The following is a 132,081-nucleotide window of genomic DNA, read 5'->3' on the forward strand; positions in this document are numbered from 1 at the left end:
TGCTGTGACATCTATGGCAACACCGCCTGCACACAGTCTTGCGCCCAAAACCACTTGGTCAGCTAGGCTATATAAAAATAGCGACGCTACGCACGCTATTGCGGCGGTGTCGAAAAACCACACCTATGACTGCAGCTGACTATTGTAAACAATCAAAATCGTGAACTTGTGAAAGCTAACCTACAGTGTGTTACACCTTACATACGGATTTTGACGTTTTTATGGGTTTTTGGAATGTTCAATTGATTATAAAGAATTAGAAGTAACAAATATTCAGAACTTATAAATTGTTCTAGGTTCTAAAAAGCTAAAATAGTGAATTGCGCTATTGCAGAGGATACGAAATTCGCCAAATTTTGCCTGGAGGAATAATTTCATATAAGTATCGAAATTGCGTTAATTTTAGGCAAAAAATATTCAATGCAAAAATGAAAGTGTTGGTAAATGGTCAGATTTCTAAAAGTGTTCAGTAATCAAATTCTACAATTAATGTAAGAAATTATTTACACAATATTCTTTTCCGATTAATATTTCCTAAAAATGTACATACTTTCAGCAATTCTACGTCGGCATTTGATAAAATTTTAAGTACAAACACAAACATTTCGTCTTTTTGAAAATGTCTAGCGAAATGTAAGATGTCAATATTTTCCGGGTTCGTTGAGAAAATTTCATGCTCCAACGCAATTCTACAATCAATTGGCAATATCTTCTATGAAATAACGATACTTTGTAATTGGATACAGACTTAGGAATACACATATTTCATTTTTTATGATTTAAACCGTTTAAAACGGATAAAATTTAAACAAAAAATGTCTAGCGATTTGTTGAACTGTCACTTTTTTTGAACGAATGGAAAGTTTTCCGTCGATCGAGAGATTGCCTGGTCAATTCTCGTAGGATAAATATAGGGGTTTAAATTAGTACACGATGTATGGTGGTAACTATATAATTTGATTCAGTGTCAACATAGGCTTTGTTACTATATAGGTCTGTATGGTGAAAAGGAGATAATCCACATTGAAAGTCCAACAGTTTCTATTGTATTAATGTCATTACTTCATTTTTTCTAACATTGTATAGAAAAAAAAGAACAAATCCAGTGATGCAGAGATCAAATAGAGGTCTTTTCAAATGGAGAATTCATCTTTGATTGAAATTTTATTGTCAGATCGGTAGGGTTTTGATATACATGTTTCTGATTTTCCCCATTTTGCCTGATTCTTATGAAGTCTTACACTTAATCTCATGACTACGCAAAACACGATAAAGGACTAATCATCGAAATAGCACTTAACATATGTGATCAAATATCATCACGGGTTCTAACAAACTTAGACATGGGTTGTACAGCCCGTTAGATTACTCATCCTCTATAAAATACTTACTGGTATACTTATTGAGGCTATGGAACGTTTAAAAGACGAAACTCGATCTGTGACAATAGAAAGAAATGTATTGTGAAATAACCAAAGTTCATGGGGTACCAATATTCGTGGTTTTTTTTTGTGGCAAGGCTACACCACGAAACTTTGTTCCCAACGAAAGAAGATTTTCTTCTTCTTCTTCTTGTTCGCCATTGAATGCCAGTCTCCTCAACAAATCTGGCCGTCTTCTGTAGGTCTTCCACAGGTCCATACAGTTTCTCTGTAATGGGAGTTGGTTTATCCCATGTCTTCTCTCTCAGTGCCTGGTGTAACTTGCACGTCTGCAGAAAATGTTCTGTATTCTGCTCTGCTCCTCCACAGGGACACATAAGTGATGGTATGACATTCAAAACCCTGTATAGATGTTGGTTGAGTCTGTTGTGGCCTGTTCTGAGCCTGAAGATTGTAGTTTGCTCCAATCTTTTAGTTGATGGAAGCTATCTTGCTTCTGAGGGGTATTGTGCTGAGACTTGATGATGGTCTTCACCTCTGTGTAGCAGACAGGATTTTCATCTTGCTGTTGTTGAGCAGCTTCCTTTGCTAGCTTATCTGCTTTTTCATTTCCATTGATTCCACAATGTGAAGGTATCCACTGTATGGCAGTTTTAAGGCTCTTGATGGAATAAATAGCTCTTTCAAGTAGTGGTAGTTTGTTGTTGGTCAGTGCTTGTATTACGGAGAGGGCATCTGTTAGGAATACTACTAGCATATTTTCTGCACTTTCCTTGATGTAATTTGCCGCATGGATGAGTGCTTCTTCAGCCTTGTAGTTGGAGCAATGTAATCCTGTTGGTATTGCCATTGACTGTTGTACTCCATTTGGGTATTCTATGTAGATACCGGCCCCTCCTTTTGTTGTCGCGTTTGTGGCTGAACCGTCTGTGTAAACTCGTGCCCACAATGCTGATGGATACTCTTCTTCCAGCATGCTCATTGTTACGGTTTTTCTGACGATGTTTGATTGTTCATCTTTGGCACTGAGTAACGGAACTGTTGTCTGGTTACATTGTTCTCCTTTTCTGCACATAGTTTGTCATTCATTTTAAAGTCTATAGGTTTGACATGCTTAGGTAGATGTTCTTGGTGTTTTCTTTGCAATGCTCTTGTTTCTAGAGTGAAGCTGGATCTTTTGAGTCTGCATGGGGATAGTTGTTTCAGTCTCTCACTCATTGGGTGGTTTGGTAAGCATTGATATTTGGTGGCTTGTATCATAGCTTTACATTCTCTTCTCTTACTTAATGGTTGTATGTTTGTAATTTCCTCCATACTAGCAATAGGTGTTGATTTCATGGCTCCTGTGATGATGCGGAGTGCCTGATTCTGGACTTTATCTAGAGTCTGATGGTGAGACTTAGCTGCTGTCATCAAAGCACTAGAGCCATATTCTACATGTGGGCGTATATTTCCTTCGTAGACAGATTTCAAAACTTTCTCATTAGCACCCCACTTTGTACCAGCAAGTTTTCTCATAATGTTTAGTTTTCTTCTTGCTTTGGCTTCTGCTGTCATTATATGCTGTTTCCATGTAAGTCTTTTATCGAAGGTTACACCAAGGTATGTTTGCTGATCTTCCATTGTGATATGGATGTCATCCATGGTCAGTTTGACAGATTGGGTTTTAGGTGAGAGTGTAAAGAGGGTTGCTGTTGTTTTCTCTCTATTGATTGCAACATACCACTCATTGGCTCATTTGACTACCATATCTAATGCTGTTTGTATCCTGTACCTTGCAGTAGTTGCATACTCTTCAGAGCACCAGAGGACAAGATCATCTGCGTAGAGTGCTGATTGTACACCATTTGGTAGCTCTGGAACTAGGTCATTCATATAGAGTATGAAGAGTGTTGGAGGTAATACTCCTCCCTGTAATACACCCTCCTGTTTTAGAAGTATGTTTCTGCCATGCTTCCCATCTACGAGTACTCTTGCCCTTCTATTGTACAGATATGAGTTGGTCCATCTGTACATTCTTCCACTTACTCCAAATCTAAGAAGTTTCACAAGAAGGCCATCTTTCCAAACTTTGTCAAATGATGTCTGAAGATCTATAAAGACAGCTAGCATTACTCTCTTTGATTGAAATGCATCCTCGACTACTTGAGATAGATGTGTTGTCTGATCTTCTATGCTCTTGCACTGTCTAAATCTAGCTTGTTCATGACCAAAAATGTTCTCCGATTCCAAGTATGTCGGTAGGCGCTTGTTGATTATACGCTCCATTAATTTGCAGCAACTGCTTGTTAGGCTGTAGCTTGATGCTTTCGACTTGTTCTTTCCCCTCTACAGTATTGGCATAATTATGGCTTCTTCCCAACAATGAGGGACTTGACCTTGTCTCCAGCTCAGGTCGAGAATCCCTAGCAAAGTTGTTAATGCTATGGTGCCAAGGTGTTGACGCATTTCATTGGTGATGTTATCTGGACCTAGTGCCTTTTTCATTTTCAGTTTTCTGATGGCTGCCTTCATCTCAAACATGGTGATACATCTCTGCATAAGTTCATGTGTTGGCACCTTTGATCTTTCTCTCAATTCGGTTCTTACTTCTTTTTTTTCCGTGATGGTGGTATATCAATGTTGCTTTCTTTCTCATAGCCTTTAGCAAATTCATTTGCTGCCGCTTTCCCTATGGTTGTTTCTCCTTCAACTTCTACCAACTGTTGTGGTCTGTTCGAGTGCGCTATATCGCCCAACACTTCCGTCTTCAGCACTCCAGGTTTTCTGTCGGGGTTACCTCACCATTAGTTTCTGAACAGAAGTTCTGATCTTGAAAGTACAGGAAGGAAGTTACAGGTTCCTAGTTCTGGATTTTCCTTCAGGGTGTCTCCTGAAGCCTTTCCCTGTCGAAGGGTGTAGCCGCAAGGCAGCGGAGGTATTTGATCAGAGTTTTCCTTCTCCTAGATGGGCCACCCTCAGTCGAAACAGCCGGACCAGGTCCACCAGTTGGTAAACCCTTCGTGAAAGTTGGAGTTGGACTTTAGTTGTCAGGGGCTGTTTGAGCCCATTCCCAACACCACCCCTTGGCTTTGACAACCTTCCGTGGCCAGAAGATTTTCATTGATGTGTATACCGAAAAACCTAAAAACCACGAATTCAAGAATCTATGAACTTGTGTTTCGTCCCTAATCCACGAAAATTGGTATCCACGAATTAAGGTACTTTCACGGTATTACAGTGCAGTATCATGATCAAATACTATGTACATGTAATTGACATTTAGAAAACAATAATGGGTCATTTCTCTCTCCCTTATTTTTGATCCCATATAGACCGAACAAGGCCTCTCTTCTTATCGCATATAGATCGAACTTCATGTAGGCCTCTCTTCATATCGCATATAGATCGAACCAGGCCTCTCATTTTATCGCTTATAGATCTAACAGTGTCTCTCTTCTCGAACTAGACATTTCTTTTATCGCGTATAGATCGAAGTTGACCTCTCTTCTTATCGCTTTATAGATCGAACTAGGCCTCTTTTCTGATCGCATATAGATCGATATAGGCCTCTCTTCTTATCGCATACAAATCGAAATAGACCTCTCATCTTGCTGCCACTTTATAGATCTACACGTTGATGACTCCCAGTCAGTTAGAGTCTTTGAGTAGGCCAGAGCGTCAACACAGCAGCCCAGCCGCTAGTGGGACATACTCTGACCAAGTTCTTCGGTCATGTATCCCGAATGCTGAGCTCCGCCGCCAACACCAGTTGGTTCTACTAACCACTAACATCGACCGTGAGAGGCATGTATTCGTATTCAAGGTCGTTAAAAAACCCCAACCATCTTACCGCTTGTAGATCGAACTAAACCTCTCTTCTTATCGCTTATAAGCGAAAATTACGATCTTACCGCTTGTAGATCGAACTAGACCTCTCTTCTTATCGCTTATAAGCGAAAATTACGATTATGTAATGTGAGATGACATATATGTAGACAGTTATTAGTACATCGTTCGTTATAACAAGTAGGGTCATATGTAGAGGCATATCTATCAAATGCAATGTACCCGTATCTGTTCAAATTCTTTATATCAGTATCTGACCTAAATCCTTGTTGCTGTTGCTATGCACACGTTGTTATACATTTGGTCTCAGTCTATATATAGTACATGCACGCTAGTTCATGAATTAGAGTTCACACTTGAAGTTATAAAGTAGAATGTTTTGACATTTCAGGGGCAGATCTTGGATTTTATTAAGCTGGGGTATTGGTATAGGCCTTGCTATAGCATTACTACATTTACTTAGTACCCTATAATTAAACGATCTTCAAGGGCGGCATTTTAAGAAGGTTTGTTTTTGGTATAAAAATACAATTTAATTTTTATAAATCCTGATTTCTAAACAATCGGGGCCATCATCCTCGAGCTCAACATCCACTCAAAACCTCCTTTGTGGTATGAAACTTTGTAATATCAAGATCCATTTAATTCCTGGGCATTTCTGTACACAAAACAACGGACACCACAGACGACAGCGCCACAAAAATCTTGTTCAAGTTAAGTAGCAGTCTTTATAAAAATCAGGCAGTAAGTGAGACATGCATGTCAAAAATCCACCAAATTCACTTTTATTTCTTGTTCAGAAACAGTTATTGACCACATAACCAGTCTTAGTTTTCCACTTAGGTGTTGCGCTTTTGAGATAAAATTTAGATGAATTGTACATGAAATTAACATTTTGCAAGAGTTATCGTTCTATATTTTGTTTGATTGTAGTGTGAGATGAATGTATAATTTTCTCAAAACTGCAGATCTAAATACAGAAATAATTATCTTCATATAAAAATATAGCATATGTAGACTGAAAAAGCATCATTTATTTGGTCGTTTTTTCTACACCATGAATCACTTTACCATTGCCAGTGTCTGAATTTTATCTGGATTGGTACTTCATAAGTCACGTCAATATAGTATTGGCTGGGTACCAATCTTTTGTTGATAATATATGTTGGTAACTTTTAGCATGCTTACTTTTCCGGTGTATGCACACAATATTGTGCATTTGTGTATTGGTATGTGGCACCGATTCACATATATACGTTTCAACATCCCATAATATATTATGTGAAATACATTCCATCGAAAAAAAATATCAAATTCAATCCGGGGATATTTTTGATAGTTCAATGTTTTCCGTTGCTGTTAAATTGTTTCCATATACACAATCTTATTCACAATAAGAATACGTCTCTTTCCTAATGACATCAAGGACATCAATATAGACATGTACACCACCATTTGTACTCCAGTTGTGTTCTTTTGGTTAGCCTCAAGTAAGTTCCATAGACTTGAAGACCCTTTTTGTTTAGCATTAACATAAAGATGCATGGACAATAGAAACAAGATTCAATCTTTTATGGTGTAAGGAATTAGATCGTGCTGTAGGTTTCTAGAATTAGTCTGTTTCTATGCAATACTGTTGGTACCATGTATATAATACCTTGTACTCGCTCTCTCTTTACGAACCATAACCTGATTTAACACAATTTATTCACCTGGCAAGTAAATTAACGATCGTTTGTTACCAATCGCTCTAAGATAGTAATTGAAAATGAAATGCTCCACAGAGTGATGCTTGATGCGTTCGCAAAAGTAAGGGAAGGTATTGACATTACATTCAATCTTGATACAGCTCTTAATTCCGATTACAATTAAATTTGACCCAGAAAATAATTTGACCAAACTTGAAAAGCTTGCAACTAGACTTGCACAAAATTACATGCACAGGCAGAAAGACAAAGTGACTCCTATGTATTCCTGATAGGGCCTGTAGAAAGTATGATAAAAAAATCGCCCAAATTTTGTAAGAATTATGTCCATACATGTAACTCAAAAACATACAAGTTAGCAATAAAAATACTTTGCAGGAGGCAGTTTCATATGACCACAGAGGTCCAACAGTTAGGATAAATAAAGACACATTAATAATTTAAGTTGTGGACTTAAATAATAACACAAATCTTTGACTTATTGCTTTATTTTTCATACACTACGCTACACATGTTAATCAAACAATAAGATACAACCTAGCAGTAGTAAGTACAAACAAAAAGCATCTAATTACTACATCTAATAAACAATAAAGGCTGTATTTATCTCTGTTTTAGTGATCACACTCCTGTACTGGCAAAAATTAACCCAAACTACTTGTAATGTGAACAATGTAATTTGTCGAAATAAATATTGTTCTCTCTAATTAACTATCCATCTTGCTTTTGTTTATGAAACTGATAACACAAAGACAAGGTAGTTGTTTTAAAAACACAAAGACAACATTGTGTAAATTTTGTTTGTTTACAGATCTTGGAGCTAATATTCTTGTTCTGTGTAAAAGGTATTGTGCAGGCTTACTGGGCCAAATATACAGGAAAAGCAAACACTAAAAACAGAGATTTCACAAAGATTTTGACAGAAATGTTTGTTCATTTGCATATATAGAAGATCATTTCGTATTGCTATAACAATTAACAAAGAAAAAAAAGCACTGCTTTGTTTTTTAATTGTAAAGAGTATAAGCTAAATATATTTGATTTTGGAGAGACAATAGGGAATAAAAAATATCCTTATGCCCTAGTTTATTTGAACATTTGCATATCTAGAACAGATGTATTATTTCATCAACAATATATGTTAAACATGCACAAAAATATAGCTTAAATTTGACCAAAATAAATCATGGCTAAAAATTAATAGAGAATAAATAGTCACATATATGCACCAAATTTGCATGACTGGATCAGTTCAATTATTTCACACCTCCCTATATACAGGCAACAATTCAAGAAAAAGAGTTTTCATAGTTACCAAACAAGTTGGTTTTGAGTTACTTGTAGTAAATGCAACTCCAAAAAAACTGAAGACTTCCTACAAAATTCAATTTTCCTTTCTATCCATAAATATCTGTATTTATCTATTACCAAAATTTCTTGAAGAAACTTCTTTTTCAACTTTTGAAAAAGAAATATAAATCACTATTAAGTACCATTCTGTGTAAGAATCAGGCAATCAGTGACACAACATTTTTCCCAATTTGGTCTTTTTTGCCACAAATATATACAAATACATCTAGAAAACAACCGAAAAGCTATTTAAATTTATCCTAAAGCATTGGTGACAAAGATATTTTTTTACTGCTTATGTAAGGAAAAAGTTCGGGAGAATTTTCCTGCCATTTTTCCATAGTGAATTTCAACTAAATTTGAACCACCCATATCTGTAAAAAGCAACCTTTACACTTAGACAGTAATCTCTTGAGGTTACGAGATATAAATACTTGGATAATGCAATAAAATCTCTGTGCACCTTATACACATTTTGCCTGATTCTTAGATGGAGAAGTACTTAATAGTTTAAAGTCTCAGTCAAAATCATCATAATACTAATTCATAATATCAAAATAAAAATATTAACAGGAGATGCATCTGATGATCATTTTTAATCAGAAATCTAATTTTTCCATCTTCACAAAAAATTAAGTAAATCAAATAACAAATTATATAACTGATTTCAACTTCTATTGCTATTTTCAACACTTTATAATAAGTAGAACGTTCTGGGTGACCTACAAGACAGTAAAACAGGTCATTCATAAAAAAGTTTTGAAATCTCTGGTTAACCTATTAAAACATTAAAATAAAATTCTTCCATCATAAAAGACTCCAGTAAAAAAGACCTAACAAAATTCAACAAAAACTAATGGAAGAAAAGAAATCGGTGGGAAGACTAAACATTGGGATCACTCACCCTCGTTCTTTGGTTACCTTACATACAAGGAAGCATCGAGATGCACAATAAACTTGCTTGTCATGTTAAATAACTCCATACCAAGTCATACACTCACATTATCACATTATTTTCTTAGAACCGATTTCATTGACATTCCATTGTTTTACCTAACATAAAGTTACTATTATGCCAACGACAAGTAACTACTGTACATATTATTTTTCATGCTTGCTACTTTTTTTGCGGATTCTGTCAAGTGAGCATATTTGCAGGTATCCATTTTCGCATTTTTAAAAAATGATATGGGTTATATAGTGTTAAATATCAATTTCGCTAGTAGTATTTTTTGCGCATTTCTGTCCACTGTGAATATTAATAGGTTTACATTATTCTCAAATTAAAATCAGGGAAAACCAACTTTGGAAATTCAATTTTTGAAACTGCATGAGTAAATATGGAATAAATAAAGTTCATAATCACACTTGACAACTGTAATATGAATGGAAACTTCTTAAATCAGGTTCAATTGCCAAATGCTATGTCAGAGAATAACTTCAACAAGTGTAGTGAAAGGCATTACAGAATAACAGTGGACACAAATAGCTTTTGGACCATGAGTTATATATTTCAGAGGCTTCAAAACTATATCTTTAACTGTATAATTTTGCCAATGAAATTGACAATATATTGAATCAGAATTTTAAAAATCGTTGAAGTCCCAACGAAAATAACTATGTTGATTTCCACAATATTCACATACTACAAAGATTTCCATCTATGAACATTTTTTTCACGTAGAAGGGGGTCATATTTCCTATTCCCTATTACAGATAAATTGACAAATGTATGACTTGGTATAGAGCAAACTAAGCTCCACACAGCAGCAGATGTTCCATCTTAAACAAACTACTGCAGACCAGCCTTTTGAAATTCTCCGACATTATTCAACTCAAAAGTCATTTGACAATTGAATAAAGTCACATCAACTCATTCACATGTTCCTAAGATTGGAAGATTTTTCTTCAGTCTGCAGCATCTGGAGAAAGTCTGGAGTTGAGAACAGACAGTATAGCAAACCAACTTCCTACTTCATCATATATACCTTAGCATTATATAAGTACATGTACTGAAGTGATATTACACATTTTTTATCTTTTAAAACAAATAATTACATTTCAAAAATCAGTAAAGTATTAAAATTACTGTACAACTAATTCATAAATATTCTGACAAAAATATTGACAATTCTTATATAAAACAACAACTATTCACAAAAAAAAATTAATTTACAGAGAAAAAAATATGTATCAGTGCCTTTTATTGTCCACAGTTGTATATATTACAGCAGATTTTTATTGGTATTAGGATTGATTTTACCATAGATAAAGAGTATTGCTGATTAAGGACGGGAAAGTTTCTTCTAAAATACATGTATACAGTTTAATACATAGAAAGCATTGACAACATGTCACAAATTCTTAAAAAATATATATTTTTGTTAAATTTGCATTCTAAATAATTGCTTTTTTGGAATGTTTCAAAAAGCAGCTTATAAAGGCCAATCTAACTGCAAATATAGGTACAATGTGCCACTATAAGATCTAGCTAACCTATTAAACTGGATTCTTCAAGAAATAGTTGGAAAAGTTTCCAAGGAGCACAGGAAAATGATGTTCCTAGTCAAAGGGAGATAATACATTAGAAAAAAAGAAATCTGCACTATTGTGGAGTAAGGTTTGGTAACACCAAGCAATAAAAATAAAAACAACAAAAACAACTAAAATATAACAATAACAAAATATACCTGAATTAAGAATATGATATGCAACTAATTGAGATCTTGCAATAAATCATATAAATTGATTATAATTTGGTTATAGTTGGTAAGTGGAATTATTTATATCAAAAGCAACAATAAATGAAAATTGGGTACAATAATTTCTATGAAGGATATCAAAAATTTAGTTTCCAGAAAATCAAATTTTTGAAAAGATTTAATTAATAAGTTAGACTGTGGCTCTTTTCCAGACTGAATAAAGCATTATGGGAAAAGTATCATTTGAACAGTCTCAATATAAGTATGTACAACTCTCTTTCCCAAAATTCTTTGTAAAACTTTGAACACAAAATGGCTACTAAAACAACTGAAACAAAACCAACAGGAATAAGCACATATATACAAACAAAACATTCATAAAGAAAAAAAAAGAAATGTAGCATATTCAAAAAGGAATATAAAAATAACAAACATTAATGTAAAAAGATGGATTCAAAAAGTGAATTTCTCAACTGGTGCCATATAAACTAGGGACTAGAGAGATTCTGCACCATTTGTTGTTGAACACTCTTTCAATTGCAAGAATTTTGTCAAAAAATAACAACACCCCCCAAATCTTTAATTTATTTAATGTTATAAAACTGGAAATGTGTGTTTGAAAAGTACAGAGGAACCTGTCTAAACTGAACTACATATGGACTTTAACATTTGCAAAAACCAGTTAGTTGGTGGCACATGACAAATTTTGTTTTCAAAAAAATTTTCATCTATTTCATATCCCAAATAAAATCGTTCTCAAAGTTTGAATGTTGGTTTTCAAATAACTGTAACGGTTAATGAGAATTCAATTACATAGAAAGCATTGAAATTCATTGGTAAAGGGAGATAACTTTCATTTTGTGCAAAGTTTGTTTGCTTTCTTAGTGAACTGTCAAATTATTTTTTCAGCCATCCACTTTTGATTTTAAAAAATCTTTTTACTATTACACAAATGATATAAACATTACATTGGAACAAAAAACATCAGTGGGATAAAATTTACTGGTTTCTAAATGGTAAGTCACTTAAACTGGTAAAGAGGAATTTTAAAGTGTCTGGTAAAGACAGATTTCAAGGTGTCATGGCACATTCTTAAACTAATTTGAAAATAAAACTAGGAGATAAAATTCTTTTAAACTGAAGAAATATGGATATGACAAACATGGTTGGCTTGCTTTATGTGTTTTTATCAACAAAATTCTTGCAATAAAGTAAATGAACACATTCATTTTTGAACACATATTAGAATAAGAACACATGAGCTGTTTGAGGAAACAAAATCATAATACTGGTAAAATGTCTATACTAAAAATCATTAAAATAATAACCTAAAAAGTTCAGATTTGCTTGTGTTACACATATTTAGGATAAAAGGAACTTTTTTAATGTTTAATCCCTTAACAAAATTCTAGCAGTTCAAAATCTGACAAGATTGATTACAGTCTATTGTCAAGTAAAGTATATGTTACATTGCAGTAATTTTGTGACAGATAAAAATTTTATTCTAATTATAGGAAATTCAAAGGAAGCAGAAAAAAACATTTTATACATTGTGAAAGTAGCACCTACAAATAATTCCTAATTAAATGCATATTTCAGCACCTCCATGTTAAGATGATATAATGATGTATGCTGCCTCATTGTAGTTCTATTTTTAATGAAAGTTGGAAGGGTTGATGAAAAGATTAACTGCAAAATACTTCCTGGAGAACTCAAGGTTGTTATGTACAAATATTTGATGATGAAAACATTTTTAATTTACTGACAATATCACAATTATACCACTAAAGTAAATATTTTCAATGATGTAAGAACTAGTTAAAACTGGCACAAAATGTCATAACTGAAAACAAGTGATTTACAATGTTAACAGATGAAGCAGGATTGATCATTGGTTTCTTATTTCTATCTTAACATTTTTCATGTCCTTTTAGTTGGTGATATCTACTTGAAATTTCATTAAAATCCAATTAACAAGAACATTCCATATAAGAATCTTTAGCACAAAATCAATTCCGGCATAATTCACTAAAATATATGCTGGAATGAAATAATTCACAAAAAATTCACCAGTTGATCCTTGTGAAAAATTGTTTCTAATATTCAAGACTGAATCATGCAAATTTGTTTCTAAGTTGAAAAGTAACTCCAGAAAATATTTTGCAGGTGACAAGTAAAGGCAATCACTCAAACAATATCAGCTGGAATGTAAAGACTTGCTAAGGAGATGATGGCAAAATATTACCCTTAAGGCAAAAGGTTTTAAAGGGAGACAAAACATATACTGAAAGAAAAACTTGAATAACATGGCACTTAAAGCAATCTTGCTTTTAGATATTCATTTCATCATATCCAGAATGTAATTATTGGTATCATGGTTTTTTATATAAATGTTTTAAACATAACTGTGCTATAGATCTACTCCATTTATGTAGGAATAAAGTGTCCTTTTAGACAGATTAATGGCAATGATAAGCTGATGTAAAACAAAAATAACATAGGTTATGACATTCACCATGCAATACTGTTATATTACAAAGCCAGCAAAGTGGCATTGTTAGTTATTGTGTACACACACATCAATAATTACATCTGGATACAATATATTGAACTCTTTTTGACACAAAATTGATGTATAAAAAAACAACAAGTACTATCAGCAGTGGAATTCTCAAAGATTCTGGAAGATTTCTAAAATAAACTCAATGTATCAACAATTGGAATGTTGATAGCCAATCATTTGATTCAATAGTAAATAACATAGAAAAAAAAACAACCAATCAGAACTATTTTGACAAAGGCTCTTAAATCTACAATGTATACATTTTTCTATATAAATCTACATGTTCCCCTTACAACATAGTCTGATCATATCTACTGTGCACCTCTTGGCATATATGACATACTTGATATATTAGTGGTTGCAAAAATCATTCAATAATTCAAATACTAATAAATATCCTTCAAAAGAAAAATAAAGAAGAAAAATATTTATAAATATAAATTTGTGAGAGTGATAAAAAATACAAGTACAACATGGAAATTATTTTAAGTTGCATCAGTAAAATGTGTTTGAAATTTTAAATAAAAACGTTGCTACATTCAAAATATCTATAATAATGTCAGAAAAGCACATCATTAAAAATTTATGGAGATTATTGCATACAAATTACAAAGATGCTGCCTTCATCAAATATTTGTTGAAAAAATAAACGTCCATTATTCAAAGATTGAATTGGTCATATATGGAAAGAAGGACATAATGTTAAAGAACTGTATACATGTAATTAAACATATAATCCCTAAATTTAACAAAAATTCAAATAAAATCATAAATATGTAAAAGTTAGTGAACAGCAACTTAATTTGATGAAAAAATCAAGTGTTCATTTTAATTACAAGAAAAAGGAATTTTTCACTATTTGAAGGTTAATTCTAATTGCAGTAACTAATGTAGATATGAAAGTATTTCCCACTACAGTTAACTCCGACAAGATGTTAACATGGATTTTCTCAGGTTTATGATGAAGTGCACAGTATTTATGAATCAGTAAAAGAGGACATTTACAATATAAAATACTACTAGCACTAACTCACAACAGCACTTTAACATCAATTAAACTATATTCTATTTCAGAAATCTTTTCTCTTCAAATAATACATGGAAGATTCCAGTCTGTTTTGAGAATCATGAACATCTATATAAATGATAATTTTTCCTCCCAATTTCCTCAAAAGACTTGACATTGGAAGACTATTAACAAATCTATGGAAGCAACATACATACATGTATTTTGGCAACTAATATTGCTACATTGGTGAACAAACCATTTTAGTGGAAAAAGATTTCTGAAATAACTGTTAATAAATGGCTAATTAAGTACATTTCAAAATTGTTCATTTATAAATATGTTTACATCATAGTCATTCATAAATGTATATCCAGTCTTCATTTATAAATCTAAAGCACATGAATATATATAGTCTATTTATATCTTGGGAAGTTCACAACCGTACAAGTACATATCATAATATAGTTCACAACAATTTAGTTAACAACCAACATACAGTCATAAAGATTAATCAAAATAACTTTGTTTATTACATAGGAATGTGATTAAAAATAAAGACATTTCAAAATATCTTTGGTTAAGTGGACGAACCAGCATTTTAATGTGGTGAAAAAAATATTGGATGATGAGAAAATGACAATGATGATGTCGGTCTTCGACCAAATGAAAAAACACCAAAATGAATCTATACGGTTCTCCGTCACAATGTTAATTATATCATGAGATTTTCTGTAGCAGTATTTCCTCAGATTATATCAGAGTCTTTAAATTAATACGAATGGAAAGAACTAATGAGTTATGTAATTTCTGAGAATGACTACAAATACAATATATCAGTGACTTCATGTCAAAATTCATTTCTAAAGAAATATTTAATTCCTATGAAGTATTCATAGTTTTTCAAAAATTAATATTTTGCCAATGAGTGTTGTCATTACTTGGATAATTAAATTTCAAAAGGGACAAAACCAATACCTTTCTAAATGTATTCTGATATAGCCTAAGAAATATACCAACTACAGCATGATGTTCAAGGCCTTGCCTATGGCACAAATTGATATGTGTGACCAATGTAATGAAAATTATTGCACTCAGCAATCCCTATGATAACAGGAGACAGACCATCCTCCCTGCTACCATGACAACCTCAGTCACTCATTCCTTCATCTTGGATATTGCTTTGAATGACATCATGCAAGAGTTCATCAACCGAATCGCCTTCTGCACTGATGCCCTTCTCTTCAAAATTAAGGTTGGGTACCAGAATGCTCAGCATGCGCACAACATTGTGGCGTAACATCTTCAACTTTAAGGAGTGTGAACAGTTCTCACATTCAGCTCTGTCTGAACATAAAGCTCCATTTCTTGCGATGTTATTACATTCAGAAGATGACTTGGATGGTTTTTTGGTGAGATCAATAGCACCATGGTTTTCTTCATTTGTGATGTTGGCATTACTGATTTCTTGTAGTGGTCTTGGGATCTTCTGTGATACAAGAGACAATGGTTGATCTTCTTCCTGTGCTTGTGGTGGTGACATGTTCAAACCATTCTGGGTAAAAAATGGTGACATGTGACCATTCACCATACTGTTTGGACTAGATTTTGGCAGGTTTGCAAGATGCTGCTGGGCCATTTGAGAAACAAAATCTTTTGGCGACATATTTTCTGACTTGACTGGAGAGTGCTGCTGTTGCCCTGGTGATGAGTGCATGCCCTGTTGTGGAGATGGCAACATCATTGGCAATGGAATGTTTGACTGTGGCATCAACAAGGATGGTGGACCTTGATTTGGTGGCACCATAGTAGGTGGGTTATTAATTTTATACATGTTGACATCAGGTGACATGTGTGTTAGATACCCCATTCCACGAGGAGACCTATTTCTCTTCTCTTTGATATAGTATGACATAATGCCATCATGCTTGTTAATGATATGACTTTTCAGACTGTGACTCTGGCTGTACTGTACACCACATGCACCACAGATGTACGGACGCTCACCTAAAACAGAAATAAAACATTACGCATTCTAATCTACTTGTTCATGTATCTTATATGCAGTATCTACCAGGGTGAAATTTAGGAAGTACAAGCTGGTAGCCCAGATCACATTTTTGTTTAATATTTTCTATTTGGATGGACACTCACCTGAAACAGAAATACAGCCTTATGTCCTCTAATCTACATGTTCACCTCTTGTATGCAGTATGTATTTCTTTTTATCTGTGTTTCAGGTCCAATTTTATTGTGCATAATTTAAGTTATCTCCCCTTAAGTAATAACGGCTTTTCTTTCTGTAGTTAATAACAAGACATACAAAAAGGTCAAAGTTCATTTCCTGATTTAAATTTCACTTTCATATATATCAATGGTTTCCTTACTCCAAGTTTCTGTACTAAATACATAAATTATCTAGAAATTTAATCACAATTAAACATAAATCAAGATTAACTGGTAATGCAATTACATTCACTTAAGTCTAAACAAACAGAGGAAACCATGAATTGTGTCAAAATATCTATGACAATTAAATTCAAATTAATGCTGTGATTTTTTGTGGTGTTGGAATTAAGGAGCAGTGACCAAGTTGGATTTCATACACTACAAACACAAAATGTAAAATTCATAAGCAATATTCTAATTGCATAAAAAATATTTAAAAATATTTATGAATACATAACTGTAAATAGCTTGACATACCTGTATGTATGCGGAGATGAACATACAAATTACTTTGGTGCTTTGTAGTATAAGGACAATGTGTGCATTTAAAATACATGTCACCATTTCCAGAGTCAGATTTTCTCCGAGTGGTCCCCTTCCCTTGGTGGGTGTTGTCTATGTGATTCTCTAAGTTTTTCTGACGACGGAATGTTCTTTCACAATACTGACATTTGAGATAGTCCTTCTCAGCAAGTTCTTGTGGTGAAGAAAATTTGTTTTTGTCCATGAATGGCATGACATTTGGCATCATATGGGGATCTATGGGCCCTGGTGGGAAAGGAAACATTGGAAGACCACTAAATGCACCATGTATCCAGTTTCCATTTAGTTTTGGTGGAGTTGTGAAGTCAGCAGATTTTGAATTGGTCATTTCAGCAATTTTCTCTGCTATCTCCCTTTCTCTGTCACTGAAAATACTTCTGTTTTCTTGGTCTTCAATGCTTGCAGGAGACTTAGAATTACCATTCAGTTCAAAGGACTTTTCTGGAGTTTTTAGTCCTTCACAAAGACCATTCATTATTCTTTCATCATGATTGAATCGTTTGATGAGATTTTGGCAGACATCACCATCAACTTCATCATCACGATCAACTGACATTTTATTATCACAACCAGTTTTCATATCAATCATCAAGCCATTATGTCCGTGTTCATCATCTTCATCGCCATCACTTTCTCCACTATAGTACCCATTCTCCACTTCAGGCTTCAGGTGACGTACTATGTCTTCTAAGGTGGGTTTTCTACGAGATCTATTTTTGTCTGGTGTGCCTATTTGAGATTCAGTAGAGCTACAGTCCTGTTCCATAGGGTCTGAGTCCATAGCCTCCTCCGGACTAAGATTGGGAGGACTTGAGTTAGAATTTCTCTCTTGATAAACAGAGTCTTTTGGCACATCAGGGAATTCAATCTGTGGTGGGTTGTCAGGACTTGGAGTCATAATACTTTCTGGTGGTAACAACTGCTTATAGCTTTGCTCAGAAGAGTCTTTTGATTCAGTCTCCATAACTTTATACTGAGAAGACTTGATTGATGGTTCTGTAATTACAGTACAGTGAGATTGTATATCAACAACCATTTTGGACGAAATGTCAATTTCTGGCGGTGGGCTTGGTGCTAGATTCTTTGGACTTGTTGCATACGAAAATGTCTCACATTCCATTATAAAATGACATGTCAGCAGATAAGATTGACATCTAGGCACATGGTCCTGAAAAAGAAAGAGAGAACATTTAGTTTATGTACAAAAAAAAACTGTATTGTTAACAATACTGTAAATATATCATTTGTATTTCCTGTACAGAATGCAAAAATAACTTCATTGGAAAGAATGAAGTTGCTATAGAAACAGCATCAATATAAAAGTACAATGCTAATCCATTTAACTGAGAAAAAAAAATGCATTAGCTGGTATATAAACATATATAACACTATATGCAGACAGAGACCCTACAATTGTATAGAATCCAGAGCTATGTCAAAACTTATTAGTGTAATGTTAGGAGATATAAACATCATGAAAATGGAAAATATATGGAATATTTCCTTATAGGTGGTAATTCTATATAAGAATATATATATAAGGAAACATGCTAACTGTTTCATTTTCTTGTTGACACAATGATAATGTATTATAGGTAGACCTTTTCACCATTTGTATTAGTAAGATGTATTTGGTTTCCTTATTTTCAAAAGTTTCTATACAATTGATCAGTGTATTTTCTGTTATATTCACAGTGATTAAAAAATCATGGTTGTTTATACTAACTTGGTACTTCCATATGAAGTATTAATGAGGGTTTCAGTTCACCAGAAAATCTACATGTCTCTATTGTTCTTAACACATTTCCATTAATCAATATAAACTAAACTAGAAGTGAGCAAAGATCACTAAGTATACCCTCGCTCCAAACTCCAGTTACTAATTGTATACACGGTCACTATATTACTCCTGATAGGTATAATGATTATTACTATAAACCAACATCTTTATACAGGTGGCTTTCTTATTCTACTATAAATCAATATATCACTAAATCAAATGGAACTGGCTATAGAACCTTCATTTTCAGGTATCACAAAAAGTGTCACACAAGACATACTGAAAGCAAAGAAGAAACTGAAAAAATACATACCCTAGAATGACACAGATATCACAGAGATAAAGCTATCACAAAAAGAAAACAATTCCCCAGATCTCAATTTATGTTTCGATATTCAGTTCTGTGTGAAATTAAGAAAATCATTTTGTCATAATAAAGACTAATAATAGTTTCATTGGAAAGAATGAAGTGAATTATGGTCAGAAATGATATCATCATCATCATGAGCAATACACCAGACAGACACCTCATCCATCAGAACTTATCAGAACTACTGGAATGAATCATTTGTAAGTATAGCAAAATCTACCCTGAAAAGTTTATTATTGGAAAAATATCTATTTTTAGAATTAATTGAATGTGTATATAGGTGTGTTGTTGATGACATAAAAACATGACAGTTTCAAAGTCACTTAAATTCCAAGTCAATTATAAAGAAATTTGATTTTTCTTTTAAAAAGCCATTTTAACTTAATAGAACCAATATTACTGTCAACCAAATGAATAAGTTCCATTCACTTTTAACATAATACAAAACACAGTTAAAAGTATAGATTTAACAATTCAATTAAGGAAAGAATTGATAAAATAGTACTGGTTTCTGCAAAAAGGTGACAGAAATCAGAACACATCATTAACCTTGAACTATATGTGATATCTAGGATCTTAAAATTCAATTGACAGATGTTTACTGATTACATTTTCCAAATGTTTTATAATTTCTATGTTATTAAAGTAAAAAAAAAATACGTTTTACTAACATGCATCACTCCTATAACTCCTACAATTATCGATAAATCTGCAAGGAAAATCACAAATTCTATCTAAAATTCCAGTTCCCATTTAAATCATCTGTTTGACATTTTCTCCTTAATAACTTAGAATTTCATTATCCAATAAAAGCCATCACTCTTGAACTGACAGCTTGCAGCAATAATTAATAAAGCTCAGTTCAAATATCAACAAAGAGGTTTATCAAAAACATTTTTACTTAAACTTAGTCAAGAACTATTATAATGAAATTTATCTTGATTTGGTGCTGAAATGTAAAGCAAGTTAACTTAACAGCACTTTCTCGTTTAGTTTTCTGTGAACCACTTTCTGTGAGGTACAAATTGTCACAATTGACTTGAATGAACAACCAGTTTGAACTCCCAACAAAATGTCATAATTCCTATGAAAACTTAGATACTATGATGTTATTTGTGAATCAAAGTTCAAGTGATCTCGATTACCTCTGATAACTACAGAAAATAAATTGAAGAAGTTACAATAACATTCAAAAAATTACTTCAATTTTTGTAGACTTCTGAAAAAAAAAATATTGGGGAAAACTTCTTGTTGTCAAGGATGAAAAGTCATACATTACATTTTAACATAACTTGACCACTATGAGGTGGAGGCATAAAAAAGTCACCATTGTTGTGTAGGGATTAAAATGATTGCTCTTTACAGCAATTTAATTTGAAAAAGAACATAATAATAGAAGCTACTGAAATTCTCCTAATTATCCATTAACCTCATGCTTATTGTCATCAATAGTAAATCTCTGGTAAAACTTTGCAATGCTGTTTAATTCCTAACCTTTTATTTAGTAAGAATACAATATCTGCACTGAAAAACATCTTGTATTCCAAGTTCATTATTTAGACCGCCTACCTTTCATCTATTCTGATATTTGAACAAAAATCTAATGCAATATCATTAAAATCATTACAAAAACTTACAGCTTGAAAAAAACTCCAGGAGCTAAGATTTTAACACACAATAGAACTGACTCCATCCTCTTTCTAAATCTAATAAGAAAATTACGTAAAATGTCATCTTTACATTCTAGTGTTGTTCCTATGAATGTTCTCAGAAAACTTAATTCTATATAGAATCGTATATGCCAATAGATATCAGAGTGTATTGATTATTCAATATGATTCCATAAATCTAACCTGTGAAAAACACTGTTCAGTGATAAAACAGAAATATAACCAAATCTGAAGATAATTACATCTCATTTGCATAAAACAAATTAAATCCTACATATACCGAATATATATCATCCTAGCAATCAATTACATCTAAAATTTCAATATCGCTTTAAATTCATTTCCAGCAAGCGGCACTATGTTGTTATATCTAATTAAGTACCAATCACATGTTTCTGAGCCTAGTACGAGGAATGAATAGGTGTCAAAGCCGTAAACTTAAATGCCAATGTATTACTTTTCCAATTACAGAAACAATTGCTTTATATTTTTATACATGAATGTGTAAAAAAGTCCTTAATTTGTTTTTATTGAACGTGTCAAGAAAATAGGTTGTTTCTAAAGCTTATAGGAACAATAACAAATTAACTCTCACAATAGAACTTTACAACATAAAAACATATTATTGAACTTGATTTTAACATCATTACATTCAGCTGAATGTAAGAGTGGTCTCTCTTTCAGGTATTACAACTTCTTGAAATAAATTATCTTTCTTTGCTTGTTAATAAGATTTTGATGCAGCTAACATACTTACATTTAAGAAGTTGAAAAACCTCCCAAAACGATGAGAAAAATCAGCGACATTTTAATGGCTTGATAAGTAACCCTTACCTTGAATAAATAACTCACTTTAGTTTTAGGAAGAATTAAATAACTCAGAACAAATAAGACTTATTATCTGAATTAACATCAAAGTTACATCAGGTATATCATATTCTAATCCAATCAATTCTTCACCTAATCAAAATCTATTTATTTTTATCATTTCATCAAAAAACCAAATAAATTGGTATATTCAGATGATTAAAGGTAAACAAAAATACAAATTGAAAATAACTGAAAATAACATTAGCTTACTTTTAGCAAATATAGTATACAATTACCAGGTACCATTAAAATTTCTCTCAAAAACTCATGTACAATGTAAACAAGATGTAAAGATGATCTCTATTTTAATGTCCTGTGCACTGAGGATTTTATTTAACTTGCTATATAGAAACATTGTATATGTAAAATTCTGGTCCTTTTTGATTAGCGTAAAATTCATTTAATTTTCCACGAATGAAATCCATCCATTCCTTTGGGATTATTTTATATACAAATTTAATCACCAATCTATACAATTCCATATAAACTGTTGAAAATGATGTTGAATAGAACCTGATTAGAAATTTTTTTCTGATATTTAGAAGCAATTTCATTAATTAAATTCTGGCATCAGAAACATGGTGACAGGCATCTATTGCCAAAGTTGATATAAATCTGCCTGTTTTTACATTATGAATATTGTAAGTTTTAAATTTCAAACCACAAGTTTTTGTTATATAATTAATTAGAAAGGTATGCAGTAAAGTGACAATTACAGAAGTATATTATAGAAATAAATGGCAAGGTGACTATTACTTAGGTATATAGGAAGGAGACACTTATGGAGGTATATAGCAAGGTGACAATATGGAGGTATTTGGCAAGGTGACAAATACCAAGGTATATGACAAAGAGACACTTATGGACGTATATGGCATTGTGACAATTATGGAGGTATATGGCAAGGAGACAATTATAGAGGTAAATAGGAAAATGACAATTACTGAGGTATATGGCAAGGTGACAATATGGAGATATATGGCAAGGTGACAATTATGGACATACAGGGCAACATGACAATTATAGAAGTAAATAGGAAGATAACAATATGGAAGTATATGGCAACATGACAATCAATGAAGTATATGACAATGTGACAATTACTGAGGTATAAGGCAAGGTGACAATTTCAGAAGTATATGTCAAGGTGACAATTTAAAGACACATGGCAAAGGAACAACTAAATCTGCTGTTCTTTCACAAGAACAAAAGGCTATCACACCTTTTCTACCTCAAACTCCAAATCCTGTTAAAATGAGACAACAACAATTTTACAAGTGTTTCTAACTCTTTGTAAAGAGACTGAATCTTTCCTTTAATCTCGTTAAAAACAATTGCTTCCCTTTTGGATTCCCTTTATCAAATGTGATCCCAAGTAAACTGTTCTGATCGCTTGCTGATATACTGAGACCAAATAACTTTCAACCACTTTATTTCTGAACTCAAAACACTAAACTGGAAGATGTTTTCAAAGATTCATGTCCAATTATTCATCCAACATAAAAAAACCACCAATTAAGATATCCATTTTTCAATTCCATCTGTAATATAAAACCTACATCAAAATATAGATAACAAGTAATCGATAGAAAAACGCCTTTAAAATCAATTGCTTCTTACTTTTAGCTAAATAATTATGAGTAAAGTAGGCAAATATCAGAAGCTATCAAATTTCTATTTGTTTCCGTAGTCTCTTGGAAACAAAGCCAATATTATGTACATATATATCAGGCTCCGAGAGGAGAATGGAACGGAACAAAGACAACACCATATGTTGTGTAAACATGGGCAGATGGTTTGCTACATACGGCTTTGTCAATACACATAGATAATTTTTCAGTCTTGAATATTTAAAATAATTCCCATAAAAAAACAGCTTAACTTAGAATAACATTTGCAATTCAATGTAATACCTGACAGATGTTGATGCTTGTTTCAGCAGCATATACTATAGACTACTACTACTTCACATGGTAATTTGCAGTTTGTAACATAATCAGTTGAAAAATATAAACAAAATAATTACAAATGAACTATTAATAAAATAAGCCTACAACAGATACAATCATAATATCTGTTAGAGGAAAACTGAAAACATTAACTTGAAAGCTTATGAATAATTTTTCTTGTTTATGGTTATTACATTGTAAGACGTTTTACCAGCAAAACTTTTACCTATACATAGTCTGACATACCAGTGAAGCTGTATCAACAATGTGAATAATACATGTATGTCTATTGAGGTTATTATTATTGACATTTAGGTTTTGTTTCTATAATACCATTACATTTTTATAATACAAAACTGAACAGAAAACACTAAAATATTTCTACAAAATGTTTTAAAACATTGACAGATATCTGTCTTAAACAAGTAGATAAATTTCAATCTTCATTAATTTAAAGTCAACTCAGTGAAGTACGACATCTTAGATTTTGTCCCCATCCCACCTGCATTAAGCCTGACAATTTATTGGCTCAGGTAAAAGGTAAATAAACAGAAACATCTGCCGTATTCCCCATGTCAAATAGTCTTTATAAAATCATTATCTACCTGTTATATATACCTGGTCGTCAGGTAGATTTGTTTGTTTTTGTGATAGCAGGGCAGTATGTGGCATCCTGGTTTAATCTGTAACAAAACAAGACAAATCCAAACAATTTGAAATGTACCCTCACCTTTCAACCTGATTATTTTAAAACATATATGTATGTTTTTTTATTTGTAACAAGAGAATATCTTCTAACCAATAGTAACTCCCTATTTCAACTTCTTTCTGTTTACTGTAAATTCATAAATAACTACATGCATTGGTAATAGCAAATCTATCATTTAAGGCAAAAATAAAAGTTACTCAAATTATTGCAATATAGAGAAAATCCTGCTTCAGCAATGATAATACTTCAGTTTTGCAAGTTTAAGTTACTGCAACAGCAGTCAATTAACATTTTTCTGCAATAATAAAAACTTGGCATAACTTCTGAATTCACAGTAAGACATTTACCACAAAAAATCTGTGGTATTTTAAAAGCCATCCCATTACTTAATATTATAGTACTTAGTACATATTTATAGGAAATTAAAATGCAGATATTATCTATAGTCTACATAACTTTCAATTGCAAATGTCAAAAACGTATGGTACCGTGAAAGCTTCACTTCAAAATAATGTGTATAACTATTTTACTACCCGTCAATAAAAACCTGCAACAAAAAATAATAGAAATGTTCCATTTAAGAACAAAGAAATTAATAGTGTTCCTTTAACAAGTTATAAGTAGCACTCAATGAAATTGAAAAGAAACTGAAAAAAAAAAACCCCAAAAAAACCAAAAAAAAAAATAGAACATTTTATTCAAGCATACAATGAACACAGAGAAATATCCAATAATGCAATGCTGAGCTATTAAACCAAATCTTAGACAAGATGTCCAACAAGACCACAGTGACCCTAACAATAGCTGACCTTCAAGAGGACTCTTTCTCAAAATTAAACGTGACTTAAGCAATAGATGCCTTACTTAGGGCCAACCTGGTACTGTGGTTATATCTACCATACCAATTGAGTCATTTGTGGGGAAACTTTTACAAGACATTATTGAAGTTATTTAAGAGATTTTAATACTGGCTTTTTAAGACCTTTTTAATGGCGTGAGCTGAAGTGTGCCTATGCTTATGAACAGCTACTTAGCAATGATGTTGGGTCAACACTAGTTTTAAAGTTGTAGTTTAGATATACCATAATGAGAGTACATCTGTGGGCTGAAAAGTCACCTAATGATCATGAAACTATTAGAAACGGAGTCAAGTAGTCCATTTTACTAGACCACAATTTAATAGGCCTTTCTTTGATAACAATCTATTCAGAAACTATCTACGGCCCAGATAATTACTTTTTCTACCAAACCCATCATTGATTTCTGTAAAGTTACTGCTCGGATACCTATATATTTGAAATCTTTTGCCTGTATTTTTGATAAGAGATATGACATTATTCTCTCATTATACCCAGTGATGATTATTGGTATTCCATCAATCTAACAGACCTAACTTTGATAAAAGTTTCATCAATATCTACCTGGTTCCGTAGGTAATATATACTTTCACAGGTAAGCCGTCTCTGTTAATGATTTTATTAAGCCATCAACTACAATGTTAGAGCCCGCGGGAAAACCATTGTCTGTCATTATAAAGAATGGCTACTTAGATATTGATGACAAAGAGTAAAAGCCACAAAAGTTGGATTGTGATCTTTAAATAATCATATGATTTTTATCAAAAAGGTAAAAAAATTAGAATTAATCAGATAAATGAATCCCTAGAGGACATAATCAATTGAATTTCTAAAATTACCTATCAGATTAAAAAAGGATAACAAAGTCTTTGAAGTTCATGACTTATTGCACTTTGTCATGAAAAGTAACAAGTTTGGTTATATAAAACAAAATGTAACTTTTTCTGGAAAAATTTGAGCAAGAAAGCTTCTCACATAACTAAATTAACACTATATAGTGGCAAATTCTAATCTGAATATTATTTCCTAATTATGAACACAGCATTAGGTATCAGTCTTGTATTGCATATTCCTGAGCAGGTGTCTCCCAAAACATGGAAGTTAAAAAATATAGTGCGCTTCCTTTTTGCCAATTCCTGTTTTTGCTTTTTAGCAAATGATTATCATTTTCCATCCAAAGTACAGGGTAAATATCAAGCTATGACACTAAAAACTTATTTTTGAGAAAAAAACAGTATTTTCATGAAAAATAATGCTACAGGAAAGTGAACTCAAAATAAAAGTGAAAGTAGAAAAAGACTATATTTAGTTCGACATGTTCTAGTGTACCGAAGTCTGTGCCTTTTTCTCTAAAATGCACCTAAAAATAATTTTTGACATTCACTTAATGGAATAACATGGTTAAAAGTTAGATTGAAACTCATTGTCTATTTTTTGTAAAAGGTGACTAAATAGTGCTCAGCACCCTGGTTGGGGACTAGGGCACTCTGACCAGAGCAACTGAGTTGTGTGTCCCAGGTGGTGGAATGGGGTAACCCTGGCATGTTACATGCTGGGGTCGTCAGGCCATAATACGGAAACCCTGACCGCAAACCAGAGTGATGCACCCTGTTGGGAAAGATGTCACGTTCCTTACTTTAAAGAGCCCTTCTGTGGTCTTCTCCCGGCGTAGGAACCATAGGGCTACGCCAAAGGAGGTTAAAATGCCTGATCCTATCCACCTCTCCCTATTTCCAGTGGCAATCAGATTTTGTCGACCCCCAATTTCCCTGTGTCCCATCCCATTTTTCATTTCATCATTTCATGTTCATCACCTGAATATAGCTGAAATATTGCTGCTCGGGCGTTAAATCCCAACAATCAATCAATCAAGCAATTTTTGATTTTTTTTTTTTTTTTTTTAAATAAAAATCATGAAAATTTAAGATTTACAATAGAATATAAGAAATAGTAGATGTGGTATTATTGCCAGTGAGACAGTCATCTAGCGAAAGCCAAGCAATGAACAATTTAACTTCTAGAAGCTTATTGGACAAACAATACAAGACTGAAACCATAAGTTTCAGAAGTTACAATGACCAACATGGAGTCATTAATAATAATCTACCGAAGATGCTAACAATACTAGTAGATCAGGTTGCTTTCCATATTTATATAAGGCAGAGGCTAGATCTTCACTAGCAAGCTCTTGTTCTGTCAACAATTAACAAAGTAGTATTAAATTAGTTCAGCCTATTTTCCCAACACTTTAAGGAACAACCATCAGAAAAGGATTTTAACCTTTATAAACTTAAAGAAATTGAAAAGCAATTTCAGTTTAAAGAGAATCAAAATTAACAAATACTACAATTAGCTTATTATATAATCAATTAATCAATTTAAAATCTCCAGGAAACCTACAACTTAAATTGTTAAATCAATGCCTAGATAGATAACATCCATCTTCAAAATTAATCAGAATTGGTAAAAAATAACTTTATATCCCTATTGATTTAGTAAATTGAAAGGACTTACAGAACTGCCTGCTATAACTGCTGTCAACTTCTCAAGAAGACTTGGGACATCAAAATGATTCGATAAAACTTTATTGCCATGTATAAATGTTAATATAGCTCATAAATTACTAGATATGAAAATGTGTATATATCAATTCTATTGTTAGCTATTGACAAGAGACGCGTGACCAAGATAAAGATACATTTTGCTGCCATAGTGACAGACTTTTCTTACATCAGATCTCCATATCCTTAGTTCATCTACATATTTTCGATTTTTTTTTTCAAATGGGGCAGGTGCTTTGGTACTTTCCTTTTAATTAATTGACAGTTGACTGAGGTTATTGAGATGATACCTATAGCTTACAAAACATCGTAGACAAAGGACCATAATCCCCTGAAATCATCCCGACATACAAGACTCTCTGATCTGAAGAGTCTATGTAAAATTGGTTTTTGTCTAGATATGATTTGTTAGAATTGTTCTGATCAATTTCGTCCTTACAAAAGAAATTGAAGAGCTTTAGTGGAATTGATTTATATTTACGAACACCTGCCATCATCCCGTTGGTTGATTATCATCGTTTCAAATCATGTTAATGCCATGTGACTCATTTCTTTGGCTATGAAATAATCTTATTACATTGTATTCTTTTTTTACAACATATATTTATATATAGAGATCAATATTTTCAATTTTTATCAGCAATCGACAGGCACAGCCATACAATTACGATGACTCCATTCACCGTGGAACAAAGAACACTGGAATATTTAATATCTTCCCAAAGTACTTCAGGACAATAACTACGTATATTATTTTCCTAGTAAAATTACCGTACAAAAGAGATGGAGCTGCAGAGCTTGATTTTAAATAATAAACGTTGACACATCCATTTATGTCGCTATCACGGTTACTATGACGATAAACAGTGGCTCTAAAACGCATCCTTCACTAAACCAATAAATATTTCACAAATTTAATTTGATAGTTTAGTTCATTTCAATGCATATTAAGTATGCTACAACTTTTCACATCTTTTATAAATTGGAAAATGAGTTTCTGACATAAGAGAAATAATCACTTAACAGATTATTAGATGCAAAGATAGGGGGTTTCCAGAATTCGTGGACCAAAATTAAATCCGCTATGTTTACCAAAACAATAAAACATCGGAATAAGAATGATCCAAGAAACAAGATGAGTATTGAGAATGAAAGAACCTGATTACAGCCACACGAGCAGATGCGTGAATTTAAGCGTAATAAATCTGTATTGATCAGTTTATTCTTCTATTCTAACATGATTACCGCCTATCTATTGTTATAAGCGTAATGAAAATAATGATGATAAATTGTTCTTTGTGCTTCAAACACCGAATTAAAAATACAATCATGTAAACTTTTTCATATCAATTGGCATAAAACAATGTTACACAGGACATACATATCTGGTCTGTTATCTTATAATCAATTATCTATGTAAGGGCGTAGATGACGCAAATATCCCATTAAAACAAATTAAACAGTATTATTTTAGAACCAAATCAATTATTTATTCATAGTTTCAGACTTTAGTTCAACATATCTGATTTTATTGATAAATCATATTCCTGATTAAAGATAGCAAAGACCTACAGGACAAAAACATACATAAAAGTTACACACAGAACATTAACATCTAAAAAAAGGTTTCCAAGTTTCAAAATTGACATGCTCAAATGTAATAAATAGGGATCTGATGCATATTAAAGCAAATTAATATGTGTACCAAAAACCAAGAAATCACTTAAATGTCTTTTAATTTTATATTATGTTAATTCAGAAATTATTGTGACCATATATTTCTGAGACTGTTAATTGACAGCATTGTGGGATTAACCCGGATTATAACTTTTGCAACATTGCGATTATTCTTGCTACAATTTCAATGTGCAAATTCGAATTATTGTGATAACAACCCTGCCAAATATTTTGCAAAGACTTCAAAATTACGGTTTTTTAAGTGAAAAATACTATAAACAAAAAGTTTAAAGACCTCTTAGAATTAAGACTGCTACAGTATATACATAATTTGAAACTTTATCATATCCTTCAGTTTAGACTCTTCTTAAGTTGTCTACATTCTCGTTTAAACATTCATAAAAGTTACATAGGTTGCTTATTGTTTTCATTGCAAGAACTGGTGAATCATATTTAGTGACTACCCCTATTTAGCACATGGGCAAAAAGTTCTGACAAGACAAGAAATCTATAACCATACTCTTATACTCCTTCCTGATACAAAGCACAACAGATAATGGAAGTAGCTGTCTTTGTAAGAATCATGCAAAATCTGAAAAATGTGATACACCCCAAGAAAGGCTACATATTTATATTTTTGTAATTAAATTGTTTAATGGGTCTTTACTATGTGTAATTATTCATTCAAATCTGCCTGCTCTTAGGAGATAATCAACATTGAAAATCCAATAGATTCTATTGTATTTGAGTGTCATTTACAGAGCTACCTTCATTAATTTTGAATTTTACAGTGCATTCTATACAGTTTTTATCTCCTATGAGCACAAGTTATAAAAAAAAAAAAAAAAAAAAAACAAATGTTAATTACTGTTTACTAAAGCATTTTAAACAAAATATCAAAAATAAAAATATGTAGGCTTTCCAAGCATGAATCACATTTTGCATGATTCTTAGCTAGAGTGCTACTTAAGTTACATAATTATCTTCAACTAAACTGAAAAACAATGTATAAAAAAATATGAAAATAAGACATACATAATGTAAATACAGATCGACTACAAAATTCAACATGGCTTACCGCATGGTCGTTACAATATGTCTACCCATATACCTTGTAAGTATTATGCCTTTTAAATCTTACACCTCTTCCATGTGTGAATAAAGCGGTTAAAGTTAAAATTTCATTTACACATAAATAACTGTTAAAAACTTCTCTATTATGGCTAAATTTGTACACATTTCATTCATTCAATAATGCCGCTTTACTCGAGTGGAACACTATAACAATCACTGGGATTACGACAATTGCTTTAAAGTTTGGATTCTACTGACTCTGTAATCCTTCTATTGATATTGAAATAAATATACATGATTTAACATCTGTCCATGTCATTCTTGACTTTTAATTTCTTTAGGACCTATTGCGACATGACCTTTTGGCCACTTAGATGACCGTAACCTTTGAGTGACCACAGGTAGCAAAGAAGAAAAAAACAACCAAGTTCTTCTATCAGTTACATAACAATGGTTTTCATAGTGGTCAGTGGTAGATGTCTACAGATATGGTCATCTCAATTGATTACCTCCCCTGACGCGCAAGTTAACAATAGATGACACTGGTCAGATCTTCGTCATCATTGTCATCTCTATTGAAATCTCCCAATGTACTTAGTTAGCATTTAACCTTTTGCAGACCTTATCAAATAATGCAACAAATGAATTTTTGGATTAATTCAAATTGATATAAATTCTCCGAGGCTCCTTATTTATGTAGCTAATACATGTTAACTTAAATGAAGAAGTCACAAAAAACTTGTCAATCACCAATTGTCAACATCGTCAGACACAAAACCACCCATAAGAAGATACTCATTTTGTACTCAATACAAATATAAACACATCAGACAGATGAACTGTACCTTGTGGTCATTTTAACTCCAGGGTATTAAAATTTTCAAACATTCCGACCTCAATTATAGGTATAGAATGAAAACCTCTAACAGTGACTAATTTGTGAATCTTCAAATTATAAGTCAAAAGATTACTAACACACCCAAATCTCATTCATTCCACTTCAACATTTAAAAAAGACTTACCTTTTTGTTGAAAATATCTTATCGAGAATACTCATTAACATTGTAGCTTTCAAAAGTTCCCTAATATGTAAACATGTAAACATGTGAAATTGAATTTTGTTCTAATGCAAACTTTTGTGATTTTAAACTTAGTTGAGTATTGGTAGTTAAGCACCAATATTGCAGCAGTTGTGACAAAGTACTCTATTGACCAATATCATCAATAAAGACAGGCATCATTATCCCTATACAGTTGCAGCAGCAGGACCAGCAAATATTTATCAATTTCTAAATAGCGTAAGAAGACCTTATTTCATACCACCAAGTTAAATTTAAGCCATTAATCAGAAGCAAAGGGGAGAAAAGTAACAGTTTAACACAGAAATCCTGGGATTTCCAAACTTCTAAATAATTTTTCTGTCAATTCACAATTTCTTTTCATTAAAGTGAAAAGATTCAATCATTCCTTGCCTAACCAGAGCGTGATCGGTAACAAATTGTACAAACAACGAAAATTATATCGTACAGTAGGGGAATCGTTGACAAAAAATAAAGATTGATGACTGTTTGATAATTTGTTTAACAAATTATGTAACACGATAACTCTAAGATCAGACCTAACTTTAACTATTTATTACCTAAGATGTTAACTAGTGCTCTGGGACGCTTCAATTCCTAATTTTCTATCCTTATTTTTTTCAATATCTCATACAACTTTTTTTTAATAGAGTAAAAACAGGTAGGGTCAATCTGATGGTCAATACAGACATAATTTTTCAAAATTACTTCAGACAAAACTTTTTGATGTAGAGATGTTACAAAATTAGAGTGTTTGATTTTGAAAAAAAAATCAGTATGTTCTAGTAAAACAAGTGCTAGAAAATCAACAATTTCTGTGAAATGTCTTAAACTCTGCTATTTTCCTAAACACAAAATATTATGAATTGAAAATGATTGCATGGAATTTACAAAATAATGAATGATTTTTAAACAATAACATGTTCACTCATGGATTGTTAGGGTGTAACTGCACCATGAGAACCAATTCATAGTTTTCCTTTCCTCTTGCCTCTACCCAGGACTTGACTTTTTATGAGCAAATCAGCAAGTGTTTTCAAGAAAAGCTGAGGACGCTTACATTACTGGCGTACCTGATCCACGTTCCCAGTTTTTAGTGGAGTCTAAGTTACTTATTTACTTTTGTTTCTTTGTACTGTTGTTTTAGTTATTTCAATGTCTTCATGTAAGTGTCAGTTTTCCTTGTCAAGTCTTTATCTTTGGATTATATTCTTTTGCTTTCTACTGGAATCCCTTGATTACTCTTTCAACATATCAAATAGATGTTTCAGGAAAACTCTTGAATACTTCACTGGTTTTCAAATGTGTTAGAAAGATTCATGGCAAGAACATTTGGTAAAAATTGTATCGAAGTTAATTGAAAAATGCATATTAGGTATGACAGACTGACAGATGAACTATATTTCTAATTCTTCACCTTCCATAGTGGTGGAGGAATGACATAAATCAAAAAGTTACTATCAGTTCTTATTTACACTTTAGCTATAATATAAACTTTGATAAATGTACTTTTAAAAATATACACTATGTACATCTGTTACCCCATGTGCTTCCGTTAGGCAATGTACATCCACTACCCGATGTACATCCGTTAAGCAATGTACTTCTGTTAAACAATGTACATTCATTACCCGATGTATTTCCGTTAAGCAGGAGAGTAAATTTGATTACTACTTCATGCCATTAATGTCAATGAATTAGTTCATAAACTTGCTTTATCTTTAAGCAATTCCAAAGGTTTCCTACGTTTATGTATGCAGAATTAAGGAAAAACCCTTAGAACTGTATCTGGCTTACTACCAATTATGCAACTTGAACACTAATTTGGATTCAAAAAAGTCCTCTTGTAGCTGTTTAAATTTAATAATGTGAAGTTCAATAGAAATGGTACATCTAATGATAGGATATTTTACAAGTAACTGTTCAAATGGAAACAAATTACTTTGGATCAGGAACAGTTACATAATGCTGGTGCTGATATTTCAAATCTACATGAACCATTGAATCGTGCCAGTAATAAACGGAACTGTTATTTACTTTAAGTTTTAGCATGTCACGGCACTGATCAATTATCGTATTGGAAACTCCTCAAGCAGTGATTTCATCACAATCTTTTTGTATTTGTTTGTCAAGATTTCAAATAAAGCATCTCGTAAGCTTATTTATCTTAGATGCAAACATATTCTTACGATTCATTGCATGATCTGAGAGTAATCTAATTGGATTTTAAGACAGAAAAAGCATTTGAATCAAACTGAGTGATACAGAGCCTTAATAAACCACTTTAAGCTGAAAATGACAAAATGCACATTTGCACAGTTTTAATGATTATTGAAAATACCAGTGCTTAAATTGCTGAAAACTTCCAGTTCCTTATGTCATGGAAAAGTTTAATGACATCTCTTCACTGTACAATATTCATATAATTGTAGCTAAAATGAGCAATAACTGAGTTATGTAAGATTTCATGATCATATCTAAATACCAAAATTCTTAATTTTCATTGTTTCAAATTATATAGCAATACATGTACTATAAACAGTCAAGCAAAGAAAATAGACCAGAGTTCTTTTTTTTGTTTTTGTTTGTTTGTTTAAATCTTTGGGGCATTCCTACAATTTTGGTCACAAGACTCATTCATAAATCATATGAGGAATTTGAAAAGTTCTGAAGTTTGACATTTCACCCTGCCATCTGTTTGAAAATGTAAGCAAATCTAAAAGCCTTACAATATCAACTTAACAGTTAACAAAAGCAATCAGCATTTATTGCTGTTTCTATATGTCATTTACATCAGGTCCTGTAATTTACATAAAAATTGTAAGGAAAAATCAATGCAAATTTATCATTAGGTAATAAAAGGTAGTCGAACAAATAAGTTCTAATCATGTGATTCCAGAGTATATTCTTTAGTACCCAGAGACAGTACGATAAACAGTCTATATATATACTTTTACTGCGTACGTATCTAAAATTAAATGCAAACTTCCGTTATTGTTGAATAAAGCATTAGACTTTAATAGGCATGAGGTAAAAATAAATACATGCGTCTAACCTTTTAATAATCTACCTTTTGGCAAGCCGATATATTGAAATGATTTAAGAACCGACCGGATGTTCATTGTATGTAAACACTTGAAACATTATTTGACATACACACAGGAAATTGTCGACTATTATATACCTTAACGTAGATACGTTCATTCTTACCTGGTAACTCGGATTGAGGCTTTACGAAGGGATTTCCTTTTCATCATATTCAGTGAATTGTAAAATAAATATAAGATTGTATTTACTGAAATGATAGCGCCCATTTAAATGTAAATCAATAATATATCTAAAGAATAAACAGGAAATGGGGGTATTATATATAAAACCATTTTCCATAAGTTAATATGCTTTAATAGAAGTTTGACTGAAAATCTATACTGCCTTTGTGTGCATAGATATAAAAAAAAACTAGAAAATACAGTTTTTGACTTCTCGTCTTTCAGACAAAGAAGATCAGTATACTTCATAACAAAAGGCACAAATCATGCTCTTAAAGCATGAGGTTTTACTATGTGACTTTCACAACATAGAATCAATATTTTTTGCAATAATTGTAATGAGTTGCAAAGCTATTGATAGACCACAACACTGTCAATCTTTTTTGCTTTAGTTTCCGTATTGATAGTTAGGTTTTCTTCATGCCTGTCTTGATAGTTAGGCTTTCTTCATGTCAAATTGGTCTATGGCACAGACATGTTAAAGTTGATTAAACAGTAACTAGCATTATCTGCTCAAATTATTTTTCTATTTAAGTATATATGTACATAGATTAGAGATCATTTATACTGATTGATTGATTGTTGGGGTTTAACATCTGAGCAGCAATATTCAGACGATTCGATAAATCTTCAACACACACTTATAGTTAATATAAGTAACTTTTAAAATTGTTTGGTTTTATAAGATAAGTTTTCAAATTACTGTGAAAGTACTTTAATTCGTGGATACCAATTTTCGTGGATTAGAGAAAAAATAAAAGTTTGTGGATTCTTGAATTGTGGTTTTGAGGTTTTCAGTATACACATCAATGGAAATTTCCCTTTTGTTGGGAACCAAATTTTGTAGCTTAGTCTACCCACCAAAACAATGAAAAGTTTGTACCCCACGAACACTAGTACTTTTGAATTAACACGCATCACTGTACTACTATACCCAAAGAAATATTACACTTTATCCTTCTCCAATGTTGACAAACCCTGTGAGTACTTACTTTACATGTGGCACATTATACTTTATACTTCTCCAAAGTTGACAAACCCTGTGAGTACTTACTTTACATGTGGCACATTATACTTTATACTTCTCCAAAGTTGACAAACCCTGTGAGTACTTACTTTACATGTGGCACATTATATTTTATACTTCTCCAAAGTTGACAAACCCTGCGAGTACTTACTTTACATGTGGCACATTATACTTTATACTTCTCCAAAGTTGACAAACCCTGCGAGTACTTACTTTACATGTGGCACATTATACTTTATACTTCTCCAACATTGACAAACCATGTGAGTACTTACTTTAGATGTGGCACATTATACTTAATACTTCTCCATAGTTAACAAAGCCAGCAAGTTCTTACTTTACATGCGGCACATTTTTACAATGTTCACTTTTTCTTAAACAAATTCTTAAAATTGTGATAACATGTACATGTATCTGAGTATGATACATGCAAATGCATATCAAAAAGAAAATTGAATATTATCTGCCTCATAGGTGCATACTTGACACAAATGTGTCGAATTTCAGGTAGATATGACCATACCAAGAGCAAACTTTGACAAATATTTGTACCATGACACCTTCAATTCTTAATCAGATGAATGTTTCAGTGACCACTCCTTACAGAGATCTTAACATCAATAATGTGCTTGGTAAATAAGCAAAATCGGAGGTATTTTACTTATATAACAACAAGACTAACCATAGTAAAAACAGTTGAACATTGTGATGAATAGACAATAACTGCCCACAAATAGTATAACACATTATCTGTTATATATTTCTATCATACCTTACAATGGCCTTTCATTAAGAGGTAGTACCTTGTACTTTTAACTGTCTGAAATGTACCTCCAGAATTTTAAATTTCATAATATGTTTTTAAAAGAAAATGATGAAAAGTATTTCCTACAAAACCAAAGTTACCTGCATTGCAAAAAATAATGAAACCTTTGTGATTACATTGATTCAGGAAGTGATTCCAGGTACCAATTATTTCCTACAGTACTGAAGGGGAGGGGGGTTACTTTAATCCAGGGACAATAAAACTGCTGTCAATGTATGCCCTGAGCAACACAATATAATTCACCTCTTTTAAAAGTTTAAGAATATTCTTAATTAAGCAAATAAAAGAAAAAAATTAGGATAAAAATTAGGATAGAAATAATTTAGCTAAGTGAAAATATTAATTTGTGGTATTCATAACAATGTATTACAAATGCACAAGTAAACAGTTATCATAGGAGAGATCTATTTCAGGTACAAGATAGTTAAAACTTTACCTTACCTTGATCTGATACTGTACAACATCAATACCAACACCGTCACAGTGAACAAGCTATAGTTAACCTTACTGACATCAAACAGCAAACGTTTCAATTATTACAAAAACATCAATTAACATTTAACTTAAAATTCAACCATGTGTGTTATATAAAACATACAGAGATTTGTAAATGTATAATTTCCCCGACAGGTGAAGGGTTAAACAAAGACTTGACGGGGACAGGTGGTCTGAACTAATTTTTTTTTACTTACATTCCCCCAAGGGCATAAAATTCACTTCTTCAAATTTTATCTAGGAGAACATAGGCAGATGGTGTTAAGAATTGATCTCTTTTTACTTGATCTCTTCATCTTAAAGGATGGATAATTTACATCTTATATGCCTTGGGCTTAAAAATATGGATTCAACTCATTTATTTTTATTGTTCTTTAACGGAAAATTAAAACGTATTTAATTTTATTTTTTGCTATAATCTCATTATCTTAAAGAGATAAAAAACATTTCAAGAAATATTTTAACATATCTTCATGTGAGATTCAAGCCTAGCTTTTTTCTTGTGAATTTTGACATGTTAACTAAACATAAAGTTATATTCTGCAAATCACTTAATTTCAACTCCATTTTATCAAAGTAACATTAAAATTAATATTGCCCCTCATTAATTAGACAGTTTGGAGGAGATAAAACTCATCTATATTACATGTCATGATACTAAATGCAACAAAAAACTTTCAAACCTGACATACCAGTATTGAAATAATTAAAATCCATTTTTGATGTACAAAGTAAACATCTTGCAATTTCTATCAATTTTTTACATTTAATAAACAACAAACAAACAAAAAAAAGAATAACTTACAATGTAACAAGAATACCTGCTTTAATGGGAGCCTTTCATACCTCTAGTAGGTAGTCTATTACATGACAAGGGAGATAATTCTGGTGTTATTGTCTTTCCCATGAATATCTCAATATACAATAAATGAAAAGTGATTGGGTTTTAATGGATTTTTCTTCATTTGAATAATAGCAAATAAATTTTACTAACTGATGTCAATCGATTGATATCCAAAAATAAGAAATATATGCTGGGATGTTTAATTTACTCACGGCAAGATACTGATTGTTTGTTTCAAAAGACATGATTTAACTATATAGCTAAATAGACAGCATAAGGAAAATGCATTGTATATGCTTCTGAAGAAATAGATAGGTTCTACGCTAATAGTCAATTAAATCTTGCTATTCGTAAGCACTCATTCAGATTCATTAAACTGTGAAATCAATTCAAAATCTGTTAGTCAGCTTAATGTAAGAAACAGTAAAAACACATAGAATTAGAACTCAGGAAATATCATAATCAATGCATTAGAATACAAAAACTAATTTTAATTGAGAAGTTAACCCTTCCTATTTTTCTCTTTTACTCTTAGCAATTTTCATTCTCGTTTAGAATGTTTGCAAATAGCAGTTAAACTCCTTGTTCATTTCCTGATAGGGAGAAAGATCATTTAAATTGAAATTAATAAAAGTCACAACTGGCATTAGACATTTCAAACAGGAAATTGACCATATTAGAACTGAAACTGTAAACTTCTGTATATTCTATCTGATCATATGTCATCATATAAAAATTTGCCTTAGTATTCATATTTATACTGCAGTAATCAAGGATTATGCATTAGAACAATAATTCCATAAATAACATAGCCTTCTTCATCATAACATTACTCCCAAGTCTCATTAGAAGTGGGAATTTCCAAAAAAAGCATAATTGTCTTAAAGAATTTTTGCTCCGCAGAAGTGCGTGAAATTGATTTCTTGTATATTTACACTAAACTATAACGGTAATGAGTTCTTGCAGTAATTCCCTAAATATTCCCATTCTGAGAAAATGTTCAGTTAGCAGTAAAATTAGGAGAGAAATTCAACTTAATTTTGTTGTTTTTCTAATAAACATTATATAACACATCTCTATGTTTTAAATGAAACAAAAGCTGATTGTAAAACGTCAATATCTTTAATCATATTTCAATGTAAGGCCTCGTTATTTCCTGTAAATTGTGAATTTCTACAAATATTCGTTTGCAAATCTGTCCTCTTAAATTAATCTAAAAAATGATTTTGAAGTGGTGTGATATGCTATTTGTAATACTATAATATGAAAGCCCAAGATCTGCTTCAAGTTGTAGCATTTCACTTAAACAAATTTAAGTCATAATTAAGGACAACTTCAACTTAATTTTAAACACCAAATTAGAATCTGAAGGTGTAAATATTATCTACCGGTAATGTGGTCTTTGTGGTGTTTTTAACCACAAATTGAAAGTTATAACAGGAGGTAAAGTGTTCAATGAAAACTTTCTACCACTATGAAATACATATACTACACTGTTCCATCCATTCACTAAAATTTCATAAAACCATGAAAAATAAAATCCAAAATAATTTAAGTATAATTTTAATTTTATATAAGTTATCTAAGTATTAATGCATTAAAAATATATTATTCACACATATAACAGAAAAAGACAGTAGAAAAAGGACAAAACTAATGGTTAGATGAAATAAGACAAACTTACATGTCCACAAAAACATCACTCTGCATATCCTTCAAACAAGTGCTAGTTCTAGTGACTTACAATAAACTACTGTGACAATTACCTCCGATAAACTAATAAAAAGTCTGGTACAGGTATACAAACAATGGTTCCCCCTGAACAAATATTGATATGTACATACTGATTTCCGTAAACTCTGACCACTCCATGATCTGGAAGATTGCTAAGTAAACACTAGCGAGAGCGGGACATTCAAACAAGATTGTGTGTACTAAGGTTCAAATATGTACCATAGGTATTATACAGTTATATCAGTAAATAAATTACAGAAGAGATAAAAGGCTTTACAGAGTTCTTATTTATATGATTTTATGTATCTTACTTTGAATAAACTTTAATAAAAGAGTAAACTTACCTGTTGTATCAAACTTGCAACTTTAAAACTAATCATGGGCTAAAATTTAATTTCTACAGTGGAAGATCCTGGACTTTTCAATGACCCACTCGAGAAAAAATCCTCCAAAAAGTGTCAATGAAAAAATGTTGAAGGGCCAGGACCTAGTAAAATGAAATGTCACAGGTCATAGGTCAGAATTGTATATACTGTGTATATCACCTTACACTACCACCAAATTGAACCTATGTTAATTATTTTTCTTCTACTTACTGATAATTAAGCATTAAAAGAACATTATTCAGATTATAAGATAAAACACAAATATATCTAATGCCTGACTACTACCAAAAGCAGGGCCATGATACGGGAAATTTTTTTTATATGAATGAGAGTCTATGTAAAAACAATTTTCATGACAAAAGTGAAATGATGTTACTATTTTGCATTATTATGGGACAACAACATGTTTTAACCTTTGATATGACATGACTCTTGTTCAATCCAGGAAGAATGATTGCGTAACACTAACAGATTAAATACCATTAAAAATTCAAGCAGCAATTAAAATGCTCAATCAGCATTCTACATTCAACCTAACATAATTGAAACATCACAATTCCTTACATTCAAATCTTAAAGTTCATTTACCATTTAAGAAACAATACGATACATTAACTTGATATTCAAGGTATTAAGTGAGACTGTCAATTAAATTCTTCATAGTTATTATATCCCTTATATTCAAATGAGAGTCTTAGTTATTGCTGTCATTTAAAGCTACAAAATGTTTACTAGCACACAAATTTATGGTGAAAGAAGAAAAGTCGAACTAACAGTATCTGAACAAAACCAACAAGTTTCATGGCATTCTATTCAGCAATATGAAAAGAGTTGTTCTATACAAGATGCAACATTCATAAACTTCTTGAAAATACTACAAATGGGCATGCTGTGTCCTTGCTACATACCAAGTTTTGTGAAATTCTAATCAGTAGTCTGGAGCCGCAATGACAAATAGGACTAACAGACAGACAGACACATAAAAGACATTATATTCTCCTCAACTTAGTTGTGTGGTGTATTATATAAGAACTCTATGATATGGAGCCAAGTACTAATATTGCATTTCCACAACCAGAATTCAAAATATTTGGTTCCACCAGTTGTTGGGCTGCTATGTCCACTTAGCTTAACAGGAAGATAATGCCTGTGAGCATCCAAATTTGCTTACATCATGAGACTCATTAAAGATTCACAAAATTAGAAAATGGTACCAAACCAGCAGTCTTACAAGAATATGGATGGAAAGAACGATGGATAGACAAGGTGATTCCAATATACCACCCACACAGTGAGTGAGGACATAATTTCAAAAGATTGAGAAAGCAATCAGAGATTGTTATCTAAACAAGAAAGGGGCCAGAATGAGAAATAACAAATAAATTTATATAACCTTTTGAAATCTTGAATTTTTCTGTAGCTCAAAGCAATATGAACTTCAGGAACCAGAATTAAATCATAACTTTCAAAGAAAAAACATAAGAAATTGGTTTTGTAGGTCACATTATTAGTGTACAATATGCATACAATAACAATGTAAATGCCCTCCTGACATTTTCGGCCTAATTAAGGAACGAAAATTTCCATGATGAACTCTGGGATTACCCAAAATGCTGCTAGTAAGACATGTTATATTACCAGAGAGCTGTAACTGGTAATAAAACGTAGGATTTATTTAATACAGCATCACAAACAATGCACATCCATTATCCCCAGGAGAATGAGCTGCTTATTTGACCAAATGTCATGTTTTAAAACCAAAGCAGTCTTTTCAATTACTAACTTTTAACTTTCATACTATATGACTTGTAGATGGAGTTTTAAACTAGCCTTTTGATCCATTAACTGGCCGTAAGTGACAACTGCACTAAGTCATTGTATGCTTTCTTGAAGAACTAGATAGAACAATTAATTGAAATTTCAAATAGTGGTGGAAATTAAACAGTCCTCTATTGTTTGACACTTACAATAAATTAACAGATTCCCTAAGAAAATCAATGTCTTTGACAAGTAACTGTAGCAATATGCATGAAATTTAACAAACTTGTGAATTGTAATGAACTGCAAGTAAACCAATTTATTACAAAAATTTGAAAATTTGAAAAATTCACATGTCAAAATTCATCAGATATTTCAAAATTGGAATAATATGCTGTTTTTGTTCCACATTAAGAAATAAATATTCCATGTTTGTGGAGTGTGTAAAAAGTAATTGTTTAAGATAACTGTCCCGTTATATTTTCTGTGCCATTGTTTACTTAACAATCGTGGACCTATGTTGGTGATTAAATTGTAGAGGGAGAGATTAGAACAAAACCATTAAGTATTGTAAAAATCAATAGATAACAGATATATTTCATATATGTCAGATATCTGCAAATATAAGGACCCAGCCTCTGAGCTTTATCGGATGAGGTATCCCATAGGGAAACATTATTCTGTCTTCTAAAATAAAAGGATTTCTTCCACCCAGGGAATAAAAAGACAGACTTTTGTCAACTTCCAGTTTGTGAATTCTTAGAAAAAATGAAACAGCTAATTTTAGTAACATAGACTTATTTACCCTTACTGAACTGCATGCTGAAAAATTAACTGCAAAAGTAGTTTTGCTAATTCATACCTGTACATGTATATGCTTAAATGTTGTTAGTTAAAAATTGTTTTAATCAGCTTACTGCTCAATTCTACATCACTGAAGTCCATAATTTAATGGTGCTTTCTCACACCGCCAACACCAAGCCATTTCCAGGAATTCAAAAATGCTTCACAGGAACAGCTCAATAAGATCCTTAAGGTTCAACCCCGAACAGTTGGGAGAAGTATTGACACAACACTAAGTTTGATACAGCTCTGAATTTGGATTACAAAAAAAAGAAAGAAAAAAAAAAAAAGAATATAAATAATTGGTCAAAGAACTTTAAATTTCAAATTAGACAAAGGAAGTAAGAAATTTATACAAAATTGAAGAAAATGCCTCTTTTCCTTTATTTCTAAAAAGTTATGACCACAACCCTTTTAATCCATCAAATGCTTTATTTTATGGTATGGAATTTCAAAGAGATCCAAAAAACTCTAACAAGGAGTTGTCTCACAATTTTGACTCAAAGAACACTTTGGTTAGATCATTTCATCAAATGAATGTTTCTAATTATGTTTTAGTTTAAAATACTAAATGCTAAATACATTATTCTCCTTTCAAGGGCAATAACTGAAACAAAGAGTCGTCGGAAAACTTTTATCTCTGCACACTTTTGTAGGCCTTATCATAAGGATCATTTCACCAACTGAAAGTTTCTACCTATCATAGTAGTTAAGATATTGGCTGAAAACTGTAAAACAAACACCTGTTCCCTCATTTCAAAGGAAAAGCTCCAACAAGGAGTCATCTGACAACTTTGACCGAAATGCAGACTTTTGTAGGCCTTATGAGGATCATTTTGGCAATGATAGAATTTGAGTAAACCTAACAGTTTTGGACATGTATGCTATAAACATTGTCTGACCCCTAAGTTCTATTTTTACTAACAGCGGCCAGTTTTTTAATGGATCAAAAAAACCCACATTAGTTCTAAACAAAACGTGCTAAGGAACATTAACACAAAGTTTGGTTCTGATTGGTTTAGTAGTTTCAGAGAAGATTTTTGAAAGAAATAACATTAAAAATAGGGATAGTAATGTATAAAAAAGACATTAACTCAAACATGGCTTCACAGATTAAAACAAAAATGTGACCAGAGATAGATCTCATCATACTGAACCCTTAAACCCAGTCAGAATTTAGTTTAACCTAATAGTTTTGGAGATATATGAGAAAAACTTCTGTCTGACCCATGTGTTCTATTTTTAATAAGGGCAGCCATGTTTTTTGACGAATCAAAAATCCCCATCCACACCAATCCTAAGCAGAACACCCTAAGAAACAGTCATACCAAGTTTAATTCTGATTGATCTTGTAGTTTCAGAAAAAAAAAGTTTTGAAAAACAGTAATCACAAAAATGACGATGGACCCAAGTGATGGCAATAGCTCACATGGTCTAAGGCCAGGTGAAATAAAAAAGATATTGTCTTACATGATAATTATAAGTTGCTATTGCTTTGAAGAACACAGTTATCTGCATACTAATAGTCAGTACTAACAGCATTCTGTAGAGTCGGTGTTTCCCTATTGTTACCCCTTATCCAGTAGATATACATTTATTAACAGACCAATATATATCTTTCTATCATTAGTTCTAGCATTGATCAGAAGCCAGTCAAGTGTTTACATATATATTTGTAAACTTAATTACAAATCCATATACTGAACAGAAGCTGACATTATTGAGACTAATCACAAATATTTGTGTGTGTCCTGAATAAGTAGCAATTCTGGGTTAGTTTTTATTATAATAAAGACTACCTCTAGTGTATGTTGTACTACAGCCTACAACCAAGCATTGCACTTAAACACTTTTCTTACATTTGTCAAGGCATTAAAAAAGTGATGATAACGGAAAGGGTCGAGATCGGATATGCAAAACAGTAGTCCATTAAAAAAAAATTAAAAAATTAGCATACCAGATCTAGACACTGAAAATAATTTAAAAATTTTTTTCTTGGTTTTTGGATTGCATATTTTAATTTTAAATCAATTTAAAGGTTATTTTCACTTTGAATTCACTTCCCTGTCCCATTTTGCAGGGTTGTCTTATACCTATTCTGGATTGACTGAATGTCTATCATAAGTCTCACATGTGATGTTCAGTTTTACATATAAAACTACCACTACATTAATTGGCCTATATATACTACAAGTACTACATTGCCTATCTGGACTACGTACTACAAGTAGCACATTGCATAAATTTACTAGCAACCAGAGCTTTTATGGCTAATGTACTGCTGCAAGTACTACATTCCGATATTGGGATTGCGTGATCACCAATATGTAGACCTCGGTTTGTTCTACAATATAATAATGATATTCATGGCACTAGAAACTTTTGAGAGTTAAATGAGTTTGATATAAGAAACTAACAGAAACTAAATGTTAAAAGTAAATGATCCATTTTGAAGTAAGTCATTAAGTACATATATTCTTCTTCAAAGTTCTAATTAAGTTTCAGGGAATTTGTTTAATCAAAAATAAATAAGCTGGAAACAAAGCCAAAACCCAAAGGTTGTGTAATCAATACATACAAATGTATGACTTACACTCAAAACTCTAATTTATAATGCATAATAACTTGCACAAAGCCTTCTATGCACAGATTATAACATTGTATTAGCTATAATCAAAACTTATGTAAATCAATGTTCTCTCTATCATTTCAAATCCTGAAATTTATCCTCGAAATGAGTTGACTTTGTGTAAAAATCAATAGAAGGGAAATTTATGAGTTTGGGAGCATTAATTACTGATATATTTCCAGAGCTATAAATGAGTTTAACAACCCAAAACTGCCTATACAAAGAATAAAAGCCTGTTTTACTATCTTGTAGTAAACTGTAGAACTATTGTCCTACAGAAACCAGTTCTCATTGGTAGATTATCTAATTTGAAATAACAGGCTCTGTGACTACTTACAGAATCTACTGGGACACTTGTGAATAAATGAACGTGGTAAAAATACATCCATATGACTTTTTATCAACGAATATGGAAACTGCAAGCCAAATGAGAATTGCTGAAATAGTAATTTAAGTAAAACAAATATGTATTCAGTCACGTTATATTACTTCCAATTGCTAGCAGTAAAAGGAAACACATCATTATGATTGTAAGTATTCATCATTAGAACAGGTGTTAATTCAACTAAGACCAATAAGAATATTTGTCCTCTAGATTGTACAAAACAGATTAACAATTAGGTGAAAAAGAAACTTGACTATGTATGTCTCAAGGGACAAGTACATTTTAATGTAAGGAACAAGTTGGTAAGATAGTTCTGAACTCCTGATTCAACAAGATTTACATTAAGAATAATCCAATCGCTTTGGCTAAAAATCTCTTTGAGAACTGGGAAAGCATCTAAAATTTACAACCAAGTTAATTCAGTATCACAGGAAAAGATATTACTTCCAACACTTATTGCATGCAATTTAATACATAAATACAAAACAAAAAGCTAGTTAAACTACAATATTCTGTTTACCGGTACTTTAAATCTGACTTCCATTTTTTAACTTTATATCTGTGAGCAAGTAATATAAGAAAGGAAACTTAGATTTAAATGTTAAACTCTTACATGGATTATCTCCCCTTGCAGTCATTGAACTTTTCTTTATATTCTTATACGCATAAAATGCGTTATCTATGAAAATTTCATCAATTCCCTTCAGTGGTTTAAAAAGAATTGTGTTTATCAGGTCTTACCATGTAAAAATTCTTAAGTTGGATTATCTCCCATTGAAGGCATCAATTTTTTTTTTATTTCTGTCACATGTCTATTTACAAACTTTCCTATGAAATTTATCAAATTTTGCGCTATTAAAGTGAGTTAGCATTAATTTATACAGCAAATGGACAGGTAGACAGACAGAATTTGATAAATTTCATAGTGTTTCATTATAACCAACACTTGACAGTGTGACCTTGAGAAAATCAGAGCATTATACCTCCTTTGACTATGTAATAATTTATAGGTCTTTCTGCAAATGAAGACTGCACACTTGATCAGTTATCATATTATATGCAATAAGAAAAGTGCTATTTTTTAAACTAAAACTTGACCAAACCAAATTTTAACCAAAATTGATAACAGACCTTAGGATCAATTGCATTTCCTTACAAGTAAAAATACACAGGTACATGTAGTATGAATTTATTTCATTCACACACACTGTTCATTCTAAAAACAAGTTTGAAGAGAAAACATGTCCATTAATCAAGAACTATTCAAATGTACAAATGCATGTACCTGTATACAATTGGATGTGTCAGGTATACAGAAGTACTCTAATGCACATAAACTACACCAATAAATAATGAAATCGGTAATTTCCAAAATAAACTGGATTTACCCATTTGGTTAAATAGATTTTATGGATATCAGATAAAATATCAAAGACTTTATGCATCTTTAATGAAATATGTATCTATCACATATTAACATAGGATCTGTGATGCAGATGATCCCCTGATTAAATTAAACAATAGATTCCTTTTATCTTCGGTTATATCTCCTATAGAACTACACCTGGAGCAGTGGTCCAGAAAATAGGGAAGTGTAACATCATGTTTCCATGTCTGTTTGTTCAACAAGATAATTCTAATTGACTATTTCCCCAAAGGTTGGAAAAGGGGCTGACCTTAACTTCATTTTTAGACCAACAAAATGTACTTTTCATTCAAACCCAAATTCAACTATTTATAAATCTGACCTGTCAACTAAAGGTAGTGTGCATCTACAAAATGAAATGTTCTCTCTGAAGCCAATATATTTTGAAAGTCCTGTGTGTTAAAATCAATGTAATACCGTGAAAGTTCTTTAATTTGTGGATAACAATTTTTGTGGATAAAGAAAGAAACAAAAGTTTGTGGATTCTCAGATTCGTGGTTTTGAGGTTTTCCATATACACATCAATGGAAATCTCCTTTTCATTTGGAACCAAATTTCGTGGTTTAGCCTACCTATGAAAACCATGAAAATCGGTACCCCACGAACAATAGTACTTTCACAGTAGGAATCTTAATTCTGTCAAACATAGGTCCTGCCTTGATGCTTAAGAATCGGGACAAGCACATATTTTGCACTTCGGGACTGACAGGATCGACAATTTCATGAATTCAGGTCTGTGTGCTAAGTAAGCACTAAATTGCTGGGGTTATCCGTTTTTATGTATGATGGGACACTTCAGACATTTTACAATTTGCTTAACATTGCTCTTAGTTGTATATCACATTAAGGTTTTGATTGGTGGGGTCATTACCCCAAAATACTATAACATGTTTACATATAATGTTTCCACCATTTCCTGTCCATATGTTTTTTTAAGTACAAGTCCACATAAAATTCAGGCACTGCCAATGGTAAAGTGATTCATGGTGAAGAAAAACCAATCAAATAAATGATGATTTTTCAGTCTATCAGCACAATACTTTCATAGAACTATAATCATGTCTGCATTAGATCTGCACTTTTTAGAAAATTATTCATTCTTGTCCCACTAAAATCAACCAAACTGAAATCAAATCAAGAATGATAACTCTTACAAAGTACCAATTTCATATACAATCTATATAATTTTTATCTCAAAAGTGCAACAACCAAATAAAAAACTAAGACCAGTTATGTAATCAGTAACTATTTCTGAACAAGAAATAAAGCGGAATTCAGTAGGTTTTTGACATGCATGAATCACCTTCTGTCTGATTTTTAATTTTAACTGATACTTAATAGTCAACTGACATCTACAGTTTAAGATATGCATTTATAACAGTGGGAAGTCAAAATAGGGTTGAACTCCATCCATGGTGACATACTTATTTCCCTTATTCTATTTTTATAAATATAGATGTGAACTATTAAATTTACAAGTTTTTTTTAAAGCGGCAGCCAATACCAAGAATTCTATGTAAAATATATCATAGATTTCCAAAGCCAATCCTTCACTTCCTCTTTATGTTATACCAATGTAATCTATATAATGTTTTACAATCAATTTATCTACGCATCTATTTTCAACGATTTTGGAAATTCCAAACTTTACACAATTTGGAGAAAAAAACATTTTGTTCATTAAGAGTTTAATCTTTAATCAATGAGGCCTAGCTACAAAATAAACTTCTCTCTATGCTAAATGTCACTTCGCAGCTATGTCATTGTTCTTAAAGGCTTTTAATCACATCAAATTGTTTAACAGCAAAATAAGTAATCTTCCAACATCTCTATTAAGGACTGGGAGTACTAAGGTATCGAAGTAGCCTTTTATGCAGCCTAGCAGAACCATCACCATAATTGACACAAGGTTCAACAATTAACTCACTGATTGATTGATTTGATTGATTGATTGATTGATTGATTGATTGATTGTAGTTAAAATATGGTCTCAAAGTAGCCTTTTATGCAGCCTAGTAGAGAACCATCACCAAAACTGACAATAGGTTCAACAGTTGACTCATTGATTGATTGGTTATAGTTTCAATATGGTTTCAAAGTAGCATTTAATGTAGCCTATGGTTGCAGAACAATAGACACTGGGTTCAATGACTTACAGATTGATTGGTTTATAAATTATATAATTTCAATATAAGCTTGAACTTGCCTTTTGCAATATTTTATAAAATGGGTCAAGGCAGAAATGGCAGAATTTCGATAAGCAGGAAGATGTCCGACAGGCCTGAAATCAGATTCCACAAGATGGGACCTGCACCTGATGCTGGATACAAACCTCAAAAGACTGTGATTAGTAGTTGGCAAGTAAAGAAGTAATTTACCTGACCAATTACCCACCCTTCAACAATTCAACATACTACCGGTATAACCCAATTTTTATTATGTGAAATTCAGCCAATAAAAAGTGATCTTATTTGGAGACTCAAAATTGTAAAATATTTGTCGTTTTTCTTTTTTTTTTTTGTTCAAGTTGTGATAGAAATAAAACAAAAGTTTTTGTGTACAAAGTTACTTTGAATATAAAGTGGACCAGACAATTATTTTGAATACAAAGTGATCCAGAAAAGTTTTTCCTAATGTGTGGATTGACCACAATAATCTGTTGGTTTAATGGTTTAACATCCATTAGCAAATATTTCGCAGATTTCAGGAACTGTACTAAACTCTTCCAGACTGGCACCTTGAGTCAGTGGGAATGAAAAGGCACTATGTGCTTCTTACCGGCATTCCAAAGAACTCTGAACTTTAATTTATTTTCAACTTAAAATCACAGTCCTCACAGTAAAAAATAAAGATTTGAGATGTCACCAATAATACCAAACAAGGTATCTACTTACCTAGTAACACAATTCCTATTTCCTGTTTATTATGGGATATAGCAATATCTTAGTAAGTAACGCGCACGTCTACCTGTCAAGGTTAGAAAGATCAAATAGATAAGTTTTTATCAACTATCATATTGCAATATTGAATTTGCCAATAAGGGCTAAAAACACTTATGTACCTAACAAAAAAAAAAATTGTTTCTGGTATGCCTAACAATTACCAAGCCTATTTCTTCTCTACTAAACAATAATGGGCTTTTAGGGTCTAAAAATCTTAATGTAGTCCCAATTTTTTTTTTTAAATATCAAATGATAAGTACATATAATTAAAAAAACGCATCACACAATCACAGAAATACAAAAAAAGTATTTAAATACAGCATGAAAGGATATTTAAAAGAAGACACAATGAAATACACACATTTTTTTGTCGATCAGGTCAGAGGTTGTATCCTGATGAAGTGTTGTTTCATTGTTTCACATAAAAAAAAAAAAAAAGAACACAAAAAACAAAATCCCTAATAAAGAGTTAACTAATAACTTCCTAATATGGTTGTAATTAAATAATTTAATGGTCATCATTGATAAATAGTCAAGGGTGCTATCTTTCAATCATGATAATAATGAATATTATCCCTACCAATATCTAATGTGAAATCTGCTAAACAGAATAGATAAGACAAATGATACAAAGATAACAGCTGTATAAAGTGCTTTCAAATTACAGAATTCCCTTATTTAGTTGCTTATTCTTCCTATTACATACAACGCAATTACTTTAGTTTCTTTTTAAAACTTTTGTGTAAAGTTTTACAATTATATTGAGGACAAAAAAGATTTAATTTCATAGAAAAATTACAACACTCAACACCAAAAAGGTACTTTTTCCACTTAAAAAATAGTCTATATCACTTAATTCACATGAAAGTATCAGATATACCTAAAACTTGATTCCAATCCAATTAAAATTTGTCCCTCCAATTTATTTATTTTGCCCCCCCCCACCCCAACAAAAATAATAAAACTGAAACTTGTTCTTTCAATAAGAAACATCTTCCTCCATCATTATTCATTTGAGATTTAAAGTAACTTCCAAAGTCTGACAGGAAGGTGTACAGGACAAGATTACCAATGACATCAGTAGGTCAGAGATGCCTATGGACTAACTTTCAATTAAACATCAATTTTTATCAAGATAATACCTGCATATAATAAGTGACCTTTTCACTTTTACTCTGGACAATTACAACATCTGACCTTTTCAACTTTTCACCACAGAAACCTAATGATTATGTTTAATGTGCAATGAAAGTGTATCTGCAATGTCATTATTACCAACATAAAACTTCAATATCTGATCTGGTCCCCTGGGGCTTTACAGGGCATCAGTTAAGGTTTTCTTGACCTTGCAATAGTAAAATCAGTTCATACAATAGTTAGATCTTATAACATGTCCAACTGCTTCAAGCTCAAAAACTTAATTATATATTGAATGAAGAGGTTTCCAATAGCTGAAATATATGAACGTCTGTAATAATCTCAATACAAAATGTGAGAAAGTACCTCATGGCACTTAATGTTTATTCGAAGTTAAAATCATTTCAATATATCTTAAAAAAGTAGCTGTTAGCATCATAATGTGGCTGGCATCTAAACTTAATTATAGAGCAAAACTTGAAATTTAGGATGATGCCCACTAGCATTTTTTATACCAGTATTGGGTACCTACAATGGTTATTTTTTCATGAATTAAATATATATATATAGTCTCCGCAGAATACTGCTATGCAACAACAAACAGTGAACTAATGACATTAAAGTTTTATACCGAGATAGGTTATCATCTAATTCAACTTTCATGTTCTCATACCAATCATCTTCTGATACAATTAGCAAAAATTCAAGCTTACTTGATAAAAAAAACTGATTTATCTGAAGAAGAAAAAATATCCACTGCTTCATAATGACATGTAATTGTAAAAGTGTCAAAATGGCACTTAAAAAGTTTACATAAATATTCATCAAAAATAAAACCCTTACTCTCAAAAATTCTATACAGTGGAAAATAGGATAGATGGTCCCCCCTTGACTATCTATATTTACATAACAATAACTTGAGCAGCTGATGGACTCTGACACCAAAGCAGTTCTTTGAGCTATTGTTAACCTAATACCTAACAATTACAAATGAATGCCTTACATGGAAAGTATCACCCAGCATCTGTAGTGTTGCTGTTACAATTATTGGCAATGACGGAAAGCTCCGAGGACCGAGCTATGGCGAGAGTAATACATTGTCACGTACTTCACCATCTGGACACTTATTTCAACTTCTATACTCTGGATAAATGTGATTAAACAAAGACATCAAAAACTTATCAGAAAATCTGTCAGGCCTTTCTATATTATTTTTCATCAGATCATACTTAGAAACTTGTAATCAAACTTTTCCGCTCTGACGATTTATGCAAGCGTAATTACGTGGCTGAAAGACTGAACACAAAGAAACTGGAATAAATCAACTTTTGAAATAACAAGGCCTTTTAGATATAGACATACAGCCCACTTTATTACGATTAAATATAACTTCCTTTTATTGATTGGTCATGAAGGGGCACCTGCTACTGTTATGGATATAAAGACTGACCCTCTGACCGGGGTATCCTACCCTTAATCACTGACCACTGCAGGTCAACACTTAGTAAAGCAAATACCTCATCATAAAAACACACATAAACTCTAAAGGAACCAGTCTAATTTATGTCTTATTAATTTTGAACATTTGACTTTGAACAAAGCAGTATGACAGTTTGCAGTGTCTGATTCAATAGCTAGTGGAAGCTACACTTTAATGTAAAAATCTAATTACTTTCAAAGGTATATCAATAAAATAGATGGGGAAACTTGAGAACCCATCTGTTCAGTTTACAGACAATGGCAGTAATATTTTATTTCTTATAGGATAATGGAAGTGACTTATCATGAATATGATTCACGAGACATGTGATTCATACATCCAACTCTTGTTTGCATTTAAAAAAAGTGATCACGGTGATAATAACTTTAATGCATATTAGATAAATTTATTTACCTAGCCTGGAATTGTTAATTAACTTTCATGCAAATATTAGCAAGCTCTGTAACATGCAAAACACTATATCAATGGAAATACCATACTTAGAAACAGAAACAAACTAGGTCAAACTTAACGCATGTTGTTTGTTTTTTTCAAATCCTGACAATACCTACCAACTTATTTGTACATGTACATGTAGGTATGGCATTAAGTATGCCAATAAGTTGTAATTTTTGTATAAATCAGGCGCAGAATGAAACATAGCCAGAATAGCCTATCACTTTATTACTACAATATCACTATCTGTACTGGCAGAACTGAGTTACAGGGACTAGATATACAATATATATTACGTTAAATGAGTTATATTTTCCTTGTGAAATGCATATGTAAATGAACAATTATTGGGCAGATACCTCTCGATGAAAAAAAAATTCCAAATTTTTAAAACATGCTGTGAGAATTTCTGCAGATAAAAAAGATTAAATAGTGGTCAATAATAGTATTAGATGGATCCTCTAAGTGTAAATGTATCAGTCGGTAGTTTTGAACAAGCATGTTTGAGTTGTAAGAACCAGGTTCAAACTAGCACTGATCCAAGGTCTGGGACCCTCAATTTTTGATGGAGGACTTCTGTAATATAATGAAATCCTGGACCTACCATATTCATGTTCACTCTTACAGCAGACCTTTCACTTTCTTATAGAAAATCTTTCACTTAAGAATGGAAAAAAGTCTAAAATATTTCACTCTTGAAAATAAGTGTGTAGTCCTCACGGAACTTTGTCCGTTTTTCAGAAAGGTTTATTCTTTATTTCCATCAGTGAATAAAGTACTGAATCATCAAACAGATTCTTGTAAATATTATCTGTAGATCTTTCATAGAATTCAATAAAAATCATCCAAATAAACAGAAGTACTTTGTTACACACTTAATCGAAACGGGTCAGTTGTGTTAAGTTGGGATCTAAGATACATGTACTCACACATTCCCTTTTTATGGGAAAGGGACTATACCTCCTGAATAGTATATCAAATTTACACTGAAATTGATCTTAATTATATTTAAGGACCTTAGTATTATGTTAGACGAAGTTAGGTTTATAATAAAAAATGTGACATATGAACACTTCAATCTGTCAAATTAAGAAACTGTGCTTACATTTCATGGCATAAGGGCCTTTCTGACATTCCTGTTTTATTTTGCTTTTGGCCCATTTTTTATTGTGTTATAAGGAAAAATGTCTTTCACTTATTACCAGTCCTGTGACAGTGTATGAATTCAATTTTTGTGTTTGCTTTGATATTGGGTGCTTAGTGAAACCAATGCTCAAATAGGATTGACTACATGTACCTTCTGTTTCCCCCACAGTAATTATAATTCTTAATGCTCGTACATCTACAATTTAATTTCAGAAGAAACATGCTTGTTCACTGGTTAAGAAATTTCATCCATCCAAGGGCAAAATTTTGTAATGTGACATTTTTGTACGATCTACTAGGTTAATTTGGATACTGAAATTTAATCATATAGAATGACTTTTATATATTTTTCTGTCCATTTGAAATAACCTAATTTTTAATATTCATTCCTGAATTATTTCCAACCTACCATATTTTTTTCATAATATCTGGACCAGTTCAGGAGTAATGACAGAGAGGGAAATTTCTATAATAACCTAAACTTTGTTCGTGGGAGTGTAACAATGCATTGGGATATATCTTATCAAATACATAGAAACCAAAGACAATCATTGGAATGTTCAGCTTTGAAAATTGATGAAAGAATTAGTGAATGTAATTACTGTAATAGTACAGGGATGACTGGAGTCAAAGAGAAATAGTAAAAATTCATTTCACAAATGTATTGTACTGTTCATAAATGTCTACACCAAATTTTGACAGTTCTAAAAGTACAAATAAAGTTAAATGAGGTATTGATTTAAGGACCAACAAATATGCCAGATTTTTCCACAATTCTTTAAAAAAGCATGTGTATCATTTCAGACAGATTTCAATCTTTGAAAAAATGCAAATTCACTACAAACCTTCAGTTCAGTACCAGAAACTTTTAAATGCTGCCTTTAGTGCTGGGACTTCAAACTTAATTGGCCTTTAAATAATAACTGACTTCAATCTTCATGTACAATGTATCTGCATTAAAGAATAAAAAAACTCTTATGAACTTGATAATTTAAAACTACTTGAAAGATGTTGGATTACTTAATATTGAAATTTTAAAATGCATATAAAAATAAATCAAATTAAATCCTTTCATCCTGGCAAATATACATAAATGTTTAATAAGACATTCAATCATATTGATAAACTTTCATTTTATTATTTCATGCCATAAATAACAGAATGGATATTTCTAACCCACTGCCATTAATAGTTATGTGTATCAAAATAAAATCAATCATGGGAAATCTAAATATGTTTTAAAGGAACCAATACTTTTTATGGTAAAGCAATGCTCCATTTGGAAGTTTTCCATGAATAAATTAAGGAGAATGACTAATGAAGAAACACAAAGAAACATTAAGTCACATCTTTGTCATTCTAACAATGCAAAGCAATACACAAATAATTCCCTTAAAATGTCAAATACTTTTTGTCAATAAATGATAAAGTCTTGAAAATTCAATACAATTTCCAACAACCCATCTTAAGAAACTAGATGGAGATGTTAAATCAAATTTTGTATGCACTGCTTTGTTGAAGAACTATTAATTGAGTCCCAAAACGATCAATACAGCAGCTAAATTTCTTTGTTATTGAACTGAGTAAATATAGTATACTTGATGACTAATATATAACGATCGGCGCGTAATTTTCTTTGTTCATTTAGAAATAACATTTATTTACCAGTTTAAACAATATTTTGTAAACTGAACATATTCTTGTCTAAATATGACACATTACATAATTTGAGACGCAAATGTCGCAGCTTAGGTCATCAGACAAATCTGTCGTGCGGCAATACACAAAATGCATCAATAACCAAGTCGACGGCACGTGCTCCAATAAAACATGCGATTTCATTGATCAAAATCAGTAACATTCCTTCACATTCATAGCGATCAAAGTTCGATAAAAAGGGGATTGGTATGCACTAAAATGAAACGCTGTCATGCCTTAAAACTTACCGAAATCCTCATTCAAAGTCTGACAGATCCTGTTTACTGCCTTTTCATCGCCATGCTTTTACCCATCATTCGTAAATTGTGGTAAGTAAGCGCATGCGTATGTAGATCTATTTGGGAAGAATGGCGACCTACATTTTGTGTTTGACAACAGGCGGTGGAGTTCCACTGTTTACACGAATGTCCAGTTGTTTAAAACCAGTTGGTTGAATTGACAGATCGATTGTTTATTTTTCTTATTTTTTTAGATTCATAGACCAGTATAATAACATTTTTTAAAAAGTTTACTACGTTACTTGATACAATTTTCCCGCCACATTTCGTAAACCTGTTCCGAGTCGCTCCCCTTATGATGTTTACATTCGTAACAACATTGTCATAACTGTAGCGAAATGTGTTTCAATGTGAATTAATTAAACCAAGTCATTGTGCATTTCTTAACTGGTGTATCCATAGGCTTCCTTGACTATTGCTCGATAACTGTTTTGTATAGGAGAATTTTTCGTGATGTCATTGCTTACCTGTGATTTGGTTTCGGTTTGCAAAAAAAATCCATTGAATGGCATGGGGCATCAACTTCAAATCATCATTACTTTTTCATTTTTAAAGATAATTGAAAAATTCTTTTGGTTCCCTAGGCTGCCAGTAAAACTCTTTATCCATGGAATTTTAAAGTAAATATTCAGTAGTTAGACTATATGAGCATAAAATTTTAAAGATAATTTAAGATGAAAATAGAGGTTTACATATAAATATCATTTCAAATTTATTTTTCAAGTTTAAGAGAGATAAATTCACATACAAAGTATGAATTATTTTATCTAAATGAAACATTTTACAGAACCAAAATTGGATTTAAAATAACAAAGTTATAAGGATTTGAAAATTCGGATTATAATCATGAAATTGTTAATATGTTATTTTACATGTAGTTGTTTATATGACACTTAATGATATACGAATTAGTGAATATGATATCACCAATGAGATTGACGAACTCTCCTATTGTTCCACTATCCTCAATCTTAAGGCCTAAGGGCACTAATGGTTCTGTTTGTGATGGTTTTCCTCCTAGTATTTTTTTCCACAGGTCCACATGTTCGAAGTGCTTGCACATGTTCTGAATGGATAAAGAATTGAGGGTCTGCAAGCGTCTTTTGCTTCAGCTTGTTTTTGTCTATTCTGTTGTTTTGTGGTGTTAGTACGTGTAGGCTGGTCATGTTATTTTTTTTATTCCTAGATAGTTTGAGACTCTTTTTTAGCATCTTTCGTCTCTCTTCCTCATGTAGTTGGCATTCTGATTCTAATAAAAATGAGTATCTGATTTGTCCACACTGGGTAAGTGGTGTAGAGTCAATTTGTCCCACTTTATGTCTGTAATGTTAAGCCTTGAGTATCCTGTTCTTAGTAGTTGAATTTAATATGAAGAACATCTTTTTGCTTGAATGATCGAATAGCAGTTTAAGATTTATGGTTGGAAGTTTCTCAAATAATTCTCTACCCTTGCAGTATCTCTAATTGTCCTTCTTTGCCATTTTATTTCTATATTTTTCTCTGCTCCTTTTTTATATCATGCCCAAATTCTGGTTCAGTTTGGAAGATGTTGATTACTGTTGCATTTTTCATTTTGTCTGCTTGATTTATTGTTTTTCCAAATGGTTTCTGGCATCAATTTCACAAAAAGTTTTAAGTGTATAAGTGTATAATTGATCGTAAGTTATGACGTAGCAATATTTTCTGTTGTGACGTCATTACTTTCGATCAACTTCACACCTAAGACTTTTTGTGAAGTTAATGCTCTGAATTCTGTCAAATTATTACCTTTTTTGCTATTTCTGTAGTTGTTTCTTTATAGGTTCTTGTATTGACTTTGGTTGTATTTTTGATATTTCCTTTATGTGCAGGTCTAAAGGTTTTATATAGGGTTCAATCTTTAGACAAAAATATATATAGATAAGAAGTTTTTAGTGAATTGCAATATTTGAAAGTTCAATCAACTAATGAATATCACAAAAATGTCTGCACTCCGCAAGTTGTGTCAATTTATCAAAATTATCAATAAGAAAATGGATTCTCTCATTTAGCCATATACTCATCACCCTGATTTTATCCATCCGTTTATATGCTACTTTGTATTTATCTCTCTTGCTTTTTTTTTTCTTTTATACTTAAAACTTTGTTCCTCACAGTATTTATCTCGGGGGCGGATCCAGGATTTGAGTTTAGGGGGGCGTAAATTAAATTGAATGGCGTGCAAAGCAAGGCAAAACATATTATGGGGTGAAACTTGTGGTGAAAGTTTATTTTCTTACCGATTTAGGGGTTGTACGCCCGGTACGCCAGTCCTTGAAACTGCTCCTGTATCTTTCTTACTTTTTTGTCTGTTGGCTATTTGTACTTCAATCTCTGTTCTTCAACAACTGTACATTAATATCGTATTTAGCAGAAATAAAGTATATAGCTTCAATTCCAGCTGTGGTTGGTATGTCTAAGCATTGTGTCTGGGCTTTTCTCCGTATCTTGTCAAGTTTCTGTAATTCTTTGGTGTCAGCTATTTGCGAAACTGGGCAGAGTTTACAATTACTGGTCATACCAAACATTTGTACTGTGGTAGTATTTTTTCTATGTTGAATTTGCTGACATCATGTACTTCTCTAAGTAAAGATAGGTTTCTATTTTGCTATTTTCTCTAAATAAAAGAGTGATGCGCAGGCTCTATATCTACAATTGATGTACAAATGTATTTTATGCCTTTGGTTAGGGTTTTCTTTGTATGTATTATTTGAGTTACTTAATGTTCTGTGTTGTGTATGTCTGTTTTCCATGTTTGGTTTTTGTCACTGGATTACTTTCTTTTAATTTCCGCTAGATCCTTGGTTCCCTTGATTACTCTTTCTTTTCATCATGATCCAATGTAAAAGTTCAATAGGAAAATGATCATGAGTGTGCGGTGGGCTGTATGGCAAACGATAATTTCAACAATAAATATTGATATATTCACATAGGCTTCGGAGAAGGTTACTCTTTGACCAATAGGTAAATTACATTAACGTTGAAAAAGTAGTTCTTTTGAAGAAGAAAGTGCTCAACCACACAATTTTATACAGTAAAACCAATCAGACCCTCGTTGATGCCTTTGATGCCATTGCTTTGTTAAAAACCATTTTGATTCAGTTGTCCGAAAATTTCAATTTTTTCAAATGTGAATAATTAATCTCTTAAATGAGTTGCATATTTATCAGAAAAATGAAAATTGTACGGTGTTTTAGGTTTAAAAAAATTTAGGTACTTTTGAACTCTTAAAGTTAACTTTCCAAATTTAACAAAATCCTTTAAAAAAAATACAGATTTTCTAGTTACAAAAAGGTAATTTGAACATAGTGAGCAACTTTCCCACACATATATTGCACTAGGCCCTGGTGATCCTAGAACGCTTTTCTTAATGACAAAGTACATTGTATGTAATTTTTTCTAATGTGACTGTTTTCAAGGCTTATTGTTATTATCAAGCACTGGTTAAGTGATGCTCCAATTTTGGAATTTTCAGTGGTTGTAATCAAATTAGCCAGTTAATGAAGTAAATCCCTTTTAGAATCGTCTCATTAAGATTGATGGAACTATTGTGTACCTAGACTTTATGAAATGTTAGCAGTGAAATTAAAAACATCATAATTTTGCCCAAACATTACTAAAAATTATCGAGCACTGGTCAGGTGAGTTAATAGGACTTGAAGAGAGAATAACAATTAATAGAGGGAATTAAAAAAAATTGTAAAAGAAAAATGAATAAAGGGAAATAATAAAATTACTGAACTGAAAAAATCTGGCCATTTGTCAAAAGGAATAGTCTAAAAGGAAAGTCTGTATAACAAATGGCAATATCAGGGTAAAGATGAAAAGACACAAACTTCCATCCCAGACTAAGACAATCAAATATCCTTATTAATGTAGATCTTGAACTTTGTGGAGAAATCACCAATTTCAAGATTGAAATAATTGAAAATAAGTGAAAATGTACTATAATGATCCTGGCACTTTGAGATCTAGGAAGCATAGCAAAGTGACACTTCATAGCTGCCATTGGTAAACTTAAGTAGAAACCAGAAAGCTAATTCAAAATCGGTTTCGACTATCTTCTTTATGAATAAAAATTGTTCTTTTAAATGATATTTTGAATAGATAGCTTTTTTAACAATTAATTTCTATGATTGAAGATACTTACGAATGAAAAATCAGGATTTTCAAGTTTCTAGAAGGACAGTCACCAGCATGTCATAGACATTGGGGTTGGCCCTTTGAAAATGTTCACTGACTATAGGCAATCCTATTCATTGGTAATGCTTTGTTTCTGTTATACAAAACGATCACCTACAATGCAGTGTTCTCACCATAATTTTTAAATAGCACAATGCTTACTGGCACAGCACAACTCTTGTGGCCTTCATCCAAAATTATAGCACAGTGCCCATAGTGCATTTTAAGTAAAATTAATTCTTGATAGTACAGTGCTAAGGAATCATAGTGCTGCAAAGTACAGCACTATAATGGCCTGGTCCCGATTTCACAAAAAGTCCTAAATGTAAGGTTGATCGTAAGTAATGACGTCATAGACTAAAATAGCATTGTGACATCATGATTTACGATCAATTTCACACTTACGACTTTTTGTGAAACCGACGCCTGGGGAGAACATTGCAGTGTAATCTCAGATAAATCTCCTCATAAACCATTTTGCAGCATTTGCAACCACAGTGTAAGATATAAATGAATGTACATGAAGATTGGATCACCTTGTCAGTTCCCACTGGGTTTGATTTCAAATATCAACATCAATATCAACTTCCTTAAGGGTGGGGGTAAACGTAGTACCTGCTATGTAGCACAATATGAGCAACTTCATGTTATGGTGAGACATTTTTTGCTATTTATGTTTTGTATTATATATTTTTATTAATGATTTACAGCTCCCATTCCCTGTGGTTGGTTCTCTTAATGGTGTTCACATGTTTGGTGCTAACCAGGACATAGAATTGCTAGCATCTACCACAGATGATGCTAAGGTTATTTGGAAAGTTTACCATGAAAGGTATATGTAACACTATCAATAAAACTTGACATAGAAATGGTAGAAAATATGTCAAAGTTTGTTGTATGTTATGGAAGTACACTGAACAAACCTTACCAGACTGAATATTGGTCAAAAGTAACACTGAATACTTGTACATTTGTGGTTTGTAAAAAATTTGAAAAGAAAGGTACATACATGTTCAAAGAGCTGAAAACAAACAATTACAGACAACTGATTTCCAAACAAAAAGTAGATGATCATGAATAGCTTGCGTACATCAGTCAATCTGTTATGATGCATGTGTTTAAATTAATGGCAGTCCTACTTCTAAATCTAATTAAAATTAAATATATGAATTGTTCCATTATGTCACTGTGTATGCAATTGTAATTAGATTGTCCTACTCTTGTGTTCTTCATTTTCTGACCTACAATGTAGGACTTTTGAAATTTCATATAACTTTGTTGTGGACTTACCCATGTTTTAATTGACACTTAATTGTAGGCTTTTGTTGGACTGTTGATCCAGGACCTTTAGTTCTTGAAGGTAAATTTGAACCCCTATGATTTGGGATATCGAGCAATGAGAGTTTACCATTAAGTGTTAAGTCATGCTCTCTGTTGAAGGCTAGTTTTATATTTGTATGACAGCTTGTGTGACGTAGACGTTTTCTCTGATCATTACTTCAATGGTTGTGGTGTATTTCAGTGTAACCATGATTGCTGTTTCCCAGGATGATATGGCAGATGATTGTCACATGACCAACCTACTGAACTATGCCTTCCAAATAGTTGTCTTGTTATGTGGCCTTGATGAAGTCACGAACATCAAAAATATTGAAAGGTTTAAGAAAGATTTGAAGGTACTGTGAATACTGTGAAAGAAAAATATATTTGCGGGAACTAAATTTCCTTTGAGGGTAATAATTTTCAGTAATAAAAAAAACAAACAATATATGTGGTTAAATCTATATATGAAGAATAATATTTCAATGTTAAAGCCACAATAATTAATCTCCACGAATTAAAACACAAAATTTCAAACCCATTACTAATGTGTCAACAGTAATAAAGAAGAATCTACCCAAAAACTTTATTTGTGGCTCCAATAACCACTGGCCCTAATGGAATTTAGCTTAATACCAATGAAATTGTTTATCAACATTTTTTGTTTTATCCAGGGAAATATTGTATGTGCCTGAATGGAACTTCAAAACTGTGTTAGTGACAATGTAGGCTGTCCACACTGAATTCTGACACAGAATTTCAGATCTAGTTTTAATTGTATAATGAACTGAAACACAATTAACCTTTTCAGCTTTAACCAGACATGCTTTTAAACAGCATTCCAATTTCACTTTTCCGTTTCTTTTTTATATCCAATATATCCAACTTGGACATGCATTGTTGCACTTGATGACATTAAGAAGTGTTACATTTTGTTTGGTTCATTTGGCTAGTGATGCTTTCAAAAAATTTTTGTAGTTTAGAACAAAGGTTGTTTATTTATCATTTTGGTTGGTCATCATTGGAAAAATAGTCCTGGTCTTATGTGATGAATTAGAACCTACACAGGCAAATGTGCCACACAGGAGAATCATATGGTTTGCATCGTATGATTATCATATAAATTGAGCACCATATGATAATCATACAAGTATGTTTCAGTTTACATATGATAATTGCATGATTATCATCTGATAATCATATGTTTTTCACAAACATGATTGTGATATGTTTTCAAGCCAAAATTAACATATGAGAATCATATGATATTCATATGGTTATCATATGATGTGATATGTTGTATTTCAAAATACTACACTACTGCATGCATCTAAAATGACAACTCAAACATTGGAAGTGTTCTTAACGTTGTGTTATGTTTTACAGATATGTAACCAGTTGATAGATAAGTTGGTAGAAGTACCTGTTAGTTTCAGCACCCTAACCAATACAGTAGAGACTATGGCAGTACCAGAGAGTTCCATCCTTCAAGTAAGAGAAAATGTTATAAACTTGTAGATGAAGACTGTGCAAGGTTATTGATAAGTTACAGATCATATACACATTTAGACAATACTGGTACTGGTCAGACTGTATACACCTACTGATATGGTCTGACCATACATATCTATGAAGTGTCTGATTATATGCAAACTCAAACCATACAGTTATGTGCATATTTATAAAAATAAAAGCTAGACATAATCTCACAAAACAGAGATATTTACCATTAAATTAAAGAATATTTGTTTTATTGTCCCCTTTCGGCAAATACCAAAGGGGACTTAGGTTTGCACTCTGTCCGTCCATCAGTCTGTCAGTCCGTCAGTCACACTTGGTTTTCCGGACTTTTTTTTGTAATGCCTCGTCCAATTGATTTCATATTTGGTATATAGTCTTAACATGACAAGTCACAAGTTAAGTTCGAATGACGTTACGGTTGAACGAATTTTACAGAAGTTATGGCCCTTAGACATAGAAAATTTCATGAAATTTTATGTTTTCCAGAATTTTTTTTGTAATGCCTCATACAGTTGATTTCATATTTTATATATAGTCTTATCATGACAAGTTACAAGTTAGGTTTGAATGACGTTATGGTTGAACGATTTTTACAGAAGTTATGGCTCTTGGACATGTTTTCTGGACTTTTTTTTGTAACGCCTCATCCAATTGATTTCATATTTGTTAGCTAGTCGTATCATGACAAGTTACAAACTAAATTTAAATATTATTGCAGCAAAATGGTTTATATGGAACTTATGGCTGAAAGGTGACACTGTATTGCATCAGCAATACTGTCAGAATGCTTGTTTATTCAATGTTTTACTGCAATTCATGGATGTGATCCACCCAGAAAGGGAGGGGAATTACAAAGTACATCATTATAATAGGGAGACATAATGCATTTGTGGGTTACCATATGTAGAAAGTATCAAATGAAAGTGCATCATCTTAGACAGTATTCAATTCGTGTTTTCTACAGTTTCTGAAAAAGGCAGGGTAATCTAGGTCAATTTGGGGCTATAATCATGCGCGGAACAAATTTGTAGATACATCGTGTGAACATTGACATTTAATGCAGTTTTAGATCATGATATAGTGCCACTGGTTTTTGACCAAGTTACGAATTCCAAAAAATCACAGTTTTTCTCATATTGCAGATAATGGACCAATGTTGTGTATATGTGTCAAGTATGATTAGTTACAACGCAAGTGTATGTTTCGTTTCGCTCCACTGATTTTTTACGGCCCTTGGAATTCCAAAATTTCACTAAAATCACAGTTTTTTGCACTTTTTTTCCATACGCATGCAGATATTGGACTTATATTTGGTACGCAAGTCAATCATGTGTCAATTATGATGAGTTTTAAGTCATGTGTACGTTTTGTTTCGATCGACCAATTTTTTACCAAGTTCTCAATATTTCCTGTTAAACAGTGGATATTTAAAAATATATTTTCAACCAGCGGGGTCCTAAGAGATGGCTGCCATCTCTATGATATCTAGTTAATCCTAAAAACAACCCTTCTTACATTCATTTCCTTTGCTATACACTAAATTGTGAAATACATTTTGACTGGTGATAGTGGCAGGACATTTTCCCATACTTTTAAAAGTGTTCACATCTCCAGTTACCAATTTTCAATTGCACTCTAATAGTTGTATATCGTTTCTATGAGGTATCTTGAAGGATTCCCAACCAAACATTCTTGGAATTAATATATACATGAATCACTAACCATTAGTTTCTGCACGGTTTTAAGGCAGAGCTGTACTTAATTTACAAAACACTATTACATGTATACACAAATTTTGGTTAAACTGGTGAATCACACATTTTTGATGAATCTAAAGTCTCAATTTGGTATTTCTGTTGTCTGTACATGTATGTATTTAACAGTCTAGCCTGAGCACAAAAAGGCTGATATATTTGTACACATGTTTATGTCAGTCAGCCACAGCACTGTTATCTGAAATTGATGATTGCCTAATATTCTGTCTTTATGACCTGCAAACAAAGTATATTATATAATCTTTTTTAAGCATGACTTAAAACTATTTTTTTCAGAACTTTTTAGATGCTTTCACAGAAGCAGCAGAGAGTTCCTTTGGTTGCCTCTTCATTGATGACAAAGTTGTTGTGGCAACAAGAAAATGGTGGTCCCTCTCAGCCAATGAACTTGTGTTATTAGCTTTACTGGTTTCATCACTTCAGAGATGTTCATCAAGGGATATCCCTGTATTCCTTCCTGATAGCCATCCTACTGTAAGATAAAACACATTTTGAATGGCTAGTTATTGCTCAGGTTTTTTTTTCATAAGAAAGAAACTCTTTAATAAGAACATCACCCAATAAAAATGAAATTGAAATAGTTCCTTTTGGAAAAAAAACAATTGTCTTCAGCAGCTGATTATCTGAAAAATAAACCAGTCATGATACTAAAAATTTATAAATTTATAACTGTGAAAGTAGTTAATTTGTGGATACCAATTTCCATGGATTATGGAAGAAACACAAGTTCATGGATTCTTGAATTTGTGGTTTTGAGCTTTTTCAGTATACACATCAATGGGATTCTCCTTTTCGTTTGGAACCAAATTTCATGGTTTTGCCTACCCATGAAAACCATGAAAATTGGTACCCCATGAACAATAATAGTTTCACAGTATCCTAATGTACATGTAACATTCCTTGTTACTCCTTGTATTTTGCAATGTCTAATTCCATAAATTTGAAAATGTCTGAAATATTGAGGTATTGATTCCATGATTGATACCTTAAAATTTTATGTTCAGTAAGACATTATTACATTGAAACTTGTCTGAATCAAATCCTAAATTAAACAAAACCCTGTCTAAACCAGACACTTATTAAAGTCTCCTATACATTTTAATGTATTTTGAACCCAGGAAAAACAAATACCTGTCTCAACTGAACAAACTCTACCGTGTAAATTTGGTTTGGTTTAGACAGGTTTTATTGGACTAGTTCCCATATTCATAGATATGGGTATATTTGGCATTAGAATAGAGATAGCTGTATTGAATTTGAAGACTTAATGTCACCAGTTGCATATACCTTTTAATAGGAATGTTGATGTATTGCCTGGAAACTCCATTTGCTCCTGACAAATTATTGATTAATGCCTCTATATCTTCAAAGCAATATAGTTATCTTCTGATTGTAAATTGAGACCAAGACATAATTTAGATATTTCTGACATTAACAAAATGCATTAGTAACTTTTAGGATTAGACCTCAAGGAACTGTCACATTTTTTTTAATTATAAAATATATCTCAACAGTTCCCACATTTTTGAAAGTATAGTTTGTTTCAAGTCCCCTTTTTAAATCAATTATTAAAATGACATTTTTTTTACCGTAAATAACTGCAGATGTTTTCTTTGTAGTGTGTAGGAACTCTGGGAATTGCTTTCCATATTTCTTCTCAACATACTTATTAACTCCTATGAGGCCCAATGTATTTTTTATTTCATATTTTTCAATTTTATTTTAAATGTATCTTGTCATTTTGAATATAAAGACCTATGACATCATATCATCCGAATATCTAAGGATATCAATTGACTAACAAATATAAACATGCAATGATATCCTGTATGGACAGTTATTATGGTTACGAGTATCCAAATTTCTTGCAGTCACATGACTATTTTACATGGCCGAACCACTTTGGTTTTTGCTTATCTGATATTGACGTTTCTGTTCCAATATTCAAACATAACAAAAGATATGTAATTGGAAAACCATTGATCCTAATACAATTTCAGTTGATGAATTGAATTATTTTGACAAAAATTTGTGTCAAAGATTTATAAAATGTATAAATTCATGTTCTTATGTATGAGACTGTTGAAAGTTCAATCAATCATATCTGAATTACATCATTAAAAATAAATGATATTTTCCAGCAACTCAAAGAGATAGAAAGATTTACATTTGTTTATGTAGATATTTGTTCAATAATTTTGTATAATTAAGGTACCACACAGGTTGATGACATTTAGATTGACAAAGAAATGTGAAGTATGTGTGATCTGTGGACAATCACCAAGTCTGTCTGAATTGGAAAGAGAGGTACTGTTTGTATTACGAAATGAAAAAAAAGCCTTGAACATGTTGGATTTGAGTTACTTAAAAAGAGTTATGTGTTTAATTATTTAGAATTTTGCCAGGAGAAATGCTTATGTAAAAGTCCTGTGTTAACCCTGCAGTCATGGAAGCCAGTGAATCTTCTATATATTAAAATTAGTTAAAGCCCAACAAATATTTTTCAGAACTTCAAAAAATGGCATTTAGCAGAGCATTTGTTAGGATGCCAAATCTGTTTCAGGTTGGCAGATTCTGGAGACCAGCTTATGATTCCTTGATATCAGCTTCATCCATAACACCCAGGAATTTTTCAGCATCTGTAGAACTAGATCCAAATATACAATGGTGAGTTCAGTACTCTGTATGGAGGACCAGCCTTACATAAGGCACCATCAGTGGCTTTTCACATGAAGTCCTTAGTATAAAACTGATTGTCAGTTCTGATGCAACAATCTAAGAAGGTATTTGGCATCAAACCTACGATATATTTTACACCTCAGACTTTTACTTAAATTGACACCTGAAATGCTGATGTATTGTGATATTGTTTTGTTAACCCTTGTCGTGCTACGCCTGGACCTGTTCAGGATTGGACCATCTTCAGCTTTATCGGTTCTGGCAGTGTACATCTGAGTTAAGGAAAGTGCAATTTGTGTCCATCTGCAAGCAGCGTGACTGTGTTTTAAATGAGGCTATCTGATATAGAGTTTGTTAATAAATAATGACTTGAAAGCTAAAAGAAGAGGTCACAAGTTTCTGCTGTCGAAAAAAATGAGATTTTTTTAGGGGTAGGGTTCATTTCTAGGACCCTCGCCAGAGCAGAATTAATTTGTAGTACTCTATTTCGCATGGAATCTAAATAAGAATGATTTCTGTAGCCACCATTTTGATGTCAAACCCTTGTATTGACTACTTCCGGTTAAAGGACAAACAGAGGCGAAAAATTGGAAAAAAATCCTCATTTTTTTCACACAAGTGACCCTTCAGGGGGCTCCTGATCCCCCACTCGTGACTGTTACACACTTTGGCTTCAGTAGCCTTCACGGTCTTCAGGCTGTAGGATGAATGTGCTTTGGTTCCTGATTTGTTCCCTTTGAACCCCACAGGTAGCAAATAATGACCAGAAATGCACAAAAATGGCTGTTTTCGAGTGACAGACCCATTTTCACAAGTTGGCCCTTACGTACTTAGCAAGAGTTATCGGTTTTGATTTGGATTAATTAAAAGGGTGATGAATTTGTATTTTCTCCAAAATACAGATCTGTAAAAAGAATGGGTTATTGACTGAAAAAGCATTTTTAGCTTTACATGTTTTTCTGCACCTTGTATGACCTCTATTGGAAGTCCCCAAATTTTACATTGCTCTTACAGTTAGGTACTTATAATATAGGAAGGATACATTACTAAATGCATATGTACCAGGAAGTATCGTGCTTTACAATTTTTCTTCTATGTAAGGAACAATTCAGTTGGAAAAAATGTGTTTGAAAGATGCCCATTGGGGTTGACATTGTACTGTACTGAGTGATAATATTCAATAAAAATTATTCCTTTCAGTTTTCTTTTGATCAACACAGAGACCAACAGGTGTTTAGGAAGCACAAGCCCTAAAATTGAATCAAGTGGTCCTTTAGGTGAGTTATAAAAACACTAACACTTGAAACAAATGTTACTTTGTATGTACGTCTAGTACCAAGAGAGGAAAAGGGAGACAGCTCTTATTTCTTTTTCTATTAATCTAAAAGTACTATTGTTCGTGGGGTACCAATATTCATGATTTTCCTGGGTAGACCAAACCAGGAAATTCAGTTCCCAAGGAAAAGGAGATTTCCATTGATGTGTATACTGAAAACCTGAAAACCGTGAATTCAAGAATCCACAAAATTGTGTTTTTTCACTTATACACAAAAATTGGTATCCACAAGTTGAAGTACTTTCACAGTACTTGGTTAGTAGTTCTAATATATATTTTTTTTCAATTCAACATATTTAATTATTTGAAGACTAGTGACAGCCATTTTTAATTTTCAAGGTGGTTGCATAGCTAATATTGTTTGTCAAACACTAGAACCTTGCCAAATGTGGTGCTTTCCTCATCAAACCCACAATATGTTCATATATCATCTGGACTGTTTATAGTAATGGGTAACAGACCCAAAGTTTTGGTATGTTCAGTTGATTTTTGTCATAAATTGCCATTTGAAATGCAGAATATTGATGTGATTGAAGTTTTTTTTTATTAATTTAGACAATAAAGACATTTTTATACTATTTTTGTTTTCATAGTTACATTGTGATTTCTGTGTACCAAATGTACAACTTTTCATTTAAAAAAAAGATGTACTTAAGCACTTTATTACTTCTATCATCTACAATAGTTTCTGAATTATCTTTCTTATGCAGATAGTACCTGTAATTTTTTCAGTTTGCATGTGCCAATAAGTTCAACAGAATTAAATGTTAGTAACAGTTCCTATGATTACTTAATCTAAAGAAGTTATGATGTTATGATTGTAGGAGAGTTTCTAACAATTCCCCAGAGAAGAGATGTATTGTCTTCATTCTATAAAAAAATGGTGGGAACATTCTTCAGTTCAGTGATTGAAGGCAGTGAAAATGGTATGGTGTTTTGAAGTCTAATTTTCATCCATTTACAGAGGAGTTAAGAAATTATTTTTTATCATTTTGTGTATATTAGAATAGAAACTTTCTTCTGTTGATCAACTTAACATTTGTTTTCCGTAACTTATCAAAAAGTTAAACTCAATTTTGTAAACATTGTTATAAAGTTTAACTTACAAATATTGCATGACTGAGTTTATAAACTGCTTTTTTTTTATTTGTTGTTCTTGATGAAACAAAATGGTTGCCATATTTGCTTCTGACAAGAATTCCCACTTTTAGCTTGTAAAAGATATAAGAACAGATCACTGTAAAATTATTTTTAAAATACTTATTCTAATACATCATTTGATGTAAAGTGGATTTTTTTAAATAACACTGTATATTTAAGGGTTTCAATTCCACAGTGACTTCTTGAAACTTTTTAGCATACACAGACATTGATTTTAAGGATTTTGTTTTGTTATTTGACAGTTGCTTTTGAATTGAGGTAATAGATTTCAGAGTTGCCTACCCTTACAACTTTGGTGTAAGGCTCCCAGTTTTTAAAGCCATCTTGAGTCCTTATGATTCTTGTCAAGATCTTTACGATGTGTCAAACTTTCTGAAAAGGTTCTTATATCTAGATTTTTTCCTGCTCTGTTCCGTCTCAGTAACTCCACTTGAGAAAAAAAAACCATAAAACTCATGTTCAAACTTAGTTGTGAAGAAAAAAAGTGATGCTCCTGCCAAGAAAAAACAGCCAACCCAGTGGTCATTAAAAGCACATTGAAAATTATTGAATTGATATTCATCCACAGTATCAGTGGTTTCTGTCCATAAAATCAGCTTTTAGCAACAAAAATGCACCTTACTATTTTTATCAGGGGTTTACAAGTCAGAGTATTGTATTTGGAGATTCAAGATTTGTCATCTTTTTTTATGGTGTCAAATATCTGTTTACTAGCTCTCATCAAGCCTGTCAGTTCACTTAATATGCCAACATCAAATCTGCAGTTGACGCCTTCAAATGTTCAAATATTATACCAGGCCTTTCACCTGTCTAAGCTAGTGAAAGGTTCCTCCAGAATTTAAAAGTTTACATTATGTTTAAAAGAGAAAATGATTAAAAATACCTCCTACAAAACCAATTGTACTTGCATTGCAAAAAATAAATGAAACCCCTGTTATACAGTCATCTAAATAAATCTCCTAATTATCTTAAATGATATGTATGTTTCAAGTCAATTGCCAGTAGTTTGATTTCCCATTTAATTAATTTTTCATTTCAGAGGGACTTAAAAATGGGTCCATAGGCATGCTTTCTTGTACATATTTCTGTGCAATCAATGGAGAACATTTATAGGTAATTTTACTATTTTTTTGTCAGGGCCGTCTGAGTTTACCCATCAGCCAATGGAGACCTATATAACCACTGACTCCCACAAGTGTTACGCATTACAATCTGGTCCATATCAGTTGTTTGTTGTATATACAGACAGTGTACCTACCTATGCCATGAGGTTTGTTTAACATAATTAGGCAATTTTACAATTAATCAGGTGTATCAACGTGTAAACAAATTAAAAAAGTTACTTTTTAATCAAAAATCTTTCATGGTTTTCATTTCAAAGCTTTCAATATTTTTTTTCTGAAGCATTAGTGTAATAAATTGTATCAATGCAGCATATACCATATACTCCTTGTTCCATTGAAGTTTAGGAATGAAGGTGGGCATCTATTCCTATGGACAAATTTCAAAATAAGTTTGTCATTTGCCTTAATGTAGCTGTATGATGAAAGTTTTACTTTTTTCTTTCTCCAGGTCTGTGTCCCACAAAACACTAGCAGCATTAACTAAAGACAGGAATTTACAACTCTAGTATTTTTTGTTTCCACACTGAGAAACTTAAGTGCAAAAGGTCGAACTGATGACCTTTGCGTACTAACATAAGGGAAGAGGTCCAACTGATGACCTTGACTTACTAGCATTAGTCCAAATGAGGGAACCTAAGCTTAAGAGAGGTTCAACTGATGACCAACCAACATCAGTCCATATGAGAGTACCTCTGCTTAAGAAAGGTCCAACTGTTGATTTTGACCAACCAACATCAGTCGATATGAGAGTACCTCTGCTTAAGAAAGGTCCAACTGTTGATTTTGACCAACCAACATCAGTCTATATGAGAGCACCTCTGCAGAAGTAAGAGCCTTGATGGAAATAATGGCACAAAAGTTAGCTGTGTCCACCAAAGACAGTTCAAAGGATTGATATTGAATTAAAATCAGAAATGACCAGGCACATGACATACTGTCAGACAGAAGAATGTTTTAAAGCATATGTACTCATTTATGACAAAACCTATTAATTTTATCATTTATGACAAAACCTATTAATTTTGTAGTTTATGTGGAAATTGGATTTTTACATTATAATTTAAATTTCATAGTATTTTGTTTATGATCACATGGGTTAAATATGATCAGATCTAAGGTGAATACTAAAAGAGAGAAAAAAAATCACAAGTCAGGAAATTATGAATTTGCCAGTATAGATCAATTTAATTAGCCATTATTTCATCCACAGTAAACAAACAGGCGGTTATTTTGGTCGTCAAATATTCCTACGATGTTGCTTGTATGTCACACGAGGACTTAGAAACTAGCGATAATTTTCATTCTCACTCGACTGGCGTGAGATTGAAAATTATCATATAGCAAGATCAAAGGGATTTTATACAAAATAGCGATAATTTTAAATCTTTTTTGTTGATTTGGATGTTTTTCAGAAGAGAAATTGATGTCTGATTTTTTGTTTGTGAAACTTTTCTAAAAATTAGAATAATGGAGAATATTGCTTTAGAGTATGCATGTGGTTCTTATTCTGTTATTTATCTTTTAATTTTTTTATCTACTAAAAGTATTGGTATCCCTATTGAAGATCATCAGTGTTGAAAAAAAACTGTGAATTTCTGTCTGGATCGGAGGAATACTCCTATATAATGAAAGTATACATTTCATCACAAAGTGCTGCATTTTATAGACAACCAACTGTAGTCAAAAATACAGATCATTATCATTTTCGACAACTTCCAATTTCAACATAGAACAATAAATCAAAGTTGGGAAACTAACATCCAATCTGCTTACACATGCTTTGTCCTTAGGAAACTAACATCCAATCTGCTTACACATGCTTTGTTCTTAGGAAACTAACATCCAATCTGCTTACACATGCTTTGTCCTTTGCAGTGCAAGTGTTTGCTTTATTTTTCTTTGTTTCTATATTTTCAGAGTAAATTTTTCATTGATATATAGGAGAAGAGCAGGAATGTTTACTTTTAAGTGCAACCTGAATATAAAAATATATACAAATGTATTATTCATATTATTGAACATCAACCAGCCAAATAGGTTTATGATGCACTATTAAGTAAAATTATAAATGTATATATGTAATTTGAATTATGCCTGCCTCCCTATACTCAAGTGTCAGCCCCTGTAAGAATCAGGCAGTAGGTGAGACATGGTATGAAAAAAAACCATCAATTTGATAGTGTAATTTGACTGTTTGCACCATCAGAATTAAGGAAAACTGACAAGATTTTCAATATCATGCTTGGACCATTGAGTTACAATTTCATTGAAATACACTGAAAATGAACATTTCAATGGCAGATAACTGTCAAAACCTCATTGAATAATTTCTGTGCAAATCCAATGATGCAGAGATCAAATAATGATCTTTTCGAATAGCGAAAGCATCTTTGAGTGGTATTTTATTGTCAGATCAGGGGAGTTTTAAACTTCATGTTTCTGATTGTTCCCCTTTTACTTGATTCTTACAAACACTTACATTTAACAAGTTCTACCTCACTTGAAAACTGGGAAGTATATAGAGTGATCATGGTGCCAAACCATTCTGCTGTTTCTCGGTTTTTAGTTCTATTCAGCAATTCCTCTTAACCTGTTCTATGGAATTAGATGAAACTTTCACAGATTCTATATATTATCATGATTATTTGATGCCATTGAGCTTTTCCATCTGAATGATTGTCGGGACTTTGTCATCGGTCAACCAAAAGAAGGACTGGACTCCTGAAAACTGTTCAAATGGACTTTGATGAAACTGTCACAATTTCTTTATTACCTGATGCCATTGTGGACCTGCTGTTTTTTTTTTTTTTTTTTTATCTTAATGACTTCTGGTTTCCTGGTGCATTTGTTTTCAGTTTAATTATTTTTTGCTAAAAACAAAATGTTCCTAAATACAATATATACAAATAGATATAGAATAAGAGCGCATGTTTTAACAATATACGAATAGTTATAATGAGTGTAACTAAAAGTCAACTGGAGAGAAAAACACTTCGTGGAAGTTGGTGTACGCAGTGGTGACAATCTTTAACAGGACAAAAACACCAAAAATATCAGCTTCGTTTACAAGTCACACAACCAGAAATCTTTAACCCTTTTATATACTGAAAAATACAAATGCTTTCTTCATATGTTAATTGGATAAATAGCACAAAGTCAGCTTAAATTATTAAGTCATTTGTTGACCAGCGGTAGTCATCTTTTTATCCGTAACTCCTCTGAATCCGTTGAACGGAATTTTATAAAATGTTCACACATTCTATGTGCACCAACGTTTTTTGTTTTCCACCTGAATACCTTTAATCATCTTCCGGGTTTCTTATATGTATTCTTGGTAAGGGTAGCGGAGGTATCACTAATCTAGTTTAGTCTCGCTTGTCTCTTTGTGATTAAGCATATTTGTGTACGGGTCACATTTTGAGTGTAAGCCTAGTTAAGTTTAACAAACAAAATGGATCAGACAAAGTAAAATAACACACCTATGATGACTTTCCCGGAAATAATAATTATAATAAAGTATTTCCATGCCAACTAACCAGTGTTAATTAAAGTGTTACAAGTTGAGACGAGACCGTAAAAAATGTGATTTGTACCTAAACAGTTCAAGCAATAAGGAATCTTTCAATTCATTTACGAAAGGAATATACATGGTCCAGCACAACCTAATGACAGTAATGTTAACTTTCTTACAGATGATCTATGTTGCAAATTTAAGAGCCCACTGTAGGCGAAAGAGAAGAAAGGTACTGATGAGATTGTATTGTCTACAAGTGTTACTGAAAGTTTCCTTCCGTTATTCATTCAAATAATGAAAATATTGACAATTCGATGTTAAGAAGAACCTTGAGGCATTAGATTGATCGACATTACCGCGAATAAGCTTATGAGTCCAACAATTATCAACGTGTAGTTCACACAAATGTTTTTGTAGATTCCTTGCCTTTACTACCTTAAATGGGAACAATTAGAAATTTGGTATAAATCTTGTACAAATTACTTAGTGAATGTTTCTTGTCACATTTCAGCTTAGCCAAAATGTACTTGTATAAGTAAGTAATCTTTATTTACAGTCGGCATAAAATATATACAATGTAACATGAGCTCTGCAGGGCTTTTGAAACCGACTATTGATATTTTAAACAAGAAACAAGCACATGCATACACAAAATATTCCTTAAACACATCTAGCTCAAACAATTATATGAAAGCAGCATACGGATAAGAGCTAAAGAAAGCAACACATTTATTAAAGCAATAATAATTAAAAAGCAGTAAACAAAATGAAAAGCAACATAGAAGCAGGTTTCAGAGAATGACCACATGGTAGCAAGCACTAAGATTATCGACACACTGAAAGAACAATTTTCAAGGAAAACAGCAAGTTGATATGTGAATTTTTTTAAATGTTCGAAAGTAGCTCTTGATACCTAAAACTTCTCTCACAATACCTTGTTCTCGGGCATGGAATTTCAGCTATGCCTTTGTACCTAAAATTATAAGAATTATTTTTAGATTTAAAAAATCATGTAGAAATTTTGGATCAGAGTTATAAAATATTTCAGAATTGAAAAACTAGATTCATGTATATCCCCAAATAATTATTAACCTCCTTGAAATCCATTCAGGAAGAAAAAAAAGAGAAAATATTGACAGACAAAAAAGGGTTTATCTATAAATTATTTGTGAAAGGGACATAATCATTATTTTGAAAACATATAAATGTACACACAATCAGTCGGGTTTTGAAATTTATGATCGTTGTTCTGCATATACTGATAGTTGACAATACATGAAAGAATCTTCGGTACTTCTTGGGTTTTATGACACCAGGGCCTGGAGATCAATTTAAAAGGTTTCTGTGAAAAATCGACACACATTAATTGTGGTCTTTCTTGTTAAACAATGAATTAAAAGCTTTATAGTAATCAATCTAAAGCTGTTGCCTTAAGCACAAAAGGAACAACCATCGGATTCTTAGGGGGGAGCTGGCAATTTTTTTTGCGGTAGGAATACTTACTTTTTTTTAAAAAAATTTGCAGATCAGATAATTTATTTCAACTACATCGGGGAAAGATCATTTCCATTTCACTGTATAAAGTATCTGGACTGGGGTCAGAATTTTATTTTTTTTTTATTTTCTAAGAGGTGTAGGCCAGAATATTTATTTTTAACTTTTTCAGGACCAGAATTTTCATTTCCAAAAACTGCCAGACTCCCACTCCAGAATCAAAATGTCGTTCCCTAAGCCGAAACATGTGGTCACAAAAACAAAGATTGAGTAACCAAGACTTATCCAAATTATTAGAGAAAGTGGATAGCTGTCAATTACAAGTAATTATCTTTAAAAGTGAGTCAAGTAGATCTTACAATGATAAGTAGATACACCAGTGAAATGTATTGGTCAAATTATCTTGATTCAAGGTTTCATTCAAATTGAAGAACAATAGGATTAAAACCATCTGCTTTTCAGCACTATGCTACAATTCTACATTCGCAGTGGACACATCATACATTTAGATATTCCAAGAAAGTTGGAAAGCCTTGACAAAATATATTTTACTTTGTTAATCATTTACTTCAACCATCCTCTTTTAAATACACAGCATACTGTCAAATTTTTTATCGACGACATATATGTCCAGTGTAGTTGACATGATTACACCACTATGAACCTCTACTTACCGATCTGTATCTTGTTAGGCACATATCATTTTATTAGCGAGAGGGTTTGAGATCTTTTTTGAAAAATAGAACAAATGTTTCAAATTTTAGAAACAAAACATTTTTACGCATACATTGAAAGAAATAACGATCCTACATTTTCCTCATTACTTGACAAGGCAGATTTTCAAATAATAATATTGATGTTGGTAGATGCTGAAATATTAATAAAAAAATTTGCGCTTGCGCGAAAACAATCTTATCCGACATCGAATCCCTGACCCCCCTCCCCACTCAGGACGAAAATAGTGCCTTAACTCGTATTTGGCAGACGTCATAGCAGACCTTGTTCAAAAGAACAAAAAGAACTTTTTTAGATACTTTAATCTCAATTTCCATTACAAAGATGGCGTGTTAAAGTTTGCTCTTTTGGTTACTCTTTGCATTTACCTCTACAATTTGAATAATGTCTGTGTTTGATTTTCCACTTAACAAATATGAATAATTGCAAAATATCATTTCATAAGCACCATGTATTAATATTTAAATTTTATAAAGTAATAAATAAGCGGTTATTTTATTATTATTCAGTACTGTGCTGCAATATCAAGTAATGCTTTACTATTGTAGACTTCTGTGAAGTTTGATGGTATTTATTCTCACCAAATGACTTGGATTGCCAGCGGATTAAGAGTAAACCAGACATGGTGTCAATGTCGTCAGCGTTAGGATCGTTTAAAATCAGGTTTGTTCATGATGGACCATTAGTTATATAGACAACTATATCCCAATAGACTATTGCAAACAGATAAATGATGAAAGCTGCTGTAGAAGTTTTCCTCTGACATGTGGTATAGATACAAACAAGACACAAACGGTCAAACGTGAGCTTTCCGTAATGGGCGGCGATGTAATGTTAGGTACTATTATGCAATATTATACAGGTATTATGTAATATTATACAGGTATTTATTGTGAATAGAAATTGATATTTTCCAAAGGCTGTGTTATATCATTTTAGTGAGTTGAGAAAATTTTGGGTAGATGATTTCACTGTGAGCTTCAAGATAATAAACAGCAATGAATTGTTTTTCTTTGCTAAATGATATGCATCATTTATTAAATCCAGATCATAGAAGAGTGTGATTCTCTAAAGTGTCCTTATTTTAACAAGAAATGCAAGATCAGTGCAGTTTTTTGCACGTACCTTCTTAGTCGACATATATGAAGACTTCTTAAAAAAAATGAAATAATGACATAGAATCTGATACAATACTTAAACCTGTAGCCTCTGACAAGAAGAAGCTAAGATTGTCTTTTTGTAAAGCAGAAAATGGGTTTCAAAAATAATTATTAGCAATATTCAATTCAAGGACTATTTTTTTTCCATTTTCCATTCAAATGCGCAAATAAATTAAATTTTTGAGCCACAAGCATTTACTATTTATCCGAGAGATTGGCAGTGAGTGTTGCAGCTATAGTAATGTTTTGTTTTTGAATCATCTGAGAGAATTCGAACAAATTGAAAACGAATGGTTTGAAGTGCAAAATGAAGTTTCTAATACATAAAAGGACCTTGAAGCTCTTGTGTACTACTTAACATTTCCTAATGCAGTCACTCGTGTTTTATTTTAGAACCAAAAGTGAAAGCAATTCTTTAGTCGTAAACAGTGTTATGTGAAGGCACATTCCACTATAGAGTTAACAATGCGCAATCCAATGACATAAAAATTGAAGCGGGTACAGCAGATCTTTACTAACTTTTAACTCTGGTACATTGAAGTATGAAGTTGGATTAATGCAAGTAAACGAGCGAATGCAATGGTTTGTTGGGAATCTAAAAGATCTTAACAATATGTAAAGTGCAGATTGTATATCGAGCTGTTCCATTGAAATTTGTTAGACAACATAATACCAACAACGTTTTTTTTAAACTAAGAAAAATATTTTTTTAAGATTCAGGAATTAATTTATAAGAATATTTTTTTATTTTGTATGGTCCGGATCGAATTGAAATAAAATTTTTTGCAACATCATTTCCTGGTCCATGCTCCCAGTTTTTAGTGGAGTCCGAGTTGCTCATTTACTTTTGTTACTTTGTATGTATGATTTTAGTTTTTTGTGTTCTTTGTTGTGTATGTCTGTTTTCCATGTCTGGTCTTTGTCCCTGGATTACATTCTTTTGATTACCGCTATACCCTTGGTTCCCTTGATTACTCTTTCCGTAGTCGAAGATATAAATTCAATTTTATTAGCATAATCATAATTTTTATAGACAGTACACAGCGACGAGAACGTTATACGAGATAAGACACACGGGGAATGTAAGTGTATTAAAGCATATTCTTCAAATTAGCAAGTCAAAATAGCATTTTTATTCAAATACAGATCCAAAGTGATATTGCTATGCAGCTATTCGCGCTCGGAATATGGACATTTGGGACAGTTTGAAAATAAGTAAATTGGAAAAAAGTAAACTTTCATAGAAGAAAATACGGAAAACCGTATATTTATTAATTAGATCTTTTGTTTACTTTTGAGAAACAATACCATTAAAGATTCGCAAAAAGAATATTACCAGAAACAGTGTATTACTTGTGTTATATTGCATTTATTACATTTTGTTGAATAGATGACACTTTGTTGAAAGCCCAATCAAAGAGTAATCAAGGGAACCAAGGTTATAGTGGTAATCAAAAGAATATAATCCAGGGACAAAGACCAGACATGGAAACAGACATATACAACAAAGAACATAAACAAAAGCAAATGAGCAACTCGGACTCCACTAAAAACTGGGAGCATGGACCAGGTGCACAGATAGGGTAAGCGTCCTCTGCTTTTGTAGAAACACCCGCCGAGTTGCTCATAAAAAGTGAAGTACGGGGTAGTCGAAAGAGGAAAGGAAAACTATGACACTTTTAACAAATCAGTATTCATGGCGCAGATGGATACACTGTAATGATCCACGAATTCATGATGACGACCATAAAACTTCTGTCGTGATGACTTCAATCTTCTAGCAACATAACTCTGTTCCAGAACCCTACTTGTTAGAAGTCAAGCGCGATACAAAAAGTTATCGTAGATTCGGCAAGCTCTGGCATAACGTTTGAGTTGTGATATGAGCAATAAAATTTGAAATCTCTGAAATAAACGTAGCCATAAACCTGTTTTAAAATCGGCGCCTCTTCCCGATTAGAATTGGAATTTATACACATTCCATTTTCCAACAAAGAAATAGAGGCTATTAAAATCAGCAATGTTCTTCATCGTAACGAGGTAGTTTCCAACATTCTACCACATTTAAAAAAAAAAGTTTTTTGTTTCTATTCTCTCTTACAGCTAAACTAAGACAATAAGTAGTAAAACTTTTAACCATAAAAATACATTGCAGAATCTAAACATTGAGGAATACCTTAAGTCCCCTTTGATATGTGACTCTGCTTTTTAGCTATCTAATTACAGTCCTTCTGGTCATGTCATTACTGCTGAATTGAATATCACTGAGAATGACCTCCTACTCAAGTAGTTTCTCAAGGTCCAAAATTCCTAGAACCACAGCACCTTGATTGGAAACTTAGTTTTAAAACCATGATGGATGCTGTTGAAGATTATACCAGATCGTGGATAAAGAGAGAAATGCATCAATAATAAGAAATCGAGCTCTTGTCAGATTGTTGCTACGAAATCATATTTACAATCTCAAGAAATGTGTCAATAAAAGACCCAAGTCCGAAATTAAAGATCGTATGGCACTTGAAGGTCTTTCTCGGTATATGAGACACATGTTATCGTCCCTGTCGACAAAGCATCAAACAACATTGTATTTGTTTCCTAAGCGCATTATCTCAGTTGCCTTATTAAAGCTGCATTATCTGCCAAATTTGTTCAGTTCTGATTCTACTGAATTTTGTGGATTCAATAAAATAAGTTTGTAATAATGCAACTGAAGCAATAAATGCCGATAGTATCTACGGAATATTTTGAAAACAACTTTTTTTTTTATTTCCAAAGAAGATCGATAGCTTAATCTCATTATTTTTCGCCATTACTTCCGAGGATTGACGACAGGACATTCACCTGAGTATAAAAAAAATACTTTCACCTTCATAAAAATAACAAAAAGGAAAGACAAGAAATTTGACTTTTTATTTGATATCAAATTAAAATAATACGTCTTATAACCCAAATGCAGGATCGAATTTTGATTCCAATAACTACTGTTTGCAAAGTTAACAGAAGAAAGGAAGCATTTACTTGTCATAATTCGTTTGTACATTGATATACATGTACATTGAAATTTGATGTTATAAGTAGTCATGTGTTAAATGGAAAGTGCATTTAAACACACAAAACAATCAAATTTTTATGCAAAATTGTGTTTTAACTGCATTCCAATGGCTGGTTGGAGGTTCTAATGGAATCTTATTTTTAAAATACAGTATTGTTTTAAAAAAGTACATAATTCTTATCATAAAACATAAATATAATACAGGGAACAAAAACAGGATAAAAATATTAAATCATTGCATGACTATACATGTACATGCATATAAACACTCAGCATTTTTAAATAAATATTCATCTAGGGATGTACAAACATACATAGGCCTAAATAATGTTAGTTATGATCCCCTTTTAAGTTATACATGTAGACATGTATTCCTTAAATGATGATACTTTTATTATGAAGTGTGTGTGTGTGTGTGTGTGTGTGTGTGTGTGTTGGGGGTTATGTACAAATCAGTGTCAATTACCTTTTGAATTAACTTTCAAGATACTTTTGAATGGAGCAAAAATACAACAGTGTTTTCTGTTCTTAGTCGGCAAATTCTTCACTAGCTTCAAATATCTATACTAATAAGTCATCTTCCTTATAAAACAAATGCTTACGAGTGTTCACATTTACACCAAATGATTAGCCACTGCATACTAAGTTATCTTAGAAACTTTATGTATTTATTTATGCAGATTTTGGAGAATGACAAGTCCAAACAACTTATTAATGAAAGAAAATAGTTCCAAGATACTGTTGGATATGGAATATTTTCTAAGATACCATACTAAAAGGGGGTAACCAAGTTTTATTCAGCAGGAAAAGAAGACATCTTTAACACGAGTTATTAACTTTCCTGCAGGTTATGCGGTAAAGCGTGTATAAATAAAAGTTAGTTTTATCAATTACAGTGTTTGAACTTGTAATTTTATATGTTACTCCTTTACAGAATAATTTGAATCGGTTTTGTTCTTATTACTCAGATATTCCTACTCCATTCATGTTTCTTACTGTTGAGTTTTGTTTTGTCTTTTCTCGGCAATTGACTCTAGGTTTTGAGTAAGCGAAGAAGCCATTTCGGTCTTGTTGGAATTTTATTTTTTATCTGGACTTTATATCTTTAGGAAGATGTTTCTACTCATTGTTTTCCTATGGTTCTGATCTTATACGATGCTGTATAAACCATCAGAACCCTACCACCTGGGATTGTGTTTTATGGCAACTAAAACGCTATTACATTTTATTACAAATACATAACAATATTCAATCTAAATTTTTTATTATATTTAAAAAAAATTAGAAACTCAAAGCATAGTCTTATATTGCAGCTATCAAGGATATTTCACATGTACCCTTCACATGTCAACATATCCGAATTTGTCAGTGTACTGGTTTCAATGTCGCCGCTATGTTAAAGATTATTTGGTTTAGAAAATGCAAAAGTGGAGTGGCCTGCGCTATGTCGTATGGCGATTTACTTGATTTATACTTCATTTCAAAGTGCATATTTCGTTGTACCTGAAAACTGCTGCTGGAAGTTATTCATCGATAGCGTTTTTCTTTAAAATTCATTGAAATACAAAAAAAAAACCACCAAAACATCCCATCGCAAGCAAGCTACGAGTCAATTATTAACTTCTATGGAAATTTTTCAGACTTCTTGCAGCATTTCCAAAATAATAATAATAATAATAATAATAATAATAATAATATCACACTCATTGACCTACCATTAAAATTTGAATTTACAAATTTGTCATCTTTTCAGTGCACTTCTGACGTTGATTTGGTCCGATCAAGGCTTGATTAACCAATCACGTGATCCATTCTTGTAGTAAATGTTGATATCTTATTCAATGAATTTGTATATTTAAAATATAAACATCGACGAAATTTCACGAATTAAGTTGAGTTAAAAGTAGCTCGTTTTTGTTGTCGAAAATGTGACAATTTATGACATTTCTCCTTAACATACCCGCGATCTCCAAACTTTTTATCTCTCAACTCTTTACACTACGTTAGCACATGATTAATTGACATTTTGTTTGAAAGGACGTATTCGTAAATCTTTTGCTGTTTCGAAAAAATTATGCTGTTCTCGGTTATAAATTGAATATAATTTAATATTAATATTCATGTATTTGTCGCTTTCCTAGAGATACGTAGGGCGATTGATACTGTTTGGTGGAAAGCCCTTATGTATAAGAGTAATCAAGGGAACCAAGGTTATAGCGGTAATCAAAAGAATGTAATCCAGGGACAAAAACCAAGCATGGAAAACAGACATATACAACAAAGAACATAAAGTAACTAAAATCATACATACAAAGTAACAAAAGCAAATGAGCAACTCGAATTCCACTAAAAACTGGGAGCATGAACCAGGTGCACCGGTCCATGCTCCCAGTTTCGTTTAGTTATAAGTTAGTTAATCTGAATGTTAAAAGTTAAGCATGGAGACTTAATTATCTATAATCAATGACTTTCACACTAACATTCAAAGTGCATTGTCAATTATAGTTAATAATTATAGATAAAAGTTTATAAGATTACTGCTTTTGTAGGACAGGAAGGTGAACTATCAAGTTTGCTATGCTTTGTTTTTATCAATGATATATTACTTGATCACTTAAAATGCAGCAGAAAAATTGGTATTACAAATTTAAACATTTGTGCACCTAACATTGCATGCATATCTATTTCATCAACAAAATTGCAACAAATGTTGTTAGTCTGCTCAATCTATGCAAACAGAGGGCGATTTCAGTTCAACGCTGAAAAATCAAGTGTTATTTGTTTCCCAAAAGACAAAACAAATTTCATTTTTTATGGACTATAAATGACCAAATAATCCTTATAACTAGTTTCCATAAACATCTTAGTATAGACATTCGTAGTCATTTGAAATCAAATCTTCCAAAACTGCTGTAGAAAATGCTGCAATATCCTTTTCTCTCCTACAAACAGTCAAAGTTCCAACATGAATCCATAGTCAATAGTCAAACCCTATGTATGTATATATGTAATTCTACGGAAAAAATTCTAATAAAAGATATCAAATCCCCAGCGAAAATATCTGCTTTTACAGTATTGTTATTTCTTATCAAATTTCTGTAAAAAGAAAATAAAGGATTGAGTGAATCAAATTTATTGGTAGATCTTAATCCAAAACTCAATAATATACAAGAAGTACTCAAAACCCAAAATATCGAAATGACTAGTCAACTCCAGCACCGAAAAGTTCTACCATCTATTATACAAGAAGCCCCAGTGATTTGTGGGTTTTGAATTTTGTAATACTGCAACTTTCGATAAAAAATCTATGATAACGTTCGTGTCAGACAAATCTGACTATTTTGCTGGTGCATTAACTTGGAGACCTTTTATGTAAAATACCTACAAAAATACCAAGCATATACATATTGCAAATTTGGTATCTTGCATGTTTGAAACCTTTTATAGGTAGCATTTATACCAAATACATAGGAAGATCTAAATACAAAAATAAAACTTCTAACATAGAAAAATCATTGCCTATCAGCGAGCACAGCATTTGTAACCAGAGTTGTGTTTCACTGTAAATGCCGAATGCATGATAAGGACTTAGTACGCAGAGAACGTTGACTATGTATATTTATTTTGGATAAAATTATCGTTAAAAAACGAATTATTATTAAAATATGTATGTGTGTTTTGAACTGCAAGTACATTTGTTCATTTACCTAAAATTCTGGCATTTTAATATTGTTTGTCTTCGGAACTGATTTTGAGACGAAAGTAAAAGGAACGACATTGTTTGCAAGATGGCGATCTCTTACGTACTTTCAATTCTGCTTTGTTTTTTAAGTTAAATTTCAAACGTTAAAGGAATCTTCTAGTTTAAAAAAAATCATTTAAGACACCTTTGCTATTTTGCATTCACTCCGCAAGATATCGTTACGGTGCACCATGAACACTGATTTGTTCAACGTGTGTAGTTGTTCTTCCTCTTTCGGCTACTCTGGGGTTGACTTTTTATGAACATATCGGCGAGTGTTGCTAGAGAAGCAGAGGACATTTACCCTACCGGTGCACCTGGTCCATTGTTCCCAGTTTTAGTCGAGTCCCAGTTGCTCATTTACTTTTGTGACTTTGTATCAATTATTTTGGGTACTTTATGTTCTGTGTCGTGTGTGTCTGTTTTCCATGTCTGGTCTTTGTCCTTGGGTTACATTCTTTTGATTTTCACTAGAATCTTGGTTCCCTTGATTACTTTATCACTTCCGAATGATGATTTTTGATTCTCATTAATTTGGTAAAAACAACCGCATCCCTTTTGCGATTGAATAAATCCATGCATCATTTTTATTAACACTTTAATTTCGTGTTTCTGAAATCCTTTAAAAAAATGACTTCTATACGTTTGAAAAACCTCCTTGTTGAAAATTATGCATAAGCAATTTAGAATAAAGACTTGTTTGGTAATTCAATACTTGTCCCTGACATAATATTTACTCTTTATGTATAGAAAACATGCGCACTACGATTTATTTACAAGAAGAAAGATTGTTTCTTGTTTCTGAAAGACTGATTCTAAGTATTTCTTTATTTAAGATACGATTTTTCTATTCATCAAATGTAACAAGAATGTAATAGTAAGAAAATTACGTATATATATAATGTAAATCAATCTGATGACAAATATCTTTACAACTAAATGGAATCAGAGGGCTCTTATTCATTCATTGTTAATTGGATATATATTTATTTATGCCACCATTGTAGAGTTGTAACTGTAGATTAACAAGACAAAGTATAGTCATCGGGTGGTTTTGAGCGAAATAGTGAAATGTGCAACCGGATCACTCTGTCATTCCCGACATCGGTTCTAAATTTGTTATTAACTAATCAGTTTTCGTCCGACTGTCTTCATATGCAGACTGATAACTCTGCATGTATTTTGATTTTTATTAATTCTCAAGCGGCTTACTTAAACTTCAGTTATTAAACTGCTTGACTTTAGTTCGATCATACATATACGAAGTGACACCTGTTCAACGAAGTTTTTTCTTGTTCATTCATCAAAATCTGTAAATGATTAAATATCTCCTGAGCCGAATACGACAGCAGGATTAGGTTCTTGGCATGAATTACACGAATTTCTTAAGAAAATATGGAACACAGAATGACTAAACATTCAATCAGAATCAGACCTTTATTGGTTCAAAAATCAAAAATCAAAGCCAAGTTTTGATAACTATTCTGCTCTACATGGTCTTAAAGGTTTCTATATGGTTTTAATGGTTTCACCTTGCTTATTGCAATGCCATCTAAAAGAAAGAAAATTCTTAAGACTCTTAATATTGTCATTTGATATCTCGCAACAAGTGGCACGAGTGTATGCAGAAGAAAATATTTTAAAATCAGATACACTCCCGGACTTCGTTTTAAAGCATAAGAATGTAATCTACCACTTACGGAACAACAAAGTGAAATGCTGTGATTGTAAGAATTACCCTTCATATTCTATGCCACAAAACCAAGTTTTGTATAAGGAAAATCAGTTTGACAAACTATGCACTGAAAAATACAATCACAGCCATGTTATACGGAATGGTAATAAAGTACATCAACATTGTATGTGTGCAATAGAAGTGGTTTCAAATTCTTACCTTGATGATTTAGACGTTACAATCATTCATTCCTTGCTAATAAATTATGTGTCACTTCCACATAATGAAGAACAATGGTTAAAGGAGATGATATGTATACGCACCAGCGTTTCACACGCTAAAAGCACTATCAGTTATGACATCAGCGACCTCATTAGCTTATGGACAAGACTAGAAGCAGCAGTTCTAGGTTGACAGGCAACATTAATGTCAAACATCTTGAAAGATGTTAAATTAATCAAAAACGCCATTTTAAAAGACGAAGATTTGACTGAAATCATAACGAGTGTGGACGAAAACACAAATGTAAGTAAATTCAATCTCTGTTTAACATGTTGAATTCAAACGTAAAGTTTCCATTTGCGGTACTTTAACCCAAAATATTAGTCATGATACATTGTTTTCGGTCGATAATGAGTTTGATTCCACTCGTTCAATTTAACTTTAAAACGACGTCTATTCAAATGTCGAGCAGCATAACGTTTAGTGGCGTCTTTTGATACTTAATCTGTCGGTGTTTTAGTATTATAGTGACGGTGGCTATGTGTTTAAACAAAATGATTGTACTCGTGTACTACTTTTAAGCCGTCGATTGTTAACTAAATAAGAGTAATCAAGAGAACCAATATTTTATCGAAAATCAAAAAAATGTAATACAAGGACAAAGACCAGACATGAAAAAAAAAACAACAAAAAACAAAAAACAAAAACAAAAAACAAAACAAAACAGACACACACATCAAAAACATACAAATCACAAAAAATACATACAAATCATGAAAGTATTAAAGCAACTCGGGCCACTTGAACCGAGAACATATACCAGGTACAATGGTAGAGTAAACGTCCTCTTACTTTTCTTGAAACACCCACTGAGTTTCTAAAAAAAATTCAATTCCGGATAGACAAAAGAGGAAAAAAAACTATGAAACGTTGTACAAATACGCTCATATGGTGCAGATGGATACACCGTAACGATCCTATACTATTTATCTGTATTTTTTTGTGAATTGAAACTGGATGAAGCATTAAAACTTTAACTTAAATGTATACATGCTACATACACTTCTGTGTTCATAGCGCAATATATTTTGTTGGGAAGAAGTACTCGAATTATTTTATAATCAGTGTAGAAAATCCAGTGCAGCTTCTAGCATCTCTGAAGAAAAGCTTCGAAATCAATTTTCAACTAGTATTGGCGAAGCAAGAAGAAATGCCGACTGAGCAAAAAGAGGAAATGCGGACCATAAAAGGAATTCTGAAGAAAAATCTGATGAAAGGTAAAAGTATTGTTGATTTCAAAGATTTCTTGTTTAAGATAAATTAACATATTTTATAGTAGACATGTGCAATATTTTAAGGCATATGGTCAAAATATAACGTCTTCAGATCTCTCTTTGGCAATTGTACTGCCAGAACTATTTATGAATTAAATGTTCACGCAATTTTTACGCAATAAAATAGTATTTAAACATAGGAAATGCATATTTCGACATGAATTTCCAAGAGGAACGAAACAGATGATCCCGTGAATTAGATATTATCTATCTTAACGGAATTTTTTGTCAAAAATTATATCCATTGTCACACGAACTTTCTTAATGGTCAAGGAATGGTTGCTTTATATATCTATTAGGAAGAAAGAATGATAAGAAAAATCTAATTTTGATTAACTATTTTTATCTTTTATTTTTATATAATTTTTGTTTGTCTACTTTAAGTTGGTATTGACAATCTTACATTTGACGTCAAGTGTTTACACTCAAAAAAAGACACCGAACATGAAACTTCTGATCTCGATCAAAAAAGTATTTGTATTACTACCATTGAGAAATAACTTAATTGTTTTTGTTTTAATATATGAACTACAAATGGCTTAATTTAGTTTATATGATAAAAAAATGAAGCGTTATAGAAAGGTCTTCGTGTTTGTAATAAAATCCATTTTATTTCCAATACTCTTGTGTGCACTACCCCTAGCATAAGGTACATTTAACGTTTTATTCATCGATTATACGATATATTTGTCTTGTACAATATTTACATTGTTAAAGTCATTTTAACAGTTTGTCTTTCTATTTAAATTAAAAAACATCAAATATCTAAACAGATTCTGAGGAAAGCTGTGCCCCCACCAATACAGTAGAGACAACTGATTCCTTTCCTGAAGATGCAAAGGTACAACGTATTTCATGATAATCCTATTTATTAGACCGTTTGCAAAATATGCCAAGACATAACTCTATCAGATAATCACCAATACATAACAGATTTATCCTTTTATTTTGAGATTTTCAAGCGTCCAAAAAGCTGTTGTTTTAATCAACGATCAGAATGCAATTCAACAACTATGAGCTGTTTCATGATCCTTTTTACAATAAATAAACCTTGAAATTTTCTAACATTTACCATCCCAGATCTTTATATTACTAATACATAAGCTATTCCTTTATCAAATGTATATGGTTATTGTACAAATGTGGGGAGCATTGGAAAGATAATTTTATTTTTTAATATACGCGAGCTAACGATGGAATATCTGTTCTTATACTCATCCAAAAACCTATTTCCTCCAAAGCAAAGCACATCTTAAAAATTCTTTATTGCTATCAGTGTCGTTATCGTGAGTTGAGTTTGTATCAGAATTAGCACCGCGAAGCAATGTGAGCTTTATGGTTATTACATATGTATTAATATCCCTTAAAGTTCCCCAACGCACACACAAAAAAACATTCCCGAAAATAACAAAAAATGGCAGTCGTAATAGAGAAAATCTAACATAAAAACTGAATGAAAGATGAAAGTGAGAGTGAATACAAGTGATCATGAATATATATAATATTTTTTTTTGTATAAAATTTTGATCTTTTGTCAAGACTCTGTTATACCTTAGTCAAGCGGTGATGTATAAATCTTTGTAAAAGGGTGACTTTACTGAAAAAATCAATAGTTTACGTCACATGAGATGTATAAAAAACATATCTTTTAGTGGAGAACTGTAACATATCCAGAACTTGTGCAAATGTTAATTATACCTGCTGGAGCTGCCCATTAGAAAAAATAAAACTTGAAGTATGATGAAGCTCACGATGCTCGCTTATAAATCTTTCCATTGTATTGTTAATTCTAGATGTCATTGAAGTTCGATTGCCTATATCCACACCAGATGATTGGAAAGTGAAGCAAATTAAGAAAATACTGGAAGATCGTGTGGCTTCAACATTCTCATTTGGAACATTTAATATCAAGTTTGTATATGATGGATCGCTAGTTATACAGATGAAAATTAAAGATAGATCAAAACTGAAAGCTGGAAAAGAATCATTTTTTTTAGAGATTTTGTCAAGATATGCCAGATTGAAACAAACACGGAACAAACGGTTGAAATTGAGGTAGCCTTCAGTGATGCCGGAGCAGGATAAGAATGTATAAGTCACTTTCAATATGGTTCATATTGCTTATAAAATGAATAAAGAGGCCAACTGAGGGTCTCTATAAAGTTGGAATACACTTTTCCCTGTCTAAAATACGCTATATCAGAAATATAGTGGGGTATAGATGGCTTAGTCAGAATAATGTTTGAGGTAACATGCTTCTCCGTGGGCTATTGCTTCTGCAAGCTAACATAATAAATATCTTGTACAGCATGCTAGGTAAATACAAATTGGTCTGTCAAATTGATAAAACTTTCTTTTCCAGTCAGACATGAACTATATAACGCAAATCATCAAAAACCACCATCAATCAATTGTAAGTTAAAATAAAAAAAAAAAAAAAAAAAAAAAATAGTCTCGAGTGACAAGACTGAACATCACACAGAATATATTGAATCGTAGGAGTCAAGGAGCCTTGGAATCAAAATAAGGACGCAAACCAATTGATCGTTCCATTGGTCATTGTTATGCACTTACTTTTTGTTTGCTTTAAGAGTCAAGTGTAGGAGATTTGATGTCAATCAACGTTGATTGCCTTTATTGTGAAGTTTAAATGCAATCCATGTTTTGAGAAGACAAAAATAATCCAACACTTGACAATGGACTTCTAAAACGAAACATTTTGCGATGATATTAAAAACTAAATATCAAGTCTTGGATACAAGTAAGTCGATTTATCATGTTGATTGTAGACAAGCAATTAAGTAAACTGGATCACACATATTCACGTTCTTAAATTTGTTTAATGACACTTACATTCAGTAATAGTAATAATACTTGTACCATATACTGGCACTGTACTATGTGTTACATTACAATATATTCTAGTATATATCCATTGTGGGCGCATGTAGCATATTACAATTTAATATTCCATCCTGTGCTATCTTAGATAATTCACGAATTGTTTCTCTAAAGCATGAATATACCAGGAAATTTAAGACCCTCTTGACAATATCTTTCCTGTATGAAATCGAACCCTTTTTTTAAATATACTAAATCATTTGTCTAAGCATTGGCGAACATGCACTGTTTGGGAGGATAAAGAACTGCACTTGAAACTTTAAAAATATTTTACTAAAAGTATTTTTATCAATTTATGAGCAACTCAGCGGTTATTTCTAGAAATGCAAACGACATTCACCTTACTGGTGTACCTGGTCCATTCTCACAGTTGTTAGTGGAGTCCGGGTTGCTCATTTACTTTTCTTTCTTTGTACGTGTTTTTTTTTTTTTTGTTATTTCAAGTTTTTTGTTGTGTCTGTCTACTTTCACTGTGAAACCTTTATCCTTAGAACAAATTCATTTGATTGACCCCCGAATCTTGAATCTCTTGATTACACTTTCAATTGACTAATCAGACCTTAGTTTGTTCGAGCAATTGTATAAACTGTTAAAATGTACTTGACGTTCAAACCTTTGTTTCTGAAATTTTTATTTTAAACGATTTTATATTTAGGAAATAAAGATGCAATTTTTAATGAAAAACTTGATTTTAAGAATGAGAATTGCAGCCAAATTTTAGACGCATGTCTAACGTACGTCTTGAAATGACGTATGTCAGACGTCTATCAAACGTATGTTTAACGTATGTTTTTTCAGACGCATGGTAAACGCGTATCCAAAACGTATATCAGACATGTCAAAAACATATGCCTACCGTATGGTGTACGCAAACATATGTTAAACGCATATCAAAAATACGTTTGACATATATTGAACATACCTATGGATGTTTAACACAGAATCAATAATTGAACTTTAAATTCAATTACTTGAAGTTTAGAAGAAAAAATAATTAATTTTACTGTATTTTCTCTTTGTCATAATAGAATGAAATTAAAAAAAAAAAGGATTAAGGGGATTGAGGCCAAGAAAACAGTGTTGTGGGGCGATATGCGATAGCACAAAAAAGCCTAAATATTGTTTTCACAACAACAAAAATTTGAGTCTCTAATGCCTACTAAGAAACACTAAAACGCTTCCGCTTTCTGGTTATGGTCACTTTGGTATACCATTTCCATTTACTATAACATTAGATTAACCGTATAGTGTAGATTGCATCCTGTGAGTTTCCGTTATTTGTTGAAGATTGCAAAACTGTCTCTTAATTTCTTTACTTGTGAGAAAAAATTGTTTTTTTTAACAAAATGTCAGAAAGTACTTTATTTGACTTACATAAGTTAAATAACTGGTGTTCACACAGGCAAGACAATATTAACAGTCTAATACAACTCACAGTTTTTCAATTACTTGAGCACAATAATATCTGGATTTGGGTAGAGCCCCAACCAAAAAAAAAAGTTCAATTATCATTTATACATATTCAAGATTTCTGTATCCTGGCTTTAATCTTAATCTGTTATTTTTTTTTACGATTGTTTAAATAAAAATGTGTGTGTCACATAATATACATTTGTAGTGTAGCCACTTTTGGGAATAAAAAAAGAGGAAATCCCTATTGATGAGCTTTGAAATAAAAATAAAAATGCTATTAAAAAGAGCAACATTTTGGTATCATCCATCGATATTCATTGAGGAATACAATTTTGGTGAGCAGATTGGCAAGAAGTGCTTCTGTCTTTGCAAGCTATTTACCTATGTGGTTAGTACTAAGAAAGTCGGAAAGATTTCGCTGCTTTATCAAAATTTAGTAAAACAAAAGGGATTAAAACCAAGCAATAAAGGAAGAAAGGTCACAGATGAAGTCTATTCATATTGTTTTCCAGATAGATTTCCCAGTGTGGTTTATATTCATCAGACACCTGTGATTTTAAGCTGCAATACAAGAAGTTTTCCATTTGTTTACAGCCTGTCTTGATTATTACATTTAATCATAGAAGATGAAGTTGGTTTTTGCCATGTAAGTATCAAATATTGTAAAATTAGAAATTACAAGTTCATTTCTATAAATGTAATACTACATGTATATATAGTGATTCACTGTTGTTCAATAGTGACGGACTGTCTGGGTACACATTGTACATGTAAAGCAATCATGTTTGTTTGCTCAGTTATGCTGAGAAGGATTTTATGTTTTGGGGGTATAAGGTCGGCCTCGTTTGAAAGAAATTAATGTCTGTATGTATATTAATGAAAAGTTTACCAAACAAGAAATTTTTGCACCATTTATTTTTGTTAACACTAGAACAGTTAACATAATGAATGTCTATTTTCATTTTTTTTCATTCATACTATTTGAGACAGTGTTATATGTATCTTTTGATGTAGGCTTTTGATATTTTGCATGTGGGTAGATCACCTAAAGATGATGTGTCGCTTACCATGGATATTGGCCTATGAACTTGAACTTTGACCTTAAGGTCAAATTCATGTTTTTTTTTGTGACAAACTTGTGTCCGGGCTGTACCTTCTTGTCTTTCCATGTGGGCTTTTGATATTTGGCATGTGAGTTGATTGCTTAAAGATAATGTGTCATGTTACATTGATAATGGTTTAAGACATTGAAGATCAACCTGTTTTTTTGGTTAACAAACTCTCGTCCAGGCTATACCTTTTTTGTCTTTTAATGTGGGCTATATTGATAATTGGCATGTTGGTATAATGTTTGTGACCTGTCTGTTAGTGCACCTTCAAATTTTAAGACTTTTTTAATCACTTTAAGATATTGACATGATTTTTGGTATATAAGTTCACCATGATAAGTTACAGGTTAAGATTAACGTTCAATCCGCTCCGATGAATTTTACCAAAATTACGGGCCTAACCCTTGAATTTAGCAAATTCACAGAAATATAAGTTTCTAGACTTTTTTCCAAACCCTTGCAGATTTTGACATGATTTTTGGTTTATAAGTTCACATTGATAAGTTGAAGGTCAACTTTATGTTTGGTTCCACTCCGATGATTTTTCCTAAAATTACGGTCTTGAACTTAGCTTAATTCACAGAAATAACCGTTTTTGGATCTTTTTCTATATGATTGCAGATTATGACATATATAAGATATATAAGTTCACCATGATAAGTTACAGGTCATGTAGACGTTTTGTTCCGCGACATTAATATTTACTTTGGATTAACTGAAACTCTAAGAAATCACAGTCTGGATTTTGAAATTATCATTCTGAGTAACAGAATTTACGGTATGTAGAAGATAAAGACAAAATTGTCTTAAAAAATGTTTTAAATTTTATTTTGTTGCAATCTTTTTTAATGCCTTAAAAACAATCTGATTCTTTCTTTTATCCAGGTCCTTCTACTACATGTACATGTATTTCCCTTACGAACAAATTTACTTGAGTATCCAACATGAAGACGCATGCAGAATGTGAGTGGAATCCATCTCAATGATTCCTAGTTTCCATTAAAATTAGCATTAGACATGGGAGGTTACTCTGTTCAATTGGCTTAAATAGCTGTAGCAATGCAATTAGATACAAAACCATAACTATGCCTTTATATCTGATAGATAAAATGTGAGGAGAGTAGATTTTTAATTGTTAATGAGAGGGTTATTTAAAAAAGAGTTTTCATATCTACTATCAAAGAACAACCTACATATACGTATAATTTAGTACCTTATTAGTGAACAATGTGGCCATATTAAACTAGCACCCTGCCCTTTTCAAATCTTAGCTACAACACTGTAAAGGTAGTAAAGTTCAAGAATTTCAATTTAGATGATAATACGATAAAATACTTTTAACAAACGATAATTTGCATACAAATTAATATAAACATTACAGTAGTCAGGAAAGAATTTATTGAAATTGGTCATTTTCAGCATTTATTTCAAGGGTTCAAATTGTATATGGGCCATTTAAAAGCATTCTAAGTACAATCCTTTGATGGATCATTTTCAGCTTCAGGTATCTGTCTCGTATTACATATTCCTGTGTGTGTGTACGTCAAAACATGGCAGCTAAAAAATATAGTGCGCTTCCTTTTTGCCTTTTCCTGTTTTTGTTTATTGGCAAATGACTATCATTTTTCATCACAAGTACAGGGTAAATATCAACTTATAACACACACAAAAAAAATGTTTTTGAGAAGAAAAAAAAACCAGCATTTTCATGAAAAATAATGCTTCAGCATATTCAGAACAGGGGTCTATTTTATGAACTCAAAATAAAAGTGAAATTTAGTTGACCTGTCTTGGTGTACTAAAGTTCGTGCGTTTTTTTTTATAAAATGGACCTAAAAATTATTTTTGGCATTTCCTTAATTGAAAAACATGATTAGGAGTTAGATTGAAACTCCTTGTTTTTTTAAATCATGAAAAATTAAGGTATGTTATAGAAGCCTATGGGGAAAAGAATACAAGACTGAGACCTTCAATTGGTATATGCACATGGCCCCCAGCCTTTCCCTACCATTGGATAAACAATAGCAATTAAAAAACAATTCAAAAAATCATTTACCCCTATTATCTGACATGTGTTACGTATCATGGACTCCATAATGTGTGAGATAGTCAATGAGGAATAAATAGCTAACAATAGCAATTGAGGGGGTAATCTTGACAAAAAATATGGAGTTATCTCTTCTTTACAATGTATATTGAAATGTTAATTTTATGTTTGCTTCAATTTAAAGCCTTAAAAACTTTTTTCTGTGTTTATAAGGTGTATTATGCTGTAGAATTGAATTCCAACATTTTTGGTTGTAATTTGTATAAGGTTACAATTTATTTTGACTGGACTTGATCATTGGTTATGTGAAAATGTATGGATATCCCTAACATTTTATGCGATACATTTGTACAATAGATCCTGTCTTGTATAATCCTACATTTTTGTTTGTATTGAGATTAAAGCTTTTTCAATTCTGTTTGAAAAAAAAAACACCTTTATTGTGCATAAATTTTAATTGAATGTACATGTACTGTACATGCAATTTTGCATATTAGGTAAGACAGGATCCATATGATTGTTTGTAGTTAATGAGCTATGTATATGTACCAATAATTTGTTATAAAATCCTGTTGCTACTCAAATATGTTTAGTATTATTAAAGAAGCTTCACTTTTATATTGAATGTACAAAAAATGTATATGGTATCATACTGGATGTGACATTATTAATACATGTATATGTATATAGAATTGTAGGCAGATTCAGAGGGGCAGAGTTGGCAAAATGTTATATTTATTTAGTTGTAGTTTGAAAAAAATTATTCAGATAGCAATTTACATTTTGAACAATTAATAAAATTTGATTTTAAGTGTAGTTTTAATATCCATACAAATTCATTTTTTTGTATGAGACACATTTTTTTGTTGAGGAATGATTTTGAGCCCCAGGTTAGGGCCCTTTTGTTTATCATTGGATCTGCGATCAAGAACAGTCTGTTTAAAAGGTCTTGATAGAAATCATCACCATTTATATGTCTTGACCCTCAAAACTGCCTATTTTCATTTGTATAACATATGTTTATATACATGTATGGTTGATGTGCTGCATGATCTGACACATATCAATGGATAAGTTGGAGGTATTTGACATAAAACATATGTTCAAGTTATGTTAAACGCAAATCAAAGGCTATACGATTAAGGCATGTGACGCAAAACAAATGTTTACCATATGTCTGACATACGTTTAACACGTGTCTGCGACTATATTGTAAGACATGTTAACTGTATGTCTGACACACGTTAACTGTATGTCTGACACATGTTAACCGTATGTCTGACACATGTTAACCTTATGTTTTCTGACGCATGTCTGACATACGCGGTTAGCAACGGGAGTCAGACGTATGATAGTCGACATATGCCTGACGTATGGTTGACATATGTTTGACATGCGTCTGAATTTTGCCTGTATAGGAAGCAAACAGAACACGATGGTAGGCCCCATTTAAGTTTCCGAACGCAAATTAGTATTGGAATTACTTTTAAAACTATTGATATAATCATGTTTTGACAACTATTATAACTCCTTTCTTATTTCAAGATAAGTCATACATTGTTTTATTTCAGATGACACATAGCCTAGTCTTCAAATAAAACTGTGAACTTGATGATAGTTTATGTAAACGTTTGCATATTGAACACGAGGAAAAAATAAAAATATTGAGTACAGCCCGAACAGCATGATGTATCATGATGAGACATCGAGCAAAGCTATTGATCGATCATAGTATGTCATATATAACTTATGTTGTTCATTCATAATATTCATCAGAAATTTGAATTATAATTTATAGCCACACATCAATCATATGTTCGAAATCCTCACAGGAATGTAGAAAGAGTAGTTGTATGGCATCATTCCAGTTTTTTTTTTTTTTTTTTTTTTTTTTTTTTTTATAAAATTATTACTTCAACATATCTCCTTGACATTGCATGAATAAAAGTAAATGCGCACTCCAGTTACATTATTCTAATACGTAGAAAAAATGTTCTTTACCGAAATCTCAAATACAGAGAAAGGTAAATTAAATTGAAATAAGACAACGAGAAGTTCAAATTATTTAAGCAAATGTGGTTTTGTCAGAAGGTTTTGTCATATGACAACGTGATTCAAGGTAGATGATACAGACCAGATGTATGAACCTTTATTACGTAAATAAAATCCGTGTATTTAGTAGTAAATTTATATTACATGTGCAAATACGATTTCTATACAAAATGCCTTTTGCTTATTGAAACAAGCAGTATATATTATTAACGCTTACTTACAATGTTAAAGATAGATCAAATGATGCTAATTCCAGCCAGGATGGAGCTCGAGGTAAAACAGAAGACAGCTTGACATTGACAGGATTCAGTTCTGCTCAAACTATTGTAAATAAACGAAAAGGCTTTAAAAAAGGTAAATGTTTCTTTTCTCCATATGTTAGCTATGCGTTTGCTTTGTTTTGTTCAATGCTAAACAAATATGTGACTATCTTGATAACACTTCACATAAGCCTTTATCTGTTTAGAGATTTTTCGTGAGTGTAAAGACATGTATATGTTTCGTATTGGAATGTAAAATAAGAAAATAGTTCTTTCCGTATAAAAAACTAGTTTCAAATAAAATACAAGACCAAAAAATGAATATCATTAATGACATTTGAACATCTGACATAAAACACAGTTCTTGGGTTCTGTGAAACATATTAGAATCTGAATATTGTACTATAACCATAACGAATTTGTCAAACTACATAATTACATTAATGAATATGTCTAAGGAAAAACGATTTACAATAAAGTACAAAGCAATCTGATTGGTTTAGATGTGGTTACCAAAGCAACCAACATTCTTAATTTTTGACAATATGAAATGTACACAAAATACGCTATGTTCAGACCCGTTTTGCTAACAACAGCAAGAAGATATTAAATAAATGTATACATGGACGTGTAGTAGGTGATCTCCACTGAAACATATCAAAAATAAAAATATGTAGCATATCTTTGTTTTTTGCTCATCTGGACCCAAAATCACCACCTGTAAGGACTTTTCTTCTTTTTAACATTTTTCATACAAACTTTGTCCAGACAATAACTTTTTTGTCTTTTGACCTAGACTTCTAATATATGGTATCACATACTAGGGTGGTTGTCTTTAGACCTCATGTTCAAACAACATACCAAAGGTTGACGCCATTCATACTAAATTTGTCCATACCATAATGCTTTTTGTCTTTTGACCTAGACTTCTAATATTTAGTATGTTGGTATATCCTCTCAAGGTGGATTGTTGCGTACCAGAATAGATGAAATTTTACCTGAATTTAACCTGTCAATCTCATGGTCAAAATACCACCCAAAGTTTTGCCTGTGCCATAACTTTTTTGCCTTTTTACTAAGATATCTCACATTTGGTATTTGGGTATTTGGGTATTTCACGCCAAGGTTGAGTGTCATGTACCAAGGTGTGTGACTTTTGAACATGGCCTTTGACTTTATGGTTTAACATAATTTTGGCTTAAGCTAATGACTGATTTCATGCAATATTTCACCTCACAGTATGTCGTAAATGTAAAAAATCACTTGCCGTTTATCACCTGATTGTGCGTATCTCCAGTAGCACTACTAATCTTTTACATCTGTTATGGAATATGTGTTCTCTTAATTTCAAAGGAGAAGAACTCTGAGCTTAAATAATTATACCCCACGCAATGTAGTTGCACAGGGTATAATGTAGTTGACCCGTCCTTCTGACTGTCAGTCCATCAGTCCATCTTAAGTCTTCCAGACTTTTTTTAAACACTTGCAGATATTGAAATATTTTTTGGTTAATTAATAAGTTCACCATGATAAGTTAAAGGTCAAGTTTACTTTTCGATCATTTTTACCGAAATTACGGGCTTTGTCTTATCAAAATTCACAGAAATAACCCTTTTCCTGACATTTTTTTGTGAACATTTGTAGATATTGTCATGATTTTTTTTATAAATTAACCGTGATAAAATACAATACAAGTTTGTGTTTGGTTTCTCTTCGATGATTTTACCGAAATTACGGACTTTGAACAGCAAAATTTACAGAAATAATCGTTTTAAGGACTTTTTTCTTAAACGCTTGCAGATAATGGCATGATAAGTTCACAATGATAAGTTTGTAACGAACTTTATTATATTATTTTCATTTTTGCATTTACTAATTTATTATTTTGCCCATAGTTTGAAATAGATGATGTAGTTCACAAATATCTTGGCATTTTTTTAGGTAAGTAATACCCGCTCAACGATTTTCCCGCCAAACAGGTGCGTATACGCACGGGTAATTTATACAGGTAAAACGGTTAGGTAGAGCACACCTAGATATTGAAGTGACTGGACGTGTTGTGTCCATGTTTGCAATTCACATATTTGGTGAGGTTTAAGAATTGTCAGTTCAGGACATGGAGTTTCACAGGAAAATATGTTGAATCTGCTCAGGGGTTTTTCCTATCCAGTTGTGTGCTCCGTTTTGAAGGAAACAACGTAAATATTGTAAAATGCTATCGTCCTAGTTTTTGACACAGATATACCTAAATACCGTATGTTAATGTCAGTTTTGTACGGTGTACAACGACCCATATTTCCCTAATCTAGCGGATTGTGTAATATTTATAGTCAGCGGTAGTTGTTGTTAATTTAGCTGGGATGTTGCATTAATATATCCTACAGTTCTATTTGTTACACAGTGAAATTTGCTGAAATTAGTTTTTCGTCGGTGTATATGGTGAAATGTTGAAATATTGTGTGGACGTTCAGCACAAGAATTGTGTTATTTATTTCTGAAATTTATATTGGCCGGAAGATGTGTATTGGTCAATTTGAATGATAAATTGTGTTGATTTATATGAGAAATGAAAATTATAGTGTGCCATGCGAATCAGAAATGAATATATATTGAAATAGTGAAATTTAGTTTGAATTTATGTTGAAAGTCTACAGAAATCGTTGCGTCCTAGATCTTGACCGTCGATTATGGTGTACCGTAGGAGCTATGGTGAGAGGTGATGATTGAATAGATCCATTACATTTTTACACCAATTTTTAGTCTTTTTACTGTGTGTAAACTGTGACTTTTGTTTGCTTACATACTTTCATTTGCATGCCCATTTATTTATGTTTATTTGCATGTTGTATATATGTTTTATTTAGTTTGATTTGTTCAGTTTAGTAAAATATGATTTTTACTTTTTTCTCTATAAATGCTCGCCAACTGACAATCCGACTATCCTACGTCTTTACAAAGTTACAGGTCAAGTTTACATTTTGTTCCAATAGATGAAATTTAATTTAGATTAATTAAAACTTAAATTAATCAAAGTCTGGAATTTTAAACTAACATTCTGAGTAACAGAATTTAGTTAGAAGAGGTTGGTTTTCTCATCGTGTATTTAAGCTCATCTGGGACGAAGGTCAGTGTGAGCCACTGCCATCACTTTGTGTTCCTTGTAGTTGTCTGCTGTCATTGTTGACTTTTTCAAAAATCTTTTTTAAATTTTATTTTGTTGCAATCTTTTCTAAGGCCTATAAAAATCATTTTAAAAAATCTTTTTTCAAATTTCATTTTTGTTGCAATCTTTCTATACCTGATTTTACACTCTAAGTCCTTTTTTATCTAGGTCCTTCTAAATGTATTTCCCTTATAAATCTACCTACATGTTTTTGTCTGTGTTCCAGCATAGTTTAATATAGGGAAAAATATATAAAGGAATATGCCAAAGAAGACAAAAAACTTAATTTTTTGTAAAAACACCACGATTTAGTACTTTTGGTATCATACCTCATTAAATATAGAAGGCAGGATTATATAACTGAAGTCATATATATATACATTAGAATATTGAATCAGCATCCAAACGAAGTTTGCAATCTATATTTTACATTTCATTGACTGTATTAAAGTTTACTTCTGATCTCATGTATGGGCAATAATAAGTAGAAAGATCATGTAAACTTGTTGACTATAAATTAAAGTAGTTCGCATTTTATAATTATGCAATTTATTCTTAAATACCACGACAAGATGAAATGTATAATTTTAGGTTAACCGTGTTTGGTTCTCACATAGTTTCTAGACAGCTACAAGTAATAGATGTAGGTTAACAGGCCAGTAAACAAACATTTGTTATTTTTAGCTCTCCTTGCCAACGGCCATGTATGCTTATGCCATTACTTGGCGTCCCTCCTCATTGACAAATTTTCGAAATTCTCCTCCTCTAGTTAATTGTGCACAAAATGACTTGGGATTTATGATCCGTGAAAAACATAGCCGCCGTTACTAGAAATAGAACAGAGGTGTCTTAATGCATTTTGTTTTAAAATATCTCAAGAAAACCGTTGCCTTTAGCGTAATTCTGGCAGGGGATAATATTGTCCAAGATTAAGAGAAAACCTATGCCGAAAATCTGCAAACGATATTTACAACTGATGTTGGAGTTATGACCGCTATAAAAGTTTTTTGGCATTCCTCGTATGTACAACTTTGAAAATATTTTCCTCAAAAACAATTATTCAGTATGGTATTCCACACAAAATAAATGTTGGGATTCTTGATCCAAAACAAAAACATAACCCAGGTTACTAAAAATAGAATATAGGGGTCAGAAGGCAATTTTGTGCAAACAACTCAAAGGTTGTTGTCCTTTTTTGGAGAGTTATATAGTTCAGCATCATAAGATTGACCAATACCGACATTTTCGAAACGATCCGTCTACTAATGTAGGAGTTATGACTCCTAAAACAATTGTTAATTCTTCCACATGTACATGTGCAATTTTGAAAAGCTTCTCTAAAACCATTTAAGATCAGTTAATGGAAACAAGGTATATACATTCTTTAGTGTATTGTGCTCGAAATGACGTGTTTTTAACCCATTAAAATGTATATGGCTGCCTATACTAAAAATGGAACATAGGGTCAGAAGAGTTTTCTAAAAATAATTCAAAAACTGTTGCCTTCAGCAAAATTCGGGTTTAGGTCGTAAAATGCTACTAAAAGCATTTCCTGCATTTGACTATTCAGTTAATTTTAACTTAGCCTGTCTCATTGCCATGTTTTTCTAATAAGCAAATGAGAAACCAGGTGGATGATTCAGGCTCTCTTAAGCCTCTAGTTATCCATTTATAATGTTTCTATAATATATTATAAAATTTAATGTTGATTTTCCAATTGTTCCTATCTAAATTTCTGGCACAAAATTCCATGTTGAGTAAGTCACAGTATTGTGACATTATGTTTAAACAACAAAATTATAAAACATTTTGAAATATTCTGTAAACAAGAACCTACATGTTCATGTTTACAAGAGTAATCATGGGAACCAAGTTTCTAGCCGAAATCAAAAGAATGTAATCCTGGGACATTTTGATAAGAAGATGGGAATTTCAGTAAAACAGGAGTTAAAAATGAAAATGGGATATAATGTCAAGTGTTGATCAACAAAAAACAAGAAATATTATTCTTGGGTTTGATTGAATTCTCTCAAAATACAGATATTAATAAAACAATTTAGTATCAGTCATTTGACATCTGTCCTCATTAACACTTATCAAGTAAAAAGTTGATATGTAATTTGACCATGAGATCAAAGGTCAAGTTCAAATGTCAACCAATCTAGTACTAGGCGCCTCGCCTTGAGAAAATATAACCCCATACCAAACATCAGATGTCTAAGTAAAAAGAAAAAAGAAAATTATAGCCCGGACAAAATTTTGTATGATATTTGGCCAAAATTGTGTAGGTCATTTGACCTTGTAGTCAAAGGCCAAGATCAAAAGTCATCCAATCTAGAACATTACACTCTAACTTGATGTGATTTACTTGAATGTCAAACAGGTCAGATCTCTAAATAAAAAGACCAAAAAGAGTAATAGCACAGACAAAATTGTGTATCATATTTTGCCAAACTTTGTATGTTATTTGACCTTTATTAGGCCTTAAATTGGTGGTTTCTAAGTGGTTGTTGCTATGGTAACAGTTTTTTTTTTCATTTTATTCATTGTTTTTCTTATATATCCAACTGATTTAAAGTCAATTTGGATAAAATATCTGACATCAATAAATCACTTTCAGTGAAAATTGCATGATTCTTAGGCGGACTGCTACTTAACTACACTTCAAATGTGTTTTGTGTAGGGGTACGATATATGGAAATAGATATAGGTCTAGGGGTGCCATATATAATATGCAAACAATATTGGTCTAGAGGTGTTATAAAGGGTAAACGATATAGGGTTTAAACAAACGCTTATAAAACATACAAGAAGTGTTTATTTCAAGTATTTGAATTTAATATAGACACATTTACACAAGTGTCTACAAAATAATATTTCTTCTTTCAAAAAAGATAAAGAGGAATGTGCGATATCAATCGATAGGTTATCAGAGATGAAATTTCGTAACTTGATATATAGATAAATGATAAAACTAGCCAGTCATTAAAACAATGAGCAAAATTGATATTAGTGTGCTTAGGTCTAGGGAAACGATACCTCACAATATTTAATGATATCGGTGTGCGACCCCAGGAAACCATGATTAATTTTTAATGAGGAATTGTGTCGTTTCTCTGTGTGAACTCAACTGCTACGCTGTAAAATACAGAAATTTATAGTAGTTTTGTTAGACACTATATCCATATAAACGAAAAGTAAAATTGCATTAATATATGTCATTTCTAATAATCTGAACACATTGTCTTTTTTATATGCTGTTAAAATTGACATATCTGTTTTCGATGTTGGATCTGCAATTCAAAATTCATTTATTCCTAAAGGTAATTTATTTTCGATCAACTTATATCTGAACTACAATGAAATTAAGATGGATGTTTGTTTAGACTATGAAATTGATTGTGAAATATTACATATACCTTGACCTACATGTACTTGACTTAATTTCTTTTCCCCTCAAGGAAGGAGGGCTGCTGACATGACCTCTCCACAAATCTTTGTGTTGGGCTGATTGTATTTAATATGTCCATGTCTAAAATCCCTCTTTCTTTCGACTGTTCGTCGCCAGGTCTCTTTTGACCTTTCTCTTTTACGTTTTCCTTCTGTTGTCCATGTGCAGGCTGTCCTTGGGTGTGCATTGGTATTTATCCATTTCCATCTGTGGATCTTAGTTTGATGGCTAATGGGTTCCACTTGGGTTGTTTCTATCAAATTTTCGTTGGAGATCTTTTCAGGCCAGAAGATCTTGAATATTTTTCTTAGACAATTATATTGCAATGTGTCCAGCAGTTTCTCACCCCGTTGTCATCTTCCATGGCTCGCATCCATGTAAAAATATAGATATAACGTTGGACTTGAGCAGGTATTTCTTTTCCCTTCTGTTGATTTTTTTGTTACTCCATATTTTGTTTAGCTTGAAAAATGCTGTTCATTCATGTCCTAGCCTTCTACGTGTTTATTCATTTGTACCTCCTGTGTTACTGACTGTTAGGTAGATAAAGCTGTCAGCATCTTCTACCTCCCTTCTCATTATTGTTAGGCGTTGGTTATTCATTACGTTGAGGCGCATTGCTGTCCTTTCTGCAGCTTTTATTTTAAGTCCTATTGATGTTGTGTAATTGTTTAAATTGTTCATTTTTCTCTGCATCTGGTATTTTGTGCTTGGGAGAAGGGGAATATCATTGGCAGACTCTAGATCGTCAAGTTTTGTTGTCATTTTCAACCTTATTCCAGTGTTGTTATCTGTTGTGGTTTGTCTCATAATCCAATCAGTGATGAGAAGAAATAGAAAGCCTGACGACATGTTTTACCCTTGTCTTACACCTAGTATATTTTCAAAAAGTGGGCGAGAGATGTGAAAAATCTACATGGAAGATAAAAAATGGTCCGTAACTTGCTTGTGATGAGATATATTTGCGTTTTCATGCATTTCAACGAATGTTAAAACAAAACGCTACCGATAGATAACTTCCCGCAGCAGTTTTCAGGTAAAAAAAATATGCTATTTGAAATGAAGTATAAATCAAGTAAATCGACATAGTGCATGCCACTGCACTTTTGCATTTTCTAAACCATATATTTTTTTCACATAGCGGCGACATTCAACCAAGCGCACTGGCGACCTCAGACACGTTGACATGTGATGGATACGTGTGAATATCCGATGTAGTTGCGATAGCAGACTACGCTTTGAGTTTCTCATACTTTGTAGTTATTTATGATATAATTTGCAGAAAAGTCAATGACATGTGTAAAAGATGTCTCCTTTTTCTGCTAAAGAAAACATGGTCACCCCCGCCTTTATATGGTATCTTAGAAAATATTCCATATCCAACAATTTCTTGGCAATATTTCCTTTCATTCAAAATGTGTTATGACTTGGCATTCTCCGAAATCTGCATAAATGAATACAGAAGGTTTTTGAGATAACTAAAGTATGTAGTGGCTTAGCATTTGGTGTAAATTTAAGACATTGCATGAGTGTACATGTACAATTTTAATTCTCTTAAGTATTTGTTTTATAAGGAGCATGAGGTATCATCATAAATATTTTAAGTTGCTGAACAATTTGTCAACTAAGTAGAGACAACTTTGTGATGCTTTTGCTCCATACATAACACAAATAAAATATTTATACTATTTCAAAATGCAATTTGATAGTTATTTTGACATAGGCCCCTCCCCCTCTACACACACACATAAATACACTTCACCATGGTACCAAATGAAGTATCATCATTCAAAGAATACATATATACATGGATATAAATTATTTAAAGGGGGTACGTAATTACCTTTATTTAGCTTTATATACATCTGTACATCACTACGTAAATATTTGATTTAAAAAGATGCTAGGGCTAAGTGTTTGTACATGTACATGTATGTTCATGCAATACTTCAATGATTTTTTTCTCGTATAGAATATGGCTATGAACATACTTCAAGGTCTGTTTTAATGTTCATAGTTAAAACATTTATGATTAACAGAAAGGATCGTGCTTCTTCAAATTTTTCAAAAAGTTTTCAACTTTTGTTCAGATTAAGATTTCAAAAGGTATGATCTGATTTTATGACTGAACACATTTCAAACATGTATTGCAAACACAATTCCCTGCAAAATATTTATGATAAGAATTATCTTCTTTTTAATATTTCATTTTCAAACTAATTATGTATACATAACAAAATAAAGTATTAGCACAATGATAGAAAGTTATGTTAATCACATTGATTATTGTACCTGTCCTAAAGGATATGATTTCATTAACCCCTCCATCCAGTCATTGGAATGAAGTTAAAACGCAATGTGAAACAAAACTTTTTTTCAAATGCACTCTCCATGAAACACATATAACTACTTGTATTTCACTAAATTAATACCTCCAGTTTCAATGTACATGTCCAATGTACACATGAATTATGGCATGTAGATGCTTCCTCCTTCTGTTAATTTCTGTTAACAGTTCTTGAAATCAAAATTGAATCCTGTATCTAAGTTTCAGGGAATATTTATTCACAAATAAAAAGTCAAATTTCTTGTATCTCTCATCTGAAAACTGTTGAAGTTCGGTAATATTCTAACTCGAGATTCCATACTGTCGCCAAATTGATAGAAATATCAACCATTAGTGAGATTGTCCTGCTGTCTATGAGTTTGAGGCGTGTAGTTGGGAAACATCTCTGTAAAGAGAGTAAAATTCAAATTAGCATATACATATATGTCATGCAATTAAATTTCTGGTCACTCATTTAAAAAGCCACGCGTACGGCCACACGGGTTAAAATGAATTGAACAACAATTTCACATGTCATTGAATATCATTGAAAGGAAAAAAAATATTTGCATACCTGGTTAGATAGTGTTTGTTTGAAAGAAATACTTTACAAGTTGGTAAAAACTATTTAAAGAAGATTATATAAACAGACATTTCCTAGTATCAATTTACAAACTTGCGATCGCTTGTAATATATTTATTATTTTAATACACATTTCGGCAGGAGAAGATTTTTGAAACTCTGATCATGACAGTTGCTCAATGTATGTTAGTAGGTCAGTGATGAATGAACCCCGGCTCAGCCGGTCCTGCACATAGTTACAACCGTCTTTTACCAAAGCAAAGAGAATTTAAGATACAACTTACCCAAACTTGGAGAATTGTTTTGTGATAGGCTCAACTTATGAATTAATTATATTTATTTCAGAGAAAATTAATTATGTTGAATTCACAATCTTTTCTTTTACGACTCTTTCAATAGAATTGCAATTATTGATTGAACAAACAGTGAAAACGTTCAACAGAATATAGCTCACCTGGATACACCACTACAAAACATCATATTCATACATGGACATGACCATTAAATTACTTATCGTTTGGCAGACACAAGTCTTTTAATGAAAATATGAACAAGCTTGCAAGCAGAGAATTCTAAAGTCTTATTATAATATCTCATCATCTGTATCTGTGAGTGCACTTTGAAACGAATGTTCGAACACATGTGATTGTTTTCATTGACAATGTAAACACTTCCACTTCCGGTCTAGTTAGAATGAATCACTATCCCGGGAACGGTCGGTTACTTCCGCCATCGCTGATCGTTAACCAACTACGTGGGCGCCACTATTGCGTGGGTGTATAAACTGACACTTCCAAAAATGAAGAGTTCGTATATTTAAATTTTATTGGTCAAGATGACAGGATGACAAGATGACATCCCTGAAATATACATTTAACCATTTATAAATATCAAAATAAAACAAAGTAAATACGGTAACTCTATATATGTACAGCCACATTTAATAAAAATATTAAAGCATATGTAAATCTAAATATTCTCCATTTACTCAGTGTATTTATAATTATCAAAATCAAAAAATGTAAATTTATAAAACTTCTTTATATAAAAATTTATGACATATGCAACAAATACATTAGTCCTTTCGATGTCATGGGAAATATGATATCCAAAACATAAATATTTAAAAAAAAAAACAAAAAAAAACAACAACACATTACACAAAGCTTACCCTATATGTGGTACAAGGATACTGATTGTAGTTAAATGAAAACTTTCGCATGGGCAAACAGATCTGTAAAACAAAATATCTACTAATAACATATGATCGGCAGTTCACAATTACCGATCACTGACATTTAAAAGAACAAATCGATATTCATGTCATTCACTAAACTAGCGTAACTTGTAAATATAAACAATGAATGATTGCTTAATATTTGTACGAATATGATAAGTGAAATAATAAAATAGAACCTTATTATCATTTAATCTCATTTGTACTTTCTCGCTCAAAAATACTCATATACGCACACTTTCATAAATCAATAAAATGTGAAATAAATTATTAAAGTAACAGAAATATTAGTAACTAACCTCAGTAAGAATGAACATGCATGAATGAAAATTAAATCAGACAAAATGTGTCTTTTTTCCAAATAACTGAGATTACAAAAGAACGTCTTTCATACACTTCAACTAATAATCCAATATCCGGGAAAATTTATAATAGAAAATCAAGAAGCAATACAAAAAAGAGAACAGACAACGTGACAATCAATGAGAACTGAGCTGGATAAATGATAGATTACGAAAAAGATTGTGAACTCAACATAATTAATTTTCTCTGAAATAAATATAATTAATTCATACGTTGAGCCTATCACAGTTTTACTGGTAACATGTATGACTTCCGAATTTGTCGATGATTGAAGTGCAATGTCTCGGTAAATGCAAACATGTCGTCTCATTTGTTTACTCCAGGTGGTCTGACGTTTCAAGCTTCTCTGTGACGTCAAAACCGATACAAAAATGCTGTCAGTTTTGTTATGTTGTGTTTCTATATAAAGATGAGGGTTTATTCAATCGTTAATTTTATGTATTTAACAAAATTGATACTTAAAATATTCTTATATGTTATTTACAAAGATTTTGATTAATTCCGGAAAAAATTCATTCTCCCAACTTAAAACGTCACGTGTTGTGTGCATGATCAGACGTCAACCAGATATACAAGAAAACTCCTTAACATAGTCGCGCAGATCTGTGTAACAAATTTCTACCAAAAGTGTACTAAGTACCTAAATTTACAAAGTGTATTTTGAATATCTTAATTAAATACTGATGTATAGAGATCATGAATTAAAGTCAACATAAATTGTTGTTAGAGTAAAGTGGTACACTCAAATAAAAATTGACAAAAATAAGAATGCAAAAGAAAATCAATATTTTAACAAAGTAAAGTAGGTTTGCTTCTAGACCTGGTTTGAAAACGTCGGAAAATTAATGTCGCTTGAGATTAAAACTGATTTTTATATAAATTCAAGTCTATAAAACTACAAAAACCGTCAGTAACATTTTAAGTAGCTGCAATAAGTCGTTTCTTAGAAAGAAAACTTTAACGTAAAATTACACGAGGATTACTTTAACTCTTTTGTTTACATTGCAGGGGTGATAATTATGAGTAAGCATTTGCAGGATAAAGTATCATGATTTACATCAAAAGGAGAAATTCAAAGACAAAAACTTCATTAGTTCGTCCATTGATCTCGTTCATATCAATTTCCACTGTAAGCACAAGTTTATTTTATTCGTCATGTTTGTTTTCCCTTTTCATCATGATTCCCCTTTTCATTAAAAAGCAAGATAATTATAACTTCCTTAAGACCACCTGACTCAAATTCTTTCCTGGCCTTCATTTATTATTTTGTATTCCTCATATGTTCATCGTTTAATTAACCCACACTTCATCGGATTCCAACGACCACCTTCTCCCAATCCCAAACTAAATCATTTTACGGTAGTACACTTTTTGTACACTGATTATGAACCAGATATAAAATCGAGTTTGGTTAATACACGTTTTTAACATCGATCGTTGAAATAACATTGTTTCTAAGTATTATAAGCAGGGGCACCACACTTGCTTACAAGAAGGAAGACAAATTGATGTTTTCAATAACCAATTGTACGTTTTTTTATGTACGTTATTTTTGTTTTCTCTATTAAATGTCAATATAATGTCAGTAAGATTCTCCCTGTTCTACAAATGATTAAAACAATATATGGACCAAACACTTACAGAGGAATCGAATGTGGCATGACATATTTGTCATGTTGATTTTGTTAATTATGACTCTCCCATGATTATATATATGAGGTTTATATTGTTTTTCAGAAAAATGTGATTATTACTTTCTTTCGTTGCAAGCCAATGTCTACACATGATATTTATATGGTAATCAAGTGAATACCCTGTGTATTTCATAATCATAATGATTATCAAATGAATACCATATGTGACTATCAAATAAATGTCATGTATGATTTTTAAATGATTTGTCAAGCAAACATACGATTACCATATTAGGCATTTTTTGTTGCATGAGAATGAAAGTCATGAGACATAGACATCGTTGATCATTGAGATCACAACATATGATAAAAAGACAAAAAAATACTTAATTCTGAAGCTGTTTTTAAATTTGAATTTAACCGAAGGAACAAAACCTTACAATATTTTTGTTTCAGGGATTAGTTATAATTGATCATAGAACACTGTTGTTTATACTAAATCAAATTGAATTAATAGCAATTAAGTTTAAGTTGCAACTTGTTGATATGTATCTAAGATTCTTCAAATAGTTTCTTAATTGAAAAATGTCCGTCAACAGCATTATAACCAAATACGTCAGAAACTCAAGCTTCAAAGTGAATTGTATACTAAGAAGTACTAAAAACCAAACCTTGAACAGGTAAGCCAAATCCAGAACAAGGCTACCCTACAGATGAAAAGAAATATCTTAAAAAAATTTCACATTTGACCAAATAGTCTTTTTCATATTCCCGACTGCGGCCTCCTACATTTTAAGATTTTAAGCAAAAGAAATAACTTTCTTCAACTTTGTCACGTGACGCACTGGTTTACTGTCAAATTGAAGCAACGGACAGCAGTAGACTTAAAATTCAACAAATCAATTTATTAGAGTGGTAGTAAATACTTAAATACTTTTTAATAACTTATTTCAAACCATTCAGTCACATACCGAAGTGAAAAGAGTTTAAGTTTCCGAGAAAAATGTTTCCATTTCTCCAATGACACCGCCAACCAGACTATAAGGACACAACTTCAATCTGTGTCAAATGCTCAGAATCTCATTTTTCAGCTGTCTTTGTTTTCAAGTTAGGTCCTTCATTCTGCTTTTGATGTCTCAGAATTGCTGTAGATTGGTGCTTTTATGTTTTAATGCCGGAATTGTGTTCTACTTTGTCGTTAGAACTTAAAAGTTTTATAGTTAGTTTAACCGGTCCAGGCTGTATACGCAGTCCATATTTCTTGCAATATGTTTGTTTTGTTATGTTTGTTTTTAATTTTCTGTATTTTGTGTTATGTTTTTTTTTCTATTCAGCATTTCAAATAACCGTGGATAATTATTTTACCTACATACATGTATCTTATGTATCTTAATTTAGCTTTTTTTTAAAAATAGATTTGTTTACATAAAAAGCCTGATGATGTCAGATAATAAAAGACAATTCCATTTAATTTGATAACAGTCAATTCCTACCATTCTGGTTCTGTTATACAACAAAAACGATATCTTGCAAACAATTATTGTAGTGCGTTAAATGGTTAACTAACCACTGCCGTTACAATATTCAACTTATATCCTGTCAACTCGTGCATTAAACATGCATAAGTATTTAAAAATGTGCGTTTCAAAACTTGATCTTTTTCATTTTGAAAGCATCAAAGGGGATGAGACACAATGTTATTTATAACCAATGCTTATTTACAATGCTTTTATCTAAACCTTTAGTGAATAATCCATTTTTCTCATAAGGATACGTCCTTGTTGTGTTCATCTGAATAGATTTATACCTATAATATTCATGAATTCATGAAAGCTTTTGTAGCTTTTACCGGATATGTTCTATTTTTCGGATGTATAAATTGTCTGATATCCCGTGAATATGCCTAAATACAAAAAATCAACTATATCCGATGGCAGGCTAACCTTTTTGCGGTAGCGCACTCCTAAAACATCGTACATTGAGTTTTATTATAAAATTATTAAGCAGACTTTTTGTATCGCGCTAGAACTCTAACAAATAGGCTTCTGGGGCAGGATTATGTTGCTACAAGATCGAAGTAATCACTAAAAAGTTTTATGGCGTTCATCATGAAATCGTGGATCGTTACGGTGTATCCATCTGCACCATGAAAATTGATTTGTTCAACGTGTCATAGTTTTCCTTTTCTCTTTCGTCTACCCCGGACGCGACTTTTATGAGCAACTAGGCGGCCGCTTCTAGATAAGCAGAGGACGCTTACCCTACCGGTGCACCTGTTCCATGCTCCCAGTTTTTAGTGGAGTCCGAGTTGCTCATTTACTTTTGTTACTTTGTATGTATGATTTTAGTTACTTTATGTTCTTTGGTGTGTATGTCTGTATTCCATGTCTGGTCTTTGTCCCGGGATTACATTCTTTTGGTTACTGCTATAACCTTGGTTGCCTTGATTGCTCTTATTAAATTATTAACATCATAATGTGAAAACCGACAAGCGCTATCTACTGAAATGGTATACATTTCTGCAATTTTTTTTAATACAAACTCAGAAAAAAACATTATGATGTTGACACATCATAAAAGTGTCAATATATTAAACTTATTATTTACCTACTAGTGGAATCTACAACACGATTTGAAAGCATGTGTGTCAAGTACTATGAGTACTTTGAACGATTATCACATGTATTTTGATTTTGGTAGTATATTCTGTAACCTACATGTATAAAGTAGTACATACTCTGGAGTTGATTGGACAAATCACTTTCTTGTAATATTAAGTGGTTAAAATGCCTTATCCACTGGTTAACTTGTATCCATCGGTTTATTTCTGTTGCTCAAAACGTGTCCAGTGGTTCAAAACGATTAATCTTTAGATAAAAGTAGTAAGTTTTTTTTCGATGGAAAAGAATTACCACCTGGCTTCATATAGTTCTTATATATATTATATATTATTATAAGTTATAAAAATAATGGCAGACGAAAAAAAAAAAAAAAAGAAAGGTTCGAAAGGCATTTCCATTATACGACGATAATTAATTTCGGGACTGGTATAGATTTTCTATGGTAAGTGTGAAATTATGTTCTGGTTGAGCCTAATTATTCAAACTGACCATGGGGTCATATGCAGTCTCTAGGAAGACAAGTACATTGACACTAAATTAAATTATTTTGCAAGTAGTAGCTTAATACGAATAGTAAAGGATACAATGGGATACCATGTAACACACGTTAGAACAGTTAGAGACTTCAGGAATAAATGTATCAAAAGCACTTTGTGATATTGCCAGTAACTTTATGCAGTGGCCAGATACACAATTAGAAATTCATGGAAGTGATTTATGAAACAACCCAATGGCTTGTTTGAGTTATTGTTGGTACTTACGTAAAGATTTAAGCTGCCTCTGGTGCAAAGCAATATGCTAATGTTGATATCAAAAGAAGGATTTTATTCCATCAATGTTCAAGGACTATATGACATAAAGCAAAGCATTTTACTTTTACAATGATCATATTTCTTAATCCACTGCACCCAAATAATATATTTCATAAACGTTTGATTAAAACAATAGATACTTCGAAGTCGTGATGTTTAACTTTCCTTATCATAGTAAATAAGCATTCACTTGTACGATAAAAAAAACTTATTATTCTACATTTTACATTTACCTTTGGCTCTTATATGTCCCAGTCAAGCGACTGAATGCGTTAATTTCTCTTGAGTTTTTAAACGGAAAAATGGAAAACTTACAACATCCCTTCAGCACCTGTGTATGGGGTGTTCATATCACAACTCATACGTTATACCAGAGCTTGCCATAACTATGCATATTTTTGTATCGCGCTAGAATTCTAACAAATAGACTTCTGGAACAGGGTTATGTTGCTACAAGATTTAAGCCATCACTACAGAAGTTATATGATCGTCATCATGAATTCATTGATCGTTACGGTGTTTCCATTTGCGCCATGAGAACTGATTTGTTTAACGTGTCATAGTTTTTCTTTCCTCTTTTGTCTTTCCCGGACATTTTAAGAGCAATTGCGAGTTTTTCTATAAAAGAAGAGGACGCTCACCCTACCGGTGCTCCTGATCCATGCTCCCAGGGTTTAGCGGCGTCCGAGTTGCTCATTTGCTTTTGTTCTTTTGGATGTATGATTTTAGTTACTTTATATTCTTTGTTGTGTTTGTCTGTTTTCCATGTCCGGTCGTTGTCCCTGGATTACATTCTTTTGATAACCGCTATAACCTTGGTTTCCTTGATTACTCTTTAACATACATTTTGCATACTTTAAACTCGCAGCATTAAAAGTATAACTTTTGTTTGTTTTTTTTTGTAATTTTAGCATAGAAAACAGGCAAAACTTAACTATGGAGGTTTCCGGGGAGTAATCCGTTAACTGATATGTTTATAATTCTATGTACTAAAAATGCATGGTATTTTGCATATTCAGATTATAATAACCGAGTACTTAGCGTATGCAACAATAAAATTATGAATTTTGTTTTTGCATGCACCTTTTTCACATATTTTTACCTAAAAGTGTTTTTACCTTGTTTCGCTCGGCATTCTATGCTATTAATGCCCCCGATCATAAAATCCTGGATCTGTCCGTTTTGGAAGTGCTGATGTTCAGAATTTTACAAAACATTTCTTCTATCAATTTCCCATTCACTGTACAAGTGAACAAGTATTAGTTAACGCTTAATAATTTAATGAAATTGTTTTGCAACACAAAAGCTAACATCAGTGGTGAATAGTATCACAGTGAAGCTGAATAAATCAATGGTTATAACTTGTGCATGATGCATCAAATTAAAATGGCATGTAGATGAACAGTTTCGAGTAGTTAATAACTGAATAATATTTTTTCATGAGAATACATTGGGTTTGAAGTTATATTCTGTAAATAAACAATTTCTATTTGATCAAGCGAATAGACACCGACTGATATCCTAACACTGGTTAGGCAATTTATCGATTGGATAAATTAAGCCAGTGTTTTGAGCAACGCAGTCCTGATGTTAACTTAAATGACACCAAGATATTAAAAAAGACGTCTTAGCGTAGATATTGGGTTGTGTATTTTTCAGGTATTTTTTATGTACAAAAGGATGTGTAACTTACCTATTACACGATTTACCAAATTGACATGGGCTCACGTCAATGATCTATATACTAACCCTGACTGGAACACATTCTTTTAGACACGTGACAACTTTATACGACCTAACATTAATTGACATTTCTTGCTTTGACACGAAAGTTTCTGAAATAACATTTAACAAGTTTAAGAATAAATGTTATAATAGCAAATGCAAAAGGCTTATTAGCCATATACACGTTATGATGGGATGTTACGAAACGACGTTGAAAAGAAAATTAGAAAATGATTTCGGTGATTGAATTTTTAAAACTGAGATATAATTTCGGGGGTAACATTTGGTTTGCTGAAATTACAAATTTCGGAAGGGGTGAAGAATAGTATAACAGTTATACCAAGAGCTGCATTTATTTTAAGTTGATGAATATATCAGCTTTACATGAAATCTAAATAATTGAAAATTCTGGCTTACTTACAGTACTTTAAACCATGCCAAAAATGTTGTATCGCTTAAGAATTAAAGCCTGACTTTTTACTCGACACATTTTTTATAGAACACATGTATATCTATGACTCCTGTTGTAAGAGTAATCAAGGGAACCAAGGTTATAGTGGTAATCAAAAGAATGTAATCCAGAGACAAAGACCAGAAATGGAAAACAGACATACACAATAAAAAACATAAAGTAACTACATACATACCAAGTAACAAAAGCAAATGAGCAAATCGGACTACATGGGAGCATGGACCAGGTGCACGGGTAGGGTTTGCGTTCTCTGCTTTTCAAGGAGCACCTGCTGAGTTGCTCATAAAAAGTCAAGTCCGGGGTAGACAAACGAGGGCAGGAAAACTATGACTCATTGGATAAATCAGTTTTCACGATGCAGGTAAATACACCATAGCGATCCACGAGTTCATGATGACGACCATAAATCCTCTGTAATATTGACTTCAATCTTGTAGTAACATTACCCTGTTCCAGAAGCCTATTTGTTATAGTTCTGGCTGAAAAAGAATTACTTTTGAGGGAATTTGTCAAAATATGTCATATTGAAACTAACAAGAAACAAACGGTTGAAATTGAGGTAGTGATGCCGTTGCTGTTTTTTTTTGTAAGGTTGTATAAAATATAAATATGTGTAATTTGAAATAACCAGAATACATTACCTTATTTTCTGTTATAATTTACATTTCATATTTACATTATTGGATCTTGGTTTAAACATTCGTTCACACCCGAGGATGATCTATTGTCTATCATCTTGTATTAACAGCACATAATAATTTGAAGAAATACCATGAACTTAAAATAAATTGTTGTTTAACACACACAAAGTGCGCGAAAATAAGATACCACTGCATATTTATGATTTATATTTGGGATATCAATATTAATGTTAAATGATCGTTTTATTTCCGTATAAGAAGAGAATTATATTTATTGAATGTTTCTGTTGACAAATTTGTGTAAAAGAGCTGCTAAAGAGCGTTTTCATCAGATGTTTCCACAATAATGACTAAAGGCACTTCTTGAAAAGAACATTTCACGAATTTCTAGTTGGGTTTAAGAGAACAAAATCGCTGATCATCAATTGCAAGGACTTTATCCCGAAACGTCTATACCCGAAAATATTGCTAAGAGATAACGACAATCGTTGGTACTTTTGTAGGAGCGCCAAGTTGAAGAATTGCACGTTATAGCTTATATAGTAAAATACTTATGTTCAAATATTCTGAGCCTGATGTGAAGACTCTTTATTCCCAGAAACAATATTATTTTTCAACTAGGTGTACCATGGTAACCCTAAATATATTCATGTAAAATTCTTTTAATATATAATGTAACAATTTGTTTCAATATGTAGGAAGAACACAGAAAATCCGGAAAGCAAGAATTTATTATACTCTTAAGGCCTATTCTAATTTTGCAAATATGTAATTTCATATACATTACAAACGCATTTTATCCAAAATGTGAATTTGCTTTTTTTATTGTTTTGATAATTTGTTTATTTCGGATGTTTTTAACCATTTTTGCAATTTTACTTTATTTACATCATGATAACGTTTGTTGAATTTTTAGAAAAGGCCTAACTGTGAATTGTATTTCGACACGTTTTGGGGTGATGCATCATTCTTACTAGCCAATTACCGGATTATACTCGCTGTCAATATGACGATTTCCGCTGGGGGACACCTTCAGAGCTCCTGATGTTAGTCCCGTATTGTTAATGCTTGATATCTTTGTGTGATGTCATGTGCTCAGTGTTTATATGTAATCTGTTTTATTCAGTTTTTGCTCTTATATCAATTATCTTGAGACTAAAAGCATGTTATTTTGTATCATTCCGCCTGGGTAATCGTCTGCACACTCAGCGCTATTGTTCGCCCACCTTGTATTTTTTGTGACATTCGAATAATACACGAATAAGATGTTGTTAAAACAAACTGCAGTTGTACGCCTTATTTCTTTATGACAGCATACGACATTCCTACATGCGTAAATATTTACTCAAATAAATATGATCTCAAACTAATGACTACCTGCCTAATACGGAACAATTCGCTGATTGATACAGTCTTGGATATAGTAAACGGTAAAATGGAGCATGCAATACTAAAAATTAAATAGTGCAACACATCTATTTCCGGTATTATGACATGGAAGTAACATGATGCTAAAAACCTGTAAATTATGATGGAACTGTACAAGAAATTGTGATATTGATTAATTGCCTTCCCATGATTATTCCTCAACATTGTGTAAATGAATGTAGATGACCAATCGTTATTATTTAACAAAGAATACACACAACTCGAGAAAAAAGGTGCCACATTTGAAATGTTAGAAATACAAGATGCACAATCAAACATTTTCGACCCGAAAGCTCTACTTGTTGGGAGGCGCAATGTGATAAAAGCAATATTTGGTCACACACTATCGAAAGACTAATATGCACAATCTGGTGCTCCTCCTGCAATACATGAGATTGTTCTATTTTTCCCTGTTTTAGGCCATGAACCTGGATTTTGACGTATTTAAGTTATCTCACTGTGAACGCTTCGGTTTTTTTTAATAAAATTTCATAGATAAATCCATACCAATTATTTCATATTCATATACTTTACCCATTGCATCCAAAATTTTCAATTATAAAAGGCTATTGCCTCGAGATTGAGGACTTCAAGGCTAAACCACCTGACTGTTCTTGCAAAAACTATCCATTCAAATATGGTCCTTCCGGTCACGTCGTTACGGGAGATTTGGCCATCATCGAAAACGAATCTCTGCGTAATATCCTTTCTAAAGGTCCCAAGTACCGTGAACCGTGCTCCATAAATTGAAATTATAACTTTAAAGTTCTTATGGATGCCGTGGAAGACTACGCAAGGAAATGGATAAAACAAGATTAAGAAGACATTGATTCTCTATCAGAGTGGTTAAAGGCCGTGAGCTCCTTAATTTTGAAACGAATGAAAGTTTTAAGTAGGTCAATGAGTACCAATGCTACATCAGTTTTCAAGGACCCTGATGTAGGTAAAACATTGTCTACTATAGATGACAAATATACTGTACCAGCAGACAAAGCCCAAAACAACATTGTTTTTGTCTGCAAAACGTTTTACACCCAATGGTTATTATCAGAGGTAGACGTAGAAAATAATAGCAGTAATAAGACCTATACTGCTACCACACTCTTCAGAGAAGAAATTGTGGAAAACAATAAATCTGTGCTATCCTCTTTTGGTCTCTCTACCAAGGACGATGAATGTGATTTCAGTTTATGTACTGAATTCCTAAACTCCACAAGAATCCATACAAACAACGTTACATAGCTGGATCTGCAAAATGTACCACCAAACCTCTTTCAAAACTTTAAACTTCTATACTCGCAGCTGTTAAAGAGGGTTTGGAGTCCTACCACAAACAACACTTGTTACTCCCGTAGTGGTATTAATTCAATGTGGATCCTGAAAAAATTGAAAGATATTTTGGAGACAATCAGAATATAATAGCATTAAAACCTGTGATTTTTCAACACCGTATACTTCTATTCCACATACTCAGTTAAAATCCCCACTTAAAAACATTATACATTGTTGTTTTTCCAAAAAAGATGGTACATCCAGGTACAGATATATAGTTCTTGGTAAAGATCCCTCATACTTTGTAAGAAATAATTCCAAATCATCTTTTAAATATACAGAAGAAGACGTTTTCAAAATGCTGGCATATTTGTCCAGTGTGGTGGACGCGTTCTTCAACAAACGGTCGGCATTCCAATGGGAACAAATTGTGCTCCTCTACTTGCTGACCTACTCCTTCACTCTTATGAGGCTGACCTGATCCTGAAAGAAAGAATATCGTCTAGTTAGATCCTTTAATCTCAGTTTCCGCTATATAGATGACGTATTATCTTTAAACAATCCTAATTTTGGGGATTTGATACATTACATCTACCCCAAAGAACTTGAGATAAAGGATACTACAGACACTGTGAAGCCAGCATCATATCTTGACCTACACTTCGAAATCAATGGTAAAGTAAAACTATTGACCAAACTTAACGACAAACATGATGGCGTCTCATTCAGAATTGTCATTTTTCCTTTCTTCTGTGGCAACATTCCTTCAGCATCTGCGTATGGAGTGTTCATATCACAACTGATATGTTATGCAGAGCTTGCCAAAACTATGCAGACTTTTTGCATCGCGCTAAAATTCTAACAAATAGGCTTCTGGAACAGGGTTATGTTGCTACATAATTAAAGTAATCACTACAGAAGTTTTATGTTTGTCATCATGAACTCGTGAATCGTTACGGTGTATGCATCTCCGCCATGAAAACTGATTTGTTCAACGCGTAATAGTGGTATACTATGAGTTCAAGGAGTATCATTTCTCGGGTGAATTAGTCCCAATGCTCTTGCGCATGACGTCACCTCCGGTGTTCATGGACCGGAAGTGACTCTTGGCTGTGACCGGAAGTGGACCCCTGTTGACCACTGACCATTCTGACCAGCGACCATTCTGGCCCTTCCTGACCCCCTTTTGACCCTTACCAACCCCACGCTTTAGTGTATTTGTCCGATGCGGACGAGTTCAAACGAGACCCGCCTTCTCATTAGCGTCGTCCTATGGATTCGAATCGTTAACTACATATAACCACTCCTTCATTAGCGTCGTCCTATAGATTTAAAGGTGTTAATTGCGACCAATGAAATTAAATCGTGTGAGATCCAATCGCGTGCGGTCGCGGGGAGGATAAACACTCCGGACATTTCGTCATTCTCTTGTGAACTTCCAGAGTGAACCAACCTTTCAAATGTAAGTCTTTACTATGAAAAAAAGGTAAGTGCTTTGTTTTTCTAATCGTTAATTTCTATCTTATTTTCTCTTGTAGAATGAATTCCCAGAACAGACTCAGCCTGACTAAAAACTGGTGAAAGAAACACCTACCGAAAAAGTGATACCGTATCTCGTAGAAGAATTGAGTGAATACATCGTGAACCAACCCACAAGAGCAGCGAGGGCGAGAGCCTTACTGGAACTCCTGCCCAAAAGAGGACTCAAGGCTTTTGACGTATTTTACCAGACCTTAATGGAACTGAAAAGGGACGATCTGGTGAGCATCCTATCTCATCCAGAAAAAGAAGACATGGAAATGTGTTATCCGCAGTATTCCAAATTCAATTAAGGTGGAGGCGTTCACCTCGAAGTGGACGGTGGAATCGTTCAACTGATTCAAGATCCGGTGACAATGAACTTTCCCCTCGGTCGGTGGCAAATAACGTGGATGAAATATCCAGTGTAGTGAAATGTATAAAGAACAATCGATTTGGTTACATGAGCGAACATTTAGGGGCAAATGTCTACGTCACGACCGGAAACGATAGATGGTGTGTGGATATCAGACGTTACTGGATATCACCCAACGACATCCCTTTTTCATTTCATCATTTCATGTTCATTTTATCATCAATTTCATGTTCATCGTCTGAATATAGCTGAAATATTGCTGCTCAGACGTTAAACCCCAACAAACAAACAAACAAACAAACAAACAACCTGAGACACCCCACTGAGCATGGAATCAGTATGACATTCGAATAATATGATACACTGTTGGACGTGATGAAAGTCATTCCGGACCTAGTTCTGGGTTTAAAGGAGACACTTCCGTGTTATATGATACATCAAAGCGTAGCAGATGCCGTGTGTAATCCGGTTGGATTGTTGTTATATTATGACTAAATGTATTATGTTCTCGGGCTTTATGAATAACAACGCCATGATACATGTTCGATACTTTAATAACCAAATCGACAACTATATCTATAGCTTCTTCGGGGTCGTTCAGGGCCCTGGTCACGTGCGTCATGGGTCGTCCTACACATCTGTGTATGAGTTAAAATATAAAATGTCCACACACGATGGAATCTTCTTCTTGTACTCGTACTGCGTTGTACGTCCAACTACTGCAATGTTTGTTCATAAAATTAAGGTAGGCGTGTTGAAATGGTGCTCTTCCCGTCGGGTCGTAGTATTCTCCTCTAAAATTGGCGTCTACGTACACGGCTACCCACTGTGTGCCGGGGAGATTATCCAGATCCGTATTTCCCACTAAAGCAAAGGGAACGTTTATATCTCTGGGTAAGTCAATCTATTCCTCCCATACACTCCTTCAAATACGTGTCTGGTGACCGAGTGCTTTTTCAGTATGGCGTCAATGTCTGTCGTGTTCATCATGCTTTCTTCTGTTTCAGAGAAATCGTTTTCTTTGTCAGCAGTCTAAGTCAACTCTTCCTTTTCTTCAGTCTGGCTTTTTGTTGGGGTGTTAAGTTGATTTTTCCTCAGAGTATGTTGTCCGCTGTTTCGCAAAAACACTCTACCAAACCCCTGTCAGCTTTCTGTATCAATGCCTTTCTGACGCAGGGTATCGCTTTCTTTAAATAGGCGATATTTGTCGCGTGTTTTCGCAGGCGGGATGACACTATGTTACTCCTTCCGTATCCGGTTGGAGAATGAAGTTCGGTCGCGGTAAAGTCGCCTTATATAATAGTGAATACTTCCAGATTCTCAGCCGGGAAAATGTTGCTTCTTAATCTCAATATGTCAGGAGTAGCCTGTTTCATGTCGATCAATAAATATTCGTCAGGTTTGATGATGGCACTCGTACAATTTCTTAAAGTAGTTTGTGAGAATATTTCGAGAAAAGATGCAAGATAGATTCGGTGACCGAATTCATCATGTCGTCTAGAATAAGCAAGTGTCCCTCTCTGGGATCCAAGGTGTCGAGGTCGGGGAGTCCTTGTACAAAGTCAACATCCTTCATGATTCCATAAATGGTCTGGTGCACGTCGTAGCACCACGTTATCCGATCGGGTCTAGGCATCATCATATGCTTCACGTTTTGAACGAATCGGTGTACAAATATCGTTTTTCCACTTCCGGTGGGTCCTGCTATGACGTTGGTAAAGGGATGGGCCAAGGGCATGAAATGGTCGTTCAACTATCCTTTGGGTACGTCGAAAGCAAGGAGGTCGTCTGTTGGATGTATGAAATGTGTTTCTATCTGCTGCTCGCGCGTTGGGGTATTCCTGCTCCTGGTTGCATTGGGGGGGGGGGGGCATTTTTCTGCTGCTACTATCCGCTGCTGCTGGACGCATTCGGTGTTAGTTTTCTTGCTGCTTCAATCCCCTGCTCGAACGCTTAGAGTTGATCGTTGGGTTCGTTTTTGTTCTCTTTCGTTTTCACGTGTCGTTTTAAATCGGAAGGCCGAACGTAAGTTCTTTTACACACGGTACAGGTAAGTTTCATGTTGTCTCGTCGGGGATCGCCTTAAGACTGGTGATGTATGGAGTGATGAAGGCGTATTTACACGAGGTCAATTCTACATTTTATTTATAAATCGGGTCTATACAGAGGAACTAATTGTCTAATTTTTGGTATTTTCTGTTCTATGACGGACATTGCATTCTTCAGCTCTTTCCATTCGTCACGGTCTAAAGTCATTTCTCGTTCCGAAGACCAAAACTTGCACAATCGTGGCGACTTGACTCTGACGAAAAATATTTTCTCCAAGGTGGTAACTAAAGTCTACAAATTCGTTGCTCACGACTTGAATCAGCACGTCGTCCAATACTTCAGTCAGATTACAAAGGGCTTTCCATGGGTCTATTGGTAAACTGACACCTTCTGTTGTTGGTTTGGTGTTTTCTATCCAATGTCTAATATCTATTCTTTTGACTCCTTTCCATTCTATCAATTCCACGTATTGACATCGTCCAAGACGTATCGTAAATCGCAGTTTTTCGTCCACCGTCTGACTGGGTGCCTCCACTTCCTTCGTTGTACGCTGAGAGTCTTTGTTTTGAAGTTGACGTTTTAACATGTTGCCTTCGTCTATGGTATTGAAGCGTCTCACGTAGTTTATATAGTAGTCCTCTCTGTCATCCAATTTGTCAAGTCTTTTCTAGTTTCTGATTGGTGTATTCTTTATGAGGCGTCACCTCCGATTGGTCGATCATTCTGTCTCCCGATTGGTTCATATCGAGGCATCGGCGATGGCGACGTCAATGCGTGAAACGAGTCTTTTCAAGTGATTTCACTGTGCCGCATCTAAAAAGTGTCCCTGGATCGTAGGTCGATCTCGTATGAAATTTCTCAAATCGATTGTCATTTTGCCTAGATAGGTGCATACCGTAACAAAGTAATCTTTCGAGAAAGAGGACGTCCATGTAGGTCGATTTATTAATGTCATTAAATTTTTTATTGACCACTTGGCAGCTAAATTTATCAGAATGACCGAAACAGTAATATGTTTTACTGCAAAGGGCAACAATCCCATCCCCGCTGTACTCTTTTTTAAACTGACCGGGAGTCCTTTCATCGAAAGCGGCATGTTCGGGGGTGTCAGATCGAGAAAACCATAGATGTTTTTTCCCCCTCGAACTTTTGTTTTAAATGGGAACGTATCACCTGTTCTAAGGACTCTGCGGAAAGGGCTATATACGCAGAATCCGTGTCCGTAGAACAATATTGAAAGTCCCTCCTATCGACAAATACATCAATAAAATCATAATAATTTTAACATCCGTAATTAAGCATATTGATATACACAACAGGCAATTTGTAAAGGTAAATCAAAAGTAATAATTTGTTTTGACATTGCTACTTCGAACGTGTCTTCTGTCAGTTGATTACATTTGCGAAACAAGTGGTTATTAATACATTTAGAAACGTTTGTTTCGTCACAAAAAACAATTTTTCTATGTTTTTCTTTATTGGTGGCGTTGGTTCCGTACACGAAGTTGCCTTTCAACTTTTCCGTCTCTGCGACGATCTTTTTATCCGGATCTGCACCCCCTCACGCCTTGCATTGCTGATATTCTCTCCGATATATTCAAAACAAGCTGACGGTGTATATTCGAGTATTTCATGTATTTTCGTGACGACAAATCCACGTGCCAGGTACCATTCTAACAACGGAGTTATTATCATGATTTTTTCACCGTGTAGACTGCCGATTAATGACTTTCTCGGATGTGGCATGATGTCACGGTCGACAATATATTGACGCATGTGGTCGCCAATGTCGTCCCTGGAAATGTCCGTATTTTTAAATATTGGTGACATCTCGAAAAACTACTGCCTTAAATGATCCGGCACTTTTATACCCACTTCCAGGTCTCCATATATGTGATCGTTGACGACGGCATTCAAATTTTGTTCCTCTGACATTTTCAATTTATCATCACAGGGGCGAGCTCTAGTTTTGATGAATTGACGTATTTTGGGATTCGTTTTCTTTAATGCCAACCATTCACATTCCGTCATGATCTTCAAAGTATATCCTTTTGTTTTAAGATAGTGGTCCCTGTTGATGGCATTTGAGTGTAGATCAGTAAATGGTTTGCAGTTGACGGAATTTGTACCGCCGTGCTTGCGTGTTAAAGCACAATCGTGTCCGTGACATATACAGCCGTCGAATTGATACACGGTGTTGATTTGTTTACAAAACCAATCTACCGGATACTTTCCTATATTTTTCTCTTTGTTTTTTTTTTCTGTGATGTTGAATGCGGTGTCCCAATTGACTGGCCTCTCATTCTAACCAATCGATGGACATGGCTTCGTATCGACGGGGAGTCTCTCTTTTGAAATGATTTTCTGCCTTTCGTAGAACAAAATGACCGGTTGGCATATATGCCTGGACCATAAATGTAAGGCATTGGCATCAAATCTGATGACTTGTTTACACGGTTTGGGGTGGTAGTATTCTGCAGGGAGTATGGTGGTAAAATCTTTTTCGTGGTATCGGTGAAATACTATGCTGGGACCTCCGACAATATTGTCTTTCAGTAACCGGTGTACTTCTTAATAGAATTTATCGGGAACGGTGAAATATACGGGCAGGTCTCTGAACATATATTTTAAAGTCAGGCCGGGAACGCTGATGGCATTTTTAAACATGTCTAGGCGTTGTGCTTTATAATAAGAAACCATCTTGTACACGGCCCCCAACAACGATTGAACGCCTTTATTGTTGTACCACATTAAAAGTCCTTCATTGTGGGCATTCGTTTTCTGGCCTGCATGTGTTGACAGCATAAAAAGTCCTCAGCAGATATGTTTGTATTTTTTAATGAACTATAAAAAATCGTCGTGTGGAGGCCTCGATGTCATAGCTGGCTCTAAATGGAAAATATTCTATTTCTTCCGGGACGTCAATTTCACGTTCCTGACCCAATACGGTATTTCAAGAAAACGTGAGTTGTTGTGGCTAGAATGAAAATACCGCATCTCCGCCGTCTCGATATTCCTCAAGATGAAACCAAAGGAGACGTTTGTTCTGTACACGGTGGTCAGTTCGTCGAATATACGTTTGGTCATTTCTCCAAACTGTTCCACGTTCATATTGTCCAGGACGTAATTGTATGTGTCTTGTATCCGGTTTCCTGTATGGTGGTGTGTCTTGATAGAGTCCCAGTGCCTGAGATATAACGTGAGGGTCTCTGGGTCCTCCGGTAATATATCGGGCATTGTGGCTGTTGCTTCGGGTACGGAGGGGGGGGGGCGGAACTTTGTTGGTGCGACGGCTTGTAACAGTCTGGCGGCGGTTTCTATTTGGACGACTGCTGGTTTCCGACGGGCGACGGATAGGACTTCTGGATCTATCTCTAGCAGTTAGTTCTCCCATACGTCGCTCGTGGTTGTCCATATGCTGATGGCAATTCCGATTAAAAATATTCCCACAGAGCCAACATTTGTAAGAGGGACGGTCTCCGTGGGTTTCTTGGTGGCGTTTTTTTAAGTCCGCCCGGTTGAATTCTTTCCCACACACATCACAAGAATATGTTTGTCCTCCCCCGTGGACTTTCTTGTGACGTGTCAAATTTTGTTTGTTCCCGAAACTCTTCCCACACACTTCGCAGACGAAAGTCATATCTGAAAAAGAAAATTAGAGTGATCTCCCTTTTTGTTTACAAACACGTGTGTACTTGGCAAGCGTCATCTTCGGTAGATAATACAAAAGGTAACTGTCAGAGACGCAACAATAGAAATTTAATAGCAGGTGTCAAATGTATCAATCGACGGATGGATGAATAGAAAGTGAATTTCAATAAAGTGATTATAATAATGGCTTACCGTATAAAGGTCCCGGAGTGGTCTGTTAAAAAAGTGCTGTTTAATCACTGAGTGGGGCTGTAATAAAAAAAGAAACCATTATCTACTAAAATTAATAACATATAAATGTTTCTTCTTATTATAAGTGGTTTTATGTATTAAACTAGTTTACCGAATGTTATTCGAAAAGATTTCGGCAATTAGAGAATAATATATTTTAACTTATCTTCTTGTATATATATATATAAACGTCTCAGAATGTGACGACTCTATTCCCTACTCTGCTCCATCGGATCATATTGATACAGGGAAGATATATAAACGTATAGAAAGGTCTGAACAATTCCCAACGAAGTTAAAACTGTCAAATTTGCGATGCAAATGTTTGGTTGTTCCCTCCGCGGGACTCGAACTCGTACCGCTGTGACATTTATGGCAATACCACCTACACAAAGTCCGGCGCCTTAGACCGCTCGGCCAGCTAGGCTATATAAAAATATAACTTTCGCTGGCCGGGTCATTCCTCCTCGTAGGATTAATCTAGGGCTGTAACTCAGTACACGATGTATGGTAGTACGGGACAGTTCATTTAGATGTTATTATGTAGGAAAGAGGATCAAATTAATGATGCATGTCACCACAAATCAATATTATACAAACGTCTCAGAATGTGACGACCCTATTCGCTACACTGCTCCATCGGATCATATTGATACAGTGAAGATATGTAAACGTATAGAAAGGTCTAAAAGAATTCCCAACGATGTTAGAGCTAGAATTGGAAAAATGATAAAAAAAGCAGGTGTTTTCTCCCGTAATGTCTCATAAAAATCAATAAGATTTTGAATCTCTGTGAAGAATAAAGACAATTTTGTCAATATGAATACGGCTAACGCTCTACCTTTGTAACTCTGTTTAAAATTGTGATAACAAAACGCAACTCTTGGAATATTTCTGATACTCTAGATATCTGAAAAGGTAGCGATTTTTAAAATAACGGAAAACAATTGTTGGGGTTTTAACTCATTCGCAAATCAATAATCGTAAAACAGATGTTTATGAACGTTGTGAAATACTCTTTAGATCAATAGAACATACAGACGGAAAACTTACCTTCTAATAAATGAACGTTGGAGTGTTTATCCTCTCCAAGACCGTATGCGATTGGATCTTACACGTTTGAATTTCATTGGTCGCAATTAACACATTTAAATCTAAAAGACGACGCTAATGAAGGAGTAGTTTTATGTAATTAACGATTCGAATCCATAGGACGACGCTAATGAGAAGGCGGGTCCCGTTTTGAACTCGTTCGCGTCGGACTAATACACTATAGCGTGGGGGAGGTAAAAGTCAAAAGGGTGAGGGGGGCAGAAAGAGCCAGTACGGTCATTGGTTAGAATGGTCAACAGGGGTCCACTTCCGGTCACATCCAAGGCTCACATTCGGTCCGTGACGTCATGCGCATTGGGGCTAATTTACCCTAATTCACCCGAGAAATGATACTTCTAGAACTCATAGTATACTACTTGTAATAGTTTTCCTTTCCTATTTCGTCTCCCAAGACGACTTTTTATGAGCAACTCGGCGAGTGTTTCTAGAAAAACTGAGGACGCTTACCCTACCGATGCACCTGGTTCATGCTCTCTGCCCCAGTGTCTCATTTGCTTTTGTTACATTATATGTATGATCTTAGTTACTTTCTGTTTTATGTTGTGTATGTCTGTTTTCCATGTCTGGTGTTTGTTCCTGGATTATATTCTTTTGATCAGCGCTATAACCTTGGTTCCCTTGATTACTCTTCCAAACAAATGTACGGACGCTAATAAAGGCCACTTACTATCCTCCCACTGGCAAAGTGGGGAGAATAAAGTTATATGGGTGTCCGCCTGCTCGTGACACAAGGGATGTCGGTTCCTTATCATCTAATTCTCCTACTTCACTGAATGAATAAAATTGAAACTTTCACATAATCTCTAATATTGTTCTTGTGTTTCAATTGTCTGCCTCCTATATTAGATTTCGATCCGAATCAATTTAGGGGTTTCACATTGAAAAATTTGAATATTATAATCTGTGAATATTGAGTAAAGGGGTACAACTCTCCTATCCGTTACAACTTCCATACCACTGAATGGAATTGAATGAAACTTTCACATAATCTTTATGATGTTATTTTTCCATCGTGCAGCTCCTCTTTTAGATTTTGATACGAATCAATTTCGAGTTTCACATAACAAAACATACACTTTTTTCATTTGTGAATATGGGGACATGGGGGAACCATTTCCTGGTAGTTTTTTCCTCTAACACTACTAAATAGAATTGAATGACACATTCACGGAATCTTTATAACATGTTCCCATTGAGCAAATCCTATCTTATACTTTTTTTCCAAATCTATATGGAGGTCAGTCAAAAGTGAAAAAGGGAGTTGATGGTAACAATATAGTATGCATTACTCAATGTGTTTTCCCTTTTCTTAAGAATTCAAGATAAACAATTGTTGTGTTTTCCAGAAAATTTAAATAAAAAACTTGTAAGTTATCAAAGAGTTCAAGATATCGGGTAAATAAATCAAGATAGTTTCGTTGGTAAGGTCATCAGATATAAAAGACTAATCAACGTTTATGACAATTTGATTCTCATCACCTTACTTATAATTCGAAATCTGGGAAAAGGTCTTTTTCAGAGAAAAATCCAATAAATCGATTTCAGGTTTCACATAAGAAAACATGTTAGTGGTCATTGGTGAATGTGGGGACATTGGGGAACAATTTCCTGGTCGTTTGTCCTCTAACACTACTAAATAGAATTGAATGACACATTCACGGAATCTTTATAACATGTTTTCATTGAGAAGATCCTATCTTATACATTTTTCAAAAGCAATATGGAGGTCAGTCAAAAGTGAATACGGGAGGTGATGGTAACAATATAATGTGAATTACTCAGTTTGTGTTCCATTTTCTTACGAATTCAAGATAAAACAAACTTGCTGTGTTTTCATGAAAATTTAAATAAAAACTTGTAAGTTATCAAAGGGTTCAAGATATCGGGAAAATAAATCAAGATAGTTTCGTTGGTAAGGTCATCAGATATAGACAAATAAATAACGTTTATGATATTTGATTCTCATCACCTTACTTATAATACGAAATCTGGGAAAAGATCTTTTTTAGAGAAAAGTCCAATAACTCCAAAACTTAAAATAAGAAATTTATATTAAGAAAATGTAAGATTGTTGTAGATTGTTGACAAAAGTAAGAAAGTTATGTTTCTTGAAATCCGATATTCTTACCCCTTTTAACGGTAAATCTTGTGTGTCTTGTTTCCAAATAGCTGACAAAGTGCTGAAACTTGCATCTTTGTCGCTAATGGTCAAAGTTGACTTCATGGGTTTTTCTTTATAAGCCAATATTTGTTCATTCATTTGAATTTGACCTTTCAAGAAACAATCTTTAATTCTTATGGAACGAAATTTAATTTTCAAATACTAACGAATAAAAAAAAATACAAAGTGAATTTTTACGATGTTTGTGTTGTGGTGATGGAGGAAACGCTAAAAATATTCATCATATAATTGTCTTAGATCCTGTTGTTTGCAGAAATACCATGATATTTTTTTACGTATTCCCAGTCTAATATTTTTCTGATAAACGTAACGCTTGCTTTTATAGAGTATGGTTAGAAAAAAAATAAAAGTGTAATTTTATTAATTATCTGTTCCACTTTATTTTTTTCGCTCATTTTTTGTTTTGTTTTGTGTTATTTTTGTTTTTATTGCTTTTTTTACATTGTTGTTGTGTTTTTTTGGCATATGAGGAATAATGATTGTAGTGTAACACCTAAATGTTCACATAAATTAAGGTGTATATGAGACCTCCCTATTCTATCAAAAGCTTCTAATAACAAAAACACCCAGGTCTCTGTAACTAATTTTACAAAAACTTAACACCTTCAATTACAAAAGTGCAGTGTGAGCAACTTAGTTTAATGCTGATGTACGAAAAATAATGAACTTAAGCCAAATGAAAACTATTGTTATAGTTAAGTTGAACCTTTCAATAAAATATG

At 32.7% G+C, this 132,081-nt stretch overlaps 4 protein-coding genes and 1 long non-coding RNA gene across 16 annotated transcripts; 2 read left to right on the forward strand and 3 right to left on the reverse strand.

Annotated features, from left to right (window-relative positions):
* Positions 1 to 7,388: 7,388 nt before the first annotated feature.
* Positions 7,389 to 56,762, reverse strand: LOC148609831 (uncharacterized). 12 transcript variants are annotated; one of them, XM_088541187.1, is made up of 5 exons: positions 56,635 to 56,762; positions 55,534 to 55,639; positions 24,554 to 24,631; positions 17,244 to 18,477; positions 7,389 to 16,544 (listed from the first exon to the last, which is right to left on the reverse strand). In XM_088541187.1, the coding sequence occupies exons 4-5, from the start codon at positions 18,427 to 18,429 to the stop codon at positions 15,688 to 15,690; spliced, it is 2,043 nt and encodes a 680-aa protein (XP_088397313.1). In that variant the 5' UTR covers positions 18,430 to 18,477; positions 24,554 to 24,631; positions 55,534 to 55,639; positions 56,635 to 56,762; the 3' UTR covers positions 7,389 to 15,687. The 12 variants fall into 12 exon arrangements, with proteins under 12 accessions (XP_088397313.1, XP_088397312.1, XP_088397311.1 ...); XM_088541186.1 differs by lacking the exon at positions 24,554 to 24,631 and adding an exon at positions 50,422 to 50,494; XM_088541185.1 differs by lacking the exon at positions 24,554 to 24,631.
* LOC148609832 (protein fuzzy homolog) lies at positions 56,728 to 72,876 on the forward strand. Its single transcript, XM_088541197.1, has 11 exons — positions 56,728 to 56,832; positions 61,596 to 61,717; positions 62,408 to 62,561; positions 63,592 to 63,696; positions 65,778 to 65,975; positions 67,713 to 67,808; positions 68,065 to 68,168; positions 69,381 to 69,457; positions 70,341 to 70,442; positions 71,815 to 71,947; positions 72,250 to 72,876. The coding sequence occupies exons 1-11, from the start codon at positions 56,755 to 56,757 to the stop codon at positions 72,305 to 72,307; spliced, it is 1,227 nt and encodes a 408-aa protein (XP_088397323.1). The 5' UTR covers positions 56,728 to 56,754; the 3' UTR covers positions 72,308 to 72,876.
* Positions 72,877 to 87,629: 14,753 nt separating this feature from the next.
* LOC148609833 (uncharacterized) lies at positions 87,630 to 91,254 on the forward strand. Its single transcript, XM_088541199.1, has 4 exons — positions 87,630 to 88,672; positions 89,114 to 89,200; positions 89,503 to 89,570; positions 90,523 to 91,254. Exons 1-4 carry the CDS (start codon positions 88,438 to 88,440, stop codon positions 90,571 to 90,573), a joined length of 441 nt encoding a protein of 146 aa, XP_088397325.1. The 5' UTR covers positions 87,630 to 88,437; the 3' UTR covers positions 90,574 to 91,254.
* A 14,375-nt stretch (positions 91,255 to 105,629) lies between these two features.
* On the reverse strand, positions 105,630 to 105,977 carry LOC148609834 (uncharacterized). The gene has a single exon (XM_088543152.1). It carries the CDS (start codon positions 105,975 to 105,977, stop codon positions 105,630 to 105,632), a length of 348 nt encoding a protein of 115 aa, XP_088399278.1.
* A 992-nt stretch (positions 105,978 to 106,969) lies between these two features.
* Positions 106,970 to 109,341, reverse strand: LOC148609835 (uncharacterized). The gene is made up of 3 exons (XR_015914566.1): positions 109,206 to 109,341; positions 108,489 to 108,894; positions 106,970 to 107,857 (listed from the first exon to the last, which is right to left on the reverse strand). It is a non-coding gene; the product is annotated as an uncharacterized LOC148609835 (long non-coding RNA).
* Between the last annotated feature and the right edge of the window lie 22,740 nt (positions 109,342 to 132,081).

Source organism: Perna viridis, chromosome 8 (assembly GCF_037379345.1).
Source record: "Perna viridis isolate PV_CMFRI_1.1 ecotype Kerala chromosome 8, ASM3737934v1, whole genome shotgun sequence".
NCBI lineage: Eukaryota > Metazoa > Mollusca > Bivalvia > Mytilida > Mytilidae > Perna > Perna viridis.

Excerpts from the sequence above, each read along its gene's own strand:
- LOC148609832 (XM_088541197.1), top strand. The coding sequence starts at position 56,755 with ATGGCGACCTACATTTTGTGTTTGACAACAGGCGGTGGAGTTCCACTG. Across the intron at positions 62,562-63,591 it reads GGTTTAAGAAAGATTTGAAG|ATATGTAACCAGTTGATAGA; the intron begins GTACTGTGAATA and ends TATGTTTTACAG. Across the intron at positions 63,697-65,777 it reads CAGAGAGTTCCATCCTTCAA|AACTTTTTAGATGCTTTCAC; the intron begins GTAAGAGAAAAT and ends TATTTTTTTCAG.
- LOC148609831 (XM_088541182.1), bottom strand. The coding sequence starts at position 30,823 with ATGTTGAATTTTGTAGTCGATCTGTATTTACATTAT. Across the intron at positions 18,478-30,787 it reads TCGATCTGTATTTACATTAT|GACCATGTGCCTAGATGTCA; the intron begins GTATGTCTTATT and ends TTTCTTTTTCAG. Across the intron at positions 16,545-17,243 it reads TCATCTCCGCATACATACAG|GTGAGCGTCCGTACATCTGT; the intron begins GTATGTCAAGCT and ends TTTCTGTTTTAG.
- LOC148609834 (XM_088543152.1), bottom strand. The coding sequence starts at position 105,977 with ATGTCGTCAGGCTTTCTATTTCTTCTCATCACTGATTGGATTATGAGA.
- LOC148609833 (XM_088541199.1), top strand. The coding sequence starts at position 88,438 with ATGTATACATGCTACATACACTTCTGTGTTCATAGCGCAATATATTTT. Across the intron at positions 88,673-89,113 it reads GAAGAAAAATCTGATGAAAG|TTGGTATTGACAATCTTACA; the intron begins GTAAAAGTATTG and ends GTCTACTTTAAG. Across the intron at positions 89,571-90,522 it reads CCTTTCCTGAAGATGCAAAG|ATGTCATTGAAGTTCGATTG; the intron begins GTACAACGTATT and ends TGTTAATTCTAG.